This window comes from Leucoraja erinacea, chromosome 3, assembly GCF_028641065.1.
Source record: "Leucoraja erinacea ecotype New England chromosome 3, Leri_hhj_1, whole genome shotgun sequence".
NCBI lineage: Eukaryota > Metazoa > Chordata > Chondrichthyes > Rajiformes > Rajidae > Leucoraja > Leucoraja erinaceus.
This window is the reverse complement of record NC_073379.1, coordinates 70,955,599-71,086,746: the sequence shown is the minus strand read 5'-3', so window position 1 is coordinate 71,086,746 and position 131,148 is coordinate 70,955,599. Positions and strand designations below refer to the sequence as shown.

Below are 131,148 nucleotides of genomic sequence, written 5' to 3'. Positions count from 1 at the left end.
TGCAACTATTCCATTAGTACAATTTGAAAGATGGCTCACATTTCTAACACACACCCAATGACTTCATTGGTTTCTTAAGATTAGTTTGTTCCACTCATGATAAGAGCAGGGTTAAGATTGGTAACTGGCATCCAAACAAAGCAAAGCTTTCCAGACCCCCTCTGGATATCAGTCAGCACTCCAAATAACATGTTTCCACAGCCTAACTGCAGGCATGTAATGGTATGAGCCCAACTCATCCCATGACTATTAATTCTTGCTCCCCAACTAATAGTACTTGGGACTACAAACACCCAAGGGTACTAAACACATTATCCTCTCCAAATTCATATTTGGTCAACAGTTGAAAAACAATTATTTCAAATGTGGTCTTCAGGACCAGAGAATTAGTACAATCAGGATACACACCAAATGGGCAGACTGTGCCATACGGTGTACCAAGATTTTCATGTATGTACCAGGTACCAAGTATGGTTAATTGACAACCAAACTGTCTCTAAATATACTGCTCAAACAATAGTTTTGTTATGGATTTTTACATTTAATGCTGAATTTTCTTAATAGTCTTTGAATGCTAATATTTTTCTGTTGGTTTTCCTTTTGCAGCAAACTTTACACCCTCCTTTCTCTGTCTTGATGCCACAGACTGTCTCTTCTGTTTCGCCTTCAGATAATTACTCTGAGCGCTTTGGTTCTATACGAATGAATACTCCACTCTTCAGGCCTGGTGTGTCAAGACATGGTCTTCAGGCATGCTTGATTTAATTTTTTTCTTACTATTTGTACTTTTCTATGATTTCAATATTTTGGAATTCATTAAGTTTTTAAAACTTCAATGAAGGTGAATTTTGTTGCAAGGTTGAAGTTACCCTGAGCAATTCTCAATGCACACATTTTAAAATGTAGATTGAGCAATTTTGCTCTGAATTTTAAAATTTGTTAGATGCTGGTGTACTGGATTTCTGCTTTTATTATCATTTGCAGCTATTAGTTAATTGGAAGCAAGATTATGACAAGAGCATCTTGCGTTACTTTTCCAGGTGCACTTCAGCCCTCTGCAGCTAAATCCTAGTAGCATCCCTGTATTAGAACCCACGTCAGCCCCTTCATCTTCAACACCAACAGGAACAAGTCTCTCTTCCAAAAGGTATGTGAAGACAAGAGCAGGAAAAGTAGAATGTTATGGTCTTTGTTTCATCACTAAAAAACACTAAGGTTTTTTTTTTTTTAATTGATTATTCAAAAAGGTGTTGTTTACAACCTTTAGGCTGGTTGGTCCAGAAATTGGCATTAAGACTTTGACTTTCTATGACATTGAAACTGGATTTTCAACAAATGTAGCTTCCTGATATCTTTCAATGTAATCATCTGACTAGGACAATTGCTTGATAGCAACATATTTGGCTGACCTCCATTTGTCCTCTAAGATCCTGTGAAGTACAAAGTTTAGTGTGATCTAATTAATATGGAAGAGTACCTGCAGCTGAACTTTGAACTACAAATTCTATAGCCAATATGCTGTAGCCTAAACTATTGGCTCACACTATTGGTAATGGACTTTTCTTCCATTCATTTTACAATCCAGCAGATTTTATATTTATAAAGACTGGGAATACACTTAATTGTTGCACAATATTGGAAGATCCATGTATAGCCTTTACATAAAAGGTTTGGTTAAATGACAGGTAACCAGTAAATACACAGTCAAGATTCAAATGTTATATTTGAAATATATGGTGACCAAGACATTTGCTTTTGTACCACCATTCAAATTTAAGGCTGCATTGTTAACCTTAGCCTTGGAGCTTAGAAAGGAAGCGAGTGATGGTGATTTCTCAGGTATCATATCATTATTCTGTGACTAATACTGTTAGGTGTCATATATGTGGGTATCAGATGACAATAGATTGAACAACTCTGATCAAAAAGCCTATCCGTTACCCATGTCTTGGCTCATCCATGAAAGGAAACTAAACATACTTCTTGCAGCACATTGTATTTTCAAAAAAGAGCAGGACTTATTTATTATAAAGTGTTTGTCCAAATGTTGATAGATAAAAGGAGAAAAATATAATGCTTTAGTTACCCACTGCATTCCAGTGGAGGCTAATCCTTTTTTAAAATCCGGTAGATCTTATCAGACATCATCTTGCTACGGTTTTAATTTCCTTGCAGGTTACAATAGAATTTTTGGCAAGAGCTGTGTTTGTGAACAAACCTCAGCTACAAAATGTATTCAAAGTCTTGTGTTGTGGATGACTGAATACATTTGAAGTAATTATACAGACTAGTCTGTAGAATGCTTTTTAACAGATGAGATTATAGATATTTTGACAGTGGCTTCGAACTTGGTAGGTTCATTGTAACATTCACTGGAGCATATCTTTTTGCTGGACGAAAACATAGCAGATTGAATGGCAATGACATTGTATACAGAGTTTGTATACAGAGGATCCATTTTTATACAAATAATAACTAACCGCAAATGTGCACTCCCATTCCGTCCAATCTTTAAAATGAAATATGTATGTTTAATGATTAATTAATTATTTTTCTAAATGCTTATCTAATGTCTGTCTGTAGTTTGAACTATTCCAATTCCTAGTTTACTTAAAAATACTTGTTTGTTGCAGCGAACCAATTGGTTTAGATCAGAAATACTTACAGAAGAGGGAATGTGGTAAACCGGGTTTATCTCGAGGAGGACTGTCGCAGAAGCCATCATATCCAATTGGCACAGGTAGAAAAATAGTTGGAAATGTAAAAAGAAACAATTGCTACAGCTTCTAAATCTGTGAATGCATTTCAAATTGTTTTCAATTTCCAAAGGCTGGTGGTGTTTGTATGTAAAACTATCAATTCTTTAAAACTAAATTTTGTTTGGTCGAAAAAGAATACTGAATTTGAGAATTAAATTTTGTTTAGAACAAGTCCATGAGCTGCTTTCTTATGATAATTGACCCAACTGAATAACTAAAATATAAATGTACATTGTAATATTCCTCCAGTTTGTAAACTAATCAAGCCAACACATTCCTACAATCTAAGCCAAAAATACTGGGAAACTGTCCCCTTCAAGGATGTGGGTATGGATATCTATTCATATGGCATTCTAAAATTTTTATTATCCACACTATGCCCTTAGCACATGCAACTGTCGATCATGGTTCTGCATGTAGAGCAACTTTGTAGGATCTTTAATTTTCCTTCCTTGTAAGGCATAAACGTGTGCGAGATTGGTTAAACGGAGTATTATACCTTCTTGTAATTGTGTCCCAAAGTTGGAAAGGTCAATGCTTTCCAGGAACCAGGAAAGGTTCCCATCTGATCTATGAATAATCTGCATAGTCTACTCTACTCTTGGATCGGAATCAAGATGAAATAAAATGTTAAAACGTGTTTTTTCCCCTCCGTGAGATTTCTACATGGTAACCCATCCATCCAAGCATTAAATGTAAACCATTCCTCGTGTGCAAATTGGTACTGTCAAAGTATCTAGTCTGCGTGACCCTAGTATCCCAGTCAATCTCTGGCCTTTGATGCATCACGTTTTCCCCTGATCTTGACTTCCATTTCCTACTTCACCTTTTTTTTTGCACCAGAACATTTGGACATCTTAATTTGGTTTCCCGTGAATCTAAGCAGATGAGCAAGTGATAGTATAAGACAGTCTAAGAATTAAAAGAAATCCAGGAAATTGTACACAGGTCAGGTAGCACATTGGCACAATCGAAGGCACAAGGGCAGGACCTACACAGTAAATGGTAGGCCCCTTGGGAGGGTTGTAGAGCAGAGGGATCCAGGTGCATGGTTCCTTGAAGGTAGAGTCGCAGGTAGATAAGGTGGTCAAAAAGGCTTTTGGCACATTGGCCATTAGTCAGAGTAGCAGTTGGGAGGTCATGTTGCAGTTGTATAAGACATTGGCGAGACCGAATTTAGAGTATTAAGTTCAGTTTTGGGCACCATGTTATTGTCAAGATATTGTCAAGCTTGAAAGGGTTCAGAGAAGATTTACAAGGATGTTGTCAGGACTATAGTTTATGAGTTATAGGGAGAGTTTGAGTAGGCTGGGTCTCTCTTCCTTAGAGCGCAGGAGGATGAGGGGTGGTCTTATAGATGGGTATAAAATCATGAGAGGAATATATCGGCACAAAATCTCTTGCCCAGAGTGGGGGAATCAAGGACATAGGTTCAAGGTGAAGGGGAAAAGATTTAATAGAAATCTGCGGGGTACTTTTTCACACAAAAGGTGGTGGGTGTATGGAACAAGCTGCCAGAGGAGGTAGTTGAGGCTGGGACTATCACAACGTTTAAGAAACATTTAGAGTCCCCTCCATAATGTTTGGGACAAAGACCCATCATTTAGCTATTTGCCTCTGTCCTCCACAATTTGAGATTTGTAATAGAAAGAATCACATGTGGTTAAAGTGCACATTGTCAGATATTAATAAAGCCCATTTTTACACATTTTGGTTTCACTATGTAGAAATTACAGCTGTGTTTATACATAGTCGCCCCATTTCAGGGCACCATAATGTTTGGGACACATGGCTTCGCAGGTCTTTGTAATTGCTCAGGTGTGTTTAATTGCCTCCTTAATGCAGGTATAAGAGAGCTCTCAGCACCTAGTCTTTCCATCACATTTGGAAACTTTTATTGCTGTTTATCAACATGAGGACTAAATTTGTGCCAATGAAAGTCAAAGAAGCCATGAGACTGAGAAACAAGATTAAGACTGTTAGACATCAGTCGACATTAGCCATCACCGCACTTACTGCCGATGTCCTACATACTACCCTTGATAAAGTTACAGTACTATACCGCAAGGAGTGAACAAATCCAAATATCAGATTCAGATTCAATTTTCATTGTCAGTGTACAGTACAGAGACAACGAAATGCATTTAGCATCTCCCTGGAAGAGCGACATAGCAAACGATTTGAATTAAAAAAAAATAATAAGTGTCCGGGGGGGTTGATTGGCAGTCACCGAGGTACGTTGTTTAGTAGAGTGACAGCCGCCGGAAAGAAGCTGTTCCTCGACCTGCTGGTTCGGCAACGGAGAGACCTGTAGCGCCTCCCGGATGGTAGGAGGGTAAACAGTCCATGGTTGGGGTGAGAGCAGTCCTTGGCGATGCTGAGCGCCCTCCGCAGACAGCGCTTGCTTTGGACAGACTCAATGGAGGGGAGCGTGGAACCGGTGATGCGTTGGGCAATTTTCACCACCCTCTGCAATGCCTTCCGGTCGGAGACAGAGCAGTTGCCATACCATACTGTGATGCAGTTGGTAAGGATGCTCTCGATGGTGCAGCGGTAGAAGTTCACCAGGATCTGAGGAGACAGGTGGACCTTCTTCAGTCTCCTCATAGATCATAGAAAACAGTAAAAGTTTGTTTGCCGAGTTCTTACCAGGCACACCAATAACTGTAATGAGTGTATTACTGTCACACCAGTGTCTCAAACTAACTGCTATGTTCTGTAGACATAATGTTGCTTAAAGCATTATGTCTACTGAACATGGCAGTTGGTTTGAGACACTGGTATAACAGTTATACGCTCCAAAGCATAAAGCAATAAAACCAACAAAATCATCGTAGTTTTGTACAAATGAACCATAAATACACCTAGTTAATAGTTTTGAAAGCAGTATTTTCTTACCTGGAAAATATGGATGAAATGCAGGCATGCGCAGTTGAAATACCAAATTTGCATAATGAGCATGACTTTTATATGCTGAAGAAAAAACTGAATGAGACTAGCCCCCAAAACAAGCTTAAGCTAAAGATGGCTGCAATACAGGCCTGGTAGAGCTTCACCAGAGAAGACACTCAGCAACTGGTGATGTCCATGAATCGCAGACTTCAAGCAGTCTTTGCATGCAAAGGATATGCAACAAAATACTAACCATGACTACTTTCATTTACATGACATTGCTGTGTCCCAAACATTATGGTGCCCTGAAATGGGGGGACTATGTATAAACACTGCTGTAATTTCTACATGGTGAAACCAAAATGTATAAAAATGGCCTTTATTAGAATCTGACAATGTGCACTTTAACCACATGTGATTTTTTTACTATTACAAATCTCAAATTGTGGAGCACAGAGGCAAATAAATAAATGATGGGTCTTTGTCAAAAAAATTATGGAGGGCACTGTAGACAGGTACACGGCTAGGACAAGTTACATAAACAATAGGTGCAGGAGTAGGTCATTCGGCCCTTCGGAGCCAGAGGGATATGGACCAACAAGCAGGTGGGACTAGTGTAGCTGGGAGATGTTGGCCGGTGTGGACAAGTTGAGCCGAAGGGCCTGTTTCCACACGGTATCACTAAATGGGATTGATATTTTGGGTTAATTAATGTTTTTTCTTCTCTATTTCACAACCCAACCCCCAATTTGTTTTGTTGTTCATTTAGTGCCAACTCGACCTCTAGGGCCAAAGCAAGGAAATCCACCACCAGCAACATCTGCCTATTTTCCAGGACAACAGCCTAGACTCCCTGCATCATGAAGAGAGCAGCAATAACATCTCAATCTACACAAATCCTGAAAGAAGACGGATAATGGGAAAGGAACAGGCTGCCTGAACTTATTACTGCAGGTGTTTACACCTGTAAGAAATGATTGGACTGGGCAGTGACAATCAGCATTAACCCAGGTGCTCATTCAAACTGCCAGAATACACTTGCCGTTTTCAAAATATTGACTTTAATTTGTTTTAAAGTGAGGTGAGTGGGGGTGTTCCTCCTGCACAGGAGGCAGTTGTATACCAAAGCATAATTTGCAGACTCCGCAGTGAATGTTTTGCGCCTTATTTGACACTCATTCCTGCAAACTAGATTTTTGAACAATCAAGAATATTAACTGCCTTCCATGTGTAGCCTCCTTTGTTTACTCATCCCAAAACACACTTTGCATTATGTCCTGCTATTTAAAAATTAGTACAGATGTAACCACAAAGTTTGGGGTTAAAATTCCCAGTGATTTTTCTGGTTTTCCAGTTCGTCCATTATCTTATCAACTTTACCAATATCTTTGGCACAACTCACCTTTTGTTGGTATAGTTCCCAAATTGCTCCGTCCTACAGCGTTCTTTACCTGGAAATGCAATCTGGTTCATGTGAATGCTAACTGAAGAAAACCATTTCTAAGATTAATTTGTCACAGACTAGTTGGAAGTGCCACAGTGGAACCTTTCCAGAAATTCAGTGTATACAGTCAGTATTACAACATCGGAATGGGTTGGCCCTTCAATACACTGCAGGGCGTACAGACCTGTTGATGTTTAGCACTGGTGCGGGAGTTCAATCAAAGCAAAGTTGTCTTGATAGTAGGACAGTAATCATATATTTGCATCTGACAGTTGCACGCTAAGAAAATTTTGATGCAGTTTGGAGAATGAAAATGATCCCTCAGTAGAGTGCCATTAACTGTACCCTATCAAATTGTCTGAAAGTTTGATCAACTGCAGCCTGCCTGTGTAGTTCTGAATGAAATCAGTTTAAGAAGGTGACTAATAGCATCAGGGATTTTAACAAGCATCAAATGTATGGAATCGGCACTGTTTCCTATGGTGCAGTAACTAGTAATTTATGACAACTTGTACTGAATATCAGTGTACAAATTGTAAAATTTTGTATTTAAAATGGTTGTTTCATACATATTTTGAATGAATAAAATATACATACTTTTGCAAAAGCAATCGAGTCCTCAATATTGGTTCAAAAGTGAAATATAACATAAATTACAGCACGGAAACAGGCCATTAGGCCCTACAATTCCACGCCGAACAATCCCCCTTAGTCCCACCTGCCTGCACTCATACCATAACCCTCCATTCCCTCTCATCCATATGCCTATCCAATTTATTTTTAAATGATACCAATGAACCTGCCTCCACCACTTCCACTGGGAGCTCATTCCACACCGCTACCACTCTCTATAAAGAAGTTCCCCCTCATATTACCCCTAAACATCTGTCCCTTAATTCTGAAGTCATGTCCTCTTGTTTGAATCTTCCCTATTCTCAAGGGGAAAAGCTTGTCCACATCAACTCTGTCTATCCCTCTCATCATTTTAAAGACCTCTATCAGGTCCCCCCTTAACCTTCTGCGCTCCAGAGAATAAAGACCTAACTTATTCAAGAGCAGAATTAGGCCATTCGGCCCATCGTCTACTCCGCCATTCAATCACAGCTGATCTATCTCTCCATCATCCCTGACACCCGTACTAATCAAGAATCTATCTCACTACTCGGTAAGTTTCAATGAGGTCCCCCATCCTTCTAAACTCCAGCGAGTAAAGGCCCAGTGCCATCAAATGTTAGCTCCTATGTTAACCCACTCATTCCTGGAATCATTCTCAATAACCTCCTCTGGACCCTCTCCAGAGCCAGCACATCCTTCCTGAAGATGGTGCTGTGGTCAAGAAGAAACGTAATGTATTGCATTCATATTTTCTGACAGTTCTACAAATGGTCATTTAAGTGTAAAACACCAGTCCAATCATGGATTGCCCAACATCCAGTTTTGATTATATTGTGATAGTGCTGAGAATCATAATTGATCATTTAACCTTTCCAATGTGGCAAGAAATTCTAATGCTTTCCTACTTTTTCATTTAAGTATCTGATTAGCAATTTCACAAAATGAGATATTTACAGAGCAGGAGTCAACTCAGTCCATTGTTTCCATGCAGTCCAAAGATTGACTTGCTCCAAGTCCCAGCTCTTGAGATTGTAGGTTTGGTTCCTCAATTGGCCATGTTCAATATAGTGAGGGTTTCACCTCCGCCCTTTGGGCCATCAAGTTCCACACCACACTATTGAGCACAAAAATGTTCTCATATCTTCACATTGTTCTACCTGTTCCCTTAAATCTACATTTGTCCTCCCTTCCAAATGAAATACTTCATTCCAATTCATTGTTTTTGATTAATTTTAGAAACATAGAAACATAGAAATTAGGTGCAGGAGTAGGCCATTCATCCCTTCGAGCCTGCACCGCCATTCAATATGATCATGGCTGATCATCCAACTCAGTATCCCATACCTGCCTTCTCTCCATACCCCCTGATCCCCTTAGCCACAAGGGCCACATCTAACTCCCTCTTAAATATAACCAATGAACTGGCCTCAACTACCCTCTGTGGCAGAGAGTTCCAGAGATTCACCACTCTCTGTGTGAAAAAAGTTCTTCTCATCTCAGTTTTAAAGGATTTCCCCCTTATCCTTAAGCTGTGACCCCTTGTCCTGGACTTCCCTAACATCGGGAACAATCTTCTTGCATCTAGCCTGTCCAACCCCTTAAGAATTTTGTAAGTTTCTATAAGAAACTTACAAAATGGTCATTAACTTTTCTACCACTCAAAGCCCCCCTCAGCTTCCATTATTAAAAAGGAAACAGCACCTCTCATCATGACCAAATGCATATTTCCAGCTTTGCAAGTAGGGACTAAATAGAGGAAAAGGGGGTCATAGAGTGAGCTGTACCTAAGAAGGGATAAACATGGAGGCAGTGAAGATTAATCGGACATGATTGCAGGCTTCCCAAACAAAGAAGAAGTTACATCAACTAGACTTGCATTGCCTAGAATTTACAACAGCATGTGGATGTTTCATTGAAACTTACAGAATTCTTGCATGTTTCCCCAGGGCATGAAGTAAGGATGGTGGTCTTCAAATAGAGGGAGATGAAAATGGTGAATGTTAGAAATATTTTACCTTGTAGGTGCAGTGAAACAAATCAATTAATTTCAGAACAGTAAGGGATATTGTGGTGTAGTTGTGGTACAGAACAGTAAAGGACAGTGGTGGCCGATTAGGAAAGGGGGAGATGCAGCGAGATCTGGGTGTCATGGTACACCAGTCATTGAAAGTAGGCATGCAGGTGCAGCAGGCAGTGAAGAAGGCGAATGGTATGTTAGCATTCATAACAAAAGGATTTGAGTATAGGAGCAGGGAGGTTCTACTGCAGTTGTACAGGGTCTTAGTGAGACCACACTTGGAGTATTGCGTACAGTTTTGATCTCCTAATCTGATGAGAGGGAGTACAGAGAAGGGGGAAGTCTTTTAGGACCGAGATGCGAAAATCATTTTTCACACAGAGAGTGGTGAATCTCTGGAATTCTCTGCCGCAGAAGGTAGTTGAGGCCAGTTCATTGGCTATATTTAAGAGGGAGTTGGATGTGGCCCTTGTGGCTAAAGGGATCAGGGGGTATGGAGAGAAGGCAGGTACAAGATACTGAGTTGGATGATAAGCCATGATCATATTGAATGGCAGTGCAGGCTCGAAGGGCCGAATGGCCTACTCCTGCACCTATTTTCTATGTTTCTATATGGGTAGTGTGCATGAAAAACACACCAGGTAGATCACCCATGACCTTGATAAATGGCTGAACAAAGCTCAAAAGGCCAAGTAACCTTTACAAAAAAAAAAAAAAAGTGCTAGAAGAACTCTAGGTCAGGCCGCACCTGCAAGGAACAGACAATGTTTCAGATCAAGTCCCTTCTTCAGACTGATTGTGGTGGGGTGGGGGGGGGGGGGATTGGCAGGCTGGAAGTGACAAGAAAACTGGAAGAATATCATCTCATATACCACTTGGGTTGTTTACAACACAACTGTTTTATATAGTTCTAACACAACCTTTGCTTTTACACATTGTACCTCAGCAAATAAAGATGTATTCAATCTGCATTAATGTGCAAGATCAAGGAATCAAGAAATCTTGATAAAGGAACTTGAGGTTAAGGAACCATTGGGTGGTAGTGACCATAATATGGTCAGGTTTAATCTACAATTGGAGAGGGAGAAGGGTAGATCGGAGGTGTCAGTGTTACAGTTGAATAAATGGGGCCATGAGGGAGGAGCTGGCCAAAGTTGACTGGAAAGATACCCTAGCATGGATGACAGTGGAACAACAATGGCAGGTATTTCCAGGAACAATACAGAAGGTGCAGGATCAGTTCATTCCTAGGAGGAAGAAAGATTCCAAGGGGAGTAAGGGGTGACAAGGGATGTCAGGGACAGTATAAAAATAAAAGAGAAGTATAACGTAGCAAAGATGAGCGGTAAGCAAGAGGATTGGGTAATGTTTAAAGAGCAACAGAAGATAACTAAAAAATACAATACGGGAGAAAAGATGAGGTACGAAGGTAAGCGAGCCAAGAATATAAAGGAGGATAGTAAAAGCTTCTTTAGGTATGTGAAGAGAAAAAAATTAGTTAAGACCAAAGTTGGACCTTTGAAGAGTGAAAAATGTGAATTTATTATGGGGAACAAGGAAAAGGCAGATGAGTTGAACAGGTACTTTGGATCCGTCTTCACTAAAGGGGCTGTCCCACTTGGGTGACCTAAGCTGTGAGTTTAGAAGAGTTTGCCCTGGACTCAAACTCGCAGCATGGTCGACACGAGGTCCTAGGAGGTGGTATGAGATGGCTGGAACTCCTTCATGCTCGAGAGAGGTTCCCGCCTACTCCCGGCCTCAGCAAGGTTGCGGAAAATGTTTCAGCATATGAAATTTTCCGCAAATAAAATTTGGTCGGCATGGGTCTTTTTCATTCACACTGCAGTGGAGTGGGGTCGCTATTTACTTACAGGCACTCGAGGGCAGCCGTAGGCCATCTCCTTTGCTGACCGCCCATTTTGATTGGCTCATTGGAGTTTCACAACCTAGGAAGACCTACCGGTAGGTAAACTGCCCGCTAACTTTATTAAACTTCTTAAAAGTCTGTCCACTACTTCTCCCCCACCCCCTTTTCTTCCCTTCTCGTCCCTTCTCTCCCCTTCTTCCCCTTCTCTCCCCCTTCTATCTCCCTTCTCTTCCCCCCTTCCCCCGCGCTCTCTAAAGGACTTGCGGTTACTGTGGCAGCCGTTTACCTTCCTCTTCATCGCGCAGACAGCGCTCCTCCGCTGTCCCTGGCCCCCACCATCGCAATGTGTTTGTGTGTGTGTGTGTGTGCGGTCTGTAGATGCAGCTCGCGGTTCAGCCAATCCAGCTCACGGTTTCAACGTGGCCAGTCGATCTAGCTCGAGGCTTTCCAGGCAAGTGCCCTCAAGCTTCACGGTCGAAGGCACTCTTCTGGACTTGCGGATTAGGTCGCCCAAGTGGGACAGGCCCTTAAGGAGGACACAAACAATCTTCCTTGTATAGCAGTGTCCAGAGGATCTGGGGTGACGGAGGAACTGAAGGAAATCCACATTAGGCAGTAAATGGTGTTGGATTATCTGATGGGATTGAAGACTGATAAATCCCCAGGGCCTGATGGTCTGCATCCCAAGGTACTTAAGGAAGATGCTTTAGAAATCGTGGATGCATTTTCCAATGTTCTATAGACTCAGGATCAGTTCCTGGGGATTGGAGGGTAGCTAATGTTATCCCACTTTTTAAGAAAGGCGGGAGAGAGAAAACTGAATTATAGACCAGTTAGCCTGACATCAGTGGTGGGGAAGATGCTGGAGTCAATTATAAAAGATGAGATAGCCAAACATTTGGATAGCAGTAACAGGATCGGTCCGAGTCAGCATGGATTTACGAAGGGGAAATCATGCTTGACTAATCTTCTGGAATTTTTTGAAGATGTAACTAGGAAAATGGACAAGAGAGAGCCAGTGGATGTAGTGTACCTGGACTTTCAGAAAGCATTTGATAAGGTACCACATCTGAGAATAGTGGGCAAAATTAGGACACATGGTTTTGGCGACATGGATAGAGAAGTGGTTGTCAGACAGAAAACAAAGAGTAGGGATTAACGGCTCCCTTTCAGAATGGCAGTAACTAGTGGGGTACTGCAAGGCTTGGTGCTGGGACCGCAGCTATTTACAATATACATTAATGATTTGGATGAAGGGATTCAAAGTAACATTAGCAAATTTGCAGATGACACAAATCTGGGTGGCAGTGTGAACTGTGAGGAGGATGCTATGAGAGTGCAGGGTGACTTGGACAGGTTGGGGGAGTGGGCAGATACATGGCAGATGAAGTTTAATGCGGATAAATGTGAGATTATCCACTATGGTAGCAGAAACAGGAAGGCAGATTATTATGTAAATGGCGTCAAGTTGGGAAAAGGTGAGATACAATGGGATCTGGGGGTCCTTGTACATCAGTCTATGAAAGTGAGCATGCAGGTACAGAAGGCAGTGAAGAAAGCGAATGGCATGTTGGCCTTTATAACAAGAGGAATCAAATATAGGAGCAAAGAGGTCCTCTGCAGTTGTACAGAGCCCTAGTGAGATCACACCTGGAGTATTGTGTACAGTTTGGGTCCCCTAATTTGAGGAAGGACATTCTTGCTATTGAGGGAGTGCAGCGTAGGTTTACAAGGTTAATTCCCGGCATGGCGGGACTGTCATATGCTGAGAGAATGGAGCAGCTGGGCTTGTACACTCTGGAGTTTAGAAGGATGAGAGGGTATCTCATTGAAACATATAAGATTGTTAAGGGTTTGGACACGCTAGAGGCAAGAAACATGTTCCCGATGTTGGGAGAGTCCAGAACCAGGGGCCACAGTTTAAGAATAAGGAGTAAGCCATTTAGAACGGAGACGAGGAAACACTTTTTCTCACAGAGAGTGGTGAGTCTGTGGAATTCTCTGCCTCAGAGGGCGGTGGAGGCAGGTTCTCTGGATGCTTTCAAGAGAGAGCTAGAGAGGGCTCTTAAAAGTAGTGGAGTCAGGGGCTAAGGGGAGAAGGCAGGAACAGGGTACTGATTGGGGATGATCAGCCATGATCACAATGAATGACGGTGCTGGCTCGAAGGACCGAATGGCCTGCTCCTGCACCTATTGTCTATAATCACCTTATATATCGTTCTTAACATAAAACATCTGTAAATATGCACTCTAAGATCCTTCTAAGTCTGTACAGTTACTATCCTAGCATATTTGTACTTGCTGTTTGTTTTCTAAATACTTTGCCATATTCTTCCCTAGATTGAATTATATTTGTCACAGTTGTGACCAAATCTACAATGCTGTAATCCACAGACTATGTCAAATGTTACACTCATTGTAACATTCTCAAAAAAAGTAACTTTAGTAAAAGACAGTATTCCCTTAATAAATCCATAAATACTTTCCTTGATGAATCTTATGTTCTTTAAATACGTTTTGCAAATTGCCCATCGCCAATGTGGAGCTGTTACTTGCCTATTATTACTCTACCCACACACAAACTTACCTCCCCCCACACACACACACACACACACACACACACACACACACACACACACACACACACACACACTAATCCCACCCCACACTAACCCCTCCACACACTAACTCCCCCCACACACACACACACTAATCCCCCCCCCACATACTTACGACCCCCACATACTTACCCCCCCCACACACATACTCACACTAAGCCTCCCACACACAGTAACCACCCCCCCCACACACACACACACTAGCTTATGTAAATTAGATCCCATTGTGATTGGAGAACTATGAGATCCCATTGTGACGTCATAGCTTCTAACTGCCAGAATATCCGATCCAATTTTTATATATCAATAACTTGTGAAACAAAATATGAATGAAACGTGACACAAACGACCACGGGGACCACGGGGACAAAGGTAAGTACAGTGTTTTTGTTGCGTGGTGGAATGTTCACGACGGCGTATGTAAATAAGATGCCATTGTAATTGGAGGACCGTGAGACGCCATTGTGACGTCATAGCTGGAAATTGCCAGAAAATTCTCACAGCACAGTCACAGTTATTCTTCTCAAAGCGGGCTCTTTTTAAACGTTTAAATGTCAATAACTTGTGAAATATAAAATCAATCTGAACAAAACTTTATACAAACGACCACGGGACAAAGGTGAGTAAGGTGGTGCATATATTTTTGTGCTATTGTGTACCGTTTTGGCGTAGTTTCTTGAGATCGCACGCACGCACACAGACAGACAAAGACGTCGAAACAAGATGAGAGTTTTAGTAATATACTAAGTGGAACCCGTTGGGTCCCAGCTTCACACGGGAGGGCTGGTCCCCCAATGCAATATACCACCTCTCCACCAATTCCAATATTGCTGGCCAAGCCAGTGGGGGGAGGGGGGAACTTTCTGGAGCACTAGCATAGGTGTTGTGGGCCGAAGGGACTGGTTTCCAGAGGGCTAGTATGGATATTGTGGGCCGAATGGATTCTTGGGCTGGCAGCTCAGACACTCAGGCCTGGCGGGCTGGCAGCTCAGAAACTGCCAGAAATTCTGCCCAATACAGGTGACAGACTCTGTGTGAGAGAAGGAGGAGAGGGTAGAGAATCAATTTTAAACATTTTCGTTTTTTTTTACAGATCACAGCAATGAAGGAGGAAAGTCTATCCTTGCGTGGATCTCTGGAGTGCTAGTATGGGTGTTGTGGGCTGGCAGTTCAGTGACTTACGGCTGGCAGTTCACCTACTCATGGCCGGTGGACTGGCAATCCAGTCACTCATGGTTGGTGTGGAAGTTCACTCAGTCACCTCTCCTCCCTTCACCCCCCACTTTGCTCCTTGCCTCCCCCCCCCCACGCATTCAGTTCATCTTCCCTCAACCTCCCCCTTCATATGCACTATTTGTGGCTCTCTGACAGCACAGCCATTCCTGCCTATTAGGTTCCCATTGTGATGAAGAACACGAAGGCATGGCAAGTGGAAAAAGGATTTATTAAAGTTTAAAATGTGAATGATTCTTAAAATATAACAACAATTTAAATGTTAAAGATGAGATTTATTGAATTATTTCTTATGTCTCTTGTTGTGTTCTGCTGCTCACTGCCTCTTGATGTCTCTTTGCTGTTGATATAAAAAGAGACAATTTTAATATAGAGAGTTTGAGTGGTGAAATTTTAACAAAGAAAATCTGAGAATTTACCTCAAAAGTCATCATTCAACGAAGCACGCTTTTAATGAAAACATTCTTGGTCGATGTTCCATCCTTCAGGAAAAATTTGACATTTACCTTCAACTTTCCTCGTCTAAGAGCCATATATAGTTGACCATGCTGAAATACCGGTTTGTCGAGATAGATCAACACCTTCTGCATTGTTTGTCCTTGCGCTTTATGGATCGTCATAGCAAAACTTGATTGAATGGGGAATTGGGTCTGCTAAATGGGAATGTCTTCACCTTCTGTTAAATTGAGGGCTATCTGAGGAATGAGAACAATGTCGTCTTTGAAGGCTCCCATGTTGATTCTTGCAACGATCAGATGATGGTGTAGCTTTTCCACAATCATCCTCGTTCCATTGCATAGCTTTGGCGGTTCCAAGTTTCTCATTAACATGATTGGAGATCCTTTTTTGAACTCCAATGTGTGGTGGTAATCCAGGGATCTTGAGTGAATCGAGGACTTCTGTTGGGAAGTGAGTAGCATGAGTTCCGTCAGTGACAACATTGAAAGAAAAGTACTCCTTAATGATTCTAGGGAAGCGTCTGATGCGTGTAGAATTGATCCTTCTCGTCGTATCGTTGCGCAGAACTAAGATACAATTGTTGGCGAATAATTCTGCAGGATTGTCAAATGTGGGATAGATGAAATCAATACAATCCTCCAGTGTTTTTGCTGATAGAAGCATGTCTTGTGGCATTTCAATTTCATCATCTTCATTCTTTAAAATGACATCATCTCCAACTTCCAACAAAAATTGAGAATTGTCGCCTTGTCCCTCTGTCAATCGCATATTTGTCTGCAATTGAAACTTGGTGAAAAGTCTCCACAAGTAGGCTTTCTTGATGCAGGCATTTTTCAACATCATTTCCCCTTTGCACCACAGGAAGGAGTTGTTGAAAATCGCCACCACAAATGATAAGAATGCCACCAAAAGGCTTAGTGTTGCTGCGTACATCTTGAGTTCTGTCCACCGCTTCAAAGCTTTCTCTCCTAATCATTGGACATTCATCTAAAACAATGAGTTTCACTTGCCTCATCAAATGTGCTGTCCTAGAGTTCTTCTCAACATTGCAGAATGTATCCTCCTGGTCATACACTGCTCTCTGCTCAGCATTCAGCAGAGGCAGCCAATCCAAATTCATAGCATTGCAAGCAGAGTGCAGGCCAGTCAATCCAATTTCATAGCATTGCAAGCAGAGTGCAGGCCAACCAATCCAATTTCATACATTTTAAGCAATCCAATTTCATAGCATTTTAAGCAGAGTGCAGGCCAGCCAATCCAATTTCATAGCATTTCAAGCAGAGTGCAGGCCAGCCAATCCAATTTCATAGCATTTCAAGCAGAGTGCAGGCCAGCCAATTCAATTTCATAGCATTTCAAGCAGAGTGCAGGCTAGCCAATCCAATTTCATAGCATTTCAAGCAGAGTGCAGGCCAGCCAATCCAATTTCATAGCATTTCTAACAGAGTGCAGGCTAGCCAATCCAATTTCATAGCATTTTAAGCAGAGTGCAGGCCAGCCAATCCAATTTCATAGCATTTCAAGCAGAGTGCAGGTCAGCCAATTCAATTTCATAGCATTTCAAGCAGAGTGCAGGCCAGCCAATTCATTTTCATATCATTTCAACCTCCTAACAAATCATTTATTGCAAGTACATTGCAGACTCACAGTTCAGTTGATTCACAGCTTTGAATCACAGTCGGGGCCTCTCCCTCGCGATCTTCCAGAGTGACTGACTCATGTTCAGGCTTCCGGGGTTTTATAGTCCTGCCCACCCCCCCCCCCCGGGAAGTGGCGTTACCTTCATCATGGTGATTGACCAATCAGCTGATCTCAAGATTTTTTAAACACTCATAACTTTTTTTTTCATAGATGGGAAAAATCCTCAGGGCTGCCTCAGCAGAGTAGGACTGTGAGTAAGATGGCCATAAATCATAGAGTAGCGTTTTTTCTAAAATCAATATACAGCATGGACAGGAAGTGGTCAAGATGAGACTTTTAGTTATATAGATAGATAGATAGATAGATAGATAGATAGATAGATAGATAAGCCTCAAATGATTAGTAACTTACATGGGAAGACAACAAATGGAAGTCAACTTTAAGCAATTTCAAATTTAAGCTATTTGAATCTATAAAAAATCTTTTGTGTTAATTTTGTGAAGTATTATGTACTGATATAACAATTTACATCATCCCAGTTTGTTTTAACTAACATTTAACTAACTATTGTAGATTAATCATCTAACATTTAGTTTGTGGAATGTTACGTTGGTAAAAGTAGTTTGCCCTCACTGTAGCAACAAATTGCAAACATTTGAATTTATGGCTGCCAGCTTGGCCTTTTCTTGGGTCATGGAGGCAGTTAAAGTATATAAATCAATCTCTTTGTTTGCTAGATGTTAAAACATTTTATCTTTTGCTGTAGTAACGCCAAACAGATTCCAGGGACTGTTTTGGAAAGCATTTACAAAGTGGAGCAGCTTATTTTATACACGCTGATAGCATCTTCTACCAATATATATATATATCAAGTGAACTATCTGATTTCCATCTAGATCCTGCCATTATTCATCCACCACCATTTGAGTTGATGTGCTTCAGTATTTGACAAGATTGCTTCCTGGGATTCATTGTAGGAGACAGATAATTCTTACTACACAAGGATTAATTTGATAAACCTGGGCAGCCCTGCCTACTACAAGCATGGCTTATTTTTTAACTATGTGTATATTTACATCCCTTGGTGAGTAAAACTTCATTTAATCAAAAAGCCTTTAAATGGAATGTTAAATCATGGACCTGGCAAAGTGACAGTGGAGAGACTGGACAATAATGTTATAACCGGTTAGAAGCACTTCCATTTGATCACCGATTAATGTAATGGCTTTCTGCCTACTCATTTGTAACTGGTGCTCGAGCATTGTGTGGATTGCAGGCACTGGTTGTTACTCTTGTTGAAAAAGTTAATAAACCTATTTTTAGCAGCTTTGGTCCCACAACATTGCAAAGAGCGTATGAAGATTTCAGAGTAATCAGTTTACCTTGATCACGTCCACAAATGGATTCAAGAGACAGCAGATGCTAGAATCGTCAGCAGCTTGTTTTTACACTCCAGCTCCACAGGTAGGTTAGAGAGAACTGATTAAACAGTACAAGTGCAGAGAAGTGGATGCAGCCATTAGCTTAAAGTCAAATTGTATTGTTATTTTCAAACAAAATTACATTAATAACTTTTGTATTAATAAGACATCAATTTTGTAGAGTAATAGAAACTTAAATCAGTGGAAATCACTCTACTATTGTGTCTGTCAACATTCGTATTGTTGCCACCAAATGTTATTTGGCTGAAGAAGCGTTTTGGCCCGAAACGTTGCCTATTTCCTTCGCTCCATAGATGCTGCTGCACCCGCTGAGTTTCTCCAGCACTTTTGTCTGCCAAATGCTATTGCTGGTTCTGCATTACTAAAGGGCCTGTCCCACTTGGCAATATTTTCGGCGACTGCCGGCATCATTGACTGACGTATCAGGTCACCGAAAAACATGCGGCGTGATGACGTATGACACGGCGGTGAGGTGGCGTGATGACGTATGACGCACGGTGTTTTTTTTGTCGCCACTGGATTTTGAAATGTTCAAAATCTTTTGCCAACACTAATATGACTCCGGCAGAATCGCCTTTAAGAATGACTGAGCAATGCCCTCTGCACTCTTGCTCCTTAGTATTAAGGAAAAGCTGGTAGAGTCATGGCATCTTTTGACACGGGGAACAAAGGTTGACGGGCGAGGAGAGGACATTGGCTCACTAGTCGTGTGCAAGAAGGAACTGCAGATGCTGGTTTAAACTGAAGATAAACACAAAAAGCTGGAGTAACACAGCAGGACAGGCAGCATCTCTGGAGAGAAGGAATGGGTGACGTTTCGGGTCGAGACCTTTTTTGTCTATCTTGGTTCACTAGTCGATCCACACAGCTGGAGGCCCTGCAGTAGTCTAGTGCTTGCCTGGACTGGGCACTGCTCATAAGAACTAGAGCATGGACTGGACTTTGATGGGGCCAATACATGGTGTCTCTTGCATGCGGGCTTAGTAGACTATTTCTGCACATTTTACTAATCAAGGATGTGCTTAGGACTGTATGTAAGTTTTAAGGTGAAGGGGAAAATATTTAATAGGAATCTGAGCGGTAACGTTTTCACACAAAGGTTGTGGAGGTATGGAACAAGCTGCCAGAGGAGGTCGTTGAGGCAGGGACTATCCCAACAATTAAGAAACAGTTAGGCCAGGTGGGACTACTGTAGCTGGGACATGTTGGCCGGTGTGGGCAAGTTGGGTCGAAGGGTCTATTTCCACACTGTATCACTATATAAGAAAATAATTTCACTGTGTGTTTGCACATGACAATAAAACCACCATTGACCATTGGTTTAGTAAAATAAAGTGTGTGTTTTGTGTGCTATCCAGGCAAATCATATCACGTAGGAGTACAATAAGTACTGCAAAAAGAGGAAGGAAACAGAGTGCAGGATATTGTGGTTCAGCTACAGAGAAAGTGCAAGGGTCACAATGAGGTAGATTGAGAGATCAGAAATTCATCATGATAATACTGCATCCAGAGTTGTACGTTACTGACAGCACTGCTGTGGCAGGACCCTGGCTGAGAGCCCAGCTGGTGTTCCTGCAGCAATTAAACTATTGGAGTGATCATAGATTTCCCTATGATAATTGTATTGTATTGTATTGTATTGTATTGTATATCTTTATTGTCATTTCCTGAGTATTCACATACCCAGAGGAAACAAAAAAAACGTTGCTCAACCAGTGTCCATTCAGTGTGCATTAAAAATAAATAGAAATAAAAATACATGTATCATGAACAAATTTAACACTCTACTAAACATTCAACAGGCGTTCCGATCGGCAGCGGCACAACAGTGGCTCTGCTGCAGTGTGTCCAGGTTGGGGGTTTGTGCGCGATACTTTGGCAGGGGGCAAAGTCCGTTTATCAGTCTTATAGCCTGTGGGAAGAAGCTGAGGAGCATCCTGCTGGTTTTGCAGCTAATGCTCCTGTACCTCTTCCCAGATGGCAGGATGGAGAAAATGTCATGCGATGGGTGGTAGGGGTCTTTGATGATGGAGATGGCTCTGCTGATACATCTCTTCCTGTATATGTCCAGCAGGAAAGGGAGTGGAGCACCAATAATCCTGCTGGCCGTCTTCACAATCCTGTCTAGTTGGTGCCGTTCGTACGCCTTGCAGCTCCCGAACCAGGAAGTGATGCCGTAGGTCAATGTGCTCTCGATTGTCCCCTTATAAAAAGTCCGTAGGTGTGTAGTGGGGAGACCTGCTTTTCGTAGTCTTCGGAGAGGGTGTAGTCGCTGCTGGGCTCTCTTGACCAGTGCTGTGGTGTTGGCCGTGGACGTCAGGTCATCAGACAGATGTAGTGTGATGTAATGAGCTTCTCTGAGCTGGGAAGAGCGGTACAGCGGAACTAGGTAATGCAAATCACATCAATAGGTTATGATGAGGGAGTGCTCTTGCTCAGCAAAGGCCGACACACGATGTCCTGGGCAGATGCAGCCCTAAGTCGCACTGAGCAGCTGCACTGTGCATCCCAGCCCACCCACTTCCAGTTGTTGCAGGCTGCTGCTGTGCATTTCCTTGGTGTTCACTCTGTACCGAGCCGCGTTGCCATGGGGACACTGCTCCATTGCTGCAAGGGTGGGTGTTAGGTTCCGAACACTGTGCATGCAGCCTGAACAACTCTCTTATTAATGTATTGAGGGAATGAATCAGAGTTACACAGCACAAAAACTCGTTCACGCTAACCAAAGTGTGATTGTGAGTGTTTGGACATAGGGACCAAGAGTACTATAACATGTTAGTGCTCTGGTGGAGCTGTGCTAAGCAGGATCCCTGTGTAACAAGTTAGTGCTCTGTGGAGTCTAAGCTGGGTTAGCGTATAAATCCCACTTAGGAAATCACTTAAAAATTCGATCCACTAATTCCCTCACTGTCCCCACAAAAATTAAGATTTTGACAATCATTAACAGCAGAAGTATAAAGGGCCAAAGAATAATGGTAAATACAGCCTATTATTATTTATTGGGAAGAATATTTTAAAAAATATTTGGAAGCAGTCTAGTGTAGGTTGATGTTCCTTTAAGAAACTTGATCATCCGATGATGATGTTGTTTAGTTTACATCAAATGTCACCATTACAAACTGTCCCTGGGTTACAAATGCCTGACCTATTGATACCCCTCAATACGATCGAGCTCCCATAATATCATTACATTCAAAAGTCAGACTTATGTACACATGATCGCTTCTATAAATAATAGAATTACTTTTCTTGCTCTCTCCTCTGAGTAATTGTTTTTTCTTAACAATCTCATGTGCTTTTAATGCCATTCATTACAATATTGTCAGAGGTATGGATACTATAGAGTGATTTTTGTAAACTTTCTGGCTTACAATAAAATTGACTGATGGACATCTGTGAAGATAGAACCTATTTGTTATGTGGGGACAGCCCGTACAGTTCTTGAGTGAAATGAACTGACCACATGTAATCTTGGTAAAGTTAAGATGTAGCTCGGTATACAATATGCTAGCTGTTATCAGGCAACTGAATCATCCTACCACAACCAGAGAGCGGTTCTTAACTGTTATCTATCTCATTGGTGACGCTCAGACTATCCTTGATTGGACTTTTTGCTGGTTTTACCTTGCACTAAACGTTATTTCCTTATTATGTATCTATACACTGTAAATGGCTCGATTGTAATCATGTATTATCTTTCCGCTGACTAGATAGCACGCAACAAAAGCTTTTCACTGTACGTCGGTACACGTGACAAAAACAATAAACTGAATGGAATAAATACCGTGTAGCTTCCAAATGCACAGTATCTAACGATCTGCTGGAGGAACTCAGCAGGTTAAGCAGTATCTGTGAGTGGAAAGGGAGAGTCATGGTTTTGGGTTGAACCCTGCTGAGGGTGGATATAGCTGCTATAAAGAGAAGAGGGGGAGGGGTGAGGGACGAGACTGTAGCAAGAGGTCACTGGTGGACCAACAAGTCACATGGAGCCTGGTGGGGGAGGAGAAAGGGTGGAGTTGAGCAGCAGAGGCAGATCTTGTCTACACATAACTACAGTGGAAGCTTACATTGCTGACACCAGCCGCTGGAGCCACATGCAACAACATTTCGTTCAGATTTGCATTTGTTGGTGTATTTTTGAATGACAATAAAGTCTTTGATTGATTGATTGATTGGATTCTAATGTTCCACGGAGATTACTAGGACTGCTCCTGTCTTCCCCAAGGGATTAGTAGTGGATACATGGAGCACAATTGATTTGCTATCTTTCAGATGCCAGCATTCATGTTACCACAAGGTAACTCATTCATTGTCCTATTGATCATCAGCCAGCCTGCCCAGTCCATTGCCACATCTGGTGAGAAGATGAGATCCCAGATAGGTTCAAGATCTCCCCACGTTGGCTCCTCCTTTCCTCCAAATCATCAGCTGCTGACCAGCATTGAACAAATGTGGAGTTCAAATTGCTCCATTCAAACAGTAAAAGTATTGCCCAAGGACGCCAGTGCTTGCTCTGTGATGTTCTGTTTGACTGCACATCTTTTGGGAGATACTAGGTGGAGTGAAAATTCAGAGGAGAATGTAAAGGGATATGGATAAACTGAGTGAGTGAAGAGGAACATGGCAGATGTAATACAACAAAGATAAATCACGGTTCCCAGATAGCTTCAATCCACTGCAATTCACTACTGCCGCAACAGGCCCTGTAACATCCTGGAACATCTGGATAACAAGCACCTCACCCAAGTCAGATTCTTGTTTATTGACTGTTGCCCCACCTTCAATGCCATAATTCAAAATAAACTACTCTCCAAACTCCTGGGCTTGGGACTCGACACCCCTCCCTGTAACTAGTGCCTTGACATCCTGCCCCGTAGACTCCAATGGGTACAGATAGGCAACAAAACATCCTCCATGATAATTCTCAAACTCAAGGATGAGTTTTCAGCACCTTAGTAGGGGGCTACTGTGCAGATAAATTCCACTCTAACTCCATTTACAAGTTTGCAGGTGATGATACCGCCATAGTAGGCTGGATCTTGAACACTGGTAGGAGAAAGTCAGCTTGGTAACAAACATCTTGATATCAAGATGACAAACGTTTCCTCAATGTCAACAAAAAGGAGCTGGTTATTGAATTCAGGAAGCGGGGCAGCGTACAAGCCCCAGTCAGTATCAAAAGTGCTGAAATGGAGATGGTTGAGACCTTCGATTTCCTAGGTGTAAATATCACCAACAATTAATCCTATTCCAACCACACTGATCCTAGAAAGCTAAGAAAGTACAACAACCCCTTTCTCAAAATGCTAAATGACCGTCACCAATGACTTTTTATAATTTCTGCAGATGCACCATTGAATGCTCTGCCAAGACCATAAAAAAATGCATAAAGTTGTAAACACAGCCCAGTCCATCACTTTAACCACCTTCCCCTTAACATTCCTATCTGCACTTCATGTTGTCTTGGGAAAGTAAAGAACGTAATCAAGGATTAGTCATTCGTCCCCTTGGTCATCTGCTCTTTCCCCCTCTCCCCTCATGCAGAAGATGTAAAAGTTTGATAGCATTTATCACCAGATTCAAGAATAGTTTCTTCCAATCTGTTTTCAGACTCTTGAATAGACGTCTCATATGCTAAGGATAAATTCCCTATCTTCCAATCTAGTCTGTAGCAGCCCTTACAGTTTTTTTTCCTTTCTGCACTTTCTCTGCAGCTGTAATACTATATACTCTGCACTCTGTTATCTTATATGTGCTATCTGATGTACTGTGCTATGATTTGCCTCTCTTGCATGAAAAACAAAGTTTCTCACTGTTTTTCAATACAGACCAATTATCCACATTGGTATAAGGAATAGGAACATATTTGTTAAATAGAGGGAAATTGGGTAGTGTAGATACAGAAATGTTATTGAGGTAGGCATATATAAAAGTCATTGAACATCAACATCTTGGTGCTGCAAGTGATTAGCAGCGCAAATTATATATTAGCTTCTATGAGAGTGTTTGAATACAGAGTTGAGAAGAGCTATTGCAATTTCCTATGGTCTCGACATTGCTATTGCAATTGTCCAGGGCCAACTGTTATATTGTGTACAGTTGCCCCTTAGATGCACTTACCATTTAATGAAGTGTTGTTAAGATTCACTTACTTGTTCCAAGAATGGCAGGTGATTAGAGATTGAGTAGTCTTGGACGGCATTCTTCAGAATATAAAAGCCAGAGACAAGACTTTATCAAAGTTAACAAGATTCTTAAAGTGCTTATTACACCAGCTCCAGGGAAAATGTTTCCTCCAACCAAGACTCTAAAGGTAACGTTGATGTTTGGGAAACTCTACCTTTCACTTTTCTGACAGTGCAAACAATGACGGATGTTAATTACAAGCTGTAGGATATATTTTTGAGAAGACAGGAAAGATGGTTATAAATTGCATTGTCGAATTGCTCTATCATATATACTTCAATGTTCAGTAAGTAGTAAGAAGCAATAACATGCTTTTTCAATGCCAGGTTCACAAACATAGTCTTACTGCCTCCTGCTGCTAACTCCTCAGGACTGATAAATTATTTTGCAATCAGCAGAGTTCATACTAATTTTCAGAACATGCTCCTACCACAGTCCAGGCAATCCGTTCCCCGTTCTCTAGTTAAAGCACCAGAACCCACGGATAACTACGGAGTGAACAGCTTCCGCCATGAGAGCCACATTGTCAGTTACAGAGAACAATACAGCACAGGAGCAGGCCCTTCAGCCCACAATGTTTATGCGAGCATGATACCAAGACCAACTCTTATCTGCTTGCACATAATCCATATCCCTCCATTCCCAGCATATCCATGTGCGTAAATACACTCACGTGCTCCCTGCAATGTGGCTAAAGGTCTGGGATTCATGCTGGTTGCACCTCCAACTTCTTTCACAATGATTCAAAGCAAATTCTTTCCTCCAGAGACTGGTCCATGCACAGCACCATTTTAACATTCAGTTCCCCCCCCCCTCCCTTTATTACTCACTAATCTTAGCAGTTAAAAAAAAATTGTTGTGAGGATCTTTAATGTAGTTGTTCACTTTCCCAGAGGCCAGAGCAAAGCATTCTTGGCATTCATTCTCTTGCTGAGCAGACAAGTCACAGGGTTGAGAGGTTTGGAGGAATCGTACTTCAAGGTCAGCAGCAGATACCATTGCTTCACAGCTGACGACAAAATTGGGACTTGTTCCATTCACAAGACACAAATCAGGAGCAACCACTAGCCTATTCGATGGAGCATCAACAACAATCAAGAAGCTCAAAAACAACCAGGACGATGTTCCCCACTGTCCAGACCAACAACCATTCTCTCCCTCCACCACAATAACTGCAGTGTGTTTCATCTACAAAATTCACTGTAGTTATTCACTCAGGCTGTTCTGACGGCATCTCTCAAAGAAAGCAAGCACACAGGAGCACCACGACCTGCATGTTCTCCTCCAAGATGCACATGATTTCGTCCCTGTAATCCATCACCAGTCCTTCACTGTCGCCATGTCCAAATCCTGGATCTCCATCCCACAGTACCGCAGGAACACCTCCAGCAACCAGACTGTAGTGATCTCTGGGCTGGGTCTCGACTCTGGTCTGGGTCGGGTCTCCGATGCTGGGCTGCTGCTTGGGGCAGGGCTGCTGCTTAAGGCGGGGTTGGGCTGCTTCGGGTCCCTCCGAAAGTCCGGTTGGAAACCTCCGCCGGCCACCCTCAGCTCCACTAAAGACGCGATGGCGCAGGAAGGGGCGGACCGACCCGGGGAGTGACAGGGGAAGAGACTGGCAGGAGAGATCGATCTGCGCACGCGCGGTTTTTAAGATTTTTAAACCTCGCTAACTTTTACGACATTCAACTGATGGGAACGAAACTTGGCACACTCCCAACACAGGAGAACGGTGAGTGAAGTGGCAAAAAATCGTAGCGCTATCACGAACCGTTTTTGCGCAAATAGAGAGACCGCCAAACCAGAAGATAACAAGATCAGTTTGTTATAGAAACATAGAAAATAGGTGCACGAGGAGGCCATTCGGCCCTTCGAGCCAGCACCGCCATTCATTGTGATCATGGCCAATCGTCCCAAATCAATAACCCGTGCCCGCCTTCTCCCCATATCCCTTGATTCCACTAGCCCCTAGAGCTCTATCTAACTCTCTTTTAAATCCATCCATTGATTTGGCCTCCACTGCCCTCTGTGGCAGGAAATTCCAAATTCACAACTCTGGGTGAAAAGGTTTTTTCTCACCTGAGTCTTAAATGGCCTCCCCTTTATTCTAAGACTGTGCCTTATGTTTAGATAGAAGATATGGATGCAATTACTGAAGTTGGCAATAATCTTTGGAGATACGCCAGACTTCCTTAGTCTTCTGAGAAAGTAATGTTGGTGTACTTTTGGTGTACTTTTTGACTAATTCATTCATGCCCTGCCTTCTGCTGCTCTTACAGCTGGTGAAAGTAAAAATGGTTGAAAAAAAGGTGTTCAAAAATGAGCTTATAATTCAGCTTTTAGCAAGTGTCCTTCAGAAAAAGTACGGAAACAAAATATGGGTGAAACACTTGAACAGCTGTAAATTGTGGGTAATGAGGGGAGGAGACAACTAAAACTAATCTCTGCATTATTCGCTGATCACATCTACACAAAGGTTAATTGTGTCTTTTCCTTTTAACAAAAACTATCTATGGTCAGAAAATCTCCCCTGTGAACACTATTGGTATCTCATTTTGGGATGTATTCTTTCAGAAAAACCGCAATGTTTGGAAATAAAATCCCACATTATAATATTTGCATAATTCTCTCCAGAGGGGACCATTTAGAGATCAAACGCACTATTCTTTTCAGGTAACTCATCAAAAAAAACCCCGGAAATAATCAGACAATCACCACTAGAGAGAGAGCCAGTTAATGTTTCAGATATTTCCTTCAATTCCAGCATTAACCATATAACCATATAACAATTACAGCACGGAAACAGGCCATCTCGGCCCTACAAGTCCGTGCCGAACAACTTTTTTTTCCCCTAGTCCCACCTGCCTGCACTCATACCATAACCCTCCATTCCCTTCTCATCCATATGCCTATCCAATTTATTTTTAAATGATACCAATGAACCTGCCTCCACCACTTCCACTGAAAGCTCATTCCACACCGCTACCACTCTGAGTAAAGAAGTTCCCCCTCATATTACCCCTAAACTTCTGTCCCTTAATTCTGAAGTCATGTCCTCTTGTTTGAATCTTCCCTATTCTCAAAGGGAAAAGCTTGTCCACATCAACTCTGTCTATCCCTCTCATCATTTTAAAGACCTCTATCAAGTCCCCCTTTAATTCTCTGTATTCTTTCAAAATACAATCCAGTTAGGTTCACTTCTTGGCACAAAACTGGTCACCACTAGAGGATGCCATTACCATGATGCAGATCTAAATGAATGGCACCTCACTTCCCCACACGACACAGTATAAAGTTGAGAAGAATTTAGAATCACCAGTTTCTGCTATTTAAATTGAAATTATATCTATATTTCAAAATCTAGAATCACAGTGCTTTAAATATTAGTTCAAAATAACACTGATGATTATTCAATCTTCATTTCATTGCTAATGGAAATTGTCCAAATGTAAAAATATGTTCAGCCATTTTCACACAGGTACAAGCAGAGGGGTGCTCCTGTGCTTCCTCCTTTATGCCACAAACAGATTAACATTTAACAGCTGCACATTGCAACATTGTACAAATATGTACCAGACCAACAATTTTTTGTCACTTCCGGTATTTTGGAGTTCCGCTTTTAACCTAATTATATTCTTTAGAGTTGTATGACACGATCATTGTGATAAATGGTGGCACAGCAGTAGAGTCGCTGCCTTACAGTGCCAGAGACCTGGATTCGATCTTGACCTCGGCTGTTGTCTGAGTGGAGTTTGCACTTTCTCCCCGCGACCATGTGGGTTTCCTCCAGGTGTCTGGATTCCTCTTTCCAAAGACATGCAGGTTTGTAGTTTAATAAGCGAGTTCAGTATTCCGACTGCGCATGCCCAGGTCATAGGTCACTCGCGATAAACATTCTCGGCAGCTGTGCTGCTGCGTGTGTGCAGGCCTGCGTTTCGTCCGTGGTCGGGATCAGGCCTGGGTCTCCGGCACTGCATGAGCTGTTGAGTTACTGCTGGGCCGTCCCCATCCCCTCCCGGATGTCCCGTCCCTGTCCGGGGATGGCCGGAGCAGTGGCGGCCCTGGACTTGCAGTTGGCGTGGAGGGAGGGGGGGGGGGGGGGGGGGGTGGGTGCGCTGGCTCTAGCTCCCGCGGGGCTAGCTCCCCGGCGGGCCAGGGACCGTCGGCTGCGACTCTCTCCTTGTCCAGTGGCTGTCGGTTGGCCCCCTTGGTGCTGGCAGGGGCCGCGCCGGTCATTGGCGGGGATGCACACACGGGCACTGCGGTGGCTCGGCGGGTCAGGCAACATCTCTGGAGAAGGGTCTTGACCCGAAACGTCACCCATTCCTTCTCTCCGGGGATGCTGCCTGTCCCATTCGTTGGCTGGTGGCTGCTGGGTGGCTGCTGGGTGGTGTGGGGATGAGGCTGGCGGTCCTCGGCCCATCGGGCAGTGGGTTTCTTGGGAGTTGGAGCGGGGTTGGGGTGGAGTTGCCGCTTTTTCTCCGCGCTGGCTGTGGGTCCTGGGCCACCGCTGCTCCGGGCCAGTGTCCCGTCGGTCCGGGGTCGCCCTGGACGTCTTCCGCCGCCCCCCCCGGGTGGGGATGGAACGCTCGTAGGACGGTCCATTGGCAATTCAGCAGCGCTTGTAGCACCGGGGACCCGGGTTAGTTCCTGGCTGCAGATGAGGCACGGGTCTTTGTGCGAGCAACAGCCGAGAATGTCTCTCCACCAGTCCAGTCTCTCCACTGTCTCCCCCTCGCATCTGCCCCTTCTCTCTCATTGTTACACTCCACTCTCCGGCTCCCTGTTCCTCAGATTAAATAGATTTTTACACATAAATTATGAATAAAGGTAAGAATTTATACAGCCAGCGCTATGTTCGCTTTTTCTTTATCGCGAATGACCTTTGACAAATCCCATGATTCCTTGCATTTTTCAGAATACCAAACTCGCTTATTGGCCTCTGTAAATTGTCCTTAGTGTGTAAGATAGAACTAGTGTGAATGGGTGAATGCTGGTCTGCGTGGAATTGGTGGCTGAAGGGTTCGTTTCCATGCTGTATCTCTAAAAGAACTAAATGAATCCCAGATAGAGACAGGAGATCAAAATTGAATGTTCATGAGGCACCACTATGATCTCACCAACCTGCACATTCCTTGCTCTAACGTTTACCATTAGGATCAAGGTAAAATCCAGTTTAACGAATGAGGAAGTTTATACTAGGGGCAAAGTTAGAGTTGTACGTTCATGCCATAGAGAGGAGATATATTGCTTCGGATGTACAGTGATAACAGGAGCGGATGAAGCAGCACTGGGATAACAAACAGATCAGCCTTGACCTATATTACTGTGAACAACTGCAGTGGACTGAGGCTTCAGCAGTCTGTGGTGGGTCGGTGGAGGGGAACAGGGATTGTGAAATCAAGATGTGACTTCAGGTGCTGAGGTGAGCACTGTAGCCCTTTCTCACTGTGGTTTGAGCAAGTTACAATTAGAGTATAAAGAGGATAACTAAATTTGGTAACTGAAGGTTTCCAAACCAGAAAAAATATAATTGGATAATTAAAAAAATCATGAAGTAAAGTGTGAGCGATATATTGTAGACCAATGAAATGTTAAGCAACCAAGCATTCACCGAGTCTGCAACTCAGAGTAAAGAGCAGGACTTCAGACACCGATACATCAAGAGGGATAAAATCATCTGGACAAGACAGAAAATTCTGAAAATACATGGCAGGTCAGGCAAGATCAAATAAGGAAAAATAATAGTGGTTTGATCTTTCATTGAGTACAATTGTGCACAGTTAGTCTTTGAGATACATGAGTCTTTGAGATACATGAGTCAATACATGAGATACATACTGCTTTCCCTCTCCTAGACACTTTTAGTAGCTTTCGGAATAGTGCGTAGATTTTAAGCTGGCTCAGTGGTAGAGTTCACACATATCCGCTGCGCGAGTTGCGCCTCGATCCCGGCAGTACACGAAACCACTCAATGTAGTTTTTTTTGCAGAATATGATGGGAGGGTTAGGCTGGGATCATTCTCTGCGAGATAATCTTAGTGCGGGAGACAAGTGTAGGAGAGGTGTACTGACTGTGTGGGCAGAACTTTTGCCCACCATTCTCAAAAGCCGCTGTGACTGTCCCACCACATTCTGGGCCGTAGCTGCGGCCCACAGCTGTACAAGTTCCTCTGGACCGGGGCTGGGCAGCAGGAACTGACGTCTCCATCTGAGACTGGCTGTACCGGCCCCCTCCCCCCCTGGTCCCTCTGACTGAAAAAGGACGTCATAGCCCGAGCTGCGCCCCCTCCCAAGAGGCCGCGGGAGAACGAAAGCCTGCTGGCTGTGGGTCTCTGGGTGCAGTGGGCCTGGGGGCCGGTGTGTCCCGTTGGGCCGCCCGCCCCCACAGTCCTAGGTGGGGTCCTGAAACTGAAGGGAGCGACAATTTGCTGCTGCCTGCCCGCTGAGTTAAAAAAGTTCCCACGCAAGACTCACGATACACTGTGTATCGTGAGTCTACCGTGGGAACATTTGAACTCAGCGGGCAGGCTGCAGCAGATTGTCAATTATTAACCCTCCCGCGCAATATACCCTCACCTTTCTTTTATGAATGGGGATTTAGTGCAGTGGGAAGCTTCAAGGGGAGCCCCAAAGACAGGAGTGAGCTGCAGGCGACAACGGACGCGAGGAGTGAGACCTGGGTATTGCCTCCAGCGCCTTCAAGGTTGACTGCAGGAGGCGCCTTCCGGGACACAGAGGCAGTCGGGCGAGGTGACGGGTCTGCATCAGCCTGGAGCTTACCTGGATCTAGGGCATTCCAGTACTTACAGCACTGTAATTGCTTTGGACTGTTCCTTTGTAAACAGCGCTAACATTTGGCGACTGTGTATTTGAGGGTTGGGCAAAAGAATTTCATGGTGCTGTGCATGTGACAATAAAGAACCATTGAACATTAATTTCAGACGTGGATGATGTGTGTCCACTTTCCTTGTATCCCCTTCCTCCGCAAGAAGGTTCAGTCATCTTCAGAGGAAGTGTCCGCCTCACCATTGGTCTAAAAAAGTGTTTCTCAAGCTGCAAGGCCACTCTGGCAATAATCTGGAAATTAATGCTTCAATCATCCAAGTACTACAAATACAACTTCAATCACCAGTGGACAAAACACAATTATTCTGTCACTGAATACAATACAATCAGTTTTATTCGTCACATTGCACATAAAGTGCAAGTGAAATGAATTTGTCAGCAGCGGTGCAATGAGAAAGAACACACAATACCCAAATGTTAATAACAGTGAAAAAAACAATGAATAAATCCTACTAAGTATTCCCACAAATATCTTAGGCACAGGGTCAAACTAGCTCACATCCCTAGGACAATGCCATTTTGCTGCTGTTTCCAACAAATTTCCTTCATCTTTCCCCACAAATGCTACATTATCTGATGAGTGTTCCAAGCATTATATGGTACTGGCCAATCGGTAGAGAATGCAGTAGACCCGTTCCTTCTCTCCAGAGATGCTGCCTGTCCCGCTGAGTTACTCCAGCATTTGTGTCTATCTTCAGTGAAAACCAACATCTGCAATTCCTTCCTATGCAGTAGAGAACGTACACAGCTTTCATGTAAATTGATATGCAGCAAAAAACGTGTCTGCTACCTGTATATTATCATAATCATAATTTGTATGCACAGGATGATTGCTCATTGACCATCAAACATTATTTCAGAGATAATTTAGCAGCCAAGCGAATGGCTGCATATCAGAAGTGATTACGTGAAATACGAGAGGCCGGCATAATTATATGTCAAAGGACGTTAAATATGTTACCAGTGGAGAACATTATTATTTTGATATTAACTACATTTTCTGAACTGCATTTTTAAAGATTGACAATACTTTATAATCTTAAAGGATTTTGATTCATGGAAGCTTTTGCCTTTTGAAAATCAAATAGAAAAATAACACTTGCCTCAAATTTTGGGTCCGTAAGTTGCATTTGATTTGGTATTCAGGCATGAACACAGATTGTCTAACATTTCAATGCTGGTTATAACTATGTAATGCTTTCAAAATGAATAGCCTTTTAATATCCATCCCTATTTTCTAGGGAAATGATATTTTCACATTCTTCCCTCAAGCTCAAGTCATACATCCTGAAATTAATCATTTGCAAATTTATCATCAACTTCTTTATTCTTAGTCTCTGTTCTTGCTTTCAATTTCTAAATTCAGAACCCCTTTCAATTTTTAAACGGGTAAGTCCTCAGGGCAGAAGGTGAACATGCACCTCCAGTTATTAAATTCCTCATAATTTTACATCTAGTACTATTACAATCTTTCCATCTTTTTGACACAAGCTGCATGGTAGCATTGTGAAAGGAACAGAACATTGAGGGAGAGAGAAGGGACGAGGAGTAAAATATCAACACTAGTTAAAAGGGAACCATTACTGTTTAGGTGTCCTGCAAAATAGATTACTGCACATTATTCACAAATCCACATAAACCCCTTTGGCTACCCATTTTACTCAGTGTCCCTACGCTGTCATGAGGAATGTACTGAGATTCCAACTTTCCCAAAAAAACACCAAAGTTCAATTTTCCATATGTAACAACTTTTTAAACGAGTGCAGCATGTGGTACGAGTCAAATAGAATGCTGGAAGAACTTGGCCCTGCAGGGTCTCAACCCAAAATACAAGCTGACATATTTTGTCCCCACAGATACTGCTTGACCAGCTGAGTTTTTTCCGGCATTGTTTTTAGTTCTAGATTCCAACATTTGCAGTCCCTTTTGTCTTGTGTCTCTTTAATATGTGACTGGCGGACAGCAAAATTAAATATGCAGAACTTTTAATAATATAATAATATATTTTATTGTCATTGTACAAAAGCGCAACGAGATTTGGTATGCAGCTTCCATCCGGTGTCATAACATAAATAACTAATAAAATTTAGATTTTGATACCCCAAGAACATGGTTTGTAAAAGAACAGTAAAATAGCCAACAGTTCAAACAGACTAAAGTGCAGATGTGTCTGTGCGACGAGACCATCCGCGGGAGACAGTCCAGGGGGGCGGGGGGCACTTAGCAGGGCCGGTATAGCTCTGGGAATGAAGCTGTTCCTGAGCCTGGAGGTTTGGGCGTAGAAGGCCTTGTAACATCTGTCGAAGGGAAGTAGTTCGAACAGTCGTTTGAACCAAATTATTTTGTAGAATTTAGATCCTGCCAAGTCATTTGTACTAAATAAAGACAAATGGAATGTAGAGGCAGCTGGTTTGTTGCAACTGATAATGCAACACACATCACACACAACTTACAGGTGCAGAACAAGATTTTTCAATCAGATTAATTGAAACATTATCAAAGATGATTTTAAATGATTCTTCAGAAAGATTATCGGTACTAGGCAAATGCATTCTACCTTAACATTATTAAAAGATTTGGTGGATTGATTCAGGTTGTTTATCCTCGTTCTCCACCACCCACCCTCTGCTACTTTTGAGTGCCTAGCACTTGTGTTCTGGCTCTTGGTTGCCAGATTTCTTCACTCCCTTCACTGATCAGTCTGTGGCTCACTGCTGTCACATCAAGTATGATCGCTTACAACCTTGGAATATTGGTTCTGCTGTCGCCCACAGATTACACATTCCTTAGATAATTGTCAGGAACAAGATTTTCAGGTAATTTTACACCTTCCTTACCCTGGGGTTCAGTGATAGAAATGGGGGGGGGGGGGTACGCAGGGGGATGGCGTTCCCCTATTTTTAGTTTCCAGTTATGTCCAATTTCTGTACGAGAAGAGAGGCAGTTGTTAAATACAGATTTTTTTTTTAAACGACCATGGATAATCGTTACGAGTCACCGCTGCACCGGCCATGAGACGAAAATGATTTGTGATCTACCACTGTTAACACTTGTTAACAGCCAGAAGTTAACACGTAGTTATACAATGTGTCATCAATACATCGATCCACATTCCTCAGTAAATGTAATTGTGTTTTGATCAAGTATTAATGACTCCGCATTCCTTTGAATGAAATTCACGAGAATTTATTAAAACTCAGTCATTGAGGGCTTTGGACTGCAAGCACGGGCTTCTTCTGGTGTACATAGTCATTCACCCACGTTATTTTATGCTCTTGCTCTCCCCTCTCTCTCCATCCCTCGCTCTCTCCCTCTCTCGCTTTGTCTGTCTTTCGCTCTCTCCCTCCCTCCCTCTCTCTCTCTCCCCATCTCGTCTCTCTCTCGCTCCCTCTTGCCTCGGCATTCGCGGAATCATTTGGCGTTTTGCAGGGACGGCGGCATCTGCGGTTCCTTCCTGTTGGGGGGGGGGGGGGGGGGGGGAGGAACCCACTATTTCCAATTCTCCTGGCTGAGATCAGATAACTCAGCAAAGACCAGCAACTTCCCGTTTCAAAGGTATATTACACAATTGATGTTTACTCACCAATCCATCACAGATGTTTCCAATAAGTGCTTATGTGTCATAGTTGTAATGGGTTTCAGATCTTCAAACATAACTCATATTGTGGTTCCTCTTTCTGCAGTATATTGAGTCAGAGCTGTTCAGTATAGAAACAGGACCTATGGCCCACCAAGCCCATTTAGGCTAACCCTATTTACAAGCATTAGGATAGTGCTGGCATCTCAGTCCAAACACCTCTACATAAAATAAACTTGCCTCTCAGATCCCTTTAGAATGTCCTACCTTGCATCTTCAAACGAATGCCCTTTTGTTTTTGATGCTTCTATCCCATTGCTGGCTCTTAATCTCATTTGCATTCCCTCAGCCCCCTTTGCTTAGGGAAAACAAGCCTAGCCAATCTAAACTTGCCATAACTAGTCTTCCAACCCAGGCATCATCCTGGTTAATCTCTGCACTCTCTGGCAGGAATGTGTATAACAATTCCACACGTAACTTTATCAGAAATGTGTCAAGTGCAGTTAAGTAATAACTAGTCTTTAGTCAGAGTGGTGAATCTGTGGAATTCTTTGCCACAGAAGGCTGTGGAGGCAAAGCCAGTGGATATATTAAAGCAGAGATAATTAGATTCTTTATTAGTACGGGTGTCAAGAGGTTATTGGGAGAAGGCAGAATGGTGTTCGGATGGATAGATCAGCCATGATTGAATGATGGAGTAGACATGATCGGCCGAATGGCCTAATGATCTTATGAACTGGTTTCCTATGATCTTATGAACGGGTTTAAAAATAAAAGCACACCACAAGTACAAGTTTGCTGAGTATACTTATTTTAATAAATTACTTTGAAGTTTTATATGTACATTATACACAGTTCTGGATGAGGCACAATTGAAGAAAGTGGTAATGTAACTAGCAGGATACGAATTACAGTGTCAATTTTTCTGCAGTTCCCTGCTGTGAGAGTTTCAAGTTCAGAAAAATATATTTTATAATACTTCTTAAAATGCAAAATATTTTTAAGGAATTCTGTTCACAATATTGCATTTGAGCACAACATGTATGAATATAGATCATTGCCTTGTTCCATAAAGTAACCAAAATTAGAGGGGTTGCATTTTAAATTCAAAACTAATTTAGAAGTTCTCAATTAGAAATTTAGTTCTAACTCACTATCAGACGAATTTGAAAAATAATGATACTAGAACATTTTTTATTTCTGAAATCAAGGGTCTGAATGGATAATAAGGGAATGATGAGCATTCAGGTGGGAAATTTTAAAGATAAATATTTTTAAAGAACCAACCGTGATTTAACTAGTGAATTTACAAGTGGTAAATAATACCTTTAAGAAAGCCAGAACTGTGTCATTGACACCCAATTTTACAAGAAATAACATCTCTCTTACTTTAAGTCTGAGATGGCAAGCACAATTACAGACAGTCATAATTTTGCTTTTCCTTTCCACACATTATTCCTAGCCCAATAAATAGAAACTAAAATTAAGTACATGATTACCTAATTTTAAGGTGTTATATAACCACAAAAAAACCTTGCTCAGTGCATTTCTTCATTTAGTATTTGATGGCAAAAATAATCAAGGATCAAAGAAAAATACTTAATGGGCTCACCTAGTTTTTGTACTGGATTCATTGGAGGAAAGAAAATTCACAGGCAATTTTGAAAAATATATTTTTTGCAATGAGTATTTCTGAGAGGATATGAAAATAAGATCTTCACTGGCTTACAAGACCATTAAGGGAAATTCATTTGACAAAATTATGAAATGTCTTATTTTATCAATGGTTATCAAATGCCACAGTCAGATATTAATTACAATTTTTAACAAATTAGACTTTTGTGATTATAAAATTAAATTCATGGAACAACTTTAGCTGTCAGTTTATTCATATACATTTGTATCAATAATTCTTTGTTGGAAGCGTGCAACTTTCAAACAGAATAAACGCAAGTGTCATAAACATCCTTAAAGAAGTTTTTGTACGTGCTAAGAGAACCTCTCAAACAAAAGTTTAAAATCGAATGTCGTCCAAATAGGCTAGTGCCTTAAAGCACACGTCAGCAAAGAAGTGAAAATTAACATTAGCAGGCCTATGAAGCTGCATATAGGCTAAAGCTGAGGTAGCAGATTAACGTGTTTGAGGCTGTGCAGTTAGCAGCTGAGGCCAAGTGCAAGGAAAGAACAAAGACATCGTTATTCCGCCAAACTGTTCTTCAGTTTTAGTAAAACCCTTTGGACTTTAAATAATAGGCAGCTTTCCAGAAGTACAAAAGGTTTCTCTAAATTCTGCATTATACTTTGTTTTAAATGTTAAATATAAAATTTGTCAAAAAATAGTATGATTAGATATGTATTCATATTGTTCTTTACAAAACTGAAATTATTCTCACAGGTCAAATTGCATTTGTACCTGAAAAAAAAAAACACTAACATGGATTCATCAAACCATAGCCTTCTCACAAAATAAAACTAATGGGATTTACAGACTTTAAAATGCTCATTTAACCATCCATAAAAAAAATTAAAAGAAACTAGTATTTCTTTGACTACAAACAGTTTAATTGCCAGCATATTAACACATATTTATAACTCATTTATTGTAACAATAGTTACTGCTTCATCTGCACACGGTAACCAAAATAGTGAGCTTCACGATCCCATAGTTAATCCTGCTGGAATTTGTAAGAAGGCTGAGGGATGTTAGGGCTGCAATTTGAAAGATTGCATTCTTTGAAATTTTGCAGTTAGCTGAACTTGTGATTTGCATAGCCATCTTCAAAGATTCAACACAAAACAAATGTGGCGTGAAATGAATGCAATCTTGGTTATGATGGATTTTGTTTTGTTAAGGTGTAACAGTCCATACTACCTGCAGACAAATGTAACAAAACTGAAATCCAACTAGGGAAGAGTTCATTATTAAGGGGTCATAGATTGATCAGATTAACCTGTACAAAATATTTCCACTGATGCACAAGATACAACCCTGAGATATGAATCTGAATGCATTCTCTAATTTATCTGAGCTTTGACTACCAGAATAAACTGGAATTTCCACCATCAGGATGACACTTTGAACAAGTACTTGAAGAACTGGCAGTGCTGTAAACACTTGATCAAGTAGCCTGCAATAAAAATGAGACAAATCTATCCTGGTTCATCAACTTCCACGGATCTTAAAGTCCATCTTCAGGCTCCCTTTGGTCTTTGAACGTCCAGAAGATCCACTCGCATTCCACACACCATTCTTTGTTTAGATCTGTTATTTTCCTCCAAAGCCAATACAGCAGGTCCTTTCATACACTACTGTCCTGCAGCAGTGGCTCATTGTCCTCATCACTGCCAATGGGAGGAGTGGTGGGAATGTTGCCAAGACTACTGCTATGCTTCCTTACATTATTGGCTTTAGCAGATATGTTATGCTCAGGAATAAATAAGGCAACCAAAAATGCTACAAGGACTGTGATGGCTCCAAACAAGAAAGGTGGTCCAGGGATAATGGAAGCCTGAATGAACAAAATATTAATCGATGAATGAATGAATGAAGCAGAAGATCACTAAAAACATCATAAAATGCAGAACAACTATTAAATAACATTTTAAACAAGACAGGAAAGAGATCAAATCCTAATGGGTTCCTAGCAGGGGGGTGGGTGGGGTGTGGGCAAAAGGAGTGGACATGTGAGCATCGAAGAGGTATCTGGATAAGACGGGATTGGGAAAGATTGCAAAACAAGGATGAAATTTAAATAACTGAACTTTAATCAACTAAATTTAGTGGGTGGGGGATGGGGGGTTGGAGGTTCCAGAGAGCAAGAATCTATGTCAGCAAAGATGTTGGGAAGATGAACATTATGGGAGATGATACAAGCAAAAATGAGACTTTTGAATACGTGTTTACAAGGTAAATAAAAAGGGCAGTTAGGGCATTCAAAAGTTAAATTTTGTTAAACAGGAACTTCGTTAATATCAGTTTCAGTGGCAGATACAATGCCCTCCATAATGTTTGGGACGAAGACCCAACATTTATTTATTTGCCTCTGTACTCCACAATTTGAGATTTGTAATAGAAAAATTGACTTGTGGTTAAAGTGCACATTGTCAGATTTTAATACAGGCCATTTTTATACATTTTGGTTTCACCATGTAGTAATTACAGCAGTGTTTATAAATAGTCCCCCAATTTCAGGGCACCATAATGTTTGAGACACAGTAATGTCATTTAAATGAAAGTAGTCATGGTTAGTAGTCATATTAAGTCAAGAGTGTTTTATTGCCATATATCCCGGATGGGTCAATGAAATTCTTATTTGCTGCAGCACAACATAACTTAGTACACAACAGGGAAGAGAAAAAAAAGAAAAAGTTCAATAAAATACAAATATAAGTCTTTTGCAGTTCAGAGCTTATTCGTTGTTGTAAGCCAGTACCTTCAGCAGCCATACATGCCCAGGCCATAACACCACCACCACCGTGTTTCACAGATTACTTTGCTCTTGCCATCACTCTGATATGTTAATCTTCATTTCATCTGTCCACAAGATGTTTTTCCAGAACTTTGGTTGCTCTTTTAAGTACTATTTAGCAAACTGTAACCTGGCCATCCTATTTATGCGGCTAACCAGTGGTTTGCCTCTGTATTTCTGTTCATGAAGTCTTCTGCAGACAGTGGTCATTGACAAATCCACACCTGACTCCTGAAGTATTTCTGATCTGTCGGACAGGTGTTTGGGGATTTTTCTTTATTATAGAGAGAATTCTTCTGTCATCAGCTGCGGAGGTCTTCCTTGGCCTGACAGTCCCTTTGTGATTAGTAAGCTCACCAGTGCTCTCTTTCTTCTTAATTATGCTCTAAACAGTTGATTTTGGTAAGCCTACGGTTTTGCTGATGTCTCTAATAGTTTTATTCTTGTTTCTCAGTCTCATGATGGCTTATTTGACTTTTATTGGCACAACTTTGGTCTTCCTGTTGATAAACAGCAATAAGTTTCCAATGGTGATGGAATGACAGGAGGAAAGACTAGGTGCTGAGAGCTCTCTTATACCTGCATTGAGTAGGCAATTAGACACACCTGAACAATTACAAACGCATGTGAAGCCATGTGTCCCAAATACTATGGTGCCCTGAAATGGGGGGACTATGTATAAACACAGCTGTAATTTCTACATGGTGAAACCAAAATGTATAAAAATGACCTTTAATAAAATCTGATCTTTTCTATTATAAATCTCAAATTGTGGAGTGGAGGCAAATGAATAAATAATGTGTCTTTGTCCCAAACATTATGGAGGGCACTGTGGATTGAAGTAAGGGTAGCACTAGGGTAGTGGAAATTGTCTTTGTGACAAGAATAAATATGGAATTAGAAGTTTAGTTCAGAATTAAAAATGATTGTAAACTGTCTGGTTTAACCTGAGACACAGTGGTGGCGAATCGATAACATTTTGAATGTGATAGGAGTCAAATTACAATGCAATTGGTCTTTGTAATGTTCAGCAGGATAAATGAAGACTCCCCACTATGTGGATGCTGAATAAACTGACAGCGTGATTGACATGAGGAAGCTGGGAGAAACAGCAGAAAGGAAACACATCATGCCTGCAGGATGCTGGTGGGCACTTCCCTATATATCCACATGATGTCACCACTGAGCAACATTGCAACAAGAAAGAACCAGGAGTGTCAGGGTGGTATTATAAAGGATTAAGGGGAAAATGTGATGCAGAATAACAAAGGACCGATGGAGATACTAGGTTGACTGTGAAAATGTGAGCACCTCAGACTTGCTGGTTTCCTTGCTAATTTTGTTTGAATGCTAATAACAAGTGTGTTTCTTGCAGAATAAAACATTAATGAAAGTGTTACTCAGCGGGACAGGCAGCATCTCTGGAAAGGAATGGGTGATGTTTAGGGTCGAGACCCTTCTTCAGACTTGTTAGGGATACGGGAAATGAGAGATATAGATGGTGATGTCGAGAGATAAAGAACAATGAATTAAAGATATGCAAAAAAGTAATGATGATAAAGGAAGCAGGCTATTGTTAGCTGTTTGTTGGGTGAAAATGATAATCTAGTGCGACTTGGGTGGGGGAGGGATAGAGAGGGATTGCCGGGGCAACCTGAAGTGAGAGAAATCAATATTCATGCTACTGGGCTGTCTATCCCTCCCTCACCCAAGTCACACTAGCTTCTCAGCTTCACCCTACAAACCAAAGATCCTAATAGCAAGCAAGATAGTGCACTCCTGCTAAAACCAATGGGCTAACGTGTAGTACGCAACGGAGCGGAACGTCAGCCTTTTAGTCGGCCATTTCAGTAAACACGACCCGACTTTGTATATCCCTCTCGCAGTGTAATCAGCGTTGCAGGGGAAGTTTGTACGTGTGATATAATGTTAGATTCATGATTCATAATTCTGTTATTTTTTGTTAATGATTAATATGTTAATAAATTATAATTCTGTTAATTTTCTTTTTTAATGTTTTGGATTCAAAGCCACAGGATTGGGATCAGACTATGCAACAAGGGTGGAGGGGGCACTGAGGGCAAAGAGGATGTGCCCACACAGCAGTGTAAAAGGGGAGACCGTTCCAATCCACGCTTCCCTCCTTCTGTGCCTTTTTAAAACTGGTTGTTTATTTTTTCCGCAAAAAGAGAAAGGTGGAGTGAGCTAGAGCAAGGGGCTGAGGCTTGCACCGACCGATCGAGCGAGCGAGTGTAGCCCAAGGAAAGTCCGCCTGCTCCCCACCCCTTCTGCCCCAACAAATAACCAATGTAGCTTGCAAGATGTTGAGACCTGCGAACGGGGAGCAGCTGCACGCTGTGAACTATGTGGGGGACTATCTGCATTCAATCGCGTCTCTGCCTTTCGATCTCCAGAGGAACATTTCTCTGATGGGGAAAATCGATGTTCAATACCAAGGTAAGAACTGAGGTACGAACCCGACCCCAACCAAACTGCAGCAGCACTGGGGCGGGCCGAACAAAAGAGTCGTTCCAGCAGTCAGCCATTTTGACAGAAAGAGGAATAAATGTCCGACAATCAGCGACGCAGAGGAGTAGCGAAGAGCAGACCGGTCCAGAGTTTGGGAGCCTGGCAGTGAGCGTGATGGGGGAAGAAACCGAAGGGCCGTCTATTCTCAGCTTCGGATCTCATACCCGCCCTCTTTCCCCCAGTCAGTGAGTCTCTTTAACGGGGCAGAGAGGCAGTGAGAAAATTAGGAGAATACTTTCCCAAAGATCTTTGATTTTTACGAGGATGTTTCCCTAACCGGCTTCCGTCTCTGTACTAGAATCTTTGCTCAGCTATGGCTGACAAAGATGGCGGAGACGGAACCCGGTTACGGAAATGGGGCCGAAGATTACCCATGACCCTACCAGGTCTTTTTTGTCGAGTGGGCTATCTTGCTTGCTATAGGATCTTTGCTACAAACAGCTAACAATGGACTGTTTCCTTTATCATCGTTACTTTTTTGCATATCTTTCATTCATTGCTTTATCTCTCTACATCACTGTCTATATTTCTAGTTTCCCTATCCCTAACCAGTCTCGACCCGAGAAGGTTCTCGACATCACCCATTTCTTCTCTTCAGAGATGCTGCTTGCCCTGCTAAGTTACTCCAGCTTTTTGTTGCTAACTTCAGTTTAAACCAGTTCCTTCTTACACATTAATGAAAATGTTCTTTCCTAATGAAAAAAAAACTAGCCTGAAGATAGAGGAGTATGGGTGTGTGCATGTGGGAGGGATTAGATAGTAAAATTGATATTTTGGGGGCTTCAAGACAATTTCCAAGAAAAGCAAAAAAAAAGCTAGAGTGATATAGAGCAATTAATAAAATCTCAGGAACAGAATATTTTCGTCTTGTAACTTGGAAGACAACATATGTCAAGAAATAATGAGTGGGAATCCAAGGTGCTCTGGCCTTGAAGAAGAGACACAAGACTGGCTAAATTCTACGCACAGTGCAGTATTATTAGCTCAAGAGCCTTTATTCTGTCTCTACCAGGAGGAAGTATATTTCCAAATGCCATTAGTTGGTAGGCACACGTATGATGCAGTGTACTTGAAATTTAGAGTGAAAACACAAATTAGATCAATCCCAATAAATAAATACAAAATAACTATAACACTCAGGATTACTGATACAAATGTGTAACAAAAAAAAGCATTGGAATAAAGGATTTTTAAAGAAATTGATTGCTGAAATTAATTTACCAATGATCTGCGGCATAAATGTATACAGGTCCTCTCCAGTTATGAATGTATCACATGTACAGCCGATATACAAGAGTGTTAGTGAGACTGGCGGGATGGATTTGCTGCCGTTTGCTGGGGTGCAGGCATCTTCTGCTGTGTGGGAACTCGGCTCGCAGCAACATTCGAATGGTTGAGTTTAACACACTGGTTGGTCCGGGTTTTTATTTAAATGTATTGCCAAGAGGCTGCACGTCTGACTTCAGTTTGCGAACTATTCTTTGTATCAAAATGTTGTTGTGACCAAAGGAGGACCTGTCAATTTCTGCATTTGGACCATTCTTGGTCACGTGTGTGACCAAAATTATGTAAAATTGTGGAATAAATCTCTTCTAATTCTGAAATCATTACAGGTATATTGTTTTGTACTGTATATATGATTCATATTTTTTTCAAAGGTTATCAAGTAAAAATGTTATGTTATGCTGACAATGTTTGTTTAGGGTCAGAGTCAAATATGACTGGCCACATGTGGGCCCTCATACAGAAGCTTTTTTTTCATAACTGTTTTCTCTTACAAACTGATTTTTAAAAAGCTAGAATGTTCATATCTTTAGCAGACATGCATTATAGTTCTGTAGGTAGGAAAATAGCAATAAGATTAATCTCTTACAAGAATTTTTTAATGTATGACTTTATGTCAGGGGCCGGCAACCTTGTTCTGCATAGGGGCCAGGACACATGTCTGTCAGCAGATGGCGGGCTACATCTATCACGTGTACACATAGATCCCGCCCCTTCGAGGACGCCACTCATACTCACTCGTCCCCGGCCTATTGACAACCCCGATCCCGATAAAGATCATAGAACGGATCTTTGATCCCGACAGTGAAGCCCAGACACAGAAGGTGCGCGGCCGTGCCGGCGGCTTTGCGCAGAATGCAATACAGACAGAGCTCGGCGCTCCTCAGCTCGGCCATTGCGGCCGCCAGCGCAGGCCTCCTTGTGTCACCGTGCCTGGGCGCCGCGGCCTCGGGAGGTACCAGAGATGATGGAAGTCGACGGGCTGGATAAATATGGGGGGGGGGAGGAAATAACGCTTGCGGGCCGGATGATTTTGGGTTATGGCCGCATTCGGCCCGAGGGCCGTAGGTTGCCAACCCTGGTTTATGTGATGACATCCGGTCACGTGTGTGAAATTTGGTTCACTTTCCAAAGAATGGCCCATTTATAGAATTAGATTGGTTAACTTTAGCACAAATACACATCCAGATATTAATTTAGAAATCAACATATTTAAGATTTTACCTCTACTTTGGGATCTTGCACGTTGACCGATTTGTCAGAGATTGCATCCAGTTCCACATTGAACAGGTAGAAAATAAACCCATACAGAGCAGGTCCAAGGCCATTGCACAGCCCTCTGATTCCTGTGATCATTCCTTGCACAACACCTTTAAAAAAGTTGGATTACTAATTAACACCATTACTTCAGAAATGAATGACGTTGTACTTAGATTATATAGTACTGTTTTTGTTTTTAAAGCATTTGAAGCTGTTACACAATTGAATAAGATCGTGGGTCATTTTTCTTCCTCAACTCCAGTTTATAGCAATGTCTAGATTTTGAACAAATTCACTCATCATAACTACTGTGCTTTGTTCGAATTCCAAGATCCTGGCCCTGGACACAAGTAAAATGTTGCCGTCATTATCAAGGCCTGGCTCGGGATACCGAAGAAGGAAGGAGACTGCAGAAAGTGGTGAACATTGCCCTATCCATTACAGGTATGAACTCCCTGCCATGAAGAGGGTCCACAGGAAACGCTGACTTGAAAAGGCAGCTAATATCAGACCCACAACACCCATGGTACCTGTAATGCTGCTACTATTGGGAGGATGGAACAAGAGCCTGAGAACTTACTTCCAGGTTCAAGAATTGCTTCATCCCACCAACCATTAGGCTCTTGAACCACAATGCACCATCCTAACCACAATCCAAACTCAGCACAGAACTACAATGGACTAATTTTTGGTTGCACTATACACTTCGGCTTGCACTATTATGGTCTGGTTAACTATTAAAATTTATCGTTATTTATGTGTATTTATTGGTTGTAAGAGCCTATAAAATTGCAGCTAGAATTTCATTATTCTATTCCCAGTGTACCTGACAATTAATTTTGATTACCTATGCCGAATGATCTTATATCCAGCATCATTGGTTTTTATATCGATATAACAGATGATATTCAGAGAGATGTGATGCAATGCATTTTACTGGAAAATAAGGGGAAAGAAATGGGAAATAAAATGGTGCAAATGAACGTAGGTGAATAAGAAAGAGTGTGACCGGACGTTAGCCTGCACAAATCATTTAAGGTGATGAATGTTTCTTGTGAGCAAGAACAGGTTAATGTAGAGGTCAAAGTATGGACTTCCAAAATGCATTTGATCAGATGCCATAAAATTGGTTTTGGGATCAAGTCTCAAGGTCATGGAATAAATATCATAAGAGCGGAATTTGTCTATTTATTCAACCCATCGAGTCTATTCCACTGAGACGTCACACAGGAGCTTACAGTGGCTGAATAAATAAAAGGGGCTGAATAAGCATCAATAGAAAATTGGATAACAGGAAAAGTAATAGTGAAATGTTAACTTTTGGAATGCAGGAAAATGTACCACAGAGTTTTCCAGAAGTTGGTACTAGGGATTTTCTTAACATGAGAGAATGAAATGGAATTGGGTGCACAAGACAATTTCCAAATGACAAAAATTGGAGGACCAACAAGAGATTTCAAGAAGATACAGGTAGACTGGTAGAATGGACAGATGAGTGGTAGTTACATTTTAATGCTGAGGAATGAGAAATGTTACATTTGGGTTGGAAACATGGGAGAAAGTAAATTAAACTCTAGAACAATTATAAAAGATGTACAAGACCAGAGATTTGAGGGCATCGTATATATTTTGTTGAAAGAATCCCGGCAACTTGGGAAAGTAGCTGCAAAAGCATAAAAATCCTGTGCTTTACAAATACAGGTACCTCTGCTATAATGTGGTAGTTGAGTTCCTAAGAAAACTTACTACAGAGAAGGGGCAAAAAAAATCTTATTATAAAAACAATTGTCAATGGAAAAAAGTTTAGGGGCTAGAAAGATCCAGATACATAATAACAGTTATTTTCCCTTAGAAGTTTCAATAATAAATAAGTATTTAATAGATACAACACGAGGATAGACACAAAAAGCTGGAGTAACTCAGCGGGACAGGCAGCGTCTCTGGAGAGAAGGAATTGGTGTTGTTTTGGCCTGCATAATACAGAAAAGTGTTCCCCAGGTCATCAATCGCGATATATCCAATTAATGTTAATAAAAAAAGAACAGGCAGCTCTGTTATAACGCATATTATGGAAACAGGCCTTTCAACCTACCACATTCATCAATTACCCATCTATACCAATCCCATCCACCAGAACTTAGTCCCTAGCTTTCCAGGCCTTGCAATACAAATGTGGATAACCTCACATTTATCCGCATTAAACTTCATCTGCCATGCATCTGCCCACTTCCCCAACCTGTCCAAGTCACCCTGCATTCTCATAGCATCCTCCTCACAGTTCACACTGCCACCCAGCTTTGTGTCATCTGCAACTTTGCTAATGTTACTTTGAATCCCTTCATCCAAATCATTGATATATATTGTAAATAGCTGTGGTCCCAGCACCGAGCCTTGCGGTACCCCACTAGTCGCTGCCTGCCATTCTGAAAGAGACCCGTTAATCCCTACTTTTTGTTTCATGTCTGCCAACCACTTCTCTATCCATGTCAGCGCTCTACCCCCCAATACCATGTGCCCTAATTTTGCCACCTAATCTCCTATGTGGGACCTTATCAAATGCTGAGAATCCAGGTACACTACATCCACTGGCTCTCCCTTGTCCATTTTCCTAGTTACATCTTCAAAAAATTCCAGAAGATCAGTAAAACATGATTTCCCCTTCGTAAATCCATGCTGACTCGGACTGTTACTGCTATCCAAATATTCGGCTATCACAATAGACGACAGGTGCAGGAGTAGGCCATTCGGCCCTTCGAGCCAGCTTCGGCCCTTCGAGCCTCATCTTTTATAATTGACTCCAGCATCATCCCCACAACCGATGTCAGGCTAACTGGTCTATAATTCCCTGTTTTCTCTCTCCCGCCTTTCTTAAAAAGTGGGTACATTAGCTACCCTCCAATTCACAGGAACTGATCCCGAGTCTATAGAACATTGGAAAATTATCGCCAATGCATCCACGATTTCTAGGGCCACTTCCTTAAGTACCCTGGGATACAGACCATCAGGCCCTGGGGATTTATCAGCCTTCAGTCCCATCAGTCCATCCAACACCATTTCCTGCTTAATGTGGATTTCCTTCAGTTCCTCCGTCACCCCAGATCCTCTGGCCACTAGTACATCAGGAAGAGTGTTTGTGGCCTCCTTAGTGAAGACCGATCCAAAGTACCTGTTCAACTCATCTGCCATTTCCTTGTTCCCCATAATAAATTCACCTTTTTCAGTCTTCAAGGGTCCAACTTTGGTCTTAACTAATTTTTTCCTCTTCACATACCTAAAGAAGCTTTTACTATCCTGCTTTATATTCTTGGCTAGCTTACCTTCGGACCTCATCTTTTCTCCCCGTATTGTATTTTTGGTTATTTTCTGTTGCTCTTTAAACATTACCCAATCCTTTTCCTTCCCGCTGATCTTTGCTACGTTGTACTTCTTTGCTTTAATTTTTATACTGTCCCTGATGTCCCTTGTAAGCCATGGTGGTCCCTTTCTCCCCTTGGAATCTTTCTTCCTTCTAGGAATGAACTGATCCTGCACCTTCTGTATTATTCCCAGAAACACCTGCCATTTTTGTTCCACTGTCATCCCTGCTAGTGGATCTTTCCAGTGGTGGAACACGCTGCCAGGGTGGTGGTGAAGACACATATGATAGTGCTGTTTAAAAGGCCTTAAATCCCCTGTCCCACTTAGGAAACCTGAACGGAAACCTCTGGAGACTTTGTGCCCCACCCAAGGTTTCCGTGCGGTTTCCGGAGGTTGCAGGTAGTAGAAGCAGGTAGGGAGACTGACAAAAACCTCCGGGAACCGCACGGAAACCTTGGGTGGGGCGCAAAGCCTCCAGAGGTTTCCGTTCAGGTTTCCTAAGTGGGACGGGCATTAGATGGGTATAAGGAGAAGCAGGCAATGGAGGGGTATGGATCACCTGCAGGCCGAGGAGATTAGTTTAACGACATCATGATTGGCATGAATATTGTGGCCAAAAGATTTGTTCCTACGGTGCATGTTTATGTTCTTAATTTATAGGGCTTTGGGACGCAGGTGGAGTGGAACTAGTTGAATTGCTTTTTCTTAAATATGACACAGACTTGATAGGCCAAATGGTTCTCCATACGTTGTAACCATTTTGAACTTGTTGGATTAAAATTTGCCAGGTCATCTATTCAAATCTAAAGTAGAAAAACATATGGAATAGGATTCCATTTAAGATATAACAAACACGACCAACTCTGTAGTGTGCAGGAAGGAAATGCAGATTCTGGTTCACATCGAAGATAAGACACAAAGTCTGGAGGAAGTCAGCGGGTCAGGGAGCATCTCTGGAGAGAAGGAATGGGTGACGTTTTGGGTCGAGACGAAATGTATAGGAAGGAACGGATTCACTTATCAAAACCCACAGAATGCTATAGGGTTGTGTATAGGGTCTTGGTGAGACCACACCTGGAGTATTGCGTGCAGTTTTGGTCTCCAAATCTGAGGAAGGACATTATTGCCATAGAGGGAGTGCAGAGAAGGTTCACCAGACTGATTCCTGGGATGTCAGGACTGTCTTATGAAGAAAGACTGGATAGACTTGGTTTATACTCTCTAGAATTTAGGAGATTGAGACACGGGGATCTTATAGAAACTTACAAAATTCTTAAGGGGTTGGACAGGCTAGATGCAGGAAGATTGTTCCCGATGTTGGGGAAGTCCAGGACAAGGGGTCACAGCTTAAGGATAAGGGGGAAATCCTTTAAAACCGAGATGAGGAGAACTTTTTTCACACAGAGAGTGGTGAATCTCTGGAACTCTCTGCCACAGAGGGTAGTTGAGGCCAGTTCATTGGCTATATTTAAGAGGGAGTTAGATGTGGCCCTTGTGGCCAAGGGGATCAGAGGGTATGGAGAGAAGGCAGGTACGGGATACTGAGTTGGATGATCAGCCATGATCATATTAAATGGCGGTGCAGCCTCGAAGGGCCGAATGGCCTACTCCTGCACCTAATTTCTATGTCTATGTCTATAGATTTTCAAAACGCACAGAATAATGTGATTTTTAAATATGAAATAAACCCATTATCTTGCTAAATCGGATGCATTGAGAAATTCAATATGTGAAGACAAACAGAATAATGACACTCATCTGACACAATGGCTAATATTGTATATTACACAGTTACACTGTGCGGAGCCCAAGAAATTGGAGAAGAATTAAATGTTTAATGACAGAAGACAAAAATAAATGCCTGAGTCAACACTAAGCAAACCACAAACAATCCACCCATAGATAATTGTTCTTCATCTACAGTATCTTGTTAAGATCATTGCAGGTCTCTGACGTTACAATAAGGGAAATGGTTACAATGAAAATTTAGCTATTGTTAGCTTATGATAAAACCCATCTTATTTTGGTACTCTTGTATTTCTCTGTAACAGTATAGCTATTTAGAGCAAAGGTGGAGCTCACATTTGCCAAACCCTCTAATCAAAAATGTTTCTTGGTAACTACTTTAACCAAAATGGGATTCATATATCTTCCCACCAGAAGGATTACAATGGTGGTAGCAAAGTAAACAAATTTGAAGTTATATCATTACTCGAAGATCAGTCGCATTTGCTGCAACAGAATTTGTAAGGGTTCCATTCTGTTTGAAATGTCAAGAGTACATTCTCTTAGTACTTTCTTTTACACCCACATAATTAAGTTATTTTGTTTATGTACATAAAAGTACATAAATGCTTGGCCAAACTATCCATCATACTGTGAGAATAAATATCTTAAACCTTTACAAACAAATTAAACCACAAAGCCAAGATCCGTTTACTGCTATTGTTTGTTAGTTTAGAATGCTAATAAAACGGTAACTGTGGAAAACACCACCTGTTATGGATTAAATTTGTTAATTGGGTAATTTCTTGAAAAAAAAACTGTTGTCCTCACTCATAAAAGTGAAGCTATGCATGAAGCCTGTGTGTTATTGCTATGGCTTTGGAAAATCCTTGTAAACATCTCAGCACATACCTAATCTGATACTAATTTTACTTGAATAAAAGCCAATTAGGAGATTACGACCTCTGGCGCAGCCATACAATTTATCTCATTGTATAGCTAGAATTCGGTGCCTGATCAACCATAATACAGAAGTTCATGGAGTCATGATAAACTCAATCAAAGCTCAATCATTGTGAATTGCAACTGAGAATAGTAAAGTTATGTGAGGTAATGCACAAAAGCTGCGTTAAAGTTAATTGTGCACAATTTATCCCACACAGGGATTTCAGCATTTGATCCTCTTGTAAATTACGATTCTTCACTGTTTTCAGAACTTTGATTTTTGATGAATAGATGCCAAGACAACCCTAGATGAGAAAGGTTAACTTAAGTCGTTGGAAAATTAAGAGAGTCCATAATTGAGGCACCACTGAGAACATGACGAGTGGCTAAAGTCCAAGTAGGGATTAAAAGTACGCTAATGGGCAGATTATGGCAAGCATAGTTCCCAACTATTCACTGTATTTATTGAAATGATGAAAGGAAGCCACAAATCTGGAGACAAAATGTGCAGCAGGGTGTGAGGAATGTGCAATTAAGATTATCATAGACTTGATGGATCAAATGGCCTGCCCCTGTGGTGTAAAAATATTCTATGATGAGTTTGGTGAAGACACAAAGGTCGAAGCACAAAATTGAGAGATAGAAATAATTTACGCGAATGACCATAACTACGTAAACAATTCAATCGGATAGCAAAGTGAACTTTCTCAATGGTGAACAGCTGGATACAGTAAGTCCAATGACACTTAGGATTTATGTACATTGCAATTACAGAGAATAAACTGTAACAGAAAATAAAGGTGTAAACGGGTAGCCCTGAAAAAGACCGGTAGTTTCCACGGGTATTTAAAACAAAGAGCCTACGGAGTGACCATTGGTCCTATGGGAAACTAGTCTGGGGAATCAATTATGCAGAAACGCAGAAGGCAGATGAATGAGGCAGGTGCTTTGTATCATTGCATCACTTGAGGATACAAGCAACATTCCAGAAATAGAAGAGATCAAGAATTGCAAAGGAGGGTTCTCAGGCCAATTCAAATTACCAGGAAAATGGTACAAAGAAACTTGTAGTGGCTGCAAGCTGATAGATCCAAAGGGATCTGGTGGACTTCACAGTAAGATTTTAAAAGTGACATGTGAGATAACAAATATACAAGTTTCTAAAATTTCCTGAATTCTGGTACGGTTACGAGATTTTAAAGCAGCAAATATAACCCCTTTATTCAGAAAACAGACAGATAATAAAAAAACTACAGACCAGCTTAATGTAGCAAAAATGTTAGAAGCTATTATTTAAGATAAAATAGCAGGGCACTTTTGAAATAAAAAAAAAGATAATCAGGCAAAGTTAACTGTTTTGTGAGCGGAAGATAAAGTTTGACCAATTTATTGGTGTTCTTGAAGTAATACATGCAGCAGATACAAATATCTGCACTTTACTCTGCTGCAGAGTTTTGGTCTCCAAATCTGAGGAAAGACATTCTTGCCATAGAGGGAGTACAGAGAAGGTTCACCAGACTGATTCCAGGGATGGCAGGACTTTCATATGAAGAAAGACTGGATAGACTCGGCTTGTACTCGCTAGAATTTAGAAGATTGAGGGGGGATATTATAGAAACGTACAAAATTCTGAAGGGTTGGACAGGCTAGATGCAGGAAGATTATTCCCGATGTTGGAGAAGTCCAGAACAAGGGGTCACAGTTTAAGGATAAGGGGGAAGTCTTTTAGGACCGAGATGCGAAAATCATTTTTAACATAGAGTGGTGAATCTGTGGAATTCTCTGCCACAGAAGGTAGTTGAGGCCAGTTCATTGGCTATATTTAAGAGGGAGTTAGATGTGGCCCTTGTGGCTAAAGGGATCAGGGGGTATGGCGAGAAGGCAGGTACAGGATACCGAGTTGGATGATCAGCCGTGATCATATTGAATGGTGGTGCAGGCTCGAAGGGCCGAAAGGCCTACTCCTGCACCTATTTTCTATGTTTACTCAGATCTTCAGAGCATTTTGTTAAGGTGCCAAGAAATCCAAACTAGGCAACTACAGAACTGATACGTGGAACACTTCTTCAATTATCAACAAATAAGTTAAATTTCAAGTTGAACATTGACAATGAATTAATTTTGCCTCTTCAATACAAAATCGCTTACCTTGCTGATCAGAATCTGCATTAGTTGAAACCAAAGCACTAACTGCTGGAAAAGTAATACTTGACATTGCTGCTACAGCTCCCGCTGCCCACATCATCCTAAAACAGTAAGCAACAATTAGTGAATCACATCAGAATCTTTCTTCATTAAAATTAATGTGGAGGAAGGAACTGCAGATGCTGGTTTAAACTGAAGATAGACACAAAATTCTGAAGTAATTCAGGGGACAGGCAGCATCTCTGGAGAGAAGGAATGGTTGACGTTTTGGGTCGATTCAATTCATTAAATTTAATTTGCGTAATTAGACCCAAGCTGTGGCCATTTTCTATACTACAATCTCTTTTAAATTTCAGAAACAGTATAAATTCAAAAAATGTATGATTTTTTCCTGGATATTATGAAAACAAGTGATTCCTGCTTACAAGTAGGCATTCTTCATGCATATTTAGAATATGCTTCTCAAAAGGAGGATTCTGGGGGTTTAAGTATTCAAAATCCAGTTGTTTCTAGCACTAGTGGATATGCATGACTGCACCTCACTGAAGCATAGCTACTTACCAGGGCTGGGATCCAAATCCATACCAAGTCAGCTGCAACATTTGAAATCCTAGACCAAGTAGCACAGTGTTCTTATTACCAATGGACCTCATTAGGATACTAAGAAATACAGTCTGTAGAAACAGAAATCAGGAAAAATATTAATTAATCCACTTGCCTGTAAACAATATTTGTACCTATTAATATGAAGGATGGGAATGACAATAGGCAAAACAATTACTTGTGGCAAAGCAGCTGGATCAGCAACAAAACAAAAATCTAAAGTTGCCAAGGGCCAACTTGTAACAATAAATTTGCCATTTCAGAGAGGTACAAAGTACATATAGCAATTTTCACTATAAACAGAAAATCAAAAACATGAATTTAAAACCTAGAACTACAGACTACATCAAATCTTTAGCAGGATTTAATTTAATTGAAACAGAATTAGAAACAAAGAAAATACTGGCGTAATAAAAGTGAATACATTGAAATCAGTGTGGGTTCGAATTCCTCCAACCCAAAACATCATTAAACAAAAACTAGATTGATGGAAAACAAAATTAATGACATTTTTACAGTGCTATTTTATAATTAGATCTGCTATTTTAAAATACATCTTATATGCTGTTCCTCCAACAACATAATATCCTCGTAGGAAACGAGCAAAAAGTAGGTTTAATACATTAAATGACAAACTAACTATTTGGAAAAGACACAGTAAAGCTTATATCACATTTATTTTCTCCCCCCCAATTTGTATCCCTTCTTTAATTCCATTTAGTTCAAAAACCTCTAAAGTTCCATGTAGCTAAATAAACAAGATTTCACGTAGCAAGTTTATAAAAGACAGAATATTTAGTTTTAATTTTTACAAGCAATATTTTCATTAAAATGTTTTAAAATACTACAATGTACAAACATTTTGAATACCCACCTGTGCTATTATAGAGAGGATTCCTACCACAGCTATAAAGGCTGCAAGGCTCCCAGCAGAAAAATCGATAACCTGAGGAAATAATCAAAAGATTTAATTGTAAGTAGTAAGTTAAGAAACTGCCCTGTGACCTGCAAAAGAGTAAGAGTTAAGAAAACCAAATTGTGCTGCCTAGCTTGTATTCCCAATCATCTAATTGGTTGGCATTGAGCTCAAATACAATGTTAGCTCAATATAATTCAACTCCTTATATTGTGGTTTCATATATAAATCAAGTACAGATTCGTTGTACATATAACAGAGGTGACTTGCAACACCACCGAAAATAGCAAATGGCTATTTGAGATAAGTATTCTCGAGAAAAGCACATCAGAACTTTTTCCCCCAAGAATAAAGCTTAGCTTAAAAGTTATAAGAGCACCTTTACATAACTACCAGTTGGCCGGGAAAGAAAGATAAGCGTTTTTGAATATCCTTAACTCTCCCAAAACCCAATAACCCTGCTGGCCAAATAAATAGCACCACTGAGGCTGAACATGAGATCAAGAGGTACTACTTGAATGATCTTATACAAACCTGTTTAAGATAAAGGAAAAAGCTAGAGTATTGTCCAGCTTCGGGAAGGTACGAGAGAAACACCGTTATACAGATCAGCAGCACAGTGGGGTCCTTTCCAACCTTTTTCAAGGACTGCAACAGAAAAAAAACCCATTGTAAATGTAGTCAGCCTTATTCTTATTAAGTCACATTCTTATTAAGTGTTGAGATAGATCAGAAACGAACAGCATTTGACCCAGGATCCTAAAGTTGACTAGCATGACAGAACAAATATAAATCTGTACAGAACTGTGTAGGAACATCAGGATGAAAGAAATAATGCCAAAAAAGATGAGACAATATAGATCATTGTTTATATTTGGGGTGACAAGGAGAAAGTGCTGAACAAACCAGTACCAAGGATGCAAGTTGAGATTGGCCTAAATGAAAACTAAGACAGCAGGCAAATAGCTTGGCCATCTCTGACAAACACACCACTAATGGAGAATTGCAAACCCAAGGGAGTAAGTATGGTGCAAGTTTCCCTACAAATCTATTATTGCTGTCAATATAACACCATCATTAAAAAAAAAAAATCAAATATGGGAAGAATTAATAAAACTCTAATGGCACATTATCTGACAAAAATATTCAAAAATTTGATCATTGATGATTTAATTGAAGCCACGGTGAAAACTGGATAGAGCAGTAATAATTTTCAATGCACAGGAGTGCTAATAATCAACTTTTGTTACTGAGCTTCTCCATTATACAATTCATATTTTTTTTACTATTTCTTAAATGCATTACAAATTGAATTAATGTTACAAACACTACAACATTTATCACCTTTGGATGATGGATTAACTACTACCTCATGGTAGCTTGATGCAGAAGTCAGTCAAAATAGAACATTGACTCCTGTAGCTCTTAGTTTGACAAGAATTAAAATGAAAATGGATAAAGCTTTATACACATATAGGTTAGGTCCCATATTTTCCATCTAACAGAATAAGTTGCTATTTGTTCTTACAGCTCCCAGAGCATTCCGATAATCCCATTCTCCCACTTATTCTTCCGTTAATCAGTTCCCTCTCACGTCTGTCAACTTCCCCTGATTCTCCCTACACTCCAGCAGTATACATTAGGGGCAATGTACAGAAGCCAATGGATCGGCCAACCAGCTCATCTCCGGAACTTGAAAGCACGTGACAAATCTACATGGTTACAGAGAAAACCTTCAAATTCTACACAGACAATTAAGAAAACACTCATAAGGTCATAAGGAATAAGAGAATTAGGCCATTTGGCCCATCAAGTCTACTCCGCCCTTCAATCATGGCTGATCTATCTCTCCCTCCTAACCCCATTCTCCTGCCTTCTCCCCATAACCCCTGACACCCGCACTAATCAAACCAGATCGATCTAGTTACTGGAGCTGAGGCAGCGTCTCTGCCCTGCTGCAGCACTGTGCCTACTTGTTGCCTTCCGCAACCAATGTTACACCGTGGTAATTGCAGTTTATATACACATTAATGCTTGCTTACAGAGAAAGGGTCTGCTTGCTCCCAGGTGAATGGTGATCCTCGTGAAGCTGGTCGCACCTTTTCCGGAAGAGATTCAGGCACGGCCACTAAGATAAAACATATGTCCAATGCTGCAATCACAGTGGCCACAAGTACCACAAGATTATCTCCATATTTACTAGAAAGATAAGCACCAATGGCTGGACTAATTACCAAGCTTGCTGCAAAGGTTGCTGATACCTAAAGGAGGGAGGAGTGAGAGAAAGAAAAATAACTTTTGCTTAAAAATACCATTAACAATTGTGTTTTTTTGCAAACAATTCTGGCAAAATCCATGAACTAAGCATGGTAAAAGATACCTTATGATGGAATTAACATGCACCTATATAAAGAGGCCTGTCTGTTTTATAGTGACTGATTTTATTTTCAACGAGCTCCAAAAGACAACAAACCAGACACACAATTGTGTCTACCTTCGATTTAAACCAGCATCTGCAGTTCTTTCTTACACACAATTTAACTTGTTGGTTTGATAAGAACCCATCCCATACTTTGAGCATTGACAAATTTCACTTGCAACATTTGAGCTTCATACTATGTCCTCACAGTTGTCCAGAGAAGGAGCACGAACAACAAAATTAAATGAAATAAAACTTGGGTCATCGTCAATCTCATTACAATAGTCTACATAATGAGGTGCAGAGCTGTCATGAGAGTTCTTTAAAAGAACTGGATCAAAATGATAAACAGCAATCAATCAGGAATCATTCAGAAATTCCCAGTCAGGAATCTAGAAATTGGCATCAGAAGTGAAAAGGATCAGAATTGGCAAGTTCAATTATTGGCTCTGGTAAATAGAACTCAGCTAAACAAAAACATTGCTGCTCACACAAGATCAGCGTCATTTTAAAGCCTCATAGCAAATAGTGCTAAAATATACACAATTCAGAATAGACATCGCCAATTCCCACTAACCGATGATCTTCACCTATCAAGATAAAATCAAGTATAGATCTGTTTCAATTATTTTTTAATGGAAAACATGTTTTAAAAGACACTTGACCAATAGACCATAAAGATTGCCCAATTATCTCTTAACTGAGGAACAGATATATCACTTTAAATATTATATATTAACTGCTGGAAAATTATGCTGGTGACTACTATTACTGAATCATTGATATCATCTCTTTGTGAATGCATAAACACTTCAAACACTTAGGCCTGACGATGATGCATTTGTGACATTAGAAAGCAGCCTGGAGTTAATATTACTAAAAAGGCAAATAATGAAGTGGCAATTATTTCACTTTGAAATATGAAGCATTAAACACAACTTTCTCTTTGTAGCATGGCAGTTTATTTTTTATAATAAAAAGCAAACACAGAAAATATTTAAAAGTTTGTTTTTTTCTCTCCATTCATTTCTCTATTTTGGTATCCACAATTACCCTTGGATCACATGGGTCATAATGGAACAATGAGAAGTTACAAATATATATCCATAGATACGGAAGATAATGGTAGAATCCTGTATGTAATTTGTAATGTCATGTTTTATCTGTATTTGCTTTGACAAAAACTGAACAAACTGCTATTACATTTTAAAGAATGCTTATCAAGCATAACACAAGTTTTACATTCTTCTGTTCACAGATATTTTTCAAAGCAAATTAACCAAACTGAGAAATATTCTTAAAATTCACTGGGATAGGAAATGTGTTTTTGGTCACTGGTTCTTCAATATTCCAAACAACTATGGGAAATAATTTACTTTTCCCCACCCCCAATTATTCCTCCTGAGACTATGATGATTTGAGCAGAAAACACATTTCATCTCACGGATTTAACAAACTACAATTCCACAATGTTTTGTGCTGAACTACGTGTACTGTGCAAGGCCATGTGCTGTTCTGCATTTATTGACAAAATGATCTGTTTATTCTGTGGGTAGATGGCTCTAAAATAATTGTAACCTTGTTGTTTTTTTTCTCTTTAGAACATCACATCCCGCTGCACATCACTGAATTCTGTCTTGTATGCAAGAAATCAACAATTTTCATAATCAGATGTAAACCATCTTGTAGCAAAGGACCAAATCAGATGTGAAAAGAGGAAACCAAACCCAAGGATTAAAATGAACCACTTCAGACTTTTAACATGCATCGTTTAAACCGAAAGGCAAATATTGAAGAGGATGGTGAAACCAAATTCGATCAAGTTTCATGCATTCAAAACTGGAAAGATAATACAATTGATTTGACAGAAATTGACATCATGAATATAATATCCTACAACTTGGAACCACCATAAGAGGTTAAATAAAATCAGTTGAATAGATTCAGGAAATAACAGTTGCATATTTATTGATTGAGTGCAGACATGAATGAGTTAATTGGAGGATTAGAAATCTTGGCCCATAAAAATTCTTAACTTTCTATCATTAAAAAAAAAATCTGATTATTAATGGTAGATTCATACAATTTGCCATGTTAACTTTTGGAAAAGGGAAGTATTTTAGATTACCTTGCGTGGGCCAAAGACCCATCATTTATTTATTTGCCTCTGTACTCCACAATTTGAGATTTGTAATAGAAAAATAATATGTGGTTAAAGTGCATTGTTAGATTTTAATAAAGGCCATTTTTATACATTTTCGTTTCATCACGCAGAAATTACAGCAGTGTTTATACAATGCATTCAGAAAGTATTCAGACCCCTTCACTTTTTCCACATTTTGTTACATTATAGCCTTATTCTAAAATGGATTAAATTTATTTTTATCATCAATCTCCCCAATACCCCAGAATAAAAAAGTGAAAACAGGTGTTCAGAAATTTTTGCAAAGTAATTAAAAAGAAATAACTGGAATATCAGATTTACGTAAGTATTCAGATCCTTTACTCAGTACTTTCTTGAGGTACCGTTGGCAGCGATTACAGCCTCAAGTCTTCTTGGGTAAGACGCTACAAGCTTGGCACACCTGTATTCGGGTAATGTCTCCCATTCTTCTCTGCAGATCCTCTCAAGCTCTCTCAGGTTGGATGGGGAGCGTCGACGCACAACTATTTTCAGGTCCCTCCAGAGATGTTCGATCAGGTTCAAGTCCGGCCTCTGGCTGGGCCACTCAAGGACATTCACAGACGTGTCACGAAGCCACTCCTGCGTTGTCTTGCCTGTCCCTTTGAGTTACTCCAGTTTTTTGTGTCTATCTTCAATGTCCAAGAAATTGCTTACAGGCACACTTTTTTCTTTCCTGTTCTCCTCCCTTCCCTTCTCCCAGGCATTGACTGTTGTATGTCTGCTAAATATGCAGCTCCACAAACATTGTTGTAAATCAGCTCTGGAGTATTAAATCTGCAGGGGTCAGCTTTAACACAGGTTATTTCATGGTAATGACTAAAGTCGCATCTAAAGTAATCCTAATTAGACCTTAAAGTATGTGCTACCCACCCACCAGAATAACCCACAGAATCAAGTTTACAGCATGTGATGGCAATTCAATCCATGCCTGCACAATATGGAATTATTCAAGTTACACTACAGGGGGAATAAAATCAGGGATAGGCCATTCAGCTTTTCATGCCTGCTCCACCATCAAGACCACAATGATATTTCACCTCAGTACCAGTTTCCTGCACCAAAACATATTGCTCAATATCTAAAAATCAATAGGTCTTGATTACGTTCAGCAAATTAAATATTACAGCCCTCTTTGTGTTCAATTCCAAATAACCACTATCCTCTGGGTGAAGAAACGTTTTTTTTTTAAACAGCTGATTCCACATTTTGTATCTATGATCGCTGTTCTAGACATCCAAGGTGTGGGAAACTTCCAATTCCAAATCTATCAAATGCATGATGTTTTTTTACATTTCAAAATAAAATCACCCTATTCTTCTAAACTCGAGAGCAGAATGTTTCTGTTTACTCCTTCTGCCCGTGACAAGCCCAGCATCTCCGAGACCAATCTGCTGAAACAATGGTGTCTTTCTTCATTGTGTTACTTCCACTTCTGTCTTGATCTGCAGCTTTGGAGTTGGTAGTCTCCATCTACGCAGCTTTAAACTTAGCAGGGAGCTCTGCCTCTTCCATCTTCAAAGGCAGCAAGAAAAGGCAGCTAGTTCTAGATCTGTAATACCCTTCGATCAATCATTTTCTCAACTCCCCTTTAATATCACCATTAATTAACAAGTGTTTCCTCGTTTTAATTTCACCACATGGGAGACCCATGTCTTTCTTTTTCACATGCTAGGCCTTGCATGACTTTTTGGACTTCCCTTCATGTTCCAATATTTTAAAGAAAACAATTTTGGCTTAGTCAGCCTCCTCCTCTCCAGCGCTAGCAGCAATGTTTCCTGTTCCCCTCTGGCTTCATGATACCATTTACACAATGCAGTGAGTAGACAATGCTCAGTGGCCCAGCTGTCCAGGTACTTTCAGACATCTCAATTCCTTGCTGGAATTAACACCATTTATTGCCTTTCTTTTTTCTTGGTTACAAATCCATGACCTCACACTTTTCTGGATTCAATTCCATTTACGTGCACACAATCACTTATTCATATCTTCCTGCAACCTAGAAATGTTTTTCTGTCAACACAACTAAATCCTCTGTTACCTTGTATTACCCACTGATAATTCTGTTTAATTACAAAATAAATTATGTTAATCAACTTGATGGTAATTTATGGTCATCTCCTGAATTGTCTTGCTAGGTATACGTTAATTGTCTTGCTAGTGCGTATTCAGACTCCTTCACTTTTTTCACATTTTGTTACGTTACAGCCTTATTTTAAAATTGATTAAATTCATTTTTTTTTATCATCAATCTACACACAATACATCAGAATGAAGAAGCAAAACCAGGTGTTTAGACATTTTTGCAAAGTAATTAAAAAGAAAGAACTGAAATATCACATTTACATAAATATTCAGACTGCTATGCCACTTAAAATTGAGCTTAGGTGCATCCTGTTTCCATTGATTATCCTTGAGATGTTTCTACAACTTGATTGGAGTCCATCAGTGGTAAATTAAATTGATTGGACATGATTTGGAAAGACACGCACCTGTCTATATAAAGTCCCACAGTTGACAGTGCATGTCAGAGCAAAAACCAAGCCATGAAGACGAAGCAGTTGTCCGTAGACCTCCGAGACAGGATTGTGTCGAGACACAGATCTGGGGAAGGGTATAAAACAATTTCTGCAGCATTGCAGGTCCCAAAGAGCACAGTGGCCTCCGTCATTCTTAAATGGATGAACTTTGGAACCACCAGGACTCTTCAGAGAGCTGGCCACCCGGCCAAACTGAGCAATCGGGGGAGAAGGGCCTTTGTCAGGGAGGTGACCAAGAACCCGATGGTCACTCTGACAAAGCTTGAGTTCCTTTGTGGAGGTGGGAGAAACTTCCAGAAGGCCAACTATATCTGCAACACTCCACCAATCAGGCCTTTATGGTAGAGTGGCCCGATGGAAGCCATTCCTCAGTAAAAGGCACATGACAGCCCGCTTGGAGTTTGCCAAAAGGTACTTAAAGGACTCTCAGACCATGAGAAACAAGATTCTGATGAAACCAAGGTTGAACTCTTTGGCTTGAAGCCAAGCATCACGTCTGGAGGAAACCAGGCACCGCTCATCACCTGGTCAATACCATACCTACGGTGAAGCATGGAGGTGGCAGCATCATGCTGTGGGGATGTTTTTCAGCGGCAGGAACTGGGGGACTAGTCAGGATTGAGGGAAAGATGCAAGAAGCAAAGTACGGAGAGATCCTTGATGAAAACCTGCTCCAGAACGTTCTGGACCTCAGAGTGGGACAGAGGTTCATCTTCCAACAGGACAACGACGCTAAGCACACAGCCACGACAATGCAGGAGTGGCTTCCTGACAAGTCTGTAAATGTCCTTGAGTGGCCGGACTTGAACCCGATCGAACTTCTCTGGAGGGACCTGAAAATAGCTGTGCATCGACGCTCCCCATCCAACCTGACAGAGCTTGAGAGGATTTGCAGAGAAGAATGGTAGAAATTACCCAAATACAGGTGTGCCAAGCTTGTAGCGTCATATCCAAGAAGACTTGAGGCTGTAATCGCTGCCAAAGGTGCCTCAACAAAGTACTGAGTAAAGGGTCTGAATACTTATGTAAATGTGATATTTCAGTTATTTCTTTTTAATTGCATTGCAAAAATTTCTAAAGACTCGTTTTCACATTTTTATTCTGGTGAAATGTGTGTAGATTGATGATTTAAAAAAAAAAAAAAAAGAATTTAATCCATTTTAGAATAAGGCTGCAACGTAACAAAATGTGGAAAAAGTGAAGGATCTCGACCCAAAACTTCACCTATTCCTTTTCTCCAGAGATGCTGCCTGTCCCGCTGAGTTACTCCAGTTTTTTGTCTATATCTTCAGTTTAAACCAGCATCTGCAGTTCCTTCCTATGCAAAATATTACTTCCTGGTTATGTGGCAAGATAACTGTGCAAGGTTGAGATGCAAAGACCATGAAGATATGAAAAAAGAATTGTACTAATAACTAGAATTATTCACAATTTATATGCCTCTTTTCAAGAGGGCTGCAGGGAAAAGTAGGCCAATTGGCTTAACATTCTGAGGGACAGGTTATACAGGCATTTGGATGGGCAAGGGCTGATTTGGGATAGTCAGCTTGGTTTTGTACGTGGGAGGTCATGCATCACAAATCTGGTTTATATTTTTGAAGACGTGGCCAAAAAGGACGATGAGGACAGAGCTGTAGATGATGTGTACATGGATTTCATGCGAGGCATTCGACAAGGTTCCGCATGGTAGGCTGCTCTGGAAGGTTAGATCGCATGGGATCCAAGGACAGATATCTGAATGGAGAGCAAATTGACACCATGAAAGGAAGCAGAGGGTGATGGTGGAAGGTTGCTTCTCGGACTGGAGGCCTGTGACTTGTGGTGTGCCTCGGGGTTCGGTGCTGGGCCTGTTAATGTTTGACATCAATGATTTGGATGAGAAACAGGGCTGCAGAGTCTATACCCAAAACACCTAACTCAGACTCCTGGATTTCTTGTGTATCCAACTCCAATCCCTAGGTATAATATTTCTAAATCTGCTATGATGACATTTCGCAAGATGGCATTTCATAAGAACTACATGAATCGTCAGGCTGCCTTTTAAACCTATGTCCTTAAAGTTTTGACTGCATTTAGAATATTATGTTCAGTTCTGGGAACCATGTTATAGGAAAGATATTGTCATGCTTGAAAGGGTTTAGAAAAGATTTACAAGGAAGTTGCCAGGTCTAGAGGGTGCGAGCTATATGGAGAGGTTGAGTAGGCTGGGTCTTTATTCCATGGAGCGCAGGAGGACGAGGGGGGGTCTTATAGGGGTGTACAAAATCATGAGAGGAATGGATCGGGTAGATGCAGAGTCTCTTGCCCAGAGTAGGGGAATCGAGGAAATAGGTTCACAGTGAAAGGGAAAAGATTGAATAGGAATCTGAGGGGTAACTTTTTCACATAAAGGGTGGTGGGTGTATGCAACAATCTGCCAGAGGAGGTAGTTGAGGCTGGGACTATCCCATCGGTTAAGAAACAATTAGACGGGTACATGGATCGGACAGGTTTGGAGGGATCTGGCCCAAGCGCAGGCAAGTGGGACATTGTTGGCTGGTGGGGGCATTGGGCTGAGGGGCCCGTTTCCACACTGTATCACTCTGTGTATCCCATGATCATTATTCACTCGTCAAAGTTACTTTATTTCGCAGGCTTAAAATTTACATGAAACAAGCAGAATAAGTAAAATCTTGTGATTGACGGATTCTTAAGAATCAGAACCACTTATACGAAAGGAATACAGGTCATTTTATCTCTTGTGTCCTCCTCACTACCCAGTTTCTTCCTGTATTCAATTTTGTTTTTGTTTTTTTTCCCCTCCAAATAAAAAAAAGTGTTCGACTACTGACTGTTCCATGTTCCAACAACCTCCTCAAACAAATAAATGTATTCCGGATTCTCTCCCTATGGTCAGCTTGATATTTGAATTGGAAACCTTGTGCTAATTTCTCTCTAATGTCTTCCATGCTCCTTACTCTCGTGGCATGAAAAATCATGAATTTCAAAGCTTCCAATGTACCCATAGCATTATCCTCTCTTTAAAAATGATAGTGTCATGCTAAATCTTCTCATCCCTTCTATTATCCTAAAGAAACTGAGGTTTAAATTTTCTAGGTCCATAAAATAGGGCAGTCAATTGACCATAATGTCCAAAATAAATGTGATTAGTAATCAACGTGTTAATTTGTTGCCTCAACAAAACAAGTGTACTTTGTAAAATGCCAAAAGATAAAGGCTGTGTATCAATGCCATTGGATAAATCCAGGACAACAGGTTCCCTTGGGGAGAGACATGTTTATTTTGTATATTTGATATAAACCAGCACCTGCAGTTCCTTTTATTACATGTTCCCTTAACTGTCACTTTTCCCCTAAACCTACCCTGTGCACCAATCCCCACAATCAAATAACCATCAATCTTCACAACCACAATATTGTGTGGCTACTAAAGCCTGCTGGCTAGAATGTTATCATGGACACAAGACCCGAGCATCATCTTCCCTCCACTCACTCTTCCTGCCCACTCCCTTCTCAGAACTTTTATAATCAGAGCTTTTATAATGTAATTATTTCATTTATGTATGTAATGCAATATGATTATGTGTTGTATAATTTTAAACCTTTATTCCTGTACCCTTAAACTTTTTATTTATAACACAAAATGCTGCGTGCCTATAATGGCTTTATTTTTCTACGTGTAACATTCAATTGCAAAAAAATATTTTCATCTTTCTTTGGCATAATTACTTCCAGTAGAACAATTATTTTCATTTCACTACACAGCCTAAGTGGAAATGGAAGGTACACAAAAAAGCTGGAGAAACTCAGCGGGTGCTGCAGCATCTATGGAGTGAAGGAAATAGGCAACGTTTCGGGCCGAAACCCTTCTTCAGACTGATAGGGGGTGGTGGGGAGAAGGAAGGAAATGTGGAAATGGGTTGTCTTTTGCAATATGAGCATTATATTAAGAACGCATGCAGTTTAAACAATTGCAGCTAACTAGCACAGCCAATTTATTTTTTGCCAAAACAGTGAATTGCTCTTTGGTCATGATCCTGTTACATATCAACGTCAGGATGTTAGTTTATGAAATCCCTGGTTTTGTTGATACTACAGATAGCTCATTCAATGGTTATAAGTTCCCTTCGTTCTAAACCTGATTCCTTGGATAATATGATTTGTAATTCCAAGTACCCTATTTTAGCCTGTGGAAATTTGCCCTTTGATTTGGTACAAGACTGTTTCTGTAGAAATGTATTCCCTATTGGACAAAACCTCAGCTGAGGACAATATTGTAAGGAATAGAGGAGATTCAACAGTAACAACAGCCCATTAAAGCAACAATGAGATGTATATATATTTTTTAAATCATTTCAAAGCTTCAAGGACAAATATATTTCAAGTGGCCATGTAGTAATCAGAAAAACGTGTTACATTGTTGGTGGTACAATGAAGTAGCAAAAGAGTTTTTAATAATGCAATACACGTTCTTGCTTCAAATGAGTTCATCAGAGCTGCTATTTTCTGTCCCAACTATCAAAGAATTTGCCAAAAGATATATTGGGTCCTCTAAAAATAAAGCAAATTTACAATAGAAGGAAAAAACAAATAGTGCAAGTTTCATAAACATCTTGTATCATCTGCAAAAATCTAAGTAGTAAAGAACCAAATTAAAAGAGGCACAAATTCAAATATTTACCTATTTCATTCCAAAATTAAAAAGACATTATCTGAATAGTCAAGAAAAGAAAAAGAAAAAGTGCTGGAGTAGCTCAGCATGTCAGGCAGCAACTCTGGAGAACATGGATAAGGTAAAGACCTTTATTCAGGCTGATTGTGGTGAGTGGAAAGAGAGAAGGCTGGAAGAGAGGATGGGCAAGACAAAGCCTGGCAAATGATAGATGCATAGAGCTGAGGGGGGGCTTTGATAGGTAGATGATTGGACAAAGGCCAGAGATGGAGAGACAAAAGTGTGAGAGACAATGATAAAAGTGCAAATTGTGAAGCCAGAGGAAGAAATAGAGTTGGAAGTAGAGGGGAGAAAATGGATGCTAGTCTTGGTGGGGCACAGGGAAGAAGGGGAGGGGGTAAAGGGGGGGGGGGGGTTATTCTCCAGAGATGCTGCCTGACTCACTGATTTTCTCCAGCACCATGTCTTTTTTGTTTTGTAAACCAGCATCTGCAGTTCCTTGTATCTTATTACCTGCATGATGTTAAATTAAGAGAAGGTGCAGTGAGAGCTGGCTGTCGTCAACACCAATTGCTAAAAGCAAGTACTCAGCTGCACCAGTTTGTTCTTTTAGTGGGTGTTGGTTTTCACCACACGGTCCTGATGTTCTGATGCAGTTGTGCAGGACCATAGTGAGACCCCATCTGGAGTTTTGGTCTTATACAAGCATGATCTTGTCATGGAGACAGTGAAATAAAAGATTTACTGGATTGATTCATGGAATGATAAGGCTGGCATACGAGACGAGATTGGGTAGATTAGGCCTAAATTCATTGGGATAGAGGAATGAGGAGTTGTCAATGAAAGATATAATATTTTAACAGGGATGTAGAAATGCAGGGAGGGTATTCCAAATGGAATATGCTCAACATGTGGAATTCTCCACAAGACAATGAAGTCTAATGGTATTCAAGCAGAAAGAAGCAGAAATATGGGGAGCTGGCAGGAATAGGGCACTGAAGTGAATGATCATTGACTACTAAATTGAATGATGAAACAAATATGAAGGGATGACTAGGATGAAGAGATCAAAGGTCGTAAAATTCTGATACTAGTTAGATGAAAGTAAGTAGTGAAGAGAGATACATAGGTTGGGTGAATGGCCAAAGAGGATGCCTATTCAAGGCAGAGATGCAGCAAAACATTTTCACACAAATCTTTGGATCACTTCCTCAATAGATGGTGAAAGCCGGCTTTGAATATTTTTAAAGCAGTTAAATAAATTTATAATTTGCGGGGAGATAGAAGGTTACTGGGGACTGATAGTAAAGTGAAATTGAGGTGACAATCAGATCAGCCATTTTTTATAGAATGGCACAACTAGTTCAAGAGATCAAGTAGCCTACACCTGCTTCCATTTCATTTGTGTTAAAAAGAACTTGCATTTCTGATTTTGTTAAGTTTCACCACCTAACAATGCATTACGGCCTCGTATACTTTTGCAGCACTGCCACAGTTGTGCAAAACCCAATAGGGTATCTAAAAATGCAGGATATAGTAGCCAGGGATTCTAGTACAATACTGGGAAGATATGATGTGACACAAGCAACAACCCACCTGCTTTCTCCCAAATAATGAATGGGATATTTCAAATCTACTTGAGGCCCTCTCAAATAGATGCAAGAGATCTTACAACTACTGTCGCACTTCCTTGCTGCTGCCTAAATCAGCCTACATTATGATCCACAATCATACAGCGATGGAGTTATGCAGGACAAACATGTTCTTTGGCCTACCATGTCCATGCTGCTGGTCCATGGCCTTCTAGGGACTGGCAATTCAAATGTTTATCCAAATACTTAGGCATTGTGAGAGTCTCTGCCTCAATCAGGCAGTGCATTGTAGATTTTACCCATCCTCTGGCAAAATGTTTAATTCCTCAGATTCCTTCTTTCACCTGACTCTGAACGTATGCTCTGGTGAAAGGTTTCCTACTATCAATCAACCTCAAATTTGTACCCACAAGATCCCCCTCAGCTTCCACTGCATCAAAAAGATCGCAGCCTTTTCAAATTCTCTCTTGGTAACCCAAGCATCCATCTCAAGCAACATCCTGATGAACTTCCTCTGTATCCTCTCCAGTCCAATCACGTCCTTCCAATGGTATTGCAACCTGAACTGCACACGGACCTCCAGTTGTGGCCCAATCAAAGTTGTAACCGTAACTTGTCAACTCTTACATGCCATGCTAAGCCAATGAAGGAAAATAACCCATTTGGCTGCTTCACCACCTTGGCTACTTTTGCTATCACTCTCAAAGACCTGCAGACCAAGGCCTTGTATTCCTATGTACTCCAAGGCTCTACCATCCCTTATGCATATCCCATCTGTCATCAGCCTGCCTATTTTACCAAATTACCGAAGTCATCCTGCAGCCCAAGACTATCTACCTCACCTTCCAAATTTTGTGTTAGCCACAAACTTTGGATCCTGACCCGAGAAAAATTATCACTGAACCACAAATATGACCTCAATAGGAGGTAGGTGTTAGAATCACAACCTTCCAGGGATTGCAAAGAGCTAGGTCATTTGTGCAGCAAAATGGAAACCAGGTTCATGGCAATATAATGTGCCACATAGTCACTCCCCAAGAACAGTCATTATAGCAAGGTTAAAACAGGTATTCTAACAAAAGGAGGGTGGGAGGGGAAAATATGAACATGGCAAGATGAACGTACAAAAGTAAAAAACTGTTTTTGATGTGCAGAAAAATGCAAAAAAATTCTTACTAGTCCATATGCTGTAATCCTCTCGTGGTCTTGTGTAATGTCAGCTACATATGCAAATATCACTGAAAAAGTGACAGCAAAAATTCCAGACATTGAAATAACAGCAAAATACCACCTGCAAAAACAAAAGAAAGAAAAAGCCTTGCAAACTACACCTCCAATACAAATAGACTATCTGGCAGTTTCTATCTTGGGGATTTTGTTTCTGACTCTCGAGTTAAATCCAAAATGATCACTTGAAAATACTTCTCTCCAAATGAGAAGATCTTCCATCCGGAAGATAAGGTGGTTCAAAACTGTTCATACTCCCTGTCCTGTCTCATACCAAATGCACCTTTACCTTGCAGCTTAATAACACTTTGATGTATAATACTTGTTCACATAACATTTTTAGACAATGCAAATTGGTTCACACACTAATTTATTTCATTTCTAGGATATTTATTAACCCACTTTTAATTTACATAAATAACTTAAACTGCAACCTAGGTACTTTTTTACACTCATATCCTCCCTATTAGTTCTCATACAGAACATCATACGATCATAACAACACACTTACCACGGACTTGTCCTCATTAATGGAATTGGGACACATGTGAAGAACACCGTTAGTAAGAGAAATGATCTTCTCCCCCACACATCAGACAAAGCACCTATTAGTGGAGCACTCATGAATGATAAAAAACCCTAAAAAGGAGAAAGCACAGAATTATGCAAAATTTACTAGTTATATATTACTACAACCAAAGGCAATAGGCTGCTTAATCACAAACAAAACATGATAAAACTATAATTCACACGAGCTGTCATTTCCGGTAAATTGGAGGAACAGCACGTCATATTCCGCTTGGGGAGTCTACATCCTGGTGGCATGAACATTGAATTCTCACAATTTTTGTTAGCCCTTGTTAGTCCTACATCTCTCTCAGTCCTCGGGCTCCTCCTCCTCCTTTTTCCTTTCTTTCTCCATGCCTCCCATCAGTCTGAAGGGTCTCGACATCACCCAATCTTTCTCTCCAGAGATGCTGCCTGTCCTGCTAAGTTACTCCAGCATTTTGTGTCTGTCCCATTCAGAAGGTTGTGAAAGCCCAACAGGACATGCAAGGAAGTGAGAGGGAAGTGGACAGGCAAAGTCTGGCGAAAGATGATGGAAGGAACAAAAGAGGGAATAACGAACTCCATATCGGGTTGCGGTAAGCACGAAAGGCAGTCAGGTGGTGAAGCAGCAAGCAGATCTTGCTGAAGGAGAGGAAGGATTTAGAGAAGAGGTATTTCAGGATCGAAGAGGCACTTAACTCATTACATCACCTATTTCCTTCGCTCCATAGATGCTGCCTCACCCGCTGAGTTTCTCCAGCATTTTTATCTACCTTCTAACTCATACTTTCAGTAAGTTCAGCATGTCGGGTGATTAAAATAGAATCATCATTAAAATGAAGGTAGTCTCAATGCAACATTTAAATTATTACCTTCCTTCATGTTAATAGATTGCTTTCCCCCTTAACATCCCATTAGTTTCAAACCTTTTACAATTTTGACACCACCCAATGATTTTCGACACTGTTAATCTTAATAATAATAATAATAAATTTTATTTATGGGCGCCTTTCAAGAGTCTCAAGGACACCTTACAAAAATTTAGCAGGTAGAGGAAAAACATGCAAGGGGAATGAAATAAATCATAGAGACATGACTAGTACACAAAGTAAAGACAGAATACAATTCAAAACACAATATGAGGCAATTAATGCACACATGAAAAGGGAGGGGGACGTGGGGCTAAGGATAGGCAGAGGTGAAGAGATGGGTTTTGAGGCAGGACTGGAAGATGGTGAGGGACGCGGAATTGCGGATCAGTTGGGGGAGGGAGTTCCAGAGCCTGGGAGCTGCCCTGGAGAAGGCTCTGTCCCCAAAACTGCGGAGGTTGGACTTGTGGATGGAGAGGAGACCGGCTGATGTGGATCTGAGGGACCGTGAGGGTTGGTAGGGGAAGAGGAGGTCAGTGAGAGATATGGGGGGGGCAGATGGTGGAGGGCTTTGTAGGCGAGGACCAGGATTTTGTAGGTGATCCGGTGGGAGATGGGCAGCCAGTGAAGTTGTTTGAGGACTGGAGTGATGTGATGCCAGGATTTGGTGTGGGTGATGAGTCGGGCGGCTGCGTTCGGGACCAGTTGGAGTCGGTTGATGTAGGTGGAGCTGATGCCAAGGAGAAGTGAGTTGCAGTAGTCCAGTCGGGAGGAGATGAAGGCATGGATGAGTCTTTCAGCAGCGGGAGGTGTGAGAGAGGGTCTGAGTTTGGCGATGTTGCGGAGATGAAAGAAGGAGGTTTTAATAACATGGCAGATGTGAGGCTCAAGGGAGAGGGTGGAATCAATGATCACGCCAAGGTTGCGGGCCTGGGGAGATGGGGAGACAGTGGTGCCGTCGATGGTGAGAGTGGGGTTATTGATTTTGCTGAGTGTGGCTTTGGAGCCTATGAGGAGGAATTCTGTCTTATCGCTGTTGAGTTTGAGGAAGTTATGTTGCATCCAGGTTTTTATAGTTGACAAACAGGAGTTGATATGGGAGAGGGGGGGGTTGTGGGGGGATTTGGCGCCGAGGTAGATCTGGGTGTCATCGGCGTAACAGTGGAAGTCCAGGTTGAAGTGGCGGAGTATCTGACCAAGGGGGAGGATGTAGATGATGAAGAGGAGGGGGCCGAGTACGGAGCCTTGGGGAACGCCTTGAGTGACTGTGGCTGTAGCAGAGGTGTGGTTGTGGAGAGAGATGAAGTGGGATCTGTTGGATAGGTAGGAACGGAGCCAGCTGAGTGCAGAGCCTTCAATGCCGAGGTCTTTGAGTCTGGTGAGCAGGATGTTATGGTTCACTGTATTGAAGGCTGCGCTCAGGTCGAGGTGGATGAGGATGTTGAGGGAACCAGTGTCAGCAGAGATGAGGAGGTCGTTGAGGACTTTGAGGAGAGCAGTTTCTGTGCTATGGAGGGGGCGAAAGCCAGATGCCTGGGGATCTGTGCCTGGGGATCACAGTGCAATGTATAATAGTGCTGATTCTAACAGCCTTTTAATATTGTTATAAACAGCCACACATCTACTTCACAATAGTGGCAATTTTCTATTGTTTTAGAAAGCTCAAGGGGGGGATGGAATTTCCAAGCACTAGGTCTGAAACTGATGCTTTCCCTCTCGGGTGAAAGTAATCATATATGCAACCAGTCAGACTTTAAGGCCCTTTGTCAAAGGCATTCCTTTCCTATTCGTACTCAATGCATGGTGTAGATTGGAACCAATGTCTTATGCCTAACCAACTTCCTTTAAAAGGTCCGGTTTGCATTCTTAGATGTCAAGTCCCCAGATTACGGACCGATTAGAACAAAGAAAGTCAATTTTTGCTAATTCCAAGACAAACAAAAGGAAACCCAGCTGCAAGGCAAAAATTCTAGACTACAGCAGTTCAGTCATACACATTTTCTTTTTGGATTAAAAACACTTGCCCAGAGTAGGGGAATCGAGGACCAGAGGACACAGGTTCAAGGTGTAAGGGAAAAAATTTAATAGGAATGAGGGGCAACTTTTTCACAAAGGGTGGTGGGTGTATGGAACAAGCTACCAGCTGAGGTAGTTGAGACTGGGACTATCCCAACGTTTAAAAAACCGTTGGACAGGTACATTGATAGGACAGGTTTGGAGGGATATGGTCCAAGCACAGGCAGTTGCGATATGTTGGCTGGTGTGGGCCATTGTACTGAAGGGCATGTTTCCACACTACATCACTCTATGACTCTAATTAATATGGATGCAGAGAGATCTACCAAATTTTCAAATTATTTATTTAATATTTCATATCTTAAGTACATGCACAGATTGGCACATAAAGACACGCAATGTAGCTGTGACTAAATGTCCCCGTCCACAATTGAATGTAACATTAAATGGCAAGATAAAAGACATTAGAAAGATTAATCAAATGCAAAATGTTGTACGTGTACACTTAGCAATAGGATTGTTTTAAAAAGCAAAATGTTGTGGAAGCTAGAAATTTGATATAAACTATAAAATTTCAGAGCAATACATCAGAGAGGCAGGCCCATCAGCCCACATGTCCGTGCCAACCAGCACTCATCGATACTCACTCATACCAGATGCATTTTCCAACACTTAGCCACAAACCTTCTATACAATGGTAATTCAAAAGCTCATCTTACAAACTTAAAAAGGGAGTTTGTTTCAGATACAAGGTAGCCTGTGCATAGGGGTAAAAAGGTCCTCAGTATTTCTGATTTTTCTCAGATTTAAATTTCCTACCTCTGACATTGACACAAGAGGGAAGTTTCTTACTATATACCCTATCCGGTCCCCTCATAATTTATGGTCACCCTCAGCCTCTTGTGCTCTAAAGAAAATAAACTGGCTCATAACTCAAATGCTCCATCCTACGTAACATCCTGTTGTATTTCGTATGCATCCTCTTCAGCGCAATCACATCTTACACTGTGGCAAACATCAACTGCAGCCTAACCAATATTTATAAAGTTGTACCACAACCTCCCTACTTTCATATTCTATAACTTAATCAACGCAAGTATCCCATATGCCTTCTTCATCAACCTTATCTACTGTGCTACCATCTTCAGGGATCATTGGGGCTTACACAATTTAACACGACAAGTTTTGGTGGCAGCACGTTCCCCAAACATCTTAAAACAGCAAAAGGAAACAAATTGCTGGAGTAACTCAGCTGGTCAGGCAGCACCGCTGGAGAATATGGATAGGTGATGTTTCAGGTCTGATGGAACCCTTCTTCAGACTGATTGTAAGGGGAGGAGAAAGAAAGCTAGGAGAGAGGAGAGGAGAGGCAAGACAAAGCTTGGAAGGTAATGGAGGAGGGTGGACTACAGGCGTGGGGATAGGGGGGGTTGATAGGCAGATGGTTGGAACAAAGGCCAGAGATTAGAAACTGAAGGTGCGAGACAGAAGGATTGAAAGTTGTGAAACCGGAGGAAGGAATGGAAGGAGGAGAAATTGTGAATTACTCCCCTCCCCAACATTCCTTCCTCCAGTTTCACGATTTGTAAGTCTTCAATCCTCCCATCTCACTCTTTCTGCTTTAATCTCGACCTTTGTACCAACCATTTGTTGATCAATCCACCCTCCCCTCGCTTAAGTCCATCTGTCTCGATTTGTCCCGACTCTCCTCGAACTCCCCACAATCAATCTAAAGAGGTGCCTCAACCGGAAATGTCACCTATCCATGTTCTCCAGATATGCTGCCTGACCTGCCGAGTTACTCCAGCACTGTCCCTTTGCTTAAACCAGAATCTGCAGTCCCTAGTTTCTACCTTAAACACCATCTCAGTACATGTCTTTAAAATGTGCTGCTTTGACAAAGATTTGTTCATCTGCATTATATCTTCGTGGATTAGTCTCAACTTTTGTTTGAGAATACTTTGGTAAAACTACTTGGAACAGTTTGCCACATTAAAGATAATGTATTTGTTGTTTATTTCTACATTGCATTTTTTCTAATTAGATCATTTCCTGTGCACCAGAAAGAATGTCTTAAGTTTACTGCAGTGAAAAATCAACATTTAGATTTCTTCCACCATCAACCCTCTGAGATTTAAAAACCACTCTTAATTGAAGCAGAAACATGTACACTCAGTGAATCTAGTTCACATAAACCGCAGACATTAGGCAATAAGCTTATTTACAATGAGAATGAAGAAATATAAATCATTTCCAAGCAAATGTACTGTCCTCATTTCAACAACTTCCCCAAAACACAATAATCACAATTTTTGTATTTAATTTTAAATTCCCAGAATAAGATTGTGTGTGAAACAAATCAGATCTCTGGATTGAAAATGGAGCTGCTCTGGAATTACATATTCCTTTTATTTACGTTTAATTGAAATTAAATGCAAGAATATCCAGTACTGCTTAATCTTACATCACAAGAATCTTGACTGCTTAATTTATTTCCGTAAAAAAGTGGGGAAATAGAATGCAGAAGCAATACAATGGAGTCACACGTTACACCAATACGAACAAACAAAACATACTGCACACTGTAGAGTCTGAACAAAACAAAAATAAACAGATGACATTTAGTAGGTCAGGATAGCATCTGAAAAACAAATACACCATTTCTGCTGTTCCTTTTATTTGCAATATCCGAAATATCAATAGAAAGGAAATGTAAAATAAACATTTTTAATGGAGGAAGATGCGAAAATGACAAGGTGTCGAGATGATTATCAGGAAATTATCATTGCCCTATCAGTTTTCATGCTTTACAATTAAAAGTGATAAGGTGGAGATCATTTGTTCCTCCTGGGTGCAAGTTGTGCTTCTATTTGCCTGCTAATGTGCTTCTATTGTCTACCAACTATATTCTGACAAAAGCAAATCCAAGACTAAAAATAATTGTAAGTTAGTGGAAATCAGTTAGTACTTCAAAGACCCAATTGTTTTCACTTAACTGATATCCTAACGATGGAGGGCTTTGCTGCCGGGGTCCGCCAAGAACAAACGGAACAAAGTGAGGCCTGGGGGGGGGGCTGAGACCAAGTGGAACAAGGTGGTGGGTGGGAAGGCCTGGTGCTACGAGCGGTGCAAGGAAGTAAATTGGATTATTCGGCACTTTTGTTACTTTGTCGGACCCAGACATGTGGCGACACTTGGTTGCATGTAAAGCAAACCATTTCACTGTACCTAGGTGCAGATTATTATCGGAATGGTGTCGGGTTAGGAAAAGGTGAGATGCAACGAGACCTGGGTGTCCTTGTACTTCAGTCACTGAAAGTAAGCATGCAGGTACAGCATGTAGCGAAGAAAGCTAATGGCTTGTTGACCTTCATAGCAAGAGGATTTGTGTATAGGAGCAAGGAGGTTCTACTGCAGTTGTACAGGGCCCTGGTGAGACTGTACCTGGAGTATTGTTTGCAGTTTTGGTCTTCTAATTTGAGGAAGGACATTCTTGCTATTGAGGGAGTGCAGCGTAGGTTCACCAGGTTAATACCCGGGATGGTCGGACTGACACATGATGAAAGAATGGATCAACTGGGCTTATATTCACTGGAATTTAGAAGGATGAGAGGGCATCTTATAGAAACATATAAAATTCTTAGGGGATTGGACAGGCTATATGCAGGAAAAATGTTCCCCACGTTGGGGTAGTCCAGAACCAGGACTTACAGTTTAAGAATAAAGGGTAGGCCATTTAGGACTGATATGAGAAAAAACCTTTTCAGCCAGAGTTGTGAATCTGTGAAATTCTCTGCCACAGAAGGCAGTGGAGGTCAATGCACTGGATGTATTCTTGAGAGAGTCAGATATAGCTCTTAGGGCTAACAGAATCATGGGATATGGGGAGAAAGCAAGAACGGGTACTGATTCTGGATGATCTGCCATAATAATATTGAATGACAGTGCTGGCTCAAAGGGCCGAATGGCCTACTGCTGCACCTATGTTTCTATTACATGTGACAATAAGGTATAATTCATTCATTGATATAACGATCCTTGAAAATACAAAAATCTATCTCTGGACAGCACAAATTCTAGCAAAGATGAAGCCGACCTTCTTGAATATGTAGTCATGCACTTTCAATCTGTACACAAAGGCTAGGAATAGAATGCAACAACCACCTTTATCCTGTCAAAAAGCACCGAGATTGTATGTAATGTTATAATCATTGACTCTTGTTATATGAGAATTTTCTCGAACAGTCTGTGACCCACTGTGGCCATAGCGCTATGTTTAAACCCCATAGCGCAGTGGCCGATAACGCTATATTTAAACCCCCATAGCGTTGCAGCCGACAGCTCTTTGTTTAAATTCCCACGCGTTAAGCTAACAATGCTCTGATTAAACCTTTGCGCGCCAAACCGGCAGTGTTGTGTATATTACCTTTATGCGCCAAGTCTGTAGCGCTGTGTGTATTGATTTGCGTGCCCGTCTGCGGCTGATAGTGCTCTTTGTTTAAATTCCCACGGGTTAAGGCTCTGGGGGGGGGGGGGGGGGGGGGGGGGGGGGGGGCTTGTTAGGATGCAGTCCTCTGCCATTGGTTATAGTTTGAATTTGGGAGCAGTGCTATTGGCCAGGACTTACCGGCAGTTATTTCAACACCTGATTTCTCACCTGAAAAAGGCAGGCAGAAATAAAAGGGACAAATTTAGATGCCCCTCAAAAATTGATAAAAGGTTCAAAATATGTTTTTGTACACCTACTGCTTCCAATGCGGATAGTACAACTTTGTAATGTCTGCACATTTGCAGGTTTGCTACATTGATGCCAAAAAAAATGCAGTTTGTTAAAAACTGTGGTTGTGCAGGGGACAACCTACCCAACCCCCCCCCCCCCCCCCCCCCCCCCACATAAAACAAACCAGAGAACATTAACAAACTTTTTAAACAAACTAAAAATAACAAAAACGACGAAAAGGACAGACTGTAGGCGAGGCTGTCATCGAAGCGCCACCTGGATATTGTCAGAAGAGATGCATGTTCCCCTTTACTGGAATGATATTGTCAGAAGAGGCTGCAATGACCCATTAGATGATGCACCTTTATATTTGCGCCTCTGTACTGCATTATATTCTCTCTAGTTCCACATATGCTTCCATTTTACATGCTTTCGATCTTGCAGCAAGGTCACATAGTTGGTCACAAGTATCAAACCCACCCATGAGCAAGACTATACAGCTTAGAGCAAGCCCAATAAACAAATATATGCTTTACCAAAGACTGAGACCTGTTCAGAGTTGGCATCTCTGAGCACTCCATACATCCCTGATAAGCTTGGCTTTAAGTATGTGCAATGTGTCAAAATCAGGGTTAGATTTTCAAAATCAAGTCTGCAATCAATCCCATCTGTTCTAGGAATGCAAAGGACAACAATTTTAATTTGACACCAAATAGAGTAAACATTTATCTTAAGTTCTAAAAAGTTTACTCCTTTGCATAGATTGATTTAGCATACTTGTTTCCATATTGATTGTTGCTGGACATTACAAAAAAGCTGTGATCTTGGATAATCAAAGGCCCATTTCTTAAGGAAAGATTAACATTTTTAAATAGCCTAAGTGTCCAAAGATTATTCACAAATAATTCACAATATAACATGATTTTTATATCTAATTTACATTAATTTATAGGCAAAATGGAAGGAATTTAGTGTTCAATTGCTGTAAATAAATGACCATTTAAATCGGCTTTATAATGGGTTCATGTTAACGCGCTGGTTTAGAATAGTGCACTCAAATGCCGAGAAAAATACTGCGGGATACAATAAGCCCAAAATGAACTACTCGCTATAGATAACTTGATAGGGAGGGTTAGGATATATGCCCCATTTAATGTAAAAATAAGGTACATACCTTTAATTGTTTGCTTTATAAAACCCTGGGGCTGCGAGATGTTGCGGAATCATATGAGTAATTTTAACTATCCGGTGCTATCGCTTATCGAGGCCCAGGACAGAACTAATAATAGACAGAGTGCGACCGAGTGAAGTGCTGAGATTTTTTCGTCATGATTTACTAGGCTGACGAGTGGAGGTGTTCGGCGAAAAACGATAGTAAAACCTCCGCTTGGTCTCACCGATATAGATCTGCCCCCTCCAAACAGCGCCAAAATCGCGGGCCTGGCTGTGGGCAGATTCCCAATGGCGATTCAGGTAGGTTTTGTAACATACCTACTTTAAGTATGTGCATGACGTGTCAGGGTCAGGGTTACACGTCAGGGTGACAAGCGCAATCAACAACTGTTCTAGGAATGAACAAAGGAGCTCACTATTCGGTGTCAAACATAAATAGAGTAAACATTTATTTTTTTCTAAACATTTACTCCTTTGCAAGATTGATTTAGCAGAGATACGCTGTTCATCAGAATGTTGCTTTTATTTTTCACAGGTTACATCGGGAGATGTATTGGTCAATTATTCTTCTCAGACAAATACAAAACCCATCTGTAAGCGAGTCTAAGCATGCAACAGAACATTCTTGTGTAACCTGATGGAAAATCAACCCACTACATTGATCTTTTTGCCTACTATGGATTGGTTTCGACACAAAGAAATTTTAGTAAAATTCTTTTGAACATGAATTTCTGGCAGATTAGATAAGGATCAGTATGGTTTCTATGACAACTATAACTCTTGCCAAATGAAAAGCTAAAGCATTGGTAGAGCATGAATTTAAAATATAGGAATGCAGAATTTCCTCAATGGTGATGTTTTTAACGAGGAGACACTCCCTATCAAATGCTGCTTCTAGCACCGTCATCACAAAATAGATTCCACAATGTCATGCCACAATCAACAAAATGCCAGGCAAGTGCATTAAAATTGGCACATAGTCACATCCAGGAATCTGGACTGCCCACCAAATTCCAGGGCAACAAAGTATTATGAATGAACTACAAGGCTAAACAAGACATAAATCAGGCAGCTTAACTCTCAAGCTACTTGGTTTACCCTATCCCTAATTGAATAGCTCTGACAAACCTCTTAGTCGGTGGCTTTCAGCAGCTCAGCTAGCCTCGACTTCTGGGCCTTGCCAGTGCGGCTGCAGCCTTCAGAATAGAAAACTAAACAAGGCCTTTGCTGTGTTGCAGTGTGAATTACATATTGATCGAGTCTTACAGCAGGTTAACCACAGAATGATTTTTTTCAAAGAATGTATTCAGCACTCCAAAAATATTTTGAACTAAATTCACCAATGCACAAGTATAAAAACAGCATGACCAAATCTGAAGTAAATAACTGGGACATTAATAACTTCTGAGATTAATCTCAGAAACAGCAACTAGAGTTATCTTTTTAGTGTAAAATGAGAGGCATTTTTTTCCAGACACATGGCCATACTGTCAAATAAAATATGCATTTTAGAATATTAGGGACCAGTATAAAATGCTTCCAGAAACAAATAAAAAATATGCCATCCTAACATTCTTGTATTGTTCTTTGAATTATGGTACATGCGTTAAAATTTGTCAGGAAATTATTGGGAACATCTTTTAAAAATATAAATGATCATATCCAAACAGAATTGGTTCTTTAGAATATTGTGCATTTCATAAGTTACGTTTTGTTTCAGTAAAGCAGGAACTGAGAGCAGTGAGGAATTGCAAGACAACAGTGCACTGACTTAGTTCTGTATTTTCTGTAAGATAAACAGAATCATCCCAACATCACCATTAAAATTTATTGTGATAGATCTGCAGAAGCATTTATCAGTCTCACATGTAATATGAACATCTTTATCAATTTCTATAAAATGATATCCAACTTTGTTTTTGTGAAGTGAATTGCAGAGCCATTCTTACCTTTACACCCTGAATAAGGCCATTCATTAAAAATGTATGTTTAGGAAAGGTTTCATGCAGAACCTGCAAAAAATTGCAAAAACATTACATATAATAAAGAGAAAACACAAGGTTACCAATTAACACTTCCACTATGAGAAAGCCAAAATTAAATAAGATTATCATGCTTTGCTTTAGCAAAAACCACATTTGTAGACTAATGTAAACGGACTGCACCAAATGCTACAAGTCATAGAAATTGTACACACATTGGTGGTGAAGATCAGAAAACAAGGATATTGACATTTTTCATGACATGGAAAGAGGCCCAACGGCCAAACAAACCTACAAACCTATTCCATCCATACCATTGTGTAGGAAGGAACTGCAGATGCTGGTTTAAACCAAAGATAAACACGAAAAGCTGGAGTAACTCAGTGGGACCGGCAGCATCTCTGGAGAGAAGGATTGGGTGACGTTTCAGGTTGAGACCCTTCTTCAGAATGTATAAACGTCTGAAGGGACTCGACCCAAAACATCACCAATTCCTTCTCTCCAGAGATGCTGCCTGTCCTGCTGAGTTACTTCAGCTTTTTGAGTCTATCTTCCATCTATACCATTCCTCCATTTCCCTGTTATCTATTCTGTCAAATGCCCACCAACTCCACTCTGATTACACCGCAGGTAATTTAAGGTAACTAAATTATCTTATCAATCGGCATGATCTCAGGATGAAGGAAGAAAGCAGAAAATGTTCGGAAAACTTTGTACATTCTCCCTGCGAAGTGCACAAGGCCAGGACTAAACCCAGAGTGCTGATGCTATGAGGAACTCCACTGCATTTTTGATCTTCATTGACTTGAGAAAAAAAATATCAAGTACTGACAATGCAATGCCAGGCAATGAAAAGGAAAAGTGCAAATAGCTTAGCTGGAAAGACAAGGCAATGAAAAAAAGGCACAATTACCATTGTAGATGGTTTAGAAAATATAGAAATATTGTAAAAACAAGAAAAAGTAGCCTGGTTACAGCTTTTTCGCACCCACAACTAGCTCTTGCCAATAGTTAAGGAGCAAATGTACGAACATACATCAATCATTTCTTTACTCCCACCCTAACTTCTCAAAAAATGTAATACCAGGTAACCGTAATAGTGTAAAATCAAGTGACTGAAAAAAGCAAAATCACTGATGACATTATCAGTTTTTGCATTTAAAAAGGTTTTATCTGTGCAGTTGAAAAATCTAGTACTGTCAACAGACATTAATTAAGTGGGGAATGCTCTTAATTTCTTGGACATTGTAACAAGTGTCACAATGTCACAAGTGCCTATTAGTAAATTGACAAAAACAGTAGAAAATTGCATCCACTAATTTACCACACAAATGTTCATTTCCAGTGCGAGGGTTTCCACATCAAGAACATTGCAGTATTCAAAAGTGTTCATCACACCTTTCAAAGTCTTTCAATGCTCATTGTACCAAAATAATGTTATTTCCTTATTACTACGCCACTTCAGTAAAAGGATATATTGTGTTTTATGAAATAATTGCAGAAGTGTGCCATAAAACATATTTTACTCACTGTTAGCATTGGAGTGGTTAACAGTCCCCAGGCAAAGAATTCTAAAAAGATGACGACTACTGCATGATAAACACTAGGTCGACCAATCCCATGTTGCTGAAAAACAATGAAGAAAGTGTTAAAGGAGTTTATTAAAGGAACCAAAATGATTAAACTGCAGTGCAACCCATTATTTTCTGCCAATTATAAAGCAAAACATTCAATGGTATTATCTCACAGCAATACAGATATTTCATCTAATGGATAAATTCATATTATGTAAAAAATAGTATTAAAAAAAATTACAGCAGATGCTAAATATAGACGGGTCTCAACCTGAAACATCACCTATCCATGTTCTCCAGAGACACTGCCTGACTCAGTTACTTCAGCATTTTGAATGCTAAATAGAGAAGGTGGATAAACCCAAATGTTGTTACAACGTCATGCATTCTCTCTTAAACCATGCAATTAGTTTGGCGATTGTGCCAGCACAGTAATTGATTCCTATTTAAATTTATGATCCTTCACTTTGCCAACATCTCCGGTCAATCTGAAGAAAGGTCTCAACCCGAAACGTCACCCATTCCTTCTCTCCAGAGATGCTGCCTGTCCCGCTGAGTTACTCCAGCATTTTGTGTCCATCTCCGGAGTACAATGTATTCTCACTCAAAGTTCACATTCAAATCCTTAAAGGCCTGTCCCACGAGCATGCGACTGCATGCGGCAAGCTCGACCTAACGTGGTCGCTTGAACCGTACGGCCTCGCGGGGCCGGTCCCACTTCGATCGCCGGAGCCGTATGGAGTTGTGCGGAGCTGGTCCCAACATCGCGCGGGGCTCCGAAAAACGGACACTGTCCAAAAATTCCGCGCGGCAGCAGCCTGCTGGCCCACAGCCGCATTGAGGCCATACGCACCGCCTCAACGGTCGTGCACAGCGTTTCGACCCACGTCAACTCGTACGGGATCACCCGACCTCCGCGCGGCCCCCGCTTCCAGTTTGGTCGCGTTAGCCGCATGCTCGTGGGATAGGCCCTTTATTCTCTAAGCACCCTAATTTGTACAAGAGCTCCCTCCTAAAGTACATTTTGTTACATCCCCACATATCTTAATCTCTCATTTGCCTTAATTTCTGTACTACTCTATTTTATCTACTCTATTGTTTTTTTTACTGTTCTTGATCACCCAGGTGATTACATTCCCTCCAAAACACGGATAGATCACACTGCTTCTTTTCCCTTCTCATGCCCTTCGAGGATAGATCCTCAACTTCCTCCTCTCGTTTTGCTACATACTACTCCCCTCGAGACATTATTAACAAGTGGAGCTGGGTTCCATTTATGTGTTGATGACACAAAGCTTTCACTCCATGATCATCACAAAGGCAAGCTTCATCAATTAACCATAACTCCTTCCAGCTTAATACTTGCTTTACAAATAGATTTTGATTGATTAATCTCTTAGTAGTTTCTCAATGTGAACTAAACCAATAAGCATTGAAGAAATTTGCAATCTTACAATTGTCCAAAATGTAATACCTTTCACTGAGGAACGATATTTATTTTAATCACTTTGTGGCTCATACCAGAATCCATGGCAATTGCCCCAAAAAACCCTGCGTTGTAAGAAAAGTAACAGCAAGCTTGCCTTCACCTCCATTAAGGCACGTGGACTTTGTCTAACGAGAGTGAGGTCAAGTAACCTGATCTGTCTGAAGGGCCTCGGCCCGAATCATCACCCATTCCTTCTCTCCAGAGATGCTGCCTGTTCCACTGAGTTACTCCAGCATTTTGTGTCTATCTTCGATTTAAACCGGCATCTGAAGTTCCTTCCTACTCAAATTTGACGAGTACGTATTTATTAATAATGGGCAAAAAGTATTTTTTTCCAGATAATGATTAACAGAGTTTAACTTGGACCAACTCCTCAACTTAGTTTAGCCCAAAATGCACAAGACTATGTTTGCAATCAACACAGATGTCTCCCAGTTAAATATCTATCATTATACCTCAGTCTTTGGCAGATCATTCCTGCCCTGTTCAAAGATATGATGGATTCTTAGAATTTGGGTTGAAAAATGTGCGCAAAAATAGTTAACGAAAATTGCTGTTGTTATTGCCAACAAACAACGGCAACTGCGGCATTACTCCAAATACAAAGTCTCTGGTATTTATAAAACACCAGAAGACAGACACAAAAAGCTGGAGTAACTCAGCGTATCAGGCAGCATCTCAGCAGAAACAGAATAGTGACTTTTCAGGTCAAGACCATTCTTCAACACCAATTGTCCTTGACAGGTAATCAATAACAATATCAGTTTAAAAGCAAAATCTACATTTCAATGCAAACAAATCCATAAAAAGCAGACATAATTTCTGTTTCATTCTACACTCCAAATCAAAAAGAGATGGTGAACAGAACAAAAGGCTCACCCAAAGGTCAGGCCACCAAACTGTTAATCTTATTTTACAAAATCTCATCATCTTAATTCATTAATACCAAGCAGCACTTACATCCCCTCACTCAAGCTATGCTGTAAAGATCCCCAAAATATTTTTCAGCGTAATGCAAGCATTACATTGGAGCATATTGGGAGTTGTCACTGCCAATCATATTGTCATGCAAGTTTCATACCAGTAATCACATTACAAATTATACTTTGAAACACTAAATTCCAAAAAAGTTTGCATTAATAGAATATGCTATGTAGAACTAAATACTATTTTTTGTGAAATTAATCTTATTGAACTAGAAAGCCCCATGGTGATGCAACCTGTAGAGCTGTTGCCTTACAGCTTCAGCATCCTGGGCTCAATCCTGACCTCTGGTGCTCTAGTATCCTCTCATACCCCAAAGACGTGTGTGTGTGTGGGCTGGTAGTTTAACTTTCCACTGCTGAGTGTGTAGGTGAATGCGAGAACCTGGGGAAAGCTGTCGGGAAGACGAGGAGAATAAAATGACTCCGCATGTGCCTGCTAACACGTCATCACCATTCCACGCTTAATGTTAATTAAAACAAAGAGAATACTAAAGCTGGGTAGAAGCAGTAACAGGCAAAAAAGAAATGCACACCACGATGTGTTGTCAAAATGTTACGGTTTTAGTCTTGATTGGATGTATGAAACCATACAAGCATGTTGATTACCTTCGTTCTGGCTTTCATGATTTGCATAGGAGTCTGAATTGGCCAGTAAAGGAGACTGATATGCATGGACTGTGGATGGTTTATCTTTCTTTATGAAGTATTGCTGAGAGGTTTAACCTTTTTGCCCCTCATCCCTATTCAGTTGAGTGCCATGTCAGCTAAAATATGGCTGGCACATTGGACTGCCATAGAATGAATGACTCAGGCAGACTTCTCAATTGTTTTGGCATCAGTCAGTGAGGATCTGGTGCCAGCGAACATACAATTCACTACTTCAGTAATTAATAGCCCGTGGTTAGTTATGCATTCCAAGTAGAGCCAAAAGTGCACACATACTCATGTTCACTCTCTGAACAATCATGAAACCTATAATCCAGGTTAATCCATATTCTTATGCTGCCTACTGCTTTTTACCTACTGAGGAAACCGAATCTCTCCCCCACTTCATAGTATAGAGCAATAATTATGTCTGACATGCAGAGATCCTAATATTCTGCATACATCAGCTGCCCATTCCTGGAAAGATCAGAGACTACAGTGACAGTAACCTTTAACCTGCTTCTCACTGGGCCGCTCGGCCCGAAGGCTTCCCACTGGGGAGGCATTCATTGAGGCGCTGTGGTCTCGATGCCTCCTGGATGGCCGCAGAGAAGCCCGGGTCGGAGCCCGGCCTGGGCCTCGCGGGTTAGCGGGACCTCACCATGCGGGTCGTAGCCCGGGTTGACAATAAAGTTTTTAGTCATTCATTCATTCATAACCTCTCCACCAGTGATGTGGAAAACCTTAATCTACAGACACATTGGTTTGCAAAAAAGTGGTTGTAGGAACAGAATTAATGGGGGGTTCCTTGGGAGAAGGTCCCACGTTTCTAGAACCCCTTCTCCTCTTCCTATGGCCTCATCTCAGAGCATCCCAGTACATTCGGACCCATTCCTCTTAATCCTGATCATTTGGGAGGTCCATTGGGCTTTAGGGGATGAAACAGTTTCACCTACAAAAGGATTCCCGAATGTCCAGATGTGCCAATTTGCTCGCTAGTACTGATGCTTAAAAGGTTACCCAAGATCATTGTGCAATTTTCTGACAGATTTAATTCTCAGTCACGATACAAACTTAAACATAGCTTCCAGAATCAAAGTTTGTTTTAAGGCAGGCTATGTTCTAATGAGATTGGGTGAATATTCTGTGTACAAATTGCTTTGGCTAAAGGAGGGAACCGTTGGTAAAGTTTACATATCTAATATTTAAGTTGCATGTAGCCAGTATAATTTGGCCAAAATATATTTTTATACTACCTCTTGAGGCACAGATCGCTGAAGCCTAGTCAAAGCAAATGCATGATTGAATGTGAACAATAATTCATTATTAATCCTGTATCACAAAGTATCACATCAACCACAGGTTCCATACCGTCACTTCCAACACTCCGATGTACTATCTATATCGATATAATTAAAAGTCTAAACTTGATCACTTCCTGTTTGCACTGTATATTGATTTTAGAAAAACGCAACCACTTACGGCTGTGATTTTTGGCCACCTTACTCAGTGTCCCACTCCAGCTGTCAGGGCCAGAGAATTTTTCCCATCGATGAAAAATAAAAGACTTATTAATGTTTTAAAAATGTTGAGATTCTCTCTCATGTCAATCACGCCATGAAGGCCACACCCCTTCCGGTGGGAGGGGAGGAGCTATAAACCCCAGAAGTGTGGGCGTGGCTCAGTCTATGCAAGACGGGGGCGGGAGAGGGTCACGACCAAAGATCCTAGAGGAGCAAGATAGACCACTCCTCGAAAAACGCGTAGTATCACGTGTGTGATCGTCGACGCCATTTTTCGAGGCATTTATTGGGCTTCCCCCACACTGTCATGGCGTCCTTATCTAAATTTCATCTCACTGCTCTGCTATCAATTATTCTAATCGTAAATCTAAATTACCCGACCTGTCATTCTTTAGGTTCCCCAATAAAAAAGAAAGGTGTGACAATATTTTTATTATTTTCAGTCGCTATTCTGTGGTGAAAATGTTATTTTCTGTTCTCCCATCAACGGCCATTGGGAAACTGGGTTTGTCGGTACATTAGAAAGCTATTAGACTTATTTTTAATAGATCTTTACTCACCATAATAATAAAGACAATTTTAACACTTCTGTACGTTTTATGTTTTGTTCTTGTAAAGGATTGGTCTCCACAATATGGCCCGCGGACACATCAGGTCCAGTGACCAGGAGATTTTTCGAGCTCAGATTCAAGTCCGAGAATGGGCGGCTGTTACCCATTATATTCCTCGAATTGTCGAGACATCACAAGCAAAGATCACAAGCCAGCCGTGAAAAAGGGTGCAATCAAATATTATACAACTCTGCTCTATCATCTTTGGGTGCAATGGTGGGTTGGGGGGTTCGGTGGCGGCGGCCGCAATCAAAGATACTAGTGGAGCTCTGCTCTATAATCTTTGGTCGGAATGGGACGGCTGCGCATTATAATGTGCGATCGTTCCACACTCCCTCTTCTCCCTCTCCCCCTTCTCCCTCTCCCCCCTTTTCCCCTTCACCCTCCCCCTTCCCCCTGTCCCCCTTCTACCTCTCCCCCCTTCTCCCTCTCTTCTCTCGATCTCTCTCTCCCTCTCTTCTCTCTCTCTCTCTCTCTCCCCCTCTCTTCTCTCCATCTCCCTCCCTTCCCTCTCTCCCTCCCTTACCTCTTCGTGAGAGTTGGCAGCTCTGCTATGCCTTGGGTCCAAAAGAGGATAGAAAGAAAATACTTAATGGTCTTTGTAAGAAGATTTTAATAAGCTCTTCTACATTCAAGTACAACTGAAAACAATTGCATTTAAGTGATATATCATCCATTGTTCAGGCATGTAGCACTAGGTTACAATAAACTTCCTACATATTCCAGGAATGCATCTCATAAAAATGGGAGAGGCTTAAATGCATTGTAAAATCATAAATCCATGTTGACTTGGACTAATCCTTTTACTGCTATCCAAATGCCCCATTATTACATCTTTAATAATTGACTCCAGCATCTTTCACACCACCAAAGTCAGGCTAACTGGTCTGTAATTCCCCGTTTCCTCTCTCGCTCCTTTCTTGAAAAGTGGGATAGCATTAGCTATCCTCCAATCCACAGGAACTGATCGTAAATCTATTGATCGTTGGAAAATGATCATATGTATAAATATATATGTATGTGTATATATGCATGTATGTGTATATATGCATGTATATGTGTGTATATATGTATGTATATATATGTTTATATGTGTGTGTATGTATGCATATAAATGTATCCATATGTATGCGTGTATTTGTATGTGTGTATATGTATGTGTATACGTATGTATGTGTATATATGTATGTGTGTATATATGTATGTGTATATATATGTGTGTATAAATATATATATATATGCATATATATATTATCACTATATAATTATATATATAATTGCCTTTATGGTTTATGTATATCATCTTACAAGACAAATAAATTAATAGTGATTATTTAAATCAAAGTTGCTTCTGATCCATGAGAATAAACTTAATTATCTCTAACTTGCCTCTCACACACAGGCACACATTCATATAAATATATAAAATATGTATACGTTAAATTTAATTTTGTGCAGTGTGTGTTAAAGCAATACAAGGGAAACTGCACAATACAATGCAAGGGAAACTACGCAAAGGAGGGGGCTGTTCCCGCTACAAGATACTCGAGGATCTTTGCTTTGGATCAAAGATTATAGCGGAGCTCTATAATCTTTGCTTTGGATCTCAGCGGGCGGCATACTGGAAGTCGCGTGTCGCATTAAAAAATGGCGGCTGTGACGTTCCGTTGCGTACTACACGTCAGCCCATTGCATTTAGCAGGAGTGGTCTATCTTGCTCCGCTATAGGATCTTTGGTCACGACTCTGTCTGAGCTGGAAATCTACAGAACACTGAGAATAAATAGGGGGCGCTGCAGTGGCAGCAGCCTGTCAGCAGCGCGTTAGTTTTTTTTCAACTTTTTTTATTTTTTTAGTATGTTTTAAAGTATGTTTTTGATGTTTCTCGGTGTGTTTTGTGTGGGGGGTGGTGTGGGGGGGTAAGGGGGGAAAACCGTTTTGGCCGCCTCCTCCATAGAGAGGCGACTTTTTCCAGGTCGCCTCCCCCGTGGCCTAACAGCAAGGATCGGCGCGGCCTTTCCCGGAGACGCGCCCGGGGTTTCAGCGGCGGGCGCAGCGTGGACTCTCGGCGTGGTGCGGGTGAGCCCTCGCTGGGGCTCGCTGGAGGGGAGCGCTCCGTTTCGCTGGCCCGGGGTAGCCGGCAGCCTGAAGCCGCGGTCTGCACAGCTCTAGCTGGCGCGGCGTCTGCAGCCCGGTATCCTTCGTGGGGGACCCGGGGGAAGAAGAACCGGGGGGAAGAAGAAGCACTGCTGGCCCGCGGCCAACTTCTACCACGGGTCCGGCATGGACTTACCATCACCCCTGGAGGGGAGCTTCGACCACCGGCCCTGCGGTCTGCAGTGCTTCTGGCGGCGGCGCGGCGGGAACCTTAAATCTTCGACCGTCGGCCTACACCAGCCTGAAGCCGCGGTCTCCAGTGGGGAAGAGCCGATCCTGGACTTACCCTGACTTTGACTTTGTCCCTTACCATCTGGATGCCCGCAGCAATGGCTGCGGAGGGTGGAGGTCCCGACCACGGGGGAAAATGGAGGAGGTCTGGCCAAGTTCTGTGCCTTCCACCACAGTGATGAATGCTGTGGTGGATGTTTGTGTTACATTTTTATTGTGGTTGTGTGAGTGCCCTTTGTGTGTTTTTAAACTATTTTTAAGCTATTTGCAACTGTAAAAAAACATGAAAATGTCTAAAATTGATTGTTCCTCCTCTCAGTCTCTCACCTGTTTTCGGCAGAATTTCCAGCAGTATCTGAGCTGCCAGCCCAAGAATCAATTTGGCCCACAACACCCATGCTGCTAACCCGCCCCCCCACATGGGCCAGCAATCTTGGAATTGGTGGAGAGGTGGAATATTGCATCGGGGGACTAGCCCACCAGTGTGAACATGGGACCCAACGGGTCCCACTCAGTGTAGTGACTCTCAAAGCACTTCATCACCACAGACGTTAGTGCCACTGGTCGATAGTCATTGAGGCACGTCACCTTGCTCTTCTTGGGCACCGGTATAATTGATGCCCTTTTAAAGCAGGTGGGAACCTCAGACCTCAGAAGTTGAAAATGTCCATAAAAACTCCAGCACCAGTTGGTCCGCACAGGTTTTTAGAACACGGTCGGGTATGCCATCAGGTCTAGGCGCTTTTAGAGGGTCCACCACCCTGAAGGATCTTCTGATGCCAGCCTCTGTGACTGTGACTGTAACACCGTCAGGGCGAACAGGGGCTCGGGAAGGCACGTCAGTGTTCTCCCTATCGAACTGTTCGTAGAACACATTGTGTTCGTCAGGGAGCGATGCTTCGCTGACAATTGAGCTGCCTTCTGATTTCGCCTTGTAGGAGGTGATGGCATTCAAGCCCTGCCACAGTTGCCGAACATCTGTCTCATTCGCCGACTTGGAGCAGAAGTCTCTTTCGGCCTTTTTGATGGCCTTACCAAGGTCGTATCGGGACTTCTTGTAGACCTCTGTATCCCCAGACCTGAATGCCCGGGATCTGGACTTCAGAAGAGCTCAAGAGCAAAAATAAGTATTGGCTAGCATTCTATACATGTTTAGATAAGGCTGAAGAATGGTAGAATACAAAATGGAAATGGGCTTGACAGAGATGTCTCACATGCACAGAGGATAGAAACCACTTCAAATACATTCACAGAAAAATGAGCGCAGATAGCCCCAAGAGATCAACGGTAGATGTCAACTCTCACGAACCATCTGTTGGATGCAACCAGCCTACATTCTTGATTCTAGACAGCAGTTAGTTTTAATAGACTTTCCCGACCCAATGTTATTTAAGGCAGTCTGTCAAAATTCTCGGCAGTGAGAAAGGTGTGGGTCATCATTAAATTAGGTTGCGCTTGCTGTAAGGAGGAGCTTTTTCAAAAATAATCTGAACAGAAAAGCGACTTGCCAGGTTATCTTCAATTCCCCATGTTCCTCAGGAGATTGTTGTACCACTGGTGGCAATTGCTGTGCACCATGTAGTAGACTCCAATAAATCTCAATACCCACATTGCTGTGTATTGCATATGTCCTCCAGTTATCTAAGAAGTTATCTAAGAAGCCGAATGGGTCTCACATGGTCTACCTTCACTAATTAATACGGTCTCATTATTCAAGATCAAGAGGTCTCACGAGAAGATGTCCCCCAGGAAAATGTCTTCACAATTAAACAAATTCTTATTCCAAGAATCACAGAAGAATCAAAAAGCAAGATTTCTGCACTTGCAGTATGACAGAAATAAACAATGGCAGATTCTAATGAATTGTTTCAGAATTCCCCCTGAATATATATTCTATTGTAAAATAAAACTCCATGAGAAAAGTAAACCAACCACGGATGTTAAGGACAGTATCGTGTTCAGTAGCTTGTAAAGTTGTCATGAAGAGTAGCAAACCCGTGACTGCAAGATTTATTTTGGGGAGAATAAAAATCGACAGGAGCACAAGGTAAATTATGGAAGTGAAAGGGCAAGATTTTTAATAATGTAAATAGCTTCTACAATACTCAAGAGAAGGAAGAGTAACAAAAACGTTCATGCCAATCCATCGAGACGATAACAAACAAAAACATTTTAGAGCACTAATGAAACCGCTAGTTATAAAAAAAAATTGCATACATCTTCTCAGCAGAAAATACAAATTTTCCAGAAATGGAGAGAAACATTAGGTTCCAATAACACTTAAAGTAATATTACAATGAAATTCCTAGAGAACCTAAACTGATAATTCTGTCAATCCAATACAGATAAGCCAAAAAAAATAAAAAATTCTTCAGACCTTCTCTCATATACTCAAAGTTGGCCTTACCCCAGTTGAGCATTTTAACAAGTGGACCTCTCCGTCCTTATCCATAACTATCTTAAACCTAATCAAATTGTGGTCACTGGTCCCAAAAGGCTCCTCCACGCGCACTTCATAACTTTCCCTTCCTAATATCCCAATACTAGATCCAGCGTCACCTTCTCACATTTGGGGGGCTCCACATACTGCTTAAGAAAACTCTCCTGAACACTTTTGAGAAATTACACCTCATCTAAACCCTTCACACTATGATTTTCCCAGTCTATATTGGGAAAGTTAAAATCCCCTACTACAACAACCTTATTTGACCTGCAGCGGTCTGCAATCTCCTGGCACATTTGTTCTTCTGATTTCCGTTGACTATTCGGGGGGGGGTCTGTGCTATACCTCCAACAAGGTGATCATCCCTTTCTTGTTCCTCAGCTCCACCCATATAGCCTCACTAGATGAATAGTCTGTAATGTCACCTCTGAACACAGCTGTGACATCCTCCTTAACCAATAAAACAACCCCCCCCTCCTCTTTTTCCCTCACACTTGTCTATCCTAAAGCTCCTGTACACTGGAACATTTAGCTGCCAGGTTTCAGTCATGGCTTCAACGTCCCAGTCGCTCGTACCTATCCATGCCCTAAGATCGTGTGCCTTACCCGTCAGGTCCCTTGCATTAAAATACGTGCAGTTTAAACCAACCTTCCTTCCTCACTTTCACCTGCCTATTCTGTAAACTAACCTTTTCCACACTACCATCCATACCAACGTCTAGCCTCTCACGTGCCTCTGTCTTACACGAGATCCCACCCCCCTATCAATCTAGTTTAAAGCCACATTCCAGAGACGTGGGGGTTTGTAGGTTAATTGCTTCTGTAAAATTGTCCCTAGTTGGTAGGAAAGAACTAGTGTACGGGTGATCATCGGTTGGTGCAGACTCGGTGGGCCACAGGCCCATGTCCATGTTGTATCTCTAAACTATAGTTGTAATATCCATCAATAGGAATTAAACTCGATAAAAAGTTATGATCCTTAACATTTTCCTAATAGTGCCAGAATTGCCAAACAACTTTAATTGAACCAGTTTGGGTCAATACTTGAAAGCCAATTTTGTAAAGGTGTGCTTCCAAACTGGATTCTCACTCATCAGCAGTGCGTCAGGATTGGAGGGTGCTGCCGAGCAATCTTTGAGGCTTAATCATTGCCAACTCATCACAACATTATAATTACAAGTTAAAACAAAAAAGCTTGACAACAGCCCACAAGTTTATATACGAAAAAATGTACAAGCCTCAAATAGAACCTGGCAGTTCCTGACTGCAAATGAGAATTTGTGAATAAGAACCAGAGTTTAAAAAGGAAACAAGAGTGGAACCACCAAAGAGTTGGAGCCAGGTTGCAAACACTACAGGGACAGCTGGCATGGGAAGGAAGAAATCCATGCGACACCTTAATGTTCTAATATTAGAACCAGCCTTATGGCTCGAGTAAAACGTGATATAATAATAACTATAGTTCTTAAGTGCCAGAATAAAGGATAAAGAAAATCCAAATACTTTCTAATTTATATTTATATATATTTACACACACAAATACAATAATCGTTTTGCGGCACACTTTTGCTCAGCCCGCTTGAACCAACCTGATCTCCCGGTTGCTGGACACTTTAATTCTCCTTCCCATTCCTACACTGGCCTTTCTTTCCTCGGTCTCCACCATTGTATTGTTGCCAGAGTGGCCCCAGCATTCCTCCCCTCTCTCTCTTTTTTATTTATTTATTTTTTTAAGTGTACAAAACAACAGTATTTATTAAAGCAAAACACAGTAAAACTATTAATTAATTGCCAAGTCTCAGGTCCCTCTGCACATTCGAGTCTCCTGGCTGAGATGGCTGGCCTGGAGACCTTGAGTCTTATAGAAACTTACAAAATTCTTAAGGGGTTGGACAGGCTAGATGCAGGAAGATTGTTCCCGATGTTGGGGAAGTCCAGGACAAGGGGTCACAGCTTAAGGATAAGGGGGAAATCCTTTAAAACCGAGATGAGGAGAACTTTTTTCACACAGAGAGTGGTGAATCTCTGGAACTCTCTGCCACAGAGGGTAGTTGAGGCCAGTTCATTGGCTATATTTAAGAGGGAGTTAGATGTGGCCCTTGTGGCCAAGGGGATCAGAGGGTATGGAGAGAAGGCAGGTACGGGATACTGAGTTGGATGATCAGCCATGATCATATTAAATGGCGGTGCAGGCTCGAAGGGCCGAATGGCCTACTCCTGCACCTAATTTCTATGTTTCTATGAGTCCTGACAGCAACACGCACTATGATCTAAGCGCCCTCTCCCTCTCTATCTATCCCTCCCTCACCCAAATCGCACTAGCTTCTCATTTTCACCCTACAGCTTACAATGGTGTTTCCTTTATCACCGTTATCTTTTTGCATATCTTTCATTCATTGTTCTTTATCTCTCCACATTACCGTCTATATCTCTCGTTTCCCTTATCCTTAACCAGTCTGAAGAAGGATCTCGCCCCGAAACGTCACCCATTCCTTCGCTCCAGCTTTTTGTGTCTTTTTTGTAGGTAGTGTTGTTGCCTCACTCCTCAAACAAACTGGGATTGCCACCCAACTGGTGTGGGGTTTTCTGGACATCTGGATTTGCCGTTTATTATCACCGACTTTAGGATACCCAGGTTAAAAACAATTAAAAAACAAATGGTCCCAATTGCATCGCTGGTATTCAGCTGAATACTATGAAAAAGTTTGGAACTTGCAACTATCAATAATCAGCACGAGTGTGTCCATGCGACTTAAAATATTTCAGTTTCTGAAGTTAAGCCGAAAACAAACATTAATGGTTTTTACTTAATATTTACTTACTATATATCATTGACATATTTAATCAATGTCTACTTGCATTTATCTAAAAACTTTGACACACAACCATTCACTTGGTAGGTAATCACCGTACTAAGAGCAAAACTGGTTCGTTCATAAAAAATGGGAACACTATAAAAGAACAAGCGACGATTCTCTCTCGCGGAAGAGTATGACATTTTCCAAGTTCTTTGTTATACTTTTGATCTAAATGCAGTAAAAAAGAGATACAAGGCCGTGGCGGTATCTGTACAACCACCAGCCAGCCAGAAAATATCGGAATTTGATTTATTTTCATAACAATAGCCTATTTTAAACTGGGTCAAGTCGTTAAAACTTAAAGCAACCTTTACAAACATTCCTATGCCAATTCTTGCAATAATTAAGTTCCAAGCAAATAGTGGGAAGGATAGTTTTTTTTTTGCAACCCATCAGCCATTTAAAAAGTCGTTCACGGTTACAAAAACCACGAGTCTTCAACGAGACAAGTTTAAATTTAAATAAAAATTAGACTCGATTTATGTCCACCATGTCACAATATTTGAATAAGCAAGACTTAAATTCCAAAAACAGATCCGAAAATGATTTAATTAAAGTAGTCTGAAATATTAACTACTTACCGCAGATGGATCCCTCATAATAATCTTTTTAGCCAGCATGACGGTGCGGCTTGGTCTCTTTTTCTCCTGTGTCATCTTGTCACATTTTACAAGGCTTGAGAGGCGCTCGTCGCCCTCGGCTTGCTGCTTGCTGCTGCTGCTGCGTGTGGGGGCCGGTGCGGCTGCTGCTGGCGGCCGAGCTGTCGATGCTGCTGCTGCTGCCTGTGATTGTGCAGAGCGGCGGCGGCTCGCCACTGTCACACATGGAGCGGTCGAACGTGAGCCCGGGCCCCGCCGCTACATTGTAGCCGCCACATTCCCCGCTCGAGCATCCCCAGGCGGGCCAGCTCCGCACGTGACACCGGCCGCAACAACGCGAGAGCCGTGCACTTCCTTCATCAAAGAGGTATTGGCGCCAAATCCAAACCTCTATATGTATTTTTTTAATTCTTGCATCCTGAACCGAGGCCTTGCATGTAGGACAATGGCAATGCAGCCAATTCTAAAAAATATAGATCGCACGTGCACCAACACCAAGATTGTTGGCAGTGGAATTGAGTTTTTGTTTCCCCAAAGACAGACATAAAATGCTGGAGTAACTCAGCGTGTCAGGCCGCACCTCTGGAGAAAAGAAATATGTGGCATTTTCGTTTGCGACCCTTCATCAGTCTCGACGGTAAACGTCACCCATTCCTTCTATCCAGAGATGCTGCCTGTCCCTCTGAGTTACTCCAGCATTTTGTGTCTGTCTTCGGTTTAAACCAGCATCTGCAATTCCTCCCTACATCATTGAGGTTACCAAAGAACAATTGAATAAGAATTTTTTTAAATACAAATACAGATTAATTGTGTAGGAAGGAACTGCAGATGCTGGTTTATATTGAAGATAGGCACAAAATGCTGGAGCAACTCAGCGGGACATGCAGCATCTCTGGAGAAAAGGAATAGGCGACGTTTCGGGTCAAGAGACCCGAAGAAGGGACTCGACCTGAAACGTCATCTATTGCTTTTCTCCAGAGATGCTGCCTGACCGCTGAGTTACTCCAGCATTTTCTGTCTATACTGGGATTGATTGTTGACTTCAGAAAGATGTCAGGATATACCCAGATCACATGTCAGTTTTCATTGGTGGATCGATGGAGGAAAGAGTTAGCAGTGTCTAATTCCTGGGCATTAACATCTCAGCTGACCAGCACATTGATGCAATGAAGAAGAAGTCATGCCAGTGCCTCTACTTTCTTAGACGTTTAAAGAGATTCAGTATGTCTGAATACTTTAATAAACACTTACAGATGTACTGTAGAAAGTATCCTGTCTGTTTGCATCATGGCCTGGTATGCCAATTCACAGGAATGCAAGAGGCTGCAGAGACTGGTCCATCATGGCACAACTCTCCCCTCCATCAAAAGCATCCACGTGAGATGTGTGTCAAGGAGACGGCTTCTATCATCAAGCAACCCCTCCACTCTCTTCTTGCTCTACCATCAGACAGGAGGTACAGAAGCCTGAAGGCTAACACCACCAGGTTAAGGAACAGCTGCTTTTCTACAACTATCGTTCATTGCCACAGACAGGAGCGAACGCCAGGACATTTGGAATTTTTTAAGGTGGAGATAAATAATTTATTTTCATTCGCTGGCATTGCTGGTAAGGAAGGTATTTATTGCCAATCTCCAGCTTCTATTGAGATGATGGTTCCGATTTATATTAGTTTATTGTCATATATAACATTCAAAGTAACATTAGCAAATTTGCAGATGACACAAGGCTGGGTGGCAGTGTGAACTGTGAGGAGGATGGTATGAGAATGCAGGGTGACTTGGACAGGTTCGGGGAGTGGGCAGATGCATGGCAGATGAAGTTTAATGCAGATAAATATGAGGTTATCCACTTTGGTAGCAAAAACAGGAAGTCAGATTACTATCTAAATGGCGTCAAGTTGGGAAAAGGGGAAGTACAACAGGATCTGGCGGTCCTTGTACATCAGTCTATGAAAGTAAACATGCAGGTACAGCAGGCAGTGAAGAAAGCGAATGGCAAGTTGGCCTTTATAACAAGAGGAATCGAATATAGGAGCAAAGAGGTCCTTCTGCAGTTGTACAGAGCCATAGTGAGACCACACCTGGAGTATTGTTTGCAGTTTTGGTCCCCTAATTTGAGGAAGGACATTCTTGCTATTGAGGGAGTGCAGCGTAGACTTACAAAGTTAATTTCCGGGATGGCGGGACTGTCATATGCTGAGAGAATGGAGCAGCTGGGCTTGTATACTCTGGAGTTTAGAAGGATGAGAGGATATCTCATTGAAACATATAAGATTGTTAAGGGTTTGGACACGCTAGAGGCAGGAAACATGTTCCCGATGTTGGGGGAGTCCAGAACCAGGCGCCACAGTTTAAGAATAAGGAGTAAGCCATTTAGAACAGAGACGAGGAAACACTTTTTCTCACAGAGAGTGGTGAGTGTGGAATTCTCTGCCTCAGAGGGCGGTGGAGGCAGGTTCTCTGGATGCTTTCAAGAGAGAACTATATAGGGCTCTTAAAAATAGCGGAGTCAGGGTATATGGGGAGAAGGCAGGGTACTGATTGGGGATGATCAGCCATGATCACATTGAATGGCGGTTATGGCTCGAAGTGCCGAATGGCCTACTCCTGCACCTATTGTCTATTGCCTATACATCAAGGTACAAGGACATTTCTTGTTCACATGAAACTCAGAGTAAATGGTAATTACTCACAGAGTATACTTGGTAATGATATATAAACAATAAATTTGAGGGCTACACAGCATAATCATGCAAGATTCAATTCAATTCAATTTATTTGTCATTTGGACCCCTTGAGGTCCAAACGAAATGCCGTTTCTGGAGCCATACATTACAAACAAATAGACCCACTTTGGTAACATAATTTACATAAACATACATCAAATTGCTGTGATGGAAAAAAAAACTTACAACTCCACTGCACGGTCCCCCCCCCCCCCCCTATGATGTCAGTCAAAGTACAGCAGCAGTGAAGGCTGGCAAATGGCGATTGTCCCCGCGGCCATTAAAGGAATCGAATATGGAGCAAAGAGGTCCTTCGCACACCGGGTCAGGGCCATAGTGAGACCATCCTGGCGTTTGCAGCGCTGGTCCCAGAGTCCCGAAGGACATTCTTGCTATTGAGGGAGTGCAGCGTAGGCTGATGTCAGGCCCCGCTCCATGCTGGAGCTCTTCAACCCCGCAACTCGGGAGGGAGAAGAAGCCGTGGCGGAGCCCTGAAAAGCGGTCTCCCTCCAGGGACCCGCGGGCTCCCGGTTTGGCCGCTAAAGGCCGCCAGTTCCCGCAGTTGCAGTCCTCCGAACCGGGGGCCGGGCTGCAGAATAAGCAGTAACCACCGCTAGAACCCGCTCTGGACTCGGCCAGCTCCGCGACAGGAGTGGTGAGTCGTGGAGTTCCCGGCTTCTCCTGTTGGAGGCCGTTCTCTGGTTGCAGCCCCAGACGAACAACGGAGGCTCTTAAACATAGCGGGTTGGGTATATGGGGGTGCAGGCAAGGAAATTTAAAATTACTCCCTCCCTCCACATTGAACCGGTTATGGCTCGAAGGCCCCCCTACTCCTGCCCCTATTGTCTACACACATACCCAACAAAAAATAACAAAATGTTACATGAAACATGGACAAAAAATAATAAAAACGCGGACGGGCTGCAGAGGCCGCTGCTGACGAGAGTCGCGCCGCCTACAGTTTGTGGTGCTATTCATATTGTAGAAATAAAACTAAAGGGAAAAAAGAGAATAATTAATGAGTTTGAGTTTGAAGATAAGAATATATGAATGAACCTCCAGGAAGGGGGAGTAAAACAGATAGCTGGTTCAGGAGTCTGGTAGCAGAATCCTGAATCTTCTCCCAGAAGGTAGAAGAGAAAAAAGGGATTGGCCAGGATGGCAGGATCCTCGATGATACTTCCAGGTTTCCTGGTGCAGTACACCGAGAAGATGGACTGGATGAGCCACTGCATCTTTGAACGCAGACTTGTCAAAAGCAGAGCAATTGCCCAAACAGTCTGAGTTGCATCCTGACAAAATACTTGTGTTTTGCGTTTTCTTGATCACCACATCAGTGTGAAAAGACCAGGTTAGTTTGGATGCCTAGGAACTTAATGCTGTCGACCATTTTTAGGCCCATTCTTAGTCGCGTCTGTGACCAAAAGATGAAAAATTGTGGACTCCATCTCTTCTAATTCTGAAAGCATTAAAGGTATATTGTTTTTGACTGATTATATGATTCATATTTTTGTCAGTTTATCAAGTGAAATTTTTATATGTTACTAGACCAAGTGGGACTAGTTGGGTCCCTGTCACACGGGAGGCCTTGTCCCCCAACACAACCCATTCCCCAACGCAATATTCCACCTCTCACCCAGAGCCGACAACTGCGCAGGGGCTGCTCATTTTGCCTTATTCACCCTCCCTCATTTTTAAACTTAAAAAAAAATGTAATTGCACTTGCTAGCTAGCAGAACTCAGTGTACTGTGACTTTAAAAAAAATGCATTTGCACTTGCTAGGGCTAGCAGGCCTCAGTGTACTTGGATAGCAACAATGTTGTGAGCAGGGCTACAATCCCATTGTGACGTTGCAGCTGTAAGCACACGGAATAAGCAGTTACTTTTTTTCCAAGTTTTTTGAGATTTTTGAACATTTTCATTTATAACTTGAGAAATTAAGCATGGAATTTTGAGATAAGGCGATTTTTAACCCCTGGAAAAAATCTCTACCGGAATATGTAAAATTTTTACCGTTAGCGCGTTGTTTTTTCAAGAAGATATGATTACACACAAACACAGACACATCCAAGATCAGAGTTTTATAGTTATACTAGACTAAGTGAGACCCGTTGGGTCCCAGCATCACACAGGAGGGCTGGTCCCCTAACGCAATATTCCACCTCTCCACCAATTCCAATGGGGGGGGGGGGGGGGGGGGGGGGGCTCTCTGGAGCGCTAGTATGGGTGTTGTGCGCTGAAGGGACTGGTTTCCAGAGGGCTAGCATGGACATTATGGGCCAATGGATTCTTAATAATAATAATAATAATAAATTTTATTTGTAGGCGCCTTTCAAATTCTCAAGGACACCTTACAGAGATTAACGAGAGAAAAAACATATAGTTGGAGTAAAATAAATAATAAGGACATCACCAATACACAAATTTATGACAGAAATCGCTCCAAAGACAAAAAATCAAAAACACAATGTGAAGAGAGAGCAGCAGCAGCTAAAGCGCGCCAGCGTCCACTCTCCCTTATGACAGCCATCTTGGACACAGACTAACATATTAACTTACACACAAAAAAATTGGGCTGGAGGCTCAGTTACTCAAGCCTGTTGTGCTGGCAGCTCACTCACTCACAGCTGGTGGGCTCACAGTTGACTCACGGCTATTCCTTGAAATTGCATTTCAAGCAGGGTGCAAGGGCACCAAATTCAAGTGCAGTTTCATACCATTTCAAGCCGGGTGCAAGGCCACTAAAGACAGTGAGTTGTGACCTCTCCCTCCCCCATCTTGCAGAGACTGAGCCACGCCCACACTTCCGGGTTTTATAGATCCTCTTCCCCTCCCACCTGAAGGGGCGTGGCCTTCATGGCGTGATTGACAGGAGAGAGAATCTCAACATTTTTTAAACACTAATAACTCTTTTATTTTTCATTGATGGGAAAAATCCTCGGCTCCTGATGAGCGGAGGGGGACTGAGTAAGATGGCCAAAAAGCCGTACGTGGAAGCGTTTTTTCTAAAATCAATATAAAGTGCAAACAGGAAGTGGTCAAGATTAGACTTTTAATTATATAGAAGGCAAGGCAGCTCTAATTAGGCAAGGCAGCTCTAATAAGGCAAGGCAGCTCTAATTAGGCAACGCAGCTTGCTTTAGCATTTTCAAAACCAAAGGCAATGCAGCTTGCTTTAGCACTTTCAAAACCAAAGGCAAGGCAGCTTGCTTTAGCACTTTCAAAACCAAAGGCAAGGCAGCTTGCTTTAGCACTTTCAAAACCAAAGGCAAGGCAGCTTGCTTTAGCACTTTCAAAACCAAAGGCAAGGCAGCTCTAATAAGGCAAGGCAGCTCTAATTAGGCAACGCAGCTTGCTTTAGCACTTTCAAAACCAAAGGCAAAACAGTTTGCGGGTTTTATAGTCCCTCCGGAAGGGGCATGACCTTCAGGAGAGAGAATCTCAACATTTTTTAAACACTAATAACTCTTATTTTTCATAGATGGGAAAAGTCCTCTTGTCCTGCGCAGCGGAGGGGGACTCGGAGTAAGATGGCCAAAAATCACAGCCGTAAGTGGCAGCGTTTTTTCTAAAATCAATATACAGAACAACAGGAATTGGTCAAGATCAGACTTTTAGTAATATAGATAATAAGGATGCTGACAATGTTTGTTTAGGGTCAGAAATCAAATATAACTGGTCACGTATGTGACATAACATGGAAGCATTTTACAAACTCCGAAGTTTAAAAAGCTAGAATGTTCATATATTCAGCAGAGATGCATTATAGTTCCGTAGGTAGGAAAATAGCAATGAATAAAATTAATCTCTTACAAGAATTTTTTAATGTATTGCATTGTGATGACATCTGGTCGCGTGTGTGACGTTTTGGTTCACTTGCCAAAGAATGGGCCTTTACAGTAGCTGGGTTCATGAGGGCAAGATTCAGTTCACACCCTCGCTTCCTTAGTTCAACAACCAATGCTTTTGGCATGCTGGCATTAAAGGTTAATTGTGGCCCTGATCCCAAGGCACAAGATTCTTAATCTCTTTCTTGTATTTTATCTCATCGTTGTTTTTGATCTGGCCAACTGAAGTGGTACTATCGGTGAACTTAAAGATTGAGTTGCCCTTGTACTTGGCCATGGAGTCTTGGGTGTATAAGCAGCAGAACAAGGGTTCTGAGCCCGAGATGGAACGTCATTAGCCCGTATAAAATGGGCGTAAAAGGGATTGAGCTTGTCTGGATGTCGCCACAGATCACCTGCAATTTATGGGACATGCCTGAACCACTCCATCCATGCAGTGAAGAGTCTTCAATAACACTGTTTGGTGGCAAGTTCCAAGGTTTCTATTTGGCATGGTGCGTGAACTGGTGGAGAATTCAAAGTTTTCTATTTTACGATATTTTTAGGGAGCCATGACGCTAAAAAGAAAGAACTATAACAAACCAAACAAAACTAAACGCGAATGAATACTGTGTAGGAAGGATCTGCAGATACTGCTTTAAACCGAAGATAGACACAAAAAGCTGGAATAACTCAGCAAGACAGGCAGCATCTCTGGAGAGAAGGAATGGGTGACGTTTCGGGTCGAGACCCTTCTTGTGCATTCCCCGCGAATAAATAAATAAATAAACCGAGTACAAGAATGATGGCATTTACCAACAAAAATATCCCAAATCTACAATTAAAAATAATTGATCATTTCCAGCAATTATCAGCTGGTATAGAATCATACAGCACAGAAACAAGCCCTTCAGTCCATCTTTCCCGTGCTGACTAAGATGCCCTATCCACACTAGTTCTACCTGCCCAGATTTGGCCCATACCCGTCAATCTTTTATTTCCATGTAACTGTTCACAAGGTTTGAAGAAGGGTCCCGACCCAAAACGTCACCTATCCATAATCTCCCGGGATGCTGCTTGACCCGCCGAGTTACTCCAGCAGCTTGTTCCTTCCAAATGTCTTTTAAATGTTGTTAACCTAAAAGGTTAGCTGCATGTATGCCATTCCATCATGCAGAGATTCCATCCCATCCAGTATTTTATCAGCAAGAGGAATTCTGCACATCTCTGTATTTTACAGAAGTTTTTGATATATGGGACAAAACGCAGAAACATTTCTATCATTTGTAAATCATACAAGGCGTTACATAGACCAACACATTATCATTAAGAATTTATACATAATTTGTGATTAAAATTGTTTTTTGAATTATTTTATTTCACCACAACTGATTTCAAAATGTAAAACTAAGAGGGAAATATTGGCTAAAATAAGTTTTATAATGAAACAGTGGAGATGAAGAAAACACTCTTACAACATTTAGAATATCCATCAGCTGATTAATTATTTTGATGTTACTGTATTTTTTTGTGGGAAAATATGGCAGTCACACCATTGACAACGGGGCAACAGATTATATCAATTTTCATGGTATTGCTTAAGGGATAAACTTTGGATAAGAAGATACTGCTCTTCCTCCAGATGGAGTCTACTGGGCTCTGTTTAACATGTTGAAGACTTTGTACATTTGACACGGATCACTGTACTGAAATGTCAACTACAATCCAAGAGTAGGGATTTAATTATATCGTACTCTAACTTAAAGGCGAGTCCCATGACAGGTTTCAACTGACACCTATACTTCTGTTAAATAATAATGACTGTTCGATTAATAATGCTAAAGTCCTAAAATAAAATTCTATTGGTTCAACTTGCAGGTGGCATTCAATTTAACTAGGCAGCATAAAACAATGGGATATAAGAAACAATTTATCATAAAACACAAATAGCATATTGATTCTAAAGAAAATTGAATGATTTTCTCTGAAGATAGCATATGATTCTGTGGGTCAAAATCTTAAAACATACATAGAACATAGAACATTATAACACAGGAATAGACCCTTCAGCTCACAATGTCTGTGCCAAACATGATGTCAAGACCAATTCACAACTGCCTGCACATAATCCATATCTCTCCATTCCCTGCATACCCATGTCCCTATCCCAAAGCCTCTGAAAAGCCACTATCATATCTGCCTCTGGGATGGAAGATTGCAACCTTCACGTGGTCTGCCCTGTATCGACAAATGCAATCAACCCGGCGTGTACAATCAAATAAGATCAAATAGAACAAGTTGTCCTACAACTTTAGGCTGTGCACGCCATACGCAAGAAGAAGATATCTGCCTCCACCGCCACTCCCAGAATCATGTTCCAGGCACTCACCACTCTGTTAGAAAAACATATCTTCTTTAAACTTTTCCCCTCTAGCCTTAAAGTCATCCACTAAAAGACTCATATGCTTGGTTCGGCTGCTTTGGCCACAAGATGATCTGTTCCACCTTCATCACTGAACTTTGTAGATAGGTAAATTATGTTGACTGCAGCCCTTTTATAAGTTTAGGATAAGCCAGAGTCTGAGATAACAAATATTATTTTCTTTTTTTTCCCAAATTGAGTGAATCTGAAGGTTGAAGCCATTCAGCTTGCAGCTGGCAAACACAGCTACCGTGACCTGCTGTGAACGAATCTCATGAATAAGTAACAGTACTGTTAGTTTGACCCTGCAATTGGATTCAGTTTAGTCAGGCAGAATATATATTTAACAGCTCCACCTTGTCGTAAGGTCAGGGGGAAAAGTACACAGCTGAGAGTATAAAAATATGTTTGAAATTAACTTTAATTCAAGGTTATGCAGAACGTATAGGTTAAATATGCAGGGGACCCTACTTTAATGTATGTCATAGACAAGCAAACATTCATTAAAGGAGCTACTTTTAAAATGTTAGTGAGAACTTATTAGTGTAATTTTAAATCAAGGCAAGCTAGACATAAATTTTGTTCTGTCTTTAGATTCACCAAATACACAGTAAGGAGACATTTCAATGACATGTTTACGTGGGCTTTTTTCCCATTCTTGGGCACTCCCTTGGGATCGAGGATGATCGGTCTCCACTCCAGTTCTGCGGGTTCCACGGTGAATGATGAGCCCAGTAGTCAGCAAGATCAGTAGTCCATGCAAGTTGTGGGACAGACAGTGCTTGATGGGGTGAATGGGCGGGTGGATAGCTCGTGTGGTGATCAGCTCCTTCCACTATTTACACCAAAGATCCTCTGCTATAAGATCTTTGATTTACACTGGCTTTTTGCATCCTCCACACAAAGGCACTCAAGGTTTTCTGTACCATCCCGAATGCTGCTTTACCATGTTGACTATTTGTGGACTCGGGATTCCAAAGGAATTGCTGCTAATATTAATTTTTTTGTTAAGGAAACTTCGGGGAAAATTCTTGAATTATTGTTCACTATCCTCCTGACAATCTCATTTTATGACGGAATACGAAACAGAGGAATGATTTTGGGACTCCTTCGTCATTCAATATGGAATATGTTAATTATGTTGCGAGAAAATCCCTTATAAATGTTCAGGGCAGTCAGAGAGTGATAGCGTTTTGATAACTGATATTGAGGGAATCTGATGGCTCAACCAGCAGGCAAACATAGCTGGTGTCTCCTGGTGTAAATAAATCTCATGAATAAATAATAGTGCTCAGTTGAACTGAACCTGCAGTTAGGAGTCAGGTTAATCCACTTGATTAAACAGAATCCTAACTGCAGACTGCAGGAACATGTCAGGACACAAAATGCTGTTGTAACTCAGCAGGTCAGGCAGCAACTTTGGAAAACATGGATGGGCTATGTTTCGGGTCGGGAGCCTTCTGAAGAAATCCTTTTGTGTTGTTTTGTGTAAACCAGTTCCTTGTTTCTATGAACTGATATGTGTCAGGCTTGCAAAAAGTGTAGCCTGTCCATTGGTGCTCACTGCATATTATAAGAAGTACTCAGCTGTAGATGCTGAAAGAAAACACAGACATTCGCTCATTTATTTTGCTAGTGGATATGGAGAATTTTGTTGAGAGAAAGTTAATGTGAAGCAAAAAGTGCTGAGTAACTCAGCGGGTCAGGCAGCATCTGGGAGGAATGGATAGGCAACATTTCGGCCATTCTTCAGAGTTGGAGGACGTTAGTGTTATCTCTTTTGTAAACTACCTGTTGATTCCAAGTCTCAGAAGCATCCATAGCACGGGGATCACGAATGCTGGTTGTTCATGAACTTAGCACTGGTTTGAAGTTTTAAACTTTAAACACTCTTGACACCAGATGGTCAAAAGCTATGCTAGCATACTGGAAGCAATTGTGAATTTCATCACTGATGTCTACTCTCACCAAAAGGTGGTTCCTGAGATATGAGTTTGCATTTTCCAGGTCTTGTGAACAAGTAAGACTGGGTCCTGGCATTGCACAGTGGAAGCTGGGTTGAGGTTCTTTGTCATGCCATTCTCTCATTTGTTTCAATGAAAAAGTAGCTGATGGCTTGCAGTTCAGGCTCCAAACAAGTACACGTTCTAATGCCTGTATACAAAGGCTTAAGGGCCTGTCTCACTTGGCGATTTTTTCGGCCATTGCCAGCATCATTGACTGATGTATCAGGTCATGGAAAAATTTGAGCGCGGTGTTTTCTCAAGTGTCACAACATTTTTTTTGTCGCCGCTGGATTTTGAAATGTTCAAATTCTTTTGAATTGAATTGAATTGAATTTCCTTTATTGTCATTCAGACCTTACGGTCTGAACGAAATTTCGTGCCTGCAGTCATACATACAATGATACAATAATGAACAACAATAAACACAAATTAACATCCACCACAGTGAGTCCTCCAAACACCTCCTCACTGTGGTGGAGGCAAAAAATCTTAGGGCTGCAGTCTCTTCCCTCTTCTCCCTCTGCGCTGAGGCAATTCCCCACCGGGCGATGGTATAAACAGTCCCGCAGCTCACCGAACCCCGCGAACGGGCCGGTTCAAACACTGCGGCCCGGGGTGGTCGAAGCCGCCGCACCTCCAGTCCAGCACACGCAGCCGCCGGCCCGCGGCTGAACCCAGGACTCTGGACACCGCCGCCAGAACGTCGCCCCAGCCACCGGAGCACCGTCCCAGCCCCCGGACCGGATCGCCCTCACGTGAGTACCGTTCCACCCTCAGGCTGGGCCACTCCAGCGGGAGTGCCGTTCCTCCCTCGGGCTGGGCCACTCCAGCGGGAGTGCCGTTCCTCCCTCGGGCTGGGCCACTCCAGCGGGAGTGCCGTTCCACCCTTGGGCTGGGCCACTCCAGCGGGAGTGCTGTTCCTCCCTCGGGCTGGGCCACTCCGACGGGAGTGCCGTTCCTCCCTCGGGCTGGGCCACTCCAGCGGGAGTGCCGTTCCACCCTCAGGCTGGGCCACTCCGACGGGAGTGCCGTTCCTCCTTCGGGCTGGGCCGCTCCAGCAGGAGTGCCGTTCCACCCTCGGGCTGGGCCACTCCGACGGGAGTGCCGTTCCTCCTTCGGGCTGGGCCACTCCGACGGGAGTGCCGTTCCTCCTTCGGGCTGGGCCACTCCGACGGGAGTGCCGTTGGGCTGGGCCACTCCAGCCCCTCACCATGCCGCTCTCACGGGAGCACCGTTCCATCCCGGGCTGAGCCGGGAGCGAGCCCAGGACGAGTCCTGTCAGCTGCCTAGAGTCCCGAGGTCGCCGGCTCCGCTAGGCCTCAGCGTAGACGGAGGCAAAGAAGGGGGATACGACAAAAAGGTCGTATTCCCCCGAAGGGAGTGACAGCAGCCCCCGTTTCTCCCCCCACCCCCCCCCCCCCCACATAAACACAGCCTAAAAACCAAAAACATAACTAGACAAAAACGAAAAAAAACAACACAAAAAAGTAAAAACCAACGGACTGATATGACGCCGGCAGTCGCCGAAAAAATCGCCAAGTGGGACAGGCCCTTAAATGACTGATTGTGGAGTGACCTTGGTTCTGCAGTGAAGGCAACATAGGTTGAACAATTTCTCATTTATCCTGTGAATTGTGGAGAAAGATTTTGGAGGTAAAAGGACACAAAGTGCTGGAGTAACTCAATGGGCCAGACTGCATCCCAGGAGAACACGGAGGGTAAAGTTTTTTGGTCGGGACGCTTCTTCTAACTGAACAAGGGTCCCAACCCAAAATGTCCCCTTTCCATGTTCTCCAGAATTGTTGCCTGACCCGCTGCGTTACTCCAGCACTTTGTGTCTATCTGCAGTTCCTTGTTGCTGGAGAAAATCAGCGGGTGCAGCGGGTGCCTCTCTCTCATCTCATCTCAGCCTCTCATCTTTCAATCGGGTTCGGCCAGGAAGGATCTGCAGATGCTGGATTAAAACGAAGATAGACACAACATGTAGCTCAGCGGGACAAGCAGCATATCAGAAGGGTCTCGACCCGAAATGTCACCCATTCCTTCTCCCAAAAGATGCTGCCTGCCGTTGAGTTACTCATTCTCTTTAAACCGGCATCTGCTGTTCCTTCCGACACATGCACAAGAAATAGGCAACTTTTCGGGTCGAAACGTTGCCTATTTCCTTCGTTCCATAGATGCTGCTGCACCCGCTGAGTTTCTCCAGCATTTGTGTGTGTGGGTGGCAGTTGGGGAGGGGGGGGGGGGGGGTGGTGTGTAGAGAGATAAGGCAGCCTGAGGAAAGGCTCGCCTGTCAATTTCCCTCCGTAGATGCGGCCTGGCCCGCGGAGTTCCTCCAGTTAGAAACTGCTTTCAGACAAATCATGTTCGTTGTACCTCAGTATGAACAGAATTGCCATAGAATACAAAAATAATACAAACAAAAAATGGTAAAGAAGGCGTATAGTATGCTTGCCTTCATTGTTCAGGGCATTGAGTTGGAGAATCAAGAAATCAAGATGCATCTTCATAGAACATTGGGTCCCTGATGTATGAAACAAAATTATGAATTTGTGTCTGAAGTCCCTCTTCACCAAGTTTTAGAACTTCATAAGTTCATGGAACTCCATAAAATTATGAAAGGCATAGATATGGTAGAACTTTTTCCCAGGGTATAAATTTCAAATCCAGGAGGACACTAGAGTTCCTGTTCTGTGCTGTTCTTTGTTAATCTCTGTATGTCTATGGCACTGCCTCTTCATGAAGCCTCTTGTTTCTCAATTTCCCCCCAAAAAAGAAAAAAAAAATAGTTGAGGGCAACACAGTAGCACAGTTGGTAGAAATGCTGCCTCACAGCTCCAGAGACCCGGATTCAGTCTTGACCTCAGGTGCAAACTATGTGGAGTTTACACATTCTCCATATGGCTAGGTGGGTTTCCTCAGGGTGCTCCGGTTTCCTCCCCCATCCCAAAGACGTACGTTCACTGGAGTTGGTAAATTGCCCTAGTGTGTAAGGAGTGGATTCGAAAGTGGGATAACATAGAACAAGTGTGAACTGGTGATCAATGGTGGGCCTAAGGGCATACATCCATGCTCCATCAATGATATATTGCTCTGTTGATTTCTTGTCAGCTGGGATTGGTGAGGAAGTTGGACTGAAAATAATGCTTTGGAATGTAATCAAAGACTCTCAGGATAAGGACAGGGTCACCATTGGGAATGTCTTCCTAGTATCCCTGCCTCTCGAACCTTGATATGTTCAATTTGGGGTTCTTAACAGTGGAGTTTCTGTGGGGAGTGGTGGAGAAGAGTGTTGGCGACTATCTGAGCTATAGGTAGTGGTGGTAGCTACACCCGTTCAAATACAGATTTAGTGCCACAGAGTCATACAGCACAGAAACAGGCCCTTTAGCCCAACGTCCATGCTGACCAAGATGCCCCATCTAAGCTAGTCTGATTGCCAATGTTTAATCCATATTCCTCTAAACCTTTCCTATCCATCTACCTATCCAAGTGTCTTTGAAATGCTGTCATAGAACGTCTCAACTATGTCCTCTGGCAGCTTGTTCCAAGAAAATGTTATCCCTCAGGTTACTATAAAATCATTCCCCTCTCATTCAGATTATACTCATGGGATAAAGTAGTAAACTGCACTTCGTTTTTACCATCACCCAGATTCAGCTACATTTCAATGGTTGCAGGTCTGTTGAGCCAATGACGTGAGGTGTTGAGTGACAACACAAACAATGGCCCAAGTCTGCTCCTGTCTCGGGTATCAATGAGCTACCTCGGAACTTCTGTACCATTGGCAGTCGTCGACAGCAAAGATCCTATAGCAGAGGATCTTTGGTCGACAGTGTGTTGATTGCTAGCAAAGCATTCACAACAAGACAGTGCCTGCAATTTACATTTGTTCTGGCAGAATAATAATGAGTTATGTCTGGAAGCATCTTAACTGATATGATATCTGAAATGAGGAGTCAGGAATAGCTTTTATAGGATACTGAAGGCAGCACTATCATCTCTGCAAATACCATGAACACGCTGTGGTTATCTACAAGTTAGTTCTATATATTTGATAGTTTATACCAGAGATTAAATCTGACATGCACTGTTTGCGGCACACAACAAGAACTGGCCTTGGCCAATGGTCATGCGATTAATAAGAAAGTGAGAGGAGGCTCTCCCTGTCTCAGATACATTTTATTACATCATAACCAGCAGTGCTGAGTGTATAAACTCAGTAAAAGATAATAAAACACTAATTAGATGCCTGTTTGGTTTGCAGCTATAAATGACTTTACATTTAAATTCTACACAATAACTACACAGCATCCTATTAACCTATTTGAGTGTTCCCGGAGAGCAGCGTGCCAGGAATGTACAGTGAGCGGTGCCAAGCCCTTAGTAGGCCCGGCCCACCCACCTCCCCGTGTTGCCACTGCATGGCCACCAGGTTCTTAATGCCAGGTACACAAAAATGCTGGGGAAACTCAGCGGGTGCAGCAGCACCTATGGAGCGAAGGAAATAGGTAACATTTCGGGCCGAAACCCTTCTTCAGATTGATAGGGGGTGGCGGGGAGAAGGAAGGAAAAAGGAGGAGGAGAAGCTCGAAGGCTGGGGGATGGGAGGAGACAGCCCGAGGGCTGAGGAAGGGAAGGAGACAGCAAGGGCAAACAAAATTGGGAGAATTTGATGTTCATGCCCGCAGGATGCAAACTCCCCAAGCGAAATATGAGGTTCTGTTCCTCCAATTTCCGGGGTTGCTCACTCTGGCAATGGAGGAGACCCAGGACAGAGAGGTCGGATTGGGAATGGGAGGGGGAGTTGAAGTGCTGAGCCACCGGGGGGTCAGGTAGGTTCTTGCGGACCGAGCGGAGGTGTTCGGCGAAGCGATTGCCCAACCTCCGCTTAGTCTCACCGATGTAGATCAGCTGACCTCTAGAGCAGCGGATGCAGCAGATGAGGTTGGAGGAGATACGGGTGAACGTCTGCCACACCTGGAACGACTGTTTGGGTCCTTGAATGGAGTCGAGGGGTGAGGTAAAGGGACAGGTGTTGCATTTCTTGCGGTTGCAAGGGAAAGTGCCCGGGGAGGGGGTGGTACGGGCGGGAAGGGAAGAATTGACAAGGGAGTTGCGGAGGGAGCGGTCTTTGTGGAAGGCAGACGTAGGGGGAGATGGGAAGATGTGGCGAGTGGTGGGGTCACGTTGGAGGTGGCGGAAATGGCGGAGGATTATTTGTTGTATTTGCTGTCTGGTGGGGTGAAAAGTGAGGACTAGGGGGACTCTGCCCTTGTTGTGAGTGCGGGGATGGGGAGAGAGAGCAGTGTTGCGGGGTATGGAAGAGACCCTGGTGCGAGCCTCATCTATGGTGGAGGAGGGGAACCCCCATTCCCTGAAGAATGAGGACATTTCAGATGCCCTGGTGTGGAACGCCTCATCCTGGGAGCAGATGCGGCGTAGGCGGAGGAATTGGGAGTAGGGGATGGAGTACACTTCTTCCCACCCTGCTTCCTGTAAGGACTCAATCCCCTACTCCCAATTCCTCCGCCTACGCCGCATCTGCTCCCAGTTACCTATTTCTTTCACTCCATAGATGCTGCTGCACCCGCTGAGTTTCCCCAGCATTTTTGTGTACCTTCGATTTTCCAGCATCTGCAGTTCCTTCTTGAACAGGTTCTCAATGCCATCCTGAATGGGTCCTTACCACTTTGAGCAGTCACAGACAAGTGGTTCCCAGGAGTGAGCGAGGCGTAGTATTTTTCCAAGAAAGATTTGAGCACAACCTTGGATCTTTCTTTGTCCACTTGATCACTTCCCACAAAAGAGCTCTGATTAGAACATTTGTTTAGGAAGTCTACTGCTGGCAGAAAGGTTCTGCTCAGCGATTTGTAAGTGACCATGTAGCCTTTATTGTGTGTGGATTTTCTTTGTGCAGGGTAATAAAATTAAATGGTATTGTTGTGGCTCAAACATCAAAGATGCTTCAATGGGATATTTGATGAGGTAAGAACCTTTACAGAGAGATCAAAGGTCTAATCTGTTTGCAAAAAAAAACAGTAGCATAAAAGAAAATGTTATGGATTTTATAAGCATTTATAAAGAAAAAAACAAAGGATAATGTATGACAGGGAGAAAATCAAATGACATGCTGGAAAACAAAAGTTCCTTCAAGTAATTGATCATCCATCTTAACATCTAGTCCCCACAGTGCTACAATATATATAGCATGGGGTTTGGGGATGGCCAGGTTGGGGCAGGGGGAAGAGGTAATGAATCCACATGTGAAGAATGAACATGTAGCAAAAATATTATGACTTCCGAAATACTAACAGGAAATTAATAAATTTAGATCCGTGGGCAATCTATTTGGGATCTATAAAAGAACAATGATACAAGACAACAGGAGCTCATTCACCTCATCTTTTTTGCAACAGCATTAACTAATTACTCCCACTTCACTGCTCCTGGTGTCATTTTTCTGTTTTCGTCCCCCTTTTTAGAGTACTTCATGAGTTATCATGAAAAATCAATTTAAATAGTTTGTTTGAGGATTTTGCCGATCACAAATCTGCAACTATTGAATGTTACTGATTCTTCAAACAATGGAGACTGTTTTTTTCAATAACTCAATCAATTGTATCATGATTATGAGTGATTATCTAATCTCCCCGTCACTTTCCCTGTTTGCTGAAAAACAATTCAAGTTTCCTTGATCATCCATTTTAACAACTAGTTCCCAGAGTGTTACACTATCCATGTACCATGATGTTTGGGGGGCGGGGGGGGGAGGGGGGACACAGGAATGGTGGATGCGGACCAATGCTTTAAATATATATTTGCTTTGCTTCTGCACTCTATGCCTTTAGTTATACATCAAGATTGTATTTATGTTTGATATATTTGATCTGTTTGAACAGCATGCAAAACAAAGATTGTCACTATACCTTTACACTATACATGACAGTAATGAACCTAAACATAAACCTAATCGATATCACGTGTACCAAGATACGGTGATAACATTTATTTTGCATGCTATCCAGTCAAATCATGCTATACATGAGTACAACGGATAGTACAAAAAAGAGAAAAGAAACAGAGTACAGAACATAGTGCTCCACCTACAGAGAAAGTGCTGCATCAAGGTAGATTGTGAGATCGAGAATACAACCTCGAGGGCCTGTCCCATGAGCATGCGACTCCATGTGGCAAGCGCGACTTAACGAGCATGTGACTCCATGTGGCAAGCGCGACCTAACGTGGTCGCTTGAGCCGTACGGCCTCACGGGGCCGGTCCCACTTTGATCGCCGGAGCCGTATGGAGTTGTGCGGAGCTGGTCCCGACATCGCGCGGGGCTCTGAAAAAGCTGACCGTGTTCAAAAATTCCGCGCAGCAACGGCCTACCGGCCCGAAGCCGCCTTGACACCGTATGTCACACGTGAACTTCCCGCGGACTTCGCTCGAACTTCATGTCACTCACTCGACCTCCGTGCGGCCCCAGCTTCTGGTTTGGTCACGCTTGCCGCATGCAGTCGCATGCTCGTGGGACAGGCCCTTTAAGTCGCGCTTGCCGCATGGAGTCGCATGCTTGTGGGACAGGCTCTTTAGCTAATCAGACGTATGTTGAAGAATCTGATAACAGCAGGGAAGTAGCTGTTTTTGAATCTGTTGTTATGTACTTTCAAAGCTTTTGCATCTTATGCCCGTTGAGAGAGGGGAGAATAGTGTGTGACCAGGTGTGAGCTCTCCATGATTGTGTTGGCTGCGCGCAGAGGCATCGTAAAGTGTCGATAGAGTCAATGGGGGCAGACTGGTTCACCTGATGGACCATAATGCTCTGCAATTTCCTGTGATGTTGAGCAGTGAATGTGCCAACGCTGTGATGCAACCCATTAATGTACACACCTTCTCTCTTCCTGCACTGCCTATCAAGGCATTTTGCTTAGACTGCCTTTCTTTTACTTAAAACAATTTGCATGTGTGTGCGTGTACGTGTACATCATATTTTAACTGAATTTCCATTTTAGGTGTTCTTGTCCTAAAATCTGACAACATCCTTTACATTATATATAGAATTTCAGAATGTTATGTTAACTGCAAACTTTGAAATGGTGCCAAAATCCACATCATTAATATTTCCCCCAAATTTGCAGTATCTTTAACATTGACTCTCCGTGCAAATTTGGCTCTATTTTGGTCGGGGTGGGGGGGGGGAGGAAATTATTATTTAAAGGTCACCTCTAATCATTCAAGAAATTTTACCAATCACTTCCAAGTATGGGTCACCCTTGCAATCCTCATGCAGTTTCCACAACACAAGCATGCAGGATTGTGTCATTCTCAATGCACTTTGAGCATTGTTGGGGAACAATGACTGCCACCCTTTTGTGTGGCTGCATCATGCTGAGGATAGAGCCCGGGTATGCAAGCACCACAGGGCGGCACAGTGGCGCAACTGGTAGAGCTGCTACCTCACCGTGCCAGAGATCCGTGTTCGATCCTGACCTTGGGTGCTGTCTGCGTAGAGCATGGACGTTCTCCCTGTGACCATGCGAGTTTCCTCTGCTCTGGTTTCCTCCCACATTCCAAAGACGCATGTGTTTATAGGTTAATTAGGCTCTGTAAATTGCTCTCAGTGTGTAGGGTGTGCATGGGAAAGTGGGATTACATAGAACGTGTGTGAACGGATGATCAATGCTTGATATGGACTGTGGTCTGAAGCACCTGTTTTAATGTTGTGTCTCTAAACACAACTAATCAAAACTATTTGCTAATGTTCTGTCTGTCTCCAGTGTCACCGCAGGACATTCCATTCTGTTGGACTGTACTGCACTGCCTGTCCCTTGTAGAAATGTTCACATAGAGAACACCTTTGCCAAGTCAATCAGGCAGTGATTGCACAGAAATAACTGGAGGCCCTGGAGATGGTGGATCGAATGGTATGGTTCCCTCGGCAAAACTTTCAAAGTCATTTAGCAGAATCCTCAATGCCAGAACTCTCAAGCAAGCTCCAAGAACCTGCATAGATAATGGTAAGCGTGGCTGACCCCGTCGGATCTCTTTTGCACAGTCAGATCCTGATATCACAGCCCTTGAAGCCCGCGTGATGTTGATGAGACTGTCATCTATCTTGTCATGGGCTGTGTCTTTTCCAGAAAAGGGATGCAGTGGTCTATGTCAGGATTTATCTGGAACAGGACTCTGTGCTGTCTGCACAGGTTGTTCCCAGGTAAATATACTGAGATAAACATTGATTGCTGCTGGAAAATTATCAACTTTGATCTGTCTAAAACTCATTGTTCTTTCAGTACAAGGAAATGTTTGCAACTGAATGTCACTGACTGGGCATTCCAAAGTTCAGGAGTAATTGCTGTATGATCTACTGAGAGTGCATCTGTTGGAACGGTTCAATGGGGGGAAATAAAACACACTTGAGGGACACTGAAGGACTGACCCTGGTGCGTTTCTCAAGCATTACACTGAGACAATGTTTGCAGATGAAACATTAGTGACTTTGACACACTGTAAACCAATGTACAGTGCTGCTGCTGCTGCTGCTTTCTCAGTACTTTTTGCTCTGCATTCAACACCATTGTGCCAGAGCTACTACACTCCAAACTTTCCGAGTTGACTGTGCCTGAACCCCTCTGTCAGTGGATCACCAACTTCCTGACAGACAGGAAGCAGCATGTGAGGCTGGGAAAGCACATCTTGGACCCGCAAACGCTCAGCATAGGAGCACCGCAAGGCTGCGTACTCTCTCCTCCTCTCTACTCTCTCTACACCAACGACTGCACCTCCACAGACACCTCTGTCAAGCTTCTCAAGTTTGCGGACGACACAACCCTGATTGGACTGATCCAGGATGGGGAGGAATCGGCCCACAGACAGGAAGTGTCACAGCTGGTGTCCTGGTGCTGTAGCAACAACCTAGAGCTCAATGGTCTTAAGACAGTGGAATTGATTGTAGACTTTAGGAGAGCTCTCCTTCCCCTCACCCCACTCACCATCAACAACACCACAGTCACATCTGTGGAGTCTTTTAAGTTCCTGGGAACCATCATCTCCAAGGACCTTAAGTGGGGGGCTACCATCGACTCCACGACAGCTGCGGCAGCTGTGGAAGCACAATCTGCCACAGGCAATGATGGTCCAATTCTACACGGCCATCGTAGAATCTGCCACAGGCAATGATGGTCCAATTCTACACGGCCATCGTGTTCTCACCTTCTCCATCATGGTCTGGTTTGGCTCAGCCACCAAGCACGACACCTGGAGGCTGCAGCGAATCATCCAATTAGCAGAGAAGATTATTGGCTGCAACCTTCCCTCCATTGATGAACTGTACACTGCAAGGGCCAAGAAGTGAGCGGGCAAGATCATCTCTGACCCTTCTCACCCTGGCCACAAACTCTTTGAATCACTTCCCTCTGGAATGCGACTCCGGACTGTCAAAGCTGCCACAGCCAGACATAAAAACAGTTTTTATCCACGAGTAGTTGCTCTAGTCAACAGCCAAAAATCTGTAGCCTCCCTTTGATCTGGTATTTTGTTGGTTCACATGCTTGATCAATGGTGTTTTATCATTAATGTCTTATTATTATTAATGTTTAGTGAGTCGTTTATAACCGTCACTGTATGTCATGTTGTTTCTTGTGGGCGGAGCACCAAGGCAAATTCCTTGTATGTGAATACTTGGCCAATAAACTTACTTACGTACTTAAACTTACTTACTTACTTTTACCAATATCGTTTTAAGTAGAATGTATTTTTGAGGTGTGCTTTCTCTGCATGTCAAAGACCTGTCCAGCTGTGCTGTGCTATTTCAATGTAGTCAACAGATCAGTCAATTTCCTCTGCATAATAATATCCATCTTGACTTTAAACCTGTTTCTATCATATGCAATGAAGAAAGTGACGTACTAATATGTGTTTTTGAAAGAATTTTCACCAGTGGCCAACATGGCCTCTGACTTCTGCCTACATCATGATGAACCCTGTTTAATGGGGACAGAGAGGGAGTGAGGTCCCCCAAAATAATCTCCCAACCGTGAAGATGCTGCTAATAAGATGCTGCTTCCCACGTACTCCACACATTAGCCAATCAAACTCCTCTCACCTGTGTCCACTTATCACCAATCAGGATTTGCCGCATCCCCACCTCTTTTCCAGCTTTCTCCCCACCACTAAAATCAATCTAAAGGAGGGTCCAGACCAGAAATGCCACCTATTTATTCCCTCCACATATGCTGTCTGACCCACTGACTTACTCTAGCATTTTGTGTTTTGCTGCAATAAAGCATTTTGATCTCCTCTAACTAACGGCATGAAATTGGCAGCTAGAATGACCCTCTACTTCCCACCATGATGATTTCCATTAGTGACTCGTGAGCAAACACTCGTGCAGTATTTTCAATCACTTTTCTTGTGAGGTGTCCCTTAACAATAACTCATGTTACTTGCAAGCTTGGCCATTCATCGGCAGTTGCTGGAAACATAGCATGAATGTACTATAGGTTATGGTTTAAAATTTTCCGTATAGTTCAGGAGATTGAAGATTTATAATATTCCTGGCTTTGTGTTCCTGGCAGTGACCTAACTTGCTGCTGACTGGATTCATGCTGCTGCTGTATTGCAAATGATACCAAAAAAAACATTTTTTTGTGTGACTTCTGACATCTGCCATACCTATCCCATTAAACTATTGGTATGCAACTCTAACGAATGGACATTTTCAGCTGGAAAGCTTAGAATCGCATTCTAGCTGCTGATTAAATTTCGGTTATAATAAAATAGATATAAAAAAGTACTATAAAATGAGCCCCTTCCCTTGTTTCCAAATGTACTTACTTTTATACAGTAAGACCTGCTGGCAAAGATGTGGCTAAAAAAATTATGAAAGAGATGAGTTTAAGGATGATCCAAAAGAAAGATGGAGGCAATGGACGAGTATTCAAGTGTGGCTTGAAGTACATCGAGGCTGTGCTGCCAAAGGTTCACAGAGAAAAAGATGAATGTTCCCACCGAGACCCATTCAGCCTAAAATGGGATTTACCCTTCATACAAGCCATTAGTGTCAACCATGTTTACCAAACTTGTTCTTATATCCCTTCAACTTCTGCTCGCCAATTCACACCCCCCCCCACAGCAAATTCCACAGTCTCGCAACTATGTTCCACATTTCATTCATTTCATTCATTTAATCTCATATAAATGACCTCTCTTTCCTAATCCCAATGTGTGGAAATAATTTCCTTTTTTTTCTCTGCACCCACTCTTTTAAATATCTTATCCATATATTATCTACATTATTTTAATGAAGAAACCCCAGATGTTTAAATCCATTTTTTTGTTTTGCTATCTCCTCATGCTGTGTACCATTTTACTATTCTCCAAATTTTCAAGATATTAAATCATAATAAGTTCTGCATAATCAATGATGATAAAACCTACAATTTGATTCATTTTTAATGGCCTTTTTCTGTCTGAAGGTTCAGAACAACACCATTGGTTTTTCTTCAAGACAATTTGTTATAAAATAGTAACAGTTTTAAGCACAAATTGTTAACAGTACCAATTGACTTTATTCATTTTGGAAAGATTATGCTCAACCCACAAAAATAGATTGAGGAATTTATTGAGCAATCATGTGGCAGTATGTTTTTTGTTACTTTGCCCAGACTTGCAATATTCCAATAGGAATTGCCTGTAATGCACCTGTATCTGGAAACATCTGGATTGTCATCACAAAAATATCTTTAGCACATGTCTCCCTGTAAGCTTTAAAAGGTAGGAGTATAAACATAAAATGCTGGAGGACAGGACAGGCAGCATCTCTGGAGAGAAGGAATGGGTGACGTTTCAGGTCGAGACCCTTCTTCAGACTGAGAGTCAGGGGAGGGGGAGATACAGAGATAAGGAAGTGACACTGATTCTCAGTCTGAAGAAGGGTCTCGGCTCGACACGTCACACATTCCTTCTCTCAGATGTTGCCTGAATGGGTGTGTTACTCCAGCATTTTGTGTCTATCTTCGGTTTAAACCAGCATCTGCAGTTCCTTCCTACACATTGGGTAGGAGTAAACACTTGTGGAGTTATAGTCAATAGTCAATAGTCAATAGTCTATTTAATTGTCATTTGGACCCCTGGAGGTCCAAATGAAATGCCGTTTCTGCAGCCATACATTACACACAAATAGACCCCAGACACAACATAATTTACAATTTACATAAACATCCATCACATAGCTGTGATGGAAGGCCAAAAAAAACTTATCTCTGGACTGCACCTCCCCCCCCCCCCCCCCCCCCCCCCCCCTTGTTAGAGTCAAAGTCAAAGAGGGGGGCTGGCGGTGGCGATTGTCCCGCGGCCATCAAAGCCACGCCGGGTGGTGCGAGGCCGCACACCGGGTCTTGGTGTTAAAGACCCCGGCGTGCGCTCGCAGAGTCCCGTGGCCATTCCAAGCCGCGCGGGGCGGTGATGTTAGGCCCCGCTCCAGGAGCTCTTCGACCCCGCAAGCAACAACTAGTAGAAATCAATCAGCAGCTAATTTTAAAACTGTGATGACTTGGTAATGAGGAAGTGTGGAAGTGGGCTGTTGTTGATGTGAACGTCCTTTGGCTGCTGAATGCTTGCTCAACCACACGTGATTAAGAGTCCCACACTGAACAATCTCATACTCTGCCCGCTCTGCATTGGTTATAATCTGTGCACATGCTAACACCCTCTCCTAGAAGGCATCTGGCACCACACACATAGAATTAAATCATCACTGAAATTAACCCCCAATTTGTGTAATAGATCTGAATTTTTATTTTTATTTTAGTTTAGTTTAAAGATACCAAGCAGAAACAGGCCCTTCGGCCCATCGAGTCCCCGCCGACCAGCGATCCAGCATACCAACGTTATCCTACACACACTAGGGACAATTTACAATTATACCAAGCCAATTAGCCTACAAACCTGTACATCTTTGGAGTTTGGGAGGAAGCTGGAGATCCTGGAAAAACCCCACAGGGAGAACGTACAAACTCCTTTTAGACAGCAGCCATAGCCAGGATCGAACTCAGGTTTCTGGCGCTAAAAATGTAAGTTCAGCAACTCTACTGCTGCGCCATCATACCACCCACTTTTCTTGTATGTGATTTTTCTAAGATAACCGATTAAGATAACTGACTAATGTAGCCCATGAAATTAGAAATTATTGTACATGTTCTGTTATTTGCAATAATTGCAAGTAGAGTTCCTCACAGGTGGTTGATTGACCCTGAAAATAATAATTTTTCTGACAATCTATTTCTATGTTTTCAGTTGTACAAATCAAACCATCAATTACAGGCTGCAGTCAAACACACTTCATGCTGGATGTTTGCTAAAAGGCACTCTACATTTAATCAAATCGCACAACATTTACTTTTAATCTATCATGATATAATTAAACTAATCAAAGGAATATCTTTCATATCAAGTCATTGCTAGATCATACTAAACTAATGGCAGGTATTTGGTTAAGTGATGTGCAAACTAGTTCAAAGCAATGTAATATACACTCTGATCACTTTCTGCATCTAATGCAGATTATAAACATTATCATTTTAGAACACAACCGCTAAGGTTTTTACTTTCAATTTGTTAATTTACCTAATATATTTGATTATTTATAACCAGATTTACTGGTTATAAACCAACAACTTTACTGTTGCAGGCTTACTCCTCGAAGATGGAGTCCTCTGGAGTTTTGGATATTTCATTATTTTTCATTAAATTTATAAGTTGTGATTTATTGTTTCCAAAACCACCACATGTAAATGTTTCACCACTGGAATCTTTTATATTTGTACGATGAACAGCTAGATATTTTAATGACTTTTTCATGCATACATGTATGTAGCCACTGTAGTGTTTTTTCATCTAGTTAACGATATTAAAATAATGAATGTTGCTCCTAATTATTCTAGCAGTTACAAGAGTTGTGAGATGCAGAATGGGTTCAGTAACTGCCCACACAGGATATCCTTCATCTCAGTTGGGTCATTGTGGTAAGGCATTCACTTGAGTTCTGGTGTATCCACCACAGTTGACAGAGAAACATCAGTAGAGGCTGGCAGTTATTAATCTGTTTCCTATCTCTGGTTGGATGTGAAACCGTGAGAAAAACAAGGAAAAGAAACATGAGTGATTTCCTAAAATTATAATTCATTTTTCTAACCCTTCAACACAAACGATTGTATTAAATGTTCAATACAATATTTATTTTAAACGATGAAAGTGATCTACTTTGAAGAAGAATCAAAACTTTCAGCTATTTGATCCTGATATCAAAGGCCAGCAATAGTGGTTATAAATATCAAAGCTGATAAATATATCACTTGGTGTGACACTGATCTAACCACAGACTTTGGATCCATCTTTTCTCTCATCTACTTCCCATCAACAAATGGCCACTTGGAGACATGACTCAAATATTCTGTAAAAGATTCAATATATACACTGAAGGCCTCCAGTTTTATCTCACTATTACCTCTCCAACCCATCTATTGTCTAAATTATCTCTGTTTTTGTCCAGCATTATGTATTGGATGAGAAGAAATGTATTCTAAACATTAGAAGGAACAGTGCAATTGTATGCTTTTCCTGCCACAATATCCCCCCCCCCCCCATTAAATTCCCTGTTCCAAATTCAGCCAGAATTGTAGCAGTTTGATCACAATACAAAACAACATACATTATCCATATTTTATATTTTTTCAGCATTGTGTGCTGGTGATACTTTCATTCCTTGTTTTGTAACCTCAAGACATTTTTCCATTGCTCTCCTGGTTAGTCTTTCTCTGTAAAGTTAAGATCACCACAAGTCTGTTACTGTGTCTGCAATGGATATAGTTGCATTTGTCTATTACCCCTCTACTTGTTAACCTTTTCAATTAAGCAATGCCTCTATTTCAAAATTCTCATTCTCATTTTCAGTTCCTTCACAGTTTGCCCCTCAATAATTTTTCCATCACTATACAACAAACTACAGGAGGAACTCGGGAGGTCAGGCAGCATCTGTGGAACAAAATGGAGAGTCAACGTTTTGCTTTGGAAACGTTCATCTAGACTAAAGGGTAGATGTCAAGCGGGCAACCAGTATTATGAGGTGACAGAGAGTGGTGGGGCAAGAGCTAGCAAATGATAGGTGTATCTAAGGGAAGAAGGCTGATTTTCAAATGAAGTCAGGTGGGGAGGGAAGGGTGGAGAAAGCAACAGAGGCTAGAATGAGATTGAATGAATGATGAATGAATGAATAAGTTTATTGGCCAAGTATGTACACATACAAGGAATTTGCCTTGGTGCTCCGCTTGCACGTAACAACATGACATACAGTAACAATTAAGAATGACACATAAAACATTAAACATTAATAATAAAACATTACAGTTTAAACATGTGGATGAAATAAAATACCAGAGCAAAATGAGGCTACAGACTTCTGGTTATTGAGTAGAGCTACTACTCGTGGAAAATACTCTTTTTATGTCTGGCTGTGGCGGCTTTGACATTCCGGAGTCGCCTTCCAGAGGGAAGTGATTCAAAGAGTTTGTGGCCAGGGTGAGAGGGGTCAGAGATGATCTTACCCGCTCGCTTCCTGGCCCTTGCAGTGTACAGTTCATCAATGTGGGGAAGGTTTAGGTATGTTACAAAACCTACCTGAATCGCCATTGGGAATCTGCCCTCAGCCAGGCCCGCGATTTTGGCGCTGTTTGGAGGGGGCGGGTTTAAAACGCGTTTTTTACTAGGCTGTACTAATCGCACATGTTCAGCCTAGTAAATCATTAACGAAAAATCGCTGCAAGACCCGGTCGCAAAAGGTATTATTAGTTTTATAGGCCTCGATAATATAGTTCTAATAGATTTTAAATTACTGTTTCATCTCGCAACCTCTCGCAGCCCCAGGGTTTTATAGAGCAAACAATTAAAGGTATGTACCTTATTTTTACATTAAATGGGGCATATATATAACCCTATATATCAAGTTATCTATAACGAATAGCTCATTTTGGGCTTTTTATATCCCGCAGTATTTTTCTTGGCACTTGAGGGCACTAATCCAGCGCTATGTCAACGTTCTAAACCGGCGCGTTCCACATGAACCCACTAGAAAGCCGATTTAAATGGGCATTTATTTACAGCAATTGAACACTAAATTCCTTCCATTTGGCCTATAAATTAATGTAAATTAGATATAAAAATCATGTTATATTGTGAATTATTTGTGAATAATCTTTGGACACTTAGGCTATTTAAAAATGTTAATCTTTCCTTAAGAAATGGCCTGTTGACTATCCAAGATCACAGCTTTTTTGTAATGTCCATTGAAAATCAATAGGGAACAAGATGCTAATTTCCGAGTATGAAAATGGTCATAACTTTTTTAATACTTGAGATATGAAAGTGAATTTGGTGTCAAATTAAACTTATTGTTATGCTTTATCTGATGGGATAAATTGCAGACTTGATTTTTTAAATCTCAAAATTTTGTAACATTGCTAGAAGGTTGCAGCCAACAACTTTCTCTGCTGATCGGATGATTCGCTGCAGCCTCTGGATGTCAAATGCTTGGTGGCTGAGCCAAACTAGACCATGGTGGAGAGGGTGACGACAGACTCTACGATGGCAGTATAGAATTGGACCATCATTGCCTGTTCCTCAGCTGCCGCAAGAAGTACATCCTCTGTTGGGCCTTTTTGACTATGTAGTTGATGGTGGCCTCCCATTTCAGGTCCTTGGAGATGATGGTTCCAAGGAACTTAAAAGACTCCACAGATGTGACTGTGGTGTTGTTGATAGTGAATGGGGGGAGGGGAGGGGGAGCTCTCCTAAAGTCTACTATCAATTCCACTGTCTTAAGAGCATTGAGCTCCAGGATGTTACGAAGGCACCTGGACGCCAGCTGTGACACTTCCTGTCTGCAGGCAGATTCCTCCCCATCCTGGATCAGTCCAATCAGGGTTGTGACGTCCGCAAACTTGAGAAGCTTGTCAGAGGAGTCTGTGGAGGTGCAGTCATTGGTGTAGAGAGAGTAAAGGAGAGGAGAGAGTACGCAGCCTTGCGGTGGTCCTATGCTGAGGGTCTGCGGGTCCGAGATGTGCTTTCCCAGCCTCACATGCTGCTTCCTGTCAGTCAGGAAGTTGGTGATCCACTGACAGAGGGGTTCAGGCACAGTCAACTTGGAGAGTTTGGAGCGTAGTAGCTCTGGCACAATAGAGTTGAATGCAGAGCTAAAATCAACAAACAAGATCCTCGCATACAAAATCCTGGCGGTCTAGGTGCTGGAGGATGAAGTACAGGCCTAGGTTGACTGTGTCATCCACCAATCTATTGGCCTGGTGTGCAAACTGCAGAGGGTCCAGCAGGGGTTTCGTGATATTTTTCAGCTTGGCCAGCACAAGTCTTTCAATGGGCCTTCATGACTGCAGAGGACAGTGCGACAGGCCTGTAGTCATTAAGACCAGTAATCCTTGTTTTTTCGGGTACAGGGACAATAGTGGAGACTTTGAAGCAGGCAGGGACAGTACATGTTTGCAGGGACTGGTTGAAAATGTCTGTGTAGACCAGTGCTAGTTGTTCAGCAAAGAGCTTGAGAGTAGAGGGGGAAACATTGTCCAGTCCTGGAGTTTTCTGGCTTTTCTGTTTTCTGAAAAGCCTCTCCACCTCCTCTATATTTATTGTTGATGATGGAGAAGTGGCCAGACTGATGTTGGGCAGCAAGGAGCGGGTGGGTAGTGAACGATGGCCCAGTCTTTGCAGACTGGAGTCAGGCTGTAAGTGGGTATTAAGTGGTGATTGAAGAGGGGTGGTGGGAAAGGGTCCAGTCTTTGCAGACTGGTGTCAGGTTGTAAGTAGGTGTGAAGTGGTGTTGGGGAAGGGTCCAGTCTTTGTAAGTGTTGGTTGGGGAGGGGGGGAGGGGTTACCAGGGTTATGTTTCTGTTTATCGAACCTGCAGTAGAACTCGTTCAGATCGTTGGTCAGCTGACGATTGTCCAACGAGGGGCTTTCCTCTTATAGCTGGTGATTTCTTGCAAGCCCTTCCAAACTGAAGAAAAGTCACTAGCTTAGTCCACCAGGGGCGCCGTATGGCAGCCTCTGCCTACAGTCTGTCTGTTTTTTCATCTTTTTGTTATTTTTAGTCTGTTTAAAAAGTATGTTTTGGAGGTACTGACTTCAACATGGCGGGTGGCGCTGATTTCAACATCGCGGAGTTCTGGGATCCCTTTGCTGAGGGGCGCCAGTGTTGAATCTCCACCCAGCTCGGCCTGTGGACTTCGGGAGCCCCGCTCTCCGGTAGGAAGTGGCCGATTCGGAACTCCAAGCCGCTGAGAATGTTCTTCCGTTCCGACGTCGGAGTTCCCATCATCCCAGCGAGAGGGCCTGAACAGCAAAGAGGAGGATGACTGAACTTTGTTGCCTTCCCTCACAGTGGGAAAAGTTGATTCCGCTGTGTGGGGATGTTTATGTTAAATTCTATTGTGTGTTGCGTTCTTTTTTATTCGTATGGCTATATGGTGACCCAAATTTCACCGTACCAATTGGTGCATGTGACAATAAATGTAAACTTGAAACTTGAACTTGACTAGCTGAGAACTTGCTCCTCAACTTCTCAGGGTACCTTTCCTTGGCAGCTCTGATTCCCCTTCTCAGCTTGTACTTGGCCTGCCTGTAGAGGTCTGCATCCCCGCTCCTGTAGGCCTCATCTTTAGACTGGCGGAGCTGTGCTGTAAACCAAGGCTAATCGTTGTTGATCCAGATCTGGGGACTAGTGGGAATGCAACTATGATAAGTGGAGACAACAAGGGACTGCAGATTATGAGGCCTGATGAGAAAGGACGAGTGAAAGCAAATAAGCTATGGATGGTGGTCAGATGGAAACAGTGGAGGGAAGGGTTAGGGAACCCAGTTGGAGAAGTTTATTGGTGATGGACAAATGGAGTAGGTGGAGGAGGGAGAAACTGGGTGATAAGATGCTGAGGGGAAGGCTGGGAAAGAACAGGTTTTGTGAGAGGGCCTGCGAGGGCAGATGGAGAAAGAAAGGAACAGTGAGGGAGAAATTGGACAATTCAATGTTCATGCCATTGGATTGTCGACCACTGTGGCAAATATGAGGTGGCATTTCTCTAGCCTGCATTTGGTCTCACTTGGTTATTGGTTTCTTGGTCCTCCAAAATATTCCAAATGGAATTTAAACTGGAGGTGGTGAAGGGAGGGCTTAAGCCAGAAAGGGTTATTGGGAAGAAAGAGTTACGTTAAATTTAGTTGAATCTGGTTGGGTAACTATAGTTGGGTGGAGATTATTCCATGCTTTAATTGTGCGGGGGAAGAACAAATTGCTGTATACATCTGACTTTGTAGCTGGGATCACAAATTGGATCAAATGCCCTCGTCTGCTCATAATGGGTTTGGGTTTGGTGTAGGTCTTATAGTCTATGTCGAGCTGACCAATTAACATTTTGTAAAAACAGGTCAAACGGTGAGCTTCACGTCTGTCTTGGAGAGGGTTCAACCCCAGAGAATTCAGAAGTTTGCTTCTCTCTCATAGGTGTTAGTAACAAATCGAGCTGCCTGTCTTTGGTCACGTTCGATGGAAGAAATGTTTTTATTTGTATATGGGTCCCATGCTGCAACTGCGTAGTCCAAATGAGGTCTAACAAGGGTGAAGTATAGCTTCACCTTGACAGAAGTTGAACAATGATGAAAGTTGCGCCTCAGAAAGTTTAGGACACCTGTTGCTTTCACCGTTGCATGATGAGTCTGACCATTCCAATGCAGATCATTCTGCAATTTGATGCCAAGATACTTGGTTTGTTTGGATTCTTCAAGGGTGGTACCAAGTATATTGTAAGATCTTTCGTCTGGATTCCTCTTTCTGGTGACATGCATAGTTTCACATTTGGAAGGGTTGAACTGCATGTCCCATTGTTCTGACCACTCAACCATAGTATCAAGATCCTTTTGGAGAACATCTTCATCATCAGCTGACTTAATTGGACGGTACAGCAAACAATCATCAGCGAAAAGTCTGGTCATTTTGCGACTTTTTCATGGATGTCATTTATGTAAAGCGATAATAGGTGTGGGCCAAGTACTGTGCCCTGAGGTGTACTACTCAACACTGGATGCCAATTGGAGCTCTTTCCGTACACACACACGCTGAAGACGTTTTGTCAGGAAACTGGAAATCCATCGTTTCGTGTTGGAACGAATACCATAGAAGTCAAGCTTTTGAAGCAGACTCTGGTGTGGGATGACATCAAATGCTTTAGAAAAGTCCAACACAACTAAATCCGTGATGATGTTACTATCAAGGTGCTTGGCCAGATCATTTGTCGTCAGGATAAGCTGAGACTCGCATGATCTATGCCTCCTAAATGCATGTTGGTTGTCAGCAAGAATGGCAATGGAGAATGTTAGGGATGGAGAGGTCTACTTGGGAATGGGTAGGGGAATTAAAATGGCTTGCAATTGTCCAGGTGACCTCCAGGAGGCCTTGGTATACACAGTACGGATGTATGGCAGAGCAGCGGCCTAGTCTGTACTTGGTCTCACTGATGTGGAGAGACCACATACTGAGCACAGAGTGATTTACAAGGTTGCAGGTGGTGTATTTGAATCTCTACCTCACCTGGAAGGAATGTTTGATTCCCACATTGGTGGTGAGAGTGGAGGTCATAGCCATAGTCATACAGCGTGGAAAAAACGGCCCTTCAGACCAACATGCCCCATCTACACTAGTTCCACCTGCATGCATTTGGCCCATATCACTCTAAGCCTATCCTATGTCTAAATCTTTCTTAAATGTTGTGATAGTACCTGCCTCAACTACCTCCTCTGACAACTTGTTCCGTACACCCAACACCCCCTGTTAAAAAAAGTCACCTTTCAGGTTCCTAATAAATAGAAACATAGAGACATATAAATTAGGTGCAGGAGTAGGCCATTCGGCCATTCGAGCCTGCACCGCCATTCAATATGATCATGGCTGCTCATCCAACTCAGTATCCTGTACCTGCCTTCTCTCCATACCCCCTGATCCCTTTAGCCACAGGGGCCACATCTAACTCCCTCTTAAATATAGCCAATGAACTGGCCTCAAGTACCTTCAGTGGCAGAGAATTCCAGAGATTCACCACTCTCTGTGTGAAAAATGTTTTTCTCATCTCGGTCCTAAAAGATTTCCCCCTTATCCTTAAACTGTGACCCCTTGTTCTGGACTTCCCAAACATCGGGAACAATCTTCCTGCATCTAGCCTGTCTAACCCCTTAAGAATTTTGTAAGTTTCTATAAGATCCCCTCTCAATCTTCTAAATTCTAGCGAGTACAAACCGAGTCTATCCAGTCTTTCTTCATATGAAAGTCCTGACATCCCAGGAATCAGTCTGGTGAACCTTCTCTGTACTCCCTCTATGGCAAGGATGTATTTTCTCAGATTAGGAGACTTAAACTGTACGCAATACTCGAGGTGTGGTCTCACCAGGACCCTGTACAACTGCAGTAGAACCTCCCTGCTCCTAAATCTTTCCCCCCTCACCTTCAACCTCCTGTATGTCCCTTGTTTCTCGATTCCCCTACTGTGGCAAGAGACTCCAGACATTTATCCATTCTATTCCTCTCATAATTTTGTACACCTCTATAAGATCACCCTTCATCCTCCTGCGTTCCAAGGAATAGTCCTAGCCTGCTCAACCTCTCCCGATAGCTCAAGCACGCAAGTCCTGGCAACATCCTCATAAATCTTCTCTACACCGTTTCCAGTTTGACAACATCTTTGCCATAACATGGTGCCGAAAATGGAACACAATACTCTGAATGTGGCATAATCACCATTTTCTATAACTGCAACATGGCCTCCTGAATTCTAAGGTGTTGGATCAAGTGTTGCACCTTGCACCTCCTATAGTTTCAGGGGACAATGCCAGGGGACAGGGAGGGATTGTGGGGAGGGATCAACAAACTAGAAGTGTAGTGGAGAGGGTGGTCCCTGCAGGAAGCAGAAAGGGATGGGCGGAGAAAGACATGACAGTGATAGTGAGATCACATGGTAGCTGATGGAAATGTCAAAGAATGATTTGCTGCATGTGGAGGCTGGTAGGGTGAAAGGTAAACACGAATGGAACTCTATCCCTGTTCTCTCTGGGCAGAGGCAGAGGCAGGTTGAGAGCAAGTGCTGGAACTGGAGACCATGCGGGTGATGGCTCCGTCAACCACAGTGGAGGGGGAGCCATGTTTCCTCCCTCCACTGCTCCCATCAGTGCACTATTCCTCCCTTATTAAAGGCTCTGTCCCATGATGCGAGTTTACCCAAGAGCTCTCCCGAGTTTAAAAAAAAATCAAACTCGTGGTAAGTACGTAGAATGTACGTAGCGGGTACGTCAGAGCTTGTGGACGTAGTGGCTCGTAATGCTAACGGCAGGTACTCGGGAAACGCGGAAACTCGTGACGTTTTTTCAACAGTGTGAAAAATTTCCAGGAGTAAAAAAAACTTGTGATGAAATACCACGAGTTTGATTTTTTTTTAAACTCGGGAGAGCTCGTGGGTGAACTCGCAACGTGGGACAGGGGCTTTAATTTCACTTCTTTTCAAATCAGATTTTTGCATCTGCAGCACTTCTCAACGGCCCGCCCATCACCTCTCTCTCCTTTACTCATTCAATTCCGATGAATGTACCATTGAGTGTCCATTTCCCTCCAGAGATGCTGCCAGAGCCAATGAATTCCCCCTGCAGTTTGTTTTCTCATACCACATATTCCTGAGTCCGCAGGTTCTTGTGCTCATTAACATTCAGAGATTCGAGTGATCCTCATTTTCAGGTTTCTTGTTCATTCTTAAGGTTGGGTGTTTTTTTTGGTGTTCGTTCCTTCACTTGGCAAGAACCCAAGTGCTAGAATTTCCTCCCTAATCCACTCCTTTTTTCTAAAACATATCTTAAAATGCTTATAAAATTGAGATCCACTCATTGATAGAGGATTGTAGAGAACATCTTTTGAACGCTACAATGTTAAAAGTCCTAAATTCATGCTTTAAGTTGTAACCTGTAGTACTGTTCGATTATCTAAACTCCTAATATTCATGCCATAACCCAATAACCTTTCTCATTCAGACGTCATACTGAACATTTATACCACACCCTGGCTAAATTAGTACAGTTCAAGCTTCACACCCAGATCTGTACAAATATAGTAGTCACATCGGCTGAAAGGATTGCATGCCGTTCACTATAGAAACATAGAGACATAGAAAATAGGTGCAGGAGGAG

The 131,148-nt window shown here is 42.0% G+C and overlaps 2 protein-coding genes and 2 long non-coding RNA genes across 5 annotated transcripts in view; 3 read left to right on the top strand and 1 right to left on the bottom strand.

The window, feature by feature from the left end:
• sass6 (SAS-6 centriolar assembly protein) overlaps positions 1–7,702 on the top strand; it is a 50,046-nt gene extending 42,344 nt beyond the window's left edge. The window contains exons 14-17 of one of the 2 annotated variants that reach the window (XM_055632897.1): positions 607–750; positions 1,041–1,147; positions 2,634–2,740; positions 6,421–7,702. In XM_055632897.1, coding sequence (XP_055488872.1) covers positions 607–750; positions 1,041–1,147; positions 2,634–2,740; positions 6,421–6,515 — 453 coding nt within the window. In that variant the 3' untranslated portion in view covers positions 6,516–7,702. The remainder of the gene's footprint in view (positions 1–606; positions 751–1,040; positions 1,148–2,633; positions 2,741–6,420) is intronic. The other variant, XM_055632898.1, reaches the window with a different exon arrangement.
• Positions 7,703–18,123: 10,421 nt separating this feature from the next.
• On the top strand, positions 18,124–59,569 carry LOC129695704 (uncharacterized). Its single transcript, XR_008723213.1, has 3 exons — positions 18,124–18,629; positions 45,473–45,585; positions 58,853–59,569. It is a non-coding gene; the product is annotated as an uncharacterized LOC129695704 (long non-coding RNA).
• On the bottom strand, positions 36,394–96,229 carry LOC129695702 (hippocampus abundant transcript 1 protein-like). Its single transcript, XM_055632896.1, is given in 13 exon segments — positions 36,394–39,108; positions 45,106–45,251; positions 53,317–53,414; positions 53,875–53,987; positions 54,791–54,862; positions 55,367–55,480; positions 56,875–57,093; positions 69,413–69,527; positions 69,975–70,102; positions 80,740–80,802; positions 82,303–82,398; positions 95,870–96,004; positions 96,006–96,229. Coding segments are annotated over 13 exon segments (1,617 nt in total). The 5' UTR covers positions 96,114–96,229; the 3' UTR covers positions 36,394–38,898.
• On the top strand, positions 96,116–116,384 carry LOC129695703 (uncharacterized). The gene is made up of 4 exons (XR_008723212.1): positions 96,116–96,254; positions 97,199–97,495; positions 102,098–102,165; positions 115,650–116,384. It is a non-coding gene; the product is annotated as an uncharacterized LOC129695703 (long non-coding RNA).
• Positions 116,385–131,148: the final 14,764 nt, after the last annotated feature.